This window comes from Tiliqua scincoides, chromosome 9, assembly GCF_035046505.1.
Source record: "Tiliqua scincoides isolate rTilSci1 chromosome 9, rTilSci1.hap2, whole genome shotgun sequence".
NCBI classification, from domain to species: Eukaryota; Metazoa; Chordata; class Lepidosauria; order Squamata; family Scincidae; genus Tiliqua; species Tiliqua scincoides.
This window is the reverse complement of record NC_089829.1, coordinates 44466028-44598602: the sequence shown is the minus strand read 5'-3', so window position 1 is coordinate 44598602 and position 132575 is coordinate 44466028. Positions and strand designations below refer to the sequence as shown.

At 44.2% G+C, this 132575-nt stretch overlaps 5 protein-coding genes and 1 pseudogene across 6 annotated transcripts in view; 3 read left to right on the top strand and 3 right to left on the bottom strand.

Moving 5' to 3' along the window:
- The first annotated feature begins 3030 nt into the window (after positions 1–3030).
- On the top strand, positions 3031–20339 carry TERB1 (telomere repeat binding bouquet formation protein 1). The gene is made up of 16 exons (XM_066637613.1): positions 3031–3070; positions 4055–4165; positions 4281–4409; positions 4872–5003; positions 6584–6644; positions 6731–6843; positions 6959–7081; positions 8595–8747; positions 9171–9302; positions 9794–9919; positions 10476–10639; positions 11859–12223; positions 13725–13789; positions 15984–16099; positions 17902–18108; positions 19953–20339. The coding sequence occupies exons 1-16, from the start codon at positions 3037–3039 to the stop codon at positions 19977–19979; spliced, it is 2058 nt and encodes a 685-aa protein (XP_066493710.1). The 5' UTR covers positions 3031–3036; the 3' UTR covers positions 19980–20339.
- A 4552-nt stretch (positions 20340–24891) lies between these two features.
- Positions 24892–51703, top strand: DYNC1LI2 (dynein cytoplasmic 1 light intermediate chain 2). 2 transcript variants are annotated; one of them, XM_066637326.1, is made up of 13 exons: positions 24892–24961; positions 30131–30204; positions 30731–30847; positions 31400–31630; positions 38304–38467; positions 39541–39634; positions 40453–40588; positions 41979–42090; positions 43273–43332; positions 44421–44462; positions 45459–45576; positions 46898–47014; positions 48412–51703. In XM_066637326.1, exons 3-13 carry the CDS (start codon positions 30760–30762, stop codon positions 48516–48518), a joined length of 1269 nt encoding a protein of 422 aa, XP_066493423.1. In that variant the 5' UTR covers positions 24892–24961; positions 30131–30204; positions 30731–30759; the 3' UTR covers positions 48519–51703. The 2 variants fall into 2 exon arrangements, with proteins under 2 accessions (XP_066493423.1, XP_066493422.1); XM_066637325.1 differs by lacking the exon at positions 24892–24961 and adding an exon at positions 25120–25260.
- A 3040-nt stretch (positions 51704–54743) lies between these two features.
- On the top strand, positions 54744–94226 carry CMTM4 (CKLF like MARVEL transmembrane domain containing 4). The gene is made up of 4 exons (XM_066637862.1): positions 54744–54929; positions 76066–76242; positions 86525–86623; positions 87843–94226. The coding sequence occupies exons 1-4, from the start codon at positions 54744–54746 to the stop codon at positions 88014–88016; spliced, it is 636 nt and encodes a 211-aa protein (XP_066493959.1). The 3' UTR covers positions 88017–94226.
- A 7974-nt stretch (positions 94227–102200) lies between these two features.
- CMTM3 (CKLF like MARVEL transmembrane domain containing 3) lies at positions 102201–118318 on the bottom strand. The gene is made up of 5 exons (XM_066637642.1): positions 118178–118318; positions 110152–110307; positions 106273–106368; positions 104642–104762; positions 102201–103491 (listed from the first exon to the last, which is right to left on the bottom strand). Exons 1-5 carry the CDS (start codon positions 118289–118291, stop codon positions 103457–103459), a joined length of 522 nt encoding a protein of 173 aa, XP_066493739.1. The 5' UTR covers positions 118292–118318; the 3' UTR covers positions 102201–103456.
- LOC136660997 (5S ribosomal RNA) lies at positions 106951–107070 on the bottom strand (annotated as a pseudogene).
- A 12128-nt stretch (positions 118319–130446) lies between the features above and the next one.
- The window catches only part of CKLF (chemokine like factor), an 8795-nt gene continuing 6666 nt past the window's right edge, over positions 130447–132575 (bottom strand). Inside the window, exons 3-4 of the mRNA XM_066637788.1 lie at positions 132548–132575; positions 130447–131015 (exon numbers count right to left, since the gene is read on the bottom strand). The exon at positions 132548–132575 is cut by the window's right edge and continues 68 nt beyond it. Of these exons, the coding sequence (XP_066493885.1) occupies positions 130932–131015; positions 132548–132575 (112 nt within the window). The 3' untranslated portion in view covers positions 130447–130931. The remainder of the gene's footprint in view (positions 131016–132547) is intronic.

The window sequence follows — 132575 nt, the reverse complement described above, 5'->3', positions numbered from 1 at the left end:
GTCTGTGACCGTAAATAAAGAATGAATGAATGATGCAGGCATAAGTGGATTAGCCCCACTTACAGCACAATCCTTTGCCATGTCTACTTAGAAGTAAGTTCCATTGTGTTCAGTGAGGCCTGCTCCTATGAAAGTGTGTATGGGATTGTAGCTTCAGGGTCCAATCCTGTCCAAGTTTCCAGCACAGATGCAGCTGTGCCAACGGGGCATGCACTACATCCTGCAATAGGGGGGGCAGTTGCTTTGTTCCCTTACCTTGGTGTTGCATTCTAGCTGCATTGGTGCTAGAAAGTTGTATAGGATTGGGCTTTCAGTCTGTAATTCCTCATATGCTCCGTTTTAAGAATAAAAGCTTTTGCCTTCCATAAATAGTGCATTAGAGGTGCAATTACAATCAGAAATACAGCAGAGGCAAAGTATAAATGCCCCCAGCTGCCTTCACTGTGCAGTTTTACTATACATTAAATGCTGTTTTAAGGGGAAGGGAACAGAAATGAAACTGTCAAATCACATTTAGAGTTACATTTAATTGCACTCTTATAAACTACACATTTTCTGGCTCTGCCACCATATCCAGCTCCCTCCTTCCATCTTTCACCATTCTAAAGCAAGGTTTTATTAACTAATACACACTAGGTCAGTGTTTTTCATACTGTAGGTCAGGACCCACTAGGTGGGTCGCAAGTCAATTTCAGGTGGGTCCCCATTCATTTCAATATTTTATTTTTGATTAGACTTGATGCTACCATGGTATGTGACTGCATTTGGGGAAACGTTACAGGCCTGTACTTTTAACAAGCTACTATATATATTAACAACGATAGTAAATGGGACTTACTCGTGTGTAGGATTGTTAAAAATGTTCCTGCTTTATGATGTCACTTTCAGTCATGATGTTGCAAGGTCAAAAGCAAAGTTCAAGCAAACTCAGTAAGCAAGAGTGGTGATCGTCTGCAAGCTTTATTTCGTTGCCAGCAATGGGCTTCTCAGGGACTCCTGTCCAAAACGAAGAGAGCAATGAGAGCCATGTGGGAACTCTCAGAGCCCTCAGAGAAAGTGATTTTCCATTGTGAGCCTCTCACATATATTTGATTCTGTCTCCTTTGTTTGAGGAGTCTTACACTTCTCATTGGCTGGTGTGTGACATCAGAAATGGGGGCTTTCTCAGGGTTGGCCAGATAACTTTACAAACATTTGATTGGTTGGTTTCAAGCTACAGACTCCAAAAAAGACGAATACATACATTGAGACATATAGAAAACCCTGTTTCCATCAGCCACTAGATGGCACTCTTTACTCATTTACTGGCTTTTGGTATGTCTTGTGCTTATTTCTGACCCTGACAGAGCCACCAGTGTTATCTTTCTAACATTCCTTTCTGTCTGGTCTCATCAATCACTGTGGGCTTTCTGCCAACCTCTGTTTAAACTAAGCCCTTTGGTCTTTCCTCTATTCCATGTGTGATTCTCTATATGTAACCTGTTACTGTGATGTATAAACATATATTTAATACAAGACAAACTAACTTCTTATTGTAAAAAGGATTTTAAGAACTCTTTCTTATTCATTTTAACTAAATCCAGCTCCTTCTGTCAGCTTAGAGGCTCTCATTATGTTTTGCTGATCAGGGGACTTTCTCTGGAATGTTATTGCTTATCTGTTCTTGTCTAGATGTCTCTGCAGGTGTCTGTATCTTAGAAAACTCTATTTTAATTAGCAACAGATAAATTGTCCTTGCCAAGGCCTTTTTATCTAATGTTGCTAGTTTTCTTCATTAAAATGTCTCTAACCTTTGTATAACCTTTAGTTACTGGCTTTTTGGTGCCAAGAGATATAATTTATTATTGCAAGTGCATCCTGGCTACTCCCTATTTGCTATCTAAATCTGTCTCTCTTTGAGTTGTAACTCTTTAGTTCCAATTAAAGTGTCAGGCAGGACCTTGAGTCTACAGAGGATACAGAGTTAAGAATGTTTTTGCTTAAAATAAGAATCTTATCTGTAAGGAGTACCACATTTCAGAGTCTCCTTGCTAATTAACTTTTGCCAGACATCTGCCTTTTCAAGGTTGCATTTGAATTACATTTTCAAACTTGTGGCTTTAAGCCCCTTTAATAGTTTTTCACCTTTCTGTGTATCTTATGCTTTGATCAAACTATTCTAACAGCTAAAAATTCATTTTAAACTACCATATATTGCTACTAACATTAATTTACACTTTTAAGCAATAACTATTAAAACACTGATGAATGCATGCAAACATTGGCACTTCTTTGATGCTTTGGTATGTTGCTTTGTTGTAATGCATATACAAGGCTATAAATTTGATTTAAAGAGAAGCCTAAATGAACATTGTTTAAAAATCTAAAAAGCCTTTTCTTGCCATGGTTTCTCATTGTTCTCTGTTTTGCCATACTAACAATTAAGCTTCAGATGTAAATTCCAGCTTCATACTCCCTTTTTCCATGAAGCGTTTAACTTATCTGATGCTTTTGGCAGTTTGCCAAGATTCCTTTAGACTAATTTGCAGCCTGCTTGCAATTTGCAATTTCATGCTTTCTCCAAGAGAGAGAGAGAGCAAAATGGATTTAAGCTTGTTTGTGAGCTTAAGCATATGAACATTTTCTCTATTTCCTAAACATATAAACCAATAATTTGTTTTAAACTAATTTAGCTATAAACACCCATAAACATAGCATTTACATTTGGTTCATTAAGCTTGTAAACATTTACATAAATGATTAGTTTTAGCATAAATGACTTGCTTTCATGGCCTTGCCCCAATGACATCACTTCTGGGGGGTCCTGACAGATTTTCATTCTAAAAAATGGGGCCTGGTGCTAAATGTGTGAGAACCACTGCATCAGGTGATATTGAGCATGTACTCCTGCAGAGGAATTACTATGAACATAAAGGTATTATTATATTAAAATGCTTTCCTTGTGTTTTTTTTTTTAAATTTGCTGCTTTGATGATGGAATCAATGTCTCTTTTTCATATGCCTACAGTTTATAGCTGGAAAAAGAATTTAATCACAATGCCAAATGGAAAAAATCAGAAGACACAATGTGGTAAGGTTGCTAGCATTCCTTTCTTTATAGCCTTCAGTTTGCTTTTAATTGTCTTTAGTAGCCTGCCAAGATAGTCTTCAGATAGGAGTAAGACTGCTTGTCTTCTTGAAGAGCTCTCTTTTAATTTCTTGGTACTTTGTATTAGGTGATCATAATTTCTGGGTTTACTTTTGTTGTTACTTTGAGCCCTCCTTGTTTCCATGTGCCTGGAATAGATTTAGAACATGGACTGGTGAATTATATTGACTATAATAATTTACCTGATTCCATAGCATTTGTTTTTCAAATGCTTGACTAAAAGCATATTAGATAATATAAATTATATCTTTACATGGCACTTTAATTTTATAGAATGTATTTCCAAGTTCTCGTAGCAATTTGTACATATAATCCTTTCAAAAATAATCCTTGCAAGATAAACAAGTATTTTCTCTGCATTACAGATGGGGATTGTAGCTGAGACATAATGATTTATCTACACAACTAATGAATACAGGGCTAAACTCAAACTGTAATCTGGGTTGTTCTAAATCTTAATTCACTACTGCAATTACTGCTTCTTGAATATGTCATTGTTCTGTATAGAACTATTCTGATCATCTCCTTCCTAGCCACTGACTCACACCTTCATTTATCTAGGTGTACCTACTCCCTTGAAAACACAATATTAACCAGATGTATAATTCCTTTTAGCAGAAGCTAACCTTGGGTAATTCACCTTTCTGTTTTATGAGAACTTGTGAAAAGTACTTTGGAGCATACGTGTAGGCAAGGGTGGGTGGAGTTGTGCAAATTCAGCTTTTATGAGAAAGAAAAATAAAAACCTGTAAATTAGGACAAGGGGGGAAATTTAGACAAAAGCAAGTGTCAAGTTATGACTTAGAGAAAAAGGCTTCAGTCCTGTAACCTGTGCAAGAAGAGGATGATTATGAATGAAAAGAAAACGTGGGTAAATTCTGATATCTGTTTGTCTTATGCTTGTAGAGATGAAAACTGATCTGAATTTGCTCCTTGAATGTCTTAAGTATCAGATGAATCATCCTGCTTCTCAAAAAGAGGCCTTGATTACTATTTACTCAGTTTGTCAAGAAAACAGTAAGACATCGTTGACTATTTTTGCCGTTTGAATTAAGTCATTCTGTACTTTTGCCACAACATACACATGCATTTTTTAAAGACTATGTTTTGTTTGTTTCTGTCTTTGCTACAGGGGATGCAAGTGATTATTTTCGAGAAATTGGTGGTTTGATGTTTGTACATAACCTTGCAAAATCAAGCACACAAAGTGCAGTAAGAGAAGCTTCCCTATTTACTTTAGGAGGGTTAGCTGAGAATAATGGTAATGCATAGTTTTATTAATCATATAGATGTAGCATCCTATTATTGCTATTTTCTGTGCTTGCAGCTTGACTTGGTTAGGTGGGCTGGGATGCCCAATCAGCTTGGTTGCATACCAATCCAACCAGGAAAGCTGGCTATTGCTGGGGTGGGGAGCCAGATACGAAGTCAAGCAGATGATCTGCCTGCCTACCTTGTGGCCTTTCTGCAAAGGTGCTGAATTCAAAATGTCAAATCAGTGGCTACTGCATCAGGACGTCTCAGGAATTTTTTAGACTGAGACATTACAGAAACTTCTGTGAGGTCAGAAGCTTTCTTAAACAGGGGGGGAAAAACAGGGGGGGAAAAATCTTGTTTTTCCCCACAGACGTTTAGGAAAATCTACAATATGAAGACTCTATTCAAATTAATATAACGAATTCTAAATTTGTTCAAAGGAATATTAATTTTGTTTTTGTTTCAGTATTCTGTCAGCAGATTTTATGTACTTCTGGCTTATTTGAAGACCTTCGTATGTTTTTAATAAATGAAGACTCCAGTGTAAATCTGAAAAGAGTATCTGTTTATGTTTTATTAATGCTAACTTCAAATAACAGTAAGTGTCCTTTCTCTTTGTAAAGAAATTGCAGTTATTCCCACATACAATTTATACAAACCAAACTGGTTGTTATCCAAAATTTACTTTTGTAAATTGTTAGGTCAGTTGGATTTAGTTGCTTATAAGTCCTATAGATCTCAGTGGGATTTTGTTTGTTTATTTAGTTATTGTTCACATTTTTATACCACCCTTCCTCCAAGGAGCTCAGGAGTGTACATGGTTCCTTCCCTCATTTTGCCCTCACAACAATTCTGTGAGGTAGTGACTGGCTCAAGGTCACCCAGGAATCTTCATGGCTGAGCAGGGATTTGAATCTGGATTTTTCAGGTCTAAGTCCAACACCAGAATCACTACACCATCTTGTCCATAGTCATCCTGGATTAAATGAAACAATTTAAGCAGGTTTCATGTCTACAGTTTATAAGGATATGCTTAGGTGCAGCAGCTCATAAACTACTGCCACATATCAGATGCTTAGTTTTTGTTTCCATGGATTACATAATTCCATTGGCTGCATCATTTAATTTTGAAGACAAAGAACTCCATGAACTTTATTCATTTGGAATGGAATATCAAAGTTTCTATCAGCTGGACAGTATATACAGTAGAATGAAATGATTTGCATTTCATGTTCTTATGAATAAGGCATAATTTGTATAGGCCAGGGGTCTCTAAACTTTTTGGCTGAAGGGCTGCATCAAATATCTGGCACAGTGTTGAGGGCCAGAAAAAAAAATTAAATATAAAATTTAAATAAATACATTAGAGATGGAACTTGGATGAATGAATAAATGGGCTCAAATGTCCAGGACTTCTCCAAGCATGAACACAGCCCAAGAAATAAAGCACACAGTTAAATGGACCCTCATTCCACCACCCCACAAGCACAGCTCTGGTTGTGTTGGTCAACAGGGCCAGATGCTCTCAGGGGATCAGAGGCTGGCCACGGGCTAGATAGAGGCTTGCTGTGGGCTGCATCTGGTCCCCGGGCTGGAGTTTGGAGACCTCTGGTATAGGCTTTCTAGTGCTAACCTGTCCACGGAACCATTTTGTACTACACATTTTTAGGTGTAAACCTAAAATATTTAGCTTGTGTGCCTTATTGTACACATACAGTAAAGGGCAAACACTGGTTTGCTGTTACATAATGGCTCAGTACAACAATGAACTGTGTTTTGTTACATGCAGTGACCTCATTCATAGCTTGCTATAAACTACAGTTTGCCATTTCATCTGAAAGAGACAAACTGTGCCTTGCGCAATCTACAGTTTGTGAAAAAGTGGGATATCAAAGCAAGACAATACCCTGTTTGTCACATTTGGATGAAAGGACAAACTGGTTTGTTATAAACTGAACAGACGCTTCTGATTTCGTCTACATGCACACAGAGGAGGGTAGAAGACAAGGGGCAAACCTGAAGCCTGCAATGGATCATGCACAAAATGATAATGTATTGTTTAAAACTGAAGGTCAGTGTGTGAAAGAGTCCTTGGATTTCACTAATTAGTTAACTGATATTTGATTTTTTTTCATTAAAAAAAATTCATTACATACCAACATGTGATCATTTTTATAGAGAGTGGGCAAACGTGTGTGAGAGAATCTGGTTGCCTTGATGTTATGCTACAAATATTCAGGTAGGTAAACAAGCAAAGCTGTTACAGTTAGATAATGCTTTTGTGCTTCTGTTGTCATTTTCACTAATTGTCCTTTTTACTAACAGAACAACTCTTTCAGTCTCTGAGGCGAGCATGCTTGATCAAAATATTAACAAGTATCATCTGTGGTCTTCAGTTTGCAGTGCTCTCTGTGCGTGTGTCAATAACCCCCACAATGGTAATGATTTTTAAAAAGTATTTCATTATTTGTTTGACAATAGCAAATGTGAGATAAAAAATAAAGTTTCAAAGGAGAGATTTAAATGGAAATTATCTTGGTTTGTTACCTACAGAAGACAATCAGAATGCTTGTAGTTCGGTTTTTCCACACGCAAAATATTGGCTACAAAGTTGTACAAAGCCTGAGATAGTTCGTCCAATTTGTTCATTCATTGGACTTACAGTTGCAAATAATTGTAAGTATCTGAACATGCTATCTTTCATGGAAGAAGGTTTTATTCAACAATAATCGAAAGCTTGGTGGGATTATGCTTGCTGTGTTCAGGGTGCTTTATCATCTCGTATAAACTTCTTTGTAGAAAGGCAGAATCTTTTCTACTGTGGCTATTTCATCTCCCATTTTTGGACTCTCAGTGGAACCAGGTGTAGCTATATGGAGAGAAAGAAATGGGTTTGTGGTGTGAGGAAGTTCACATCTTATCTCCTGTAGTTTTCATTCATTTTCTGGGAATTACTATAAAATATGGTAATATTTTATTTCCTACTATTATATACTGCCTTCTTGCCAAAGCAATGGGAGTCTCAGTTTAAAATAAAGCAGTAGTTCCCAACCTGTGGTTCGTGGACCACAGGTGGTCCGCAAGACCCTGAGAAATGGTCTGCAAGGCCTCAGGAAAAAAATCACCTTTGATCACTTCCAGCATCTTGTTGGGCAAGCGCTCCCTCATGAACCATCAGAGAGGGTGGAGAATGGACTGTCTGCAGTGGGAGGACCATTCTCCACCCTCTCTGGTAGCCTGTGGGGGAGTGCTTACTCGGATGCTTCTCCAGGGACCACCAGAGAGGGTAGAGACACCAAATGCTGTGGCTGTGGGAGATCCATTCTCCACCCTTTCTGCTGATCCATGGGGGAGTGTTCATTTGGGAGAGACTGCCAAAGAGACTGCCCACTGTGGCAGAGACTGCCCACAGCTGGTATTGTAGGAGTATGTGGTCCACAACTTCCAATTTTTGCCTCAGTGGTCCACAGGCTCCTAAAGGTTGGGGACCATTGAAATAAAGGCTTGCAATCTAGAAGCATTATACTGTAAGAATGGAGAGGGAAGATAAGCAAATTCAGTGCTTAGTATTTCATATGTTCAATGAACACATTTTTCAGATGCATTTTTTTAACATTCCTTTTCAATGTTAAATGAACACATGGGGGGGGGGAGCAGCAGAAAAGCTGCAGATCCTTCCCCTAACCTTCTTGTGTCAAGAGATTGACATATATGTTGTCATGAATACACATAGGTCAGAAGAGGAGCATACTGCCCTTCTGCTGCTTTTCCTCCATGTATTAATTTAACCCTAATTAAATGTCTGAAAAGGGCAAAAGAGAGTAAGCACTACTAGAGCTATCCCTGAAGGGAAAAAGGCAATTGGTCCCAGCCAGGCCAATGCAGCAAGTGATGTAACAGTCTCAAGTCGGTCATTTCACTGGTACTACTTTCCAGCATAGTCCAAAATCATTTTAAATTCTACTGCAAGTATCTCTTTAAATCTGGTGGTATTTGGATTATTTGAGGGAGGGTTGTATAGATGTCACTTGAGACTAGTAGACTCTCATTTTAACAGCTAAAAGAATGACAAATAATTTTTGTCAAGAATTTTTCATAATATTACTTTGACTGAGAATAAACCTGAAAGTCTTTGGCAGAAATCATGAGAAACAAGACTGGTAATGTTTTTTCCTTTATTTTCCCCAAGCAAGAATACAGCATTTTTTTGCTTCTATTGGTGGATTAGCTATATTGGATGAACTTCTTGTCAAACTGATACAAAATTCAGCTGGGAACTGTTCCAATACAAAGCTTGCAGTAGTGGTGATAAAGACCTTGGATGCCTGCATTGCTGATAACTGTGAGTAAGCAGAGCCAGATATATACTTGTGCTCATCTAGGAAGCATAGATATCACCTGGCACTAGTTAGGTACCTAACTCTATAGTCTATGTTAGTGTTTCTCAAGGTTTGTGCCATACCACTTCATGTAGTCCACCTATTCAAAGTACCTCCAGAAGTAACTGGTGATGATATTGGAGCTCTTTGGAGCTCTGCCTGCTAAGCTGAGCCTCCTACCCCAGTTTTTAGTCACATTCCTGGTCTTGCTGCTGAGCAGCAGTGTCCAGGGGTCCTGTGAGTACCACCAGACACCATCTCAAGTACAGGTGCATAGCAAAAAACACTCATGCATTCAGGAATCAATGGAGGCTAACCTCTGAACAAGGCTTATATTTCATGCTTAACAAACCTTTTTTGCTCTTTGCATGTTTTTGTACCAATAGCTGCCATTGGAATTAGCCTGTCAAGATACAATATTGTGGCAAATCTACTGGCACTGCTTTCTTACAACATCCTGGATTCAGGAGAAAAATTTAGTGTTATACTTACCCTTGGACATTGTACAGATGGTTGTGGTATGATTCTGGTTTACTGTATTAAATTCTGTCTTTTTAAAATTGTATGTTATGATACGTTTGTTATTTATTTAACATTAAATGCTGCACTGATACAGATTGCACTAGAAATCCGGTGCAGTTCTTCTACCTAATGATTATTCTGATCACTCAGCAATGAAGAGTTCAGGTTGCTAATGGCAATAAGGTGCAAATTGCATCTTTAACACTTCCAATGTGCAGTAAAATGTGTAACTTTTGCTTCAAAATTAGAAGGATTTACTGGTGGACTGAGAACCGCAATTTATGTTCCTATCAAGATTATCACACTACAGCATATCACTGATTCTGTAGAAAGTACTCAGATATTGATGGACGTTTTGGTGAGAATTAAGAATTACTGTATTCAATTCAAATTATTGACTTTCCTTCCAAAGATGTTGTGACGTATTGTTACCTACTTGTGCAATATGGGCCAATATATTTTACTAGAAATCATGTTGTCTTTTTAGAGGAAAATCAGTATGCCCTGGTTAAGAACAATGGCCTTCCACTTATGATTCAGGCACTAACTGAATCACAGGATGAAGAACTAAATAAGGCTGCTACCTTTGTGCTGCACAACTGCAAAGCAATCAGTAAGAATAAAATGGTTTATATATATATTTTTGAAAGCAGGCGGGCTTGTAAATAGCCTCTCACTTTGTCATGTGAATCACCTTCAGGTGACCATCTTGAGAAATCTTTGTAAACTGGAAGAGAGTTGGTTTTCAGTCTGTCTTTGTGCCATAAATGAGTAACCTGAACACATGTAAGCAGTCAAGTTAGAGAAGAAGAAAAACTTTGTGGACAAGTAAATTTTGTGCATGTTTGCAAGGCTGTTCTAGGCCTTCAGAGGTTTAATAGTATTCTGCCATTAAGTCAGTGAGTAATTTTATAGCTACATTTTCAGACATCTAAAATTCTAATGGAATAGAATAGTCCCCCCATCTCTTTGCTTCAAACCCCCCCCCCCAAGCTAGAGCCACCACTAACTGCGAAGAGAGAAGAGAGACTGGGAGAAAAATACTTAAATGAACCCCGTGCCATGCTTAAAAGCCAGCATATAAAAAAGATATCAGCAAATAATACAAAATGTATATTTCTCTGTTAGTATGAAGCAAAATTATTTTGATTCTATCTTTTTTCAAAAAGCTGAGAAATTGTCACTGAAACCAACTGAGCATTCATTAAATATGGACAGTGTGGGACAGATGGAGGTAGCCCTACAGAAAAGAGAGAGGATCTTCGAAGACTATCAGGATAAAGCAAAGCAAATATTATGTAGAATTGAACGGCTTGAAAATGAACATCAAGAGGTTATTTTATTTTTTGAAAATAATAAATGGTTTAGTAACGGGGGAATCTGTCAAAAACATTGGATTAAGGAGGAGTTATTTGCAAGAGAACTATACTTAGTGTGTGAGGTATAAAAAGAAGAAAACAAGTTATTGATATACTGTATTCATATCCTCAGCTGGGTGTCTGCCTACAATATTGTAGTATCTCTGTTTCCCTAGTATAGATGTGCTTGTGTATCTGTTTCCAATTTTGTGTGAGTGGTAGTACAGCGTGGGACAGTATGAGGGCATGGCACCTGAACCTGCAGTTCCTATCCTCATGGTATAGTACACATTAGCAAAAGAGTACAATGTGGAAGCAGGTCACCTTGAAAATTGTGCAGCCTCGGTTCTCATCCATTTCAGTACCAACCTGTGGAAATGAATTAATATTAGAGAAGTGGGAGCTAGTGAAGCATAGTGGCCAAGAGAGTGCACTGTGAATCAGGACTTCCCATTCAAATGTTAACTTTTTCATGTTCACCTTGAGGACTTTTTTAGATTCATTGTGTTTTTTTACCTAGCCTTTTACAATGCAATTGAATTGGAGCAGTATTTTCTACTTGAGGCACTGGCTGTATATTTTATACAAAATCATTTTATGTAACTTTGACAAAAATCTTTCTTCTTTAAAGGAGATCTGTAGCAACATTCAGACTTTGGAATCAAAAGGCAGTCATCAAAAGTCATATCCAGTTAATAAAGTTCTTTGTTGTTTTCAACATGAAGAACAAAAGCAGAAAAGGAATACACCTGAAATACACTGTAATGGGTCTTGTGAGAGGAGTAAAAATGAAGAACACAAAGTGCACCATGATGACAAAATCAGAAAACGATTGTGCTATGCGGCTTCAGAACAAAGTCACAGTAATCCTAGGCATTTAAATGTGAGTGGAATAGATTACTGGAACACAGAAAGCACTGTAAGTCACGGAGACACTGTAAGTCTCCAATACTCTCACAACTCAGCCTGACTGTGCTGCAGCTCCTGGAATTTCTCAAACCCTTGGAGAAGTGGGACAGGAGCATGTAATGGTATCAATGGCTATTATGACTAAATTTAGAATTGACAGTAAATTGTTTACATATCTTGCTCTCTTTAATGGCCACTATTATGATGATCCTGGTTTTCTCTCATCCTTCAACCAAATGTAGTATAATGCTTTGTGGCCTTTAATTGGTTTTTTTTTTAACACAGGAAAAAGTGAGAAGGCAAATACATATTGTAGATGATATTCCTCAAGAAGAGATTATACAGTTGACATCAAAACACCTTCAAATAAATGCAGGTGACCAACATTTTGATGAGGTTGTGACAGATACAAAAATGAACCGGCCACTTCTAAATTCTGCATATCAAGAGGTGATTCCCACTAATTGTGTGCATGGTTTGTCCAAGAATGAACTGTTAAAGGCTGCCATTGGAAACGCTTCAGTCAGTCAAAGTGGACACACTAAACTTCCTCATTCAGCTGATAAAATGAAAACGTTTGGCATTAACAAAGTCCATATTACAAATAAAAGCACTGGTTGTGAATCCAGTAGATCTGATGTTCAGCCAAGGTAATGTAACAAGAATTCTACTTACTGGCGAAATTGCTTTAAAAAAAAATAATAGTAAATAATGATATTTTAATATTGTTAACTAGAAATCAGTGGGTCTTTTCTGAATTGCTAGGGACACATTTCAGCTCTTCTTGCCAATACTACTTTGAGACAATTAGTTTGATGAAATTCAAGGAAGGAGGAGCAGAAATATTCAGAAAGACAATGACAGATAAGAGAGGCATATAAAAACCTATATTTCAGAGTGAATGTGAATGACGGGCAGCCCAATCCTGAGCTGCCCGCAGCGCCCAGGCCCGGCGGCTCCACGGAGGGCTCCCGTCGGATCCTGCACCTCCTGCACTACCGTGGGAGGCTCCTCGGGAGAAGGGGACGTTCATAGCAATGGGGCTACTCACTTTAGCTGTGACCAAAAGGTCGGCGCTAAAGTAAAGGCACTCGTGTAGGGTGTGCAGCCTTCCACGAGTGCCTTGGATCCTGCGGAGCTCAGTTCCGCAGATCCGCTTCTCCCCCTCCCCCCGACACCCCTCCCCGGAATGCCTCCTCCACACTGCCGGTCACGCCCCCGCTTCCCATTCCACAGCCCGGCGGTCCGAGAGACTGCGAAGCTGCGGAACCCGGGTGACCGCCACGCGCTAACTGGGCTAGCTCTGGAGGGAGCTTCACGGCACATTTGCAACTGTGGTCCGCCCTCTCAGAGCCCAATCCTGAGCTTGCACTACCGGTGTTCTGCCTGTGGTGAGTGCTGCAAACAGGCCATAAAGCACATTTGCAACCCTCGACACCATGCTGGTGCTAGCTCAGCGCTGGAGAATCACCGGTGCTCCACCCCCCCCCCCCGGTCACCCAAATTGCCGAGCAGCTGGGCGGTAGGTGGGGCGCAGGGGGAGGCTGGGAGGAGGAGTTCCAGGGTGGGAAGAGGCGGAGGCAGGGTGGGGAGGCAGGACTGGTGCTCTCAGTTCTATGGCAGTCGAAGGGTCGCCACAGAATCAAGTAGCCCCATTGCGGGGCTGCTTACCTTACCTGGGGGAAGGGGACAAAAGTCCCCTTCTCCTGAGGAGCTGCCAGCGCTGTCCGTTTAGTGCTCAGGATGCCACAGCGTTTTCGGTACACAGGATGCAGCATTTTTGGTGCTGCAGCAGCCCCATGCTCTGGGAGTTTCTCTAGACTCAGGGTGGCTTCCCATTTTAGTTAGCAGATAGAATTACTTGATTCTTTATTATTTATTATACTTTATTATACTTTATTATTTGTTTAGCAGATAGAAGTACATTGATATTTCAGGTTGCTAATGTGCAGCCTCACAGGCTAATAACTTTCGAAGCATCAGTATAAACACAAAACATCTCCCCCCCCCCCCAATATTCCAGCTATCACTTTACACAATATAATATAACCCAGTAGTGGTGTTTGTAAAGCATGATGAGCAAGATGCATATGTGTAGATATAAATAAATAAAGGTCTTGTTTTAATTTTAAGAATGTTCTTTTCTTTCAGTGAAGTTATGTTTAAGCAACAAGATTTTGTAGTTGGATGCATGACTCAACAGGTACAAAATACAGGTACCTAAAATTGTTCTAATTCCAGTATTTTACTAAGAAGACTCTTGCTGAAGATCAAGTTTATATTAAATGTAGAATAAGTAGGTGTATATCTATACTGTATCATATTCCATAATATATCCTGTAGGTATATTATATATTCTGTTCCAGTCTAAGTGTTTGCGTATGTTGAATATCATAGTATTACATCATATATTCAACTGTGGATTTATTTTTCTTAAATGTCATCTTCTAATATATCCTCAATTTAATGGACCTCAGATTAACAGACTTTGGAGATGATTGGCATTGTCTGCTTCTTTAAAACTAGTCATATAAACTTTGCACAAGTGCGCATATGCATTCAGATTTAAAGGGCTTTAGGCATTAACAGGAATTCCTTCTCCCCATTAGTCTGTTAAATTGAGGGTTCAGTATATTATGTCCTGTGTCTAGCAACATAAATTACCTTTGTAAAGAACACTTGAATACAAACATATACGGTGTTGCATATTAAACAAATAACATTTTCTCCTCTTAGAACCAATTCAATTATGTTCAAGCACATCAAATAGGGGGACAAGCTGCAGTTTTACTTCTTCTGTGAATCCTAAAATGTCAGACTTAAGGTGCTCAGGTGACTTTTTCTCTGTGTTTTTAAAGTGGCTAAATAAATTGGACACTTAACTAGTTCATGTATAAAGTTCTGCCACTCTAAATATTGTAAGTTATTATAGGTTATACTGTTAAGTTGAGATTTACTGGGGAGGATTTCATTCTAAGAGTTTTGCAGGATTTTCAGATGTTAAATATTGAAATACCATACATTTCAAATAAACAATACAGTGTATTCATATTTGTCATAATATGGTAAAAGCAAAAGTAGGAAATGTAGCCTGACTGCTCAGTCCTCCAGTGCTGCAACGCTGGTTTCAGGTGCGTGGCCCTGGCAACAGCCATTGCAAAAGTGCCATGAAGCACTTTGCGGCAGCCAGGAGGAGGCGGGCGTCTGTGTGGAGGCCAGTGCAGGTGGGTGCTTGGCCTCCACACTGGCTGAAGAAGCCCTGGGAACCAGTGGTGGTGAGTTTGCTGCCAAGTGGCGCAGAGGTGTTCAGGGGTGGGGGGAGGGCAGGGGAAGGCAGATAGGGGGCGAAATTGGGTGGGGGAGGGTGGCACCGGTCAGGGATGAGTAGATTGGACCTGGGAGGAGACAGGGCAGCAGCAGAGACTTACATTGGATCCTATTCCCCCTCCTGGGCCTGAAAGCCCTGCATGGGGCTACTCAGCTCCGTGCCAGCAATTTAGCTGGCACAGATCCAAGTAGACCCATAGTGGCTGCTGGCTGCTATACGTTCCTTTACCTCGAGGAGACCTCCAGCTGCCTCTTTGCCTGCACGGGATACAGTGGCAGCTGCTTTGGCACTGCTGTGTCATGGTGCAGGCAGTCATATATGAGATATTTTGAAGGACCAGTTTAATGCAATTTTCTAAATTTGTACATATTTTTTCTACAATATTCTGTATTTTTTTCAGGTTGTGTAACAATAGGACATTCCTTAAACAGCCGAAATTTTAGCAAGATTTTGCAGTCTTGTAAATACCTATGTGAACAACATAAAGTCATTTTAGAAATTGAAACAAAATATAAAAGGAAGCTAAAAAGACCTGTTGTTAGCAAGAATACTTCTACAGACTATAACGGTAATTGTAATAGTGTTTAACAAAACAATAGAGCATAGCCAAAGTTAAATTCTTTTATGTGAAATAGACTACAATGGGAGAGTGAAGCATATACTTCCACTGGAATCAGTGGAGCCTGACAATAACAAAGATTTCTTTCATCATTTTAACAGATATGATTTTGATGCCTTTGAAGGAAATGAAAAATAGCAGTTCTGATACAATGGTCAACATGAAAAAAACCAGTAAATTAGCAGAAAGATATAGATGTAATCCTATATGCACAAGTGAGTTATGCAAAAGATTTTGCACTGTTCCATAAACTCAGTTTCTAGTCAGTTAAAAAAGAACTTTCATAACTTGGGATATTAAGTGTTTATCGTGACTAATATTAAGGGCATGGTAACAGAGTTCTGAAAGATTAATATAAATGTTCAAGATCCAAATAGCTCCTTGAGGCATATCCAGGAGGAATTTGTTTTTTCTTAGCACATCAGCCTCCCCATGCTATATCACACTGTCTTGTTCCAAACAGTAGATCTTCAAACAATGCAAGATACATGCTTGAAGGAAAACCCAGTCAAACATAAAAATTGTTTTAAAGACCAGGATTTGAGTGAAAATCATGCCTATTCCTTGGATGAAGATGAGGTATGGTCTCCTCAATTATGACATTTTGCTCTTTAATATTTTGGTATAAATTCTAACATTGATGTCAATGCCCTTTATATAAAGTGCTGACACCATTCTTGGGACCATTGACACTCAGATTAATAATATTTATTATTGGTGGATAAGTAAAGCTATCCATATATGTTTACTTAAGTAGCCCTATACTCGCTTATGAAAAGATTACTCATAATGTTGGCTTTAGCTGGAAGACATTTAAGATTTATATTTTCTGTTGTTGAGGTGCTTTACATCCTGATGAGATTGTTTTGAATTTAGCATTCTTGGCTTGTGGAGGTGATTGAAGGATGAGCTTGTCAGACTTAAGCACATTAAGCTCTAAGGTAGTTGGCTTTAGTCTCTGGAAGATGATGCTACAATAAATGTGTTTATCTTTCAAGTACAACAAAAATGTTGTTTATTTTTGCTACAAGATAACAACAACAACTGGAAGTTTTTCAGTGGAAGAGATTTAATTCCATACTGAAATCCTGAAATAAAGTACACATTATATTAAACTCATCATCAGTAGATAGGCTCAAAATTAGATGCGACTCCTCCCTTAAAAAATAAACAAACCCAAAAGCTGCTGCAGCCAAGGCAGGAAAGGGGTATGAATTGGTACTACAGGGAGATTAGAACAACTGATTCTCTTCTGTGAGTTGGTGCATTTTCCTGCTGAAAATCTTATCCCCTAGTAGCTATTCATAGTATAGCTATTTTCTGCAAAAAGGGATCTAATTTCGGTTCAGATCAGTGGCAGTGTGGAAGGGATATTTAATATTTTGCTCCAAGCCATTTTCCTGACTTAAACCAGCTTACTGAAGCTATTACCCCTGCAACAAAAGAATACAGGCACCCAGCAATGGGCACTCAACTTGTGTTGACTCAATTTGAGTTGCACAAAAATGCAGTTTTTGATTAATCAAGTCAGCTTGTGGATGTCACTGATTCTGACTTGACTCGCAACTTAGGACTGGTGGCTCAAAAAAAGAGTTGGGAACTTGAAATGACTTGAAATCCCAACTCTCTTTAGCGTGTGTGTGTGTGTGTGTGTGTGTGTGTGTGTGTGTGTGTTCTTGCTTACTTTATTTTGCTGCTTCAGTGTCGCACCAAAGACCTTTTGGGTGATCTGGAAGCTGGCTTTCAGTCCGACAGCAGTAGCAGCAGATGTGGTGGGAGGAGGGTAGGTTGGTTCCAGGAGGTTGGGGCTAGGGGTTGAACTGGGGGAGTCACTGGGGTTTGTATAGAACCAGTCGTTTTTCTGTACTACTAAACTTGAATAACAGCACAGCTTTTGTTTACATAAATGATGGTTGAAGTGAAATGATGTAAATGTACATAAATTATGTTCTGAAGTGAAGAACTTCAAAACATAGCTGACAGGAGTGCAGAGGGGATAGGAAGATCAGGGGAGTGTTAAATGACAATTCTGACACACACACCTCCCATCACCACCTCCCTTTTTCTGTGAATTTTTGCAAGTTACTGGCTTGCGACTCAACTTGTATCTTGAAATGAAGAGTCTAAAGACTTGAAGTTTTGCTCGCTTTGAGTCACAATGGCCATGTGCTGACTCACAAGTCAAGTCAAGGGGTCACTGAGTCGTGAATGAACTCTTGACTTGGGCTCAGTGACTGAAGCACATCCCTGCAGGGCACCTATGTCATGCTAGCATTTATTTGGCTTGCCTCTGAACCTTATACAGTATATACAAAACTTGCCCTTTACCACCAAGATGGCTCATCCCCCAGACATATGTACTTCTCTGATTAACATTGTAGGATGCTGAAGTTCATTTGTCAAATACACCTGCAATTGTTTTTAAAAAACAACGAAGAACCAGGAAAGATTTTACATCAGAAGAAATAAACTATCTTTTGGAGGGTGTAAAGAAAATGGGACATCACTGGAATTCAATATTATGGTCCTACCCATTTCAGAAGGGACGGACAAATGTCGATCTGGCAAAGAAATATTGCAAGTTACAGGTACAATTCTTTCAGATTTATTTTGTGCTGGTCTTCTGCATAATGTTTTATATTTGAAGTTAAAAGGGAGGAGATAAGAGAAATTATACTTCAACACTGTATGTATAGACTAAAAAGAAGTTTAAATAAAAAAGATCTCTGATTTGGATTTCCCCACTGAAGATCTTTTACACGTGATGTAGTGCATGCTATTCCCCAGCATGGCTGCCATCCAAGGCCAGCATCACTGGTAGCTCCCAAGGGTCTAGGACCCTTGGAAGTGTTCCTCTGCTGATCTCTGAGACTACCCCTGCACCCAGAGCCTTTGTGTGGTGGTGGTGGTGGTGGTGGAATGCCTCTCTTGAGGCTTATCCAGGTAGGAGAGGACCTATGGTTGGCAGTTTGCTGAGGGCTCTCTGAAGCCAGCATTTTTGCCCAGCATTGGTTTGATAACATCTGTGTTCTCCCAGGTGTAGAGAAAGAGAGAGGGAGAGAGCAAGCACATGTGCACAGCATAGTAAAATGAAAGCTAAAAGATCCGGAGAACTTTGGGTTGTAATAGAAGGATAAGGAACCGATTTCTCAAGGTGTACTTGGATCTAGGGCAACCAGTGTAGTATAATGCATTAGTACAGCAGTCAGCACGCAGGTAATTTACCTTGGGGTCTGTGAAACAATAACACATCCATCTCCTAGGAGATCAACCACCTGATTATAGAAATTGATTCTTATTACTGCTTTGTGGGTGAATTTCTCTTCATGCTTTTGGCACATTTTCCTCATTTTTCCTTTTGTAAGTGGTGGATTCCATTCATCTCCTATTGCTACAGAATAAAAGCCCAATGCTATCCTTGCCTGAATATGAAGGATGACATAAACAATACACACACACACATTATTGGGCTGTTTTTTAAAAATGTAGCACATATGTGGCAAAGTGGTTTTTGCATTTCCCATCACTGTAATTTGAAATTCACTACCAGGTGGATCTTAAAAAGGTTGCTGTTGACACTTGTTAATCTTTGATTGCCTTACTAAAGGCTGTACTGTACCTGACTTTGGATTGTCAGAAAAGATTTTTCTTCTTTTGGACAATCACAACCATCTACAATGTCGTATTAGATGTATACCTGCTTTTTTAAAGGCTCTTTTTCACTAGTTATAGCATGCTAACAACAGTCACAAATTATGCATTCTACACTAAAAGGCATTCTTAGTACACTTGAACTTAGAAAGTTGACTTGCATATGCATACAGCCGGTGGCGTAGCTAAGGGACCCAGGAAGGATGCACAGGATCCTGGGTACCACGCCTTATGGGGCATCAAGGTACCTCCCCCGCTCCCATGGGCACTTAGAGGAGTTGTGCTTTTTCACAGAAAAAAATAAAAGTGGTCAGCTGCTTAGAGCAGCTCGCGACCACTCCGGAGTGCCTGTGTGTGAGTGTGCACGCATGTCAGAAGGTACTGCTGCTACCACAGTACCTTCTCCTGCACCTCCCGGGGGCACTTGGAGTGCTTGTGAACTGCTCTGAGCGGCCGACCACTTTTATCGCAGGGAAAAAAAACGAAAAAGCAGTTGCATAACAGCTCTGAGTGCCTGCAACCCAGAATTAGCAGTGATATCATCACATCACTGCAGTTACTTCCAGGTCAGGCAGTTCCAGGGTGATGATATTGAGTGTTCTGGCCCTGGGTGCCAGGGGGCAAGCTATGCCAGTGTATCCAGCAGTAATTCATCCATGTAATGCATAAGATCCAGCTGAATAAACCACTTGAGAGAATGTCATAGAGAGTATCAGAACCTGGTATGTTTGTGTTCTGGTGAACTGAAGCTTTTCTTGACATTGCCTTTTCTTTTTTACAGAGGAATGAAAAGAACAAAAATATATGACATCTTTCATACTACTTTTTATAAACCATTGTTTTTGACAGAATATATTATGAATTTATGTTATAAATATATGATGTTCATACTTTTTCTGCACAGAACGCTTTATTTTATTTATTCTTTCAGGAATTTGGTACATTATAGGCTCTCTCAGTCTTCAGCAACATTTAATTTTGAATGTAATGTGAAAATGCCATTGCATGCATTCATTGATAACATATAAAAGTAATAGTTTGCTACAATACAGTTAATAAGAGCATTTGCTTTATACTTGCTTTGGGTATAATTTTTTGAAAGCATAAAAATAATACACAAGCTAATAAGCAAATTTTTATTACAAAAGCTAGTCGTTACATGCCATGCCTCCAATATGTTTAATGGTATTATGTATAATATGTATTAAGTGTGTGCAGTATACAATATGTAATGTATAGTATTATACAAGTATGTATAAAGTATATTTCCAGCTCTTTATGAGGACATCTGTTTAATCTGTTTAATCAGGCTAGTAGACAGTGCTGGGGGAGAGGTAGCGGCTGTGGTGCATGTCGGCACCAACGACGTGGGCAAGTGTAGCTGGGAGGTCCTGGAGGCCAAATTTAGGCTTTTAGGCAGGAAGCTGAAAGCCAGGACCTCAAAGGTAGCGTTCTCTGAAGTGCTACCTGTTCCACGCACAGGGCCAGCTAGGCAGACGGAGATCAGGGGTCTCAATGCGTGGATGAGACAGTGGTGTAGGGAGGAGGGGTTTAGATTCGTTAGGCACTGGGGAACGTTTTGGGACAAGCGGGGCCTGTACAAGAGGGACGGCCTCCATTTGAACCAGAATGGAACCAGACTGCTGGCGCATAACATTAAAAAGGTGGCAGAGCAGCTTTTAAACTGATCCCTGGGCGAAGGCTGACAGGAGCCGAGGGGCATCTGGTTCGGGACTCCTCATCCCTATGGGATGAGGATGGGGAGGTTAGAGAACAACAAGACAAAGGCAGAGTAGGAGAAGAAATTGGGAAAGATAGGGTGATGGGATGTGATAGACGGTTTGGCACAATGAGAGGATGCGGGGACAAAGGAGCGAATAAGCAGCCCATCCTAGGGCATTCCGTGTACAAATGCTTTTATGTGAATGCCCGAAGTCTACGAGCAAAGGTGGGAGAACTGGAATGTCTGGTGACAAGGGAAAACATTGACATAGTGGGCATAACGGAAACCTGGTGGAATGCGGAGAATCAGTGGGATACCGCAATCCCGGGCTATAAACTCTACAGGAGGGACAGGCAGGGGGGTGTTGGAGGTGGGGTGGCCGTTTATGTTAAGGAAGGGATAGAATCCAGCAAAGTAGAGATTGAAGGTGGGTCCGACTCCACCGTAGAATCTCTGTGGGTTAAATTACCAGGCTTGTGCAGCGATGTAATACTGGGGGCGTGCTATCGTCCTCCAGACCAGATATCTGATGGGGACCTTGAAATGAGGAAACAGATCAGGGAGGTGACAAGGAGGGACAGGGTTGTAATCATGGGGGACTTCAATTATCCTCATATAGACTGGGTCAATTTGTGTTCTGGTCACGATAAGGAAACCGGATTTCTTGACGTACTAAATGACTGTGGCTTAGATCAGCTAGTCACGGAGCCCACCAGAGGACAGGTGACTCTGGATTTAATATTGTGCGGTACACAGGACCTGGTTAGAGATGTAAACGTTACTGAGCCATTGGGGAACAGTGATCATGCTGCGATCCGTTTTGACGTGCACGTTGGGGGAAGAATACCAGGCAAATCTCTAACAAAAACCTTTGACTTCCGACGGGCGGACTTCCCTCAAATGAGGAGGCTGGTTAGAAGGAGGTTGAAAGGGAGGGTAAAAAGAGTCCAATCTCACCAGAGTGCATGGAGGCTGCTTAAAACAACAGTAATAGAGGCCCAGCAGAGGTGTATACCGCAAAGAAAGAAGGGTTCCACTAAATCCAGGAGGGTGCCCGCATGGCTAACCAGCCAAGTTAGAGAGGCTGTGAAGGGCAAGGAAGCTTCCTTCCATAAATGGAAGTCTTGCCCTAATGAGGAGAATAAAAAGGAACATAAACTGTGGCAAAAGAAATGTAAGAAGGTGATACTGGAGGCCAAGCGAGACTATGAGGAACACATGGCCAGCAACATTAAGGGGAATAATAAAAGCTTCTTCAAATATGTTAGAAGCAGGAAACCCGCCAGAGAAGCGGTTGGCCCTCTGGATGGTGAGGGAGGGAAAGGGGAGATAAAAGGAGACTTAGAGATGGCAGAGAAATTAAATGAGTTCTTTGCATCCGTCTTCACGGCAGAAGACCTCGGGCAGATACCGCTGCCCAAACGGCCCCTCCTGACCGAGGAGTTAAGTCAGATAGAGGTTAAAAGAGAAGATGTTTCAGACCTCATTGATAAATTAAAGATCAATAAGTCACCGGGCCCTGATGGCATCCACCCAAGAGTTATTAAGGAATTGAAGAATGAAGTTGCAGACCTCTTGACTAAGGTATGCAACTTGTCCCTCAAAACGGCCATGGTGCCAGAAGATTGGAGGATAGCAAATGTCACGCCTATTTTTAAAAAGGGAAAGAGGGGGGACCCGGGAAACTATAGGCCGGTCAGCCTAACATCCATACCGGGTAAGATGGTGGAATGCCTCATCAAAGATAGGATCTCAAAACACATAGACGAACAGGCCTTGCTGAGGGAGAGTCAGCATGGCTTCTGTAAGGATAAGTCTTGCCTCACCAACCTTATAGAATTCTTTGAAAAGGTCAACAGGCATGTGGATCCGGGAGAACCCGTGGACATTATATATCTGGACTTTCAGAAGGCGTTTGACACGGTCCCTCACCAAAGGCTACTGAAAAAACTCCACAGTCAGGGAATTAGAGGACAGGTCCTCTCGTGGATTGAGAACTGGTTGGAGGCCAGGAAGCAGAGAGTGGGTGTCAATGGGCAATTTTCACAATGGAGAGAGGTGAAAAGCGGTGTGCCCCAAGGATCTGTCCTGGGACCGGTGCTTTTCAACCTCTTCATAAATGACCTGGAGACAGGGTTGAGCAGTGAAGTGGCTAAGTTTGCAGACGACACCAAACTTTTCCGAGTGGTGAAGACCAGAAGTGATTGTGAGGAGCTCCAGAAGGATCTCTCCAGACTGGCAGAATGGGCAGCAAAATGGCAGATGCGCTTCAATGTCAGTAAGTGTAAAGTCATGCACATTGGGGCAAAAAATCAAAACTTTAGATATAGGCTGATGGGTTCTGAGCTGTCTGTGACAGATCAGGAGAGAGATCTTGGGGTGGTGGTGGACAGGTCGATGAAAGTGTCGACCCAATGTGCGGCGGCAGTGAAGAAGGCCAATTCTATGCTTGGGATCATTAGGAAGGGTATTGAGAACAAAACGGCAAGTATTATAATGCCGTTGTACAAATCTATGGTAAGGCCACACCTAGAGTATTGTGTCCAGTTCAGGTCGCCGCATCTCGAAAAAGACATAGTGGAAATGGAAAAGGTGCAAAAGAGCGACTAAGATGATTACGGGGCTGGGGCACCTTCCTTATGAGGAAAGGCTACGGCGTTTGGGCCTCTTCAGCCTAGAAGAGAGACGCTTGAGGGGGGACATGATTGAGACATACAAAATTATGCAGGGAATGGACAGAGTGGATAGGGAGATGCTCTTTACACTCTCACATAATACCAGAACCAGGGGACATCCACTAAAATTGAGTGTTGGGCGGGTTAGGACAGACAGAAGAAAATATTTCTTTACTCAGCGTGTGGTCGGTCTGTGGAACTCCTTGCCACAGGATGTGGTGCTGGCGTCTAGCCTAGATGCCTTTAAAAAGGGATTGGACAAGTTTCTGGAGGAAAAATCCATTATGGGATACAAGCCATGATGTGTATGCGCAACCTCCTGATTTTAGAAATGGGTTATGTCAGAATGCCAGATGCAGGGGAGGGCACCAGGATGAGGTCTCTTGTTATCTGGTGTGCTCCCTGGGGCATTTGGTGGGCCGCTGTGAGATCCAGGAAGCTGGACTAGATGGGCCTGTGGCCTGATCCAGTGGGGCTGTTCTTATGTTCTTAATCAATAAAATTACATGATAATCTCTATTTCATCTTTTTAATATCCTCTCCTACTGCAGAGCAGAGCCAAATTTTGGGAGTGTGTCAGTTCTTCCAAGGGCCCAATCCTATCAAACTTTCTGCAGTGCAGCCTCAAGGTTAAGTAGGCCTCTGTGACTGCCCTCCCCCACAATGCAGCATGTGCTCCATCAGCATTGACTCAGCTGCATCAGCACTGGAAAGTTAGATAGGATAGGGCCCCAAGTGATTTAAATGACTTATTTCTCAAAGGCTGCTTCATATATGATAGTGAATCAAACTCTAGTGCTGCCCTGCATACAATTTGTCATTGGTATTGAGCGTAACACATAGGCCAGTGTTTCTCAAGGTTTGTCCTCCGCTATGCCACTCCACATGGTTCACTTATTCCAAGTACCACCAGAAGTAACTGGTGATGACATCATCGCTGGTTTTCTGGGTTGGGAGGTCAGATGTACTCAGAAGTAAATCCCATTGTAGCCAATGGGGCTTCCTCCCAGGAAAGCGTGCACAGGATTGCAGCCTTCGAGCCCAGTCCTGTGCCTGCCTACTCAGAAGTAAATCCTACAGTAGGCAAGGCTGCACAAGGCTGCTTTCCTTGGAGGAGGCCCCACTGACTACAGTGGGACTTCTGAGTAGGCAGGCACAGGTCTGGGCTCAAAGGCTGCAGGCCTCCTCCAAGGAAAGCGCGCCCGGTCCCCTCCTGGGCGTGGCGGCAGCGCCTGCAGCGCTCCCTCTGGCCGCCAGGGGCGCTGTTCGGCCCAGGCAGAGGGCGGCGGCTCCTCCGACTGCCGCACTCCCCGCCCAGAGGAGGCGCGCCGCCGCAGGTGTCCAGAGCGGCGCCTGACCGGTCCGAGCGTTGCTCTCCCGCAGCACCGCCCGGTGCGGCCTGGCAGGGGGGGAGCGGGGCTGCCCCGCGGGGCGGAGCACGTGACCGGGGGCCGGACCGCGGGGACGACTGCGGGAAGGGGCCAGGCGGCGCTCGGGCGGCCGGGCGGGGTCCTGGCGCGCCGGGAGGGGGCGGGGCTGCCGGCGGGCCTGGCGGGTGAGGTCACTCTTTGTGGTGGCTCCGCTGCTGCCGTTGGCAAGATGGCGCCGGTGCTGGCCGAGAAGAAGCTGCTGGGGCCGGACGGGCCCGCCGCCGACTTCCCCAGCGAGGAGGAGGAGGGCCAGAGCCTCTGGTGAGGGCGGCGGGGCTGGGCGGGCTGGCCACAGGCTGGGGGGGAGGCTCTGGCCACAGCCCCTCCGCCCCCCCACTGGGGCTCCTGGGCAGGGAGCTTGGGCTGGGCCTCCCCTGGCCTGGGCAGGGCTTCTCTGCCTTTGCCACAGCCCCCCCTCTGCTCCCCGCACTGGGGCTCCTGGGCTGGGCTGGGCCAGGCCAGTCCTCCCCTGGTCTGGGCAGGGCTTCCCTGCAGGGCTTGGCGCTCCTCAGGCTGGAAGGCACCTGGGGGGGGGCCATGACGGAATGTTCCTTCACCTAGCACGTCACTGTGCTGTGGAACTCCTTGCCACAGGATGTGGGGATGATGTCCGGCCTGGGTGCCCCAGAGGGCGAAATGGGGCTTTTCAAGTGGGGGGAGACCCATCAATAAACACCCCACTGCTCCATGCACCACTTATGCAGGGGGTGGGTAGAGGGACGCTCTTTTCCTTCTCCCAGAACACCAAAACTAGGCCTTCACTAGGCTTGAGTGTTGGGAGAGTTAGGGCAGACAAAATGAAATAGCTCTTCCCCCCCCCAGCATGTAATTAGTTTGTGGAACTCCTTGCCACAGGATGTGGGGATGGTTTATGCAGGGGATGGATACAGTGGATAGAGAGACACTTCTTCCTCTTACAGAACACTATAACTAGACATTCACTAGACTGGAATGTTGAGAGAGTTAGGACAGACGAAAGGAAATCTCTCCCTCCTGGCATTTAACTACTCTGTGGAACTCCTTGGCACAGGATGTGGGGATGGATTATGGAGGGGATGGATACAGTGGATAGAGAGATGCTGTTTTCTCTCTCGCACAACACCAGAACTAGTGGGCAGCCACTAAAATTGAGGTTTTGGAGAGTTAGGATAATATCTTTCCACCCAGTGTGTAATTAGTCTTTGGAACTCCTTGCCACAGAATGTGGTTATGGCATCTGGCCTGGATGCCTTGGGATGGATAAAGTGGGTAGGGAGATGCTCTTTTCCCTCTTACACAACACCAGAACCAGGGAGCTAGGTCAGATGAAAGAAACTATTTCTTTACGCAGCGTGTAGTGAGTTTGTGGAACTTCTTGCCACAGGATGTGGTGATGGCATCTGGCCTGGATGCCTTTAAAAGAGGATCGGACAGATTTATGGAGGAAAAGTCCATCACAGGTGACAAGCCATGATGAGTATGTGCAACCTCCTGGTTTTAGAAATAGGCTACCTCAGAATGCGAGATGCAAGGAAGGGCACCAGGATGCAGATCTCTTGTTGTGTGCTCCCTGAGGCATCTTGTGGGCCACTGTAGGAAGCTGGACTAGATGGGCCTTTGGCCTGTTCCAGCAGGACTCTTCTTATAGAAGACATCTTTACCTGTTCTGTCACATGAGGCATAACCTGTGTTTCCTAAAGTTCAGAATCAGTATGTGAACCTCCTAGTTTTAGAAGTAGACTTCCTCAGAATGCCTGATGCAAGGGAAGGCACCATGATGCAGGTCTCTTGTGCTCCCTGAGGCATGCAGTGGACCACTGTGACATACAGGAAGCTGGACCAGGTTGGCCTTTGGCCTGATCCAGCCAGTCTCTTCAGAGTGCAGCGTTCAGTCACAGGGTGTCAGGGATGGACTCATCATCCCACTCTCTGTGCACCCCTCCCAGCACACATGCTGTTTGCAGATAAATAGTTGCAGGTACCTTGTATGAGGAAATGCAGCCTGCTGTATGCATGAAAGAGCACCTCTTCCTCCTCTCCTTGTTCCCTTCTCCTTTTTTATCCTAGTGAAGCACTATGCAGCTAGAGCCTTTTCTCTTTCTCCTTTTGTGCCCCAAGATTAGGAAGTAGGGAATCCTCCTTGCATCTGCAGGGCCTCTCCTTTTCAAAAGGTGGTGCTGTCAGCCTTATCTTTGGGCTGTCCCACAGCCATGGTTGTTGCAAACTAATGAGAAAAATGACAGGACTCCAAAACACCATATAGGTGACTAGAGAAGAGACCAGTATAACCAGCCTGAGAGCAATAGAAACATCTAATGCTGTTCTGGGTACCTTATGTTTCTGGCATTAATTGTGCCTAAGTTGGATAAGTGGAATTTCATAATGGACTGTGTGCATATGTTCATTGTAAGTATTTTTTTTCCCTGGCCTGCCAAACTCCTTCCTGGCATAACTGAATGATAGGCAGCGCTGGCATTTCCAACCAGGTTTCTTTCTGAGCAGAACCTTCTGCCTCAAGGGATGTTTCTAGCTTGACCCAGAGATATTTGAAATCTATCATTGGTCTCTCTCTGGACTCAAAAGGAATTGCATCTTCAGAAAATTACTGTTGTACTGTGGAGGTGCCTTTTGCACCCCCTTGTAAGGGATGTTGCTGAAACAAGTGTATTTGCAGAAGCAGATGAAACTCCTTTTTTGCATGTTCTCTAGTACAGTGGCCCTTGCATTGTGGGACAGAACTTAAAGATCAAATTGCAGTGACTGCATCACTGGAATATCTGTTCTGCCTGGGTTGGTGCTCAGCACTACCGTTCTGCTCTGTTAGGCCTCACTGTGTACATAATGTTTGGGGAAGTAGGTTTATTACTGCTATAGTTTGTAAATAATGAAGTAGCATAATGGTAGTTTATAAAGATTTATACTCTGCCTTTTGATAGAACGTTGGTTCTCAAACTTTTTAGAATCAGGACCCACCTTAAAAAAGCTTTACTTTACCAGCCATTCAGACCTCTTGGCTAAATTGGTGATTAGACGGCAGTGCTCCCTCCAAGTAGCAGATTATTTAATCCATGATGCACATAACCTAATCTACCCTGTCAGTTTTGTGAGCCACCAAAAATTGGGTCATGACCCACTGATGGGCTAAAGATCTACAGTTTGGGAACCACTGATCTAGAAGACTGCTTACCCTAAATTATACAATTAAACTGTGTTGCTGGAACAGTTAAGAGAGATGCTTGGGGAGGGCATGGTGTTAAAACCTCTCTCTGGTATTCCTGCTGGCACTGGCTGCTAAGTGGCTTGTGGTAAACCCAGGGGAAGTAGCCCCTCAGCATAGTTCTTTTATGATGTGTTGAAGTCTTTTTCAAGAATTGGAGATGCTGTGAACCCCTGCAAATGGGGAGTATCTAAAACCAATGTCCCCTGATTATCTCTGAGGGTAACTTCCTGTTGTGGATTGTGACTTTGCAACTCCATCAATTTACTCCTGAGAGATGGTGTAAGTGGTCAGTAAAATACAAACAGTGGGATTCACTGCCTTATTGCCAATCGTATTGATTTGACATATGGAACCTTGAGTCATTGTTGTGAGTCATGGGTGCTTCATGTTTAGACTGATGATGACTGTTCTTCAGCAGGTGACTATTTTAATAGCAGCCCTTCTAGCCATAGTTGGTCAGATGTGGCAGTGTGGCCTAAGCATGGCTCTTCCAGCTCCATTTCTGTGACCCACAGGACCCAGAGTCTGAGCAAAGGCATCCAGTTCTAAGTAGAAGTGAGGGGAAAGCAAAGGCTCATACACACCTGGCTAATGAGGTTTAAATGGCTAGGGACTTAAGCATCTGTTTCCCGTGAGTGTCTGTCTGTGTTTGTTTTCAAGTGAAGAAAGCAGACACATCCTTCGAGACTGAAAATAAGTGAAAAATCCTCTTCTGGAATGGATTTGGATATTTATTTTTAATTTTTTTAAAAATGCAACAAGACCAGAGATTTCCCTCCAAAGTGGTAGGCTGCAATGCTAGGAATTATCATCTTATCTCTTTCAGTTTCCAGTAATTTGCTTTGAACAAAGCTGCTCCCCTAGCTGGACAAAACATCTAATGGGTTTAAAAAAACCAGTACAAGTTGAATAAAGTTATGCTGAACAATCAGTCTAATACTTGATCACCTGCACAGAAACATCAGCTTTCCTCACAGTGACAGGATTTCATGAGTGGTCAGGTTTCTGAAAACTTCTTTGCGATTGAATGTCATGGCAGAGCTGCATAAGCAAAAGCTGCCTTTTAAAATGTACACAGTGGAAGCATCTGAGTTCAGTTTTCATAGATGCAGTGGCAATGCTCTAACTGTGCTAATGCTTCTAAACATTCATACACATAGATTGATATAAAGTTTCCTGTATTGTAATCTTCTGAAGAAGTGTGCATTTTAATTGATATAACTATTAAAACATTTTTGTTTACTGCCAGATAATACCTTTCTTATGTATAGAAGTATAATGCAAAACATCTGATTGTACAGCCCTTATGCTTCTTCTGCAACATAATTATATCTGCTTAGAGAAGGGTTGAGGGTTGGATTGTGAAATAAATATACAATATTTCTGTTTGGCTCTCTGTATGCATGCAGGGACACTGAGCAAGATCACTTACTTGGCAAATGTCTAGGACTTTACAGGAAGGGCTGATAGTTAATGGGAAAGCTGTGTGTCTACATGAGATCAAAAGTAAACAGTTTTTTTGATTGATTAGTAAGTCATATAATCAAAAATTAAGAACTTTATACATTCTGGAGCTCAATTACAGGGAGTAAAATGGACCACTCAGATGGGGTCAGGAGTGATTCCACTGAGATACGGAACGGTGTGTCCAAGCACATGTGATGACTTGCCAATTCCTAGATCCAGTAGGAATAGAAATAATATTCAGTTAGAAACAATGGGTTGAGTCCTACTTACAAAAGAGATGCTTTTTGTAATCAAACTCTAAATCAGTGATTTAGAGTTTAAGAAACCTGATTTAAAAACCAAAACATACTTAACCAAGGGTGCTCACAAGTCTCTCCTATACAGAAAGATACCTTTTAAGTTGTTTAGTTTTGCCTGATTTGCATTGTTCTTCAATCAAAATTCATAAGATAATGTTTCGTGCAGGTTCTCAATATTGAGTGAAGTTTCCACCCGGTCCAGGTCTAAATTACCTTCTGGCAAAAATATTCTTGTCTTTGGTAAGTACCAGTGAATAATAGTGGAAGAGTGTTGGTCTTTGTGTGTGTGTGTGTGTGTGTGTGTGTGTGTAATACAAGCTTTAATAGATAGGCGGAGAAGAGTAATTCGGTGGAATACCTATTTGGAAGCACTTCATATATTCGTTAGGCTCAAGTTGGTCTCTTTTTAAGGCTGATTGACCCCAAAACTTAATGTGCTGACATAAGGTTTATGGTGGTTGTTATGGGTTCCATCAGATATATGCAAAATATAAAAAATGCAAATGTGACCTTTTGTGGAGTAAAATGGAAGTTATTCACTGTGTAGCTTAGTATTATTTGTTATGATGTTGAAAACTTTGTGCTTATTTATACGAGAGAGAAATAAATGGTGTTGAGAAAGATGCATATAATGGGACTGCTGCTGCCTCAAATCAATGTAGATTCTCTTAAATTATTGACTCAAAGGTATTGCCTGTAAAAAAAAAAAAAATAAAGAGGCGTGGTGCTTGATGGTTTCTTTTCTGCCCTGCAAATTTATTGGCAGGTGATGATGGTTCAGGCAAAACAACGCTAATGACTAAAATTCAAGGAGCAGAGCATGGCAAGAAAGGAAGAGGCTTGGAATACCTGTACCTAAATATCCACGATGAAGACAGAGATGGTAATGTGTTTGCAAAGCTGCTTTCCTTTTTCTTAAATGTGGAGACAGGTCAATTCCCAGAGAAACAGTTGGCTTTGGCTAGTGTCGCCTTACAGGCTAATTCTATGTGTGTTTCCTTGGAAGCACTGATTTCTTGGGCCGATGACAGCTTCCCTGGCATGGGGAGAGGGAGAACTTGTGTAGCATGGTAGTGAAGACACTGAGCTGCGTATTGGGACTTTTACGGTTTCAATGCAAGCTTATTAGGAAATCTTAGATAATCCACTCCCTCTCAGCCTTAGTTCTGGTTTGGGAGTGATAGTACTTAACTTACAGGGTTGTTGTAAGGGTTGTATCAAGGTAATAACAAGTGCAGTATTTTGCATTCTCACTGCTATACAGTGTTAAATATTGGTGAGAGAGAGAGCAGTGTTGATCACTGCTACCCTCAATTTTGTAATAAGTTGCCCTCCTGTTATCTTTGTTCGCTGAACACCAGCTTAATTTTGGAAAGATGGTTACATAGCTGTGAGAAAGGATCTCTTGACCTGAAGGCTGTTTCCTCTCTTTCAGATCAAACCCGCTGCAACGTCTGGATTCTTGATGGGGACTTGTATCACAAAGGGCTCTTAAAATTTGCTATTTCAGCAGAATCCTTGCCAGAGACGGTTGCAGTCTTTGTGGCAGATATGTCTAGGCCGTGGACTATTATGGAATCTTTACAAAAATGGGCAAGTGTCTTGCGTGAACACATTGATAAACTGAAAATCCCCCCTGAAGAAATGAGAGACATGGAACAAGAATGTGAGTAGCAGTGGGAGATGGAAATTTGCTTTTCTTTCTGTAACTTACCAAGAGTGTATATTTAGGACGTTTTGTTTTAAATCTTGTGTTAAACTTCTCTGTTTCCAAACAGAGTGGTTCTAGCAAAGTCCTCCCTAAGATAAAAATTTGTTGTTTTGCATGGCGTCAGGGAGAGATTAAGATACAAGCCCCCTCTGGGGAGCAGGTCAAAAACAAGTCTTTGTATAAGAACATAAGAACAGCCCCACCGAATCAGGCCTTAGGCCCATCTAGTTCAGCTTCCTGTATCTCACAGCGGCCCACCAAATGCCCCAGGGAGCACACCTAATAATAAGAGACCTGCTTGCTGGTTCCCTCCCTTGCATCTGACATAGCCCATTTCTAAAATCAGGAGGTTACACATACACATCATGGCTTGTAAGCCGTAATGGATTTTTCCTCCAGAAACTTGTCCAATCCCCTTTTAAAGGCCAGATGCCGTCACCACATCCTGTGGCAAGGAGTTCCACAGACCAACCACACGCTGAGTAAAGAAATATTTTCTTTTGTCTGTCCTAACCCTCCCAACACTCAGTTTTAGTGGATATCCCCTGGTTCTGGTGTTATGTGAGAGTGTAAAGAGCATCTCTCTATCCCCTTTATCCTTCCCCTGCATAATTTTGTATGTGTCAGTCATGTTCCCCCTCAGGCGTCTCTTTTCTAGGCTGAAGAGGCCCAAACGCTGTAGCCTTTCCTCATATGGAAGGTGCCCCAGCCCAGCAATCATCTTAGTTGCACTCATTTGCACCTTTTCCATTTCCACTATATCCTTTTTGAGATGTGGCGACCAGAACTGGACACAACACTCCAGGTGTGGCCTTACCATTGATTTGTACAACGGCATTATAATATTAGCTGTTTTGTTCTCAATACCTTTTCTAATGATCCCAAGCATAGAATTGACCTTCTTTACTGCCACCGCACATTGGGTCGACACTTTCATTGAGCTGTCCACCACCACCCTAAGATCTCTCTCCTGATCAGTCACAGACAGCTCAGAACCCATTAGCCTATATGTGAAGTTTTGATTTTTTGCCCCAATGTGCATGACTTTACATTTGCTTACATTGAAACGCATCTGCCATTTTGCTGCCCATTCTGTCAGTTTGGAGAGATCCTTCTGGAGCTCTTCATAATCACTTATGGTTTTCACCACTTGGAAAAGTTTGCTGTCTGCAGACTTTGCCACCTCACTGCTCACCCCTGTCTCCAGGTCATTTATGAAAAGGTTGAAGATCACCGATCCCAGGACAGATAATCAAGAATATAATCAACGATATAACACCTAATCTGCCATAGGACCATTTAACTAAACAGCTTTGTTTCCATATATATTCTCTGAATGAAGAGTGAGACTATGCAGCTGTTCTCTGTGTGATTTGATGGCTCTGTTGTAGACTTGAGCAGGCCTCTAGTGCAGTGTTTCTCAAACTGTGGGTTGGGACCCACTAGGTGGGTCGCGAGCCCATTTCAGATGGGTCCCCATTCATTTCAATATTTTATTTTTAATATATTAGACTGCTATGTGCATTTAGGGAAATGCTACAGATTGTACTTTTAACAGGTTACTGTGTATATACTTTTAACAATGATAGACACTCCTGGCTAATTGTGGGTAGGATTCCAGCCTAGGATTGTTAAAAATTTTCCTGCTTGATGATGTCACTTCTGGTCATGACATCACTTCCGGTGGGTCCTGACAGATTGTCATTCTAAAAAGTGGGTCCCAACACTAAACGCTTGAGAACCACTGCAGAACTGTTATGTGTATGTTGTGGCTGGGGATGCGTATTCTATATTTAGTGAACCAGTGTAGTGTGAAATCCCGTATTTAGTGCAGAATTTGGCATCTTGAGAACCCTAACTCCTTATTAAAAATCAGGTTTCCCACTTATAGTTGGATTTGAGGGGGGAGATGGACACTTTGAGGTACTATAGAAGCAAGTTAACACCTGTGAGGTTTCCTTTGGGAACAAGACACACTGAAGTCTTTCTTAAGAAACTGGGTCAGTTGCTGCATGACTTGCAAAAATCTTCAAGATACGTATTTTTGCACAGAGGTTCTTGAATCTTTGGCAAGAAAGCTTGGTGTCTGGGGATATTTTTTATCATTGCTTTGTTTTTCAGCCAGTGTTTGCTCCCCAAAGTAGTAGAAGAGCAGTAGTGTACAGCAATTAAAATTTGTTGCAAAACTCGAGGGAGAATATTTAACAGCAAAAATGTGATTCAGAGCAATAAAACAGTATTAAAATACTGACAGCTGCAAATGTACTGCCCAGTTCTCTCAGTATTTCCGAGGGGTTCTGTCACCTATGCTGAGATGGAATTGGCTCTGTTGTACTTTGAGCATTTCTGTTCAAATATGCTCTAGTTTACAATGCTTCACCTTTTTCTTTATGCTGGTAATTGGTGGCTTTGGTAACTGGGCACTGTTGACCCATAGTACAGAAAAGTGCCCTTTTTATTTTCCGAAGTCTCGGTTGAACAATGAAGTCTAAAATCAATATATATGATTGTACCTTAGCCCTTTACCAAAAAGAAATGTGATCGGTATTCCTAGTGTCTGACTAGTGGTGGGGAGGAGAGATTTTAACAGTGTAAGATATACCATGCTCCAGTTTAATGTATGCATGTTTAAAAGTTTTGACAGTGTCCATACAGAATACATTTTAGAGCACGTGGCAACTTGTTTTCTCATTCTCCAGAACCTATTGCATTGTTGCAAACTTCCTTGAATTGAATGGCCCTTGCAATGACCACCTTATTCAGTTATACATTTGGTGCTAAAGGAGGCATTATGTTTTCAGTGACTCTGCAGATGGCTTGAATGAAGGTGACAGCAGCATTTTCAAGCACATTTGGTGCTAATAGCAGCATATTCAAGTAACTGATCTCTCCTTTGTGAACCAGCATGCCTGCATTCAGGAGAATGCCTGCATAGGTGGGCATAACTGTGGTTGGCTTTCATAAAGGGAAGGAAATAAAATCAAGACCAGGTGACTTTTAGACTTTCAGATATGAGTAATGATGGAGGAGTAATTAAATTTTGCAGAGATCCAAGAAGTTGCAACAGCAGTTAGGATGAAATACAGAATGCGGCTCCTTTCCTGCTCTATGGCAGTTCTTATTTTGCTGAGTTCCAGAAATGGTTATACGGCAATATGGTCACTGTGGGAAATCTTGCAACATTAGCAGTAGTTGTAGCTCAGGGCATTATGAGCTTGGGATAGAAGAGTCAGAAGCTGTTAACCATTTGGTATTCTTTGGCATGTGAGCTTCCAGAAAGAAGTGCATGCTTAGGGCGTGTCGCCCAAAGAAGTTAACAATATATTGTAAATCCTGATTCAATGGACTAAACAGGGCTGACATAAATCTATCTGTCTAGAACAGGGGTGTCCAAAGTTTTTGGCAGGAGGGCCACATCATCTCTCTGACATTGTATCGGGGGGCCAGGGAAAAAAAGAATTAATTTTACATTTAAAATTTGAATAAATTTACATACGTTTACATAAATGTATATATTAAAGATGAACTTATGAATGAATGTCTTGCAATAGCTCAAGGCCTATAAAAGGCCTTGCACAAAGCAAGGCTGGCCTTTCCTTTGCTGCCACTACTGCATCACAGATGTGAAACAGCAAGCAGTGGAGGGAGCCCTCACCCCGCAGCTCATGCAAGAAGTCAAACAGTCACCCTCACGCTGAGAGCAGTTGCGTCAGGCCAGTGTGGGCTCCAGCAAATCTCTAGAGGGCCAGAGGCTCATTGAAGACTGGGGATTCCCTGAGGGCTGCATTGAGAGGCCTCGAGGGCTACAGGTGGCCCCAGGGCCAGGGTTTGGGCACCCCTGGTCTAGAATTAATGCATGACATATTAAGTAGATGAATAGGATGGGGGCAGTGGTGGTAGTATTTAATTATGTGTTCCTGTGTTAACTGATATGATATCCTGCATTTTCACTGCTCAGTGGTGTGCGATGAACACAATTACTTGCTGGAACTTGAAGAACAACTGTTCACTGTTGCTAAGACTGTTCTGAAAATGTAGTGCCTCCATAGTACTGAGGTTTAAAGGACCAATTTTTAAGAGTTTCTGTTCCAATTCTTTTGACATGCACTTTTTAAAGTGTAATCTGCCCCAGATTGCCCACAACTTTGCACATGCCCTTCAACGTCAGCCTTGTGCTCAGCTTGTTATAAAACTCTATGCAATTCATTTGACAACTATTCGAAGTGATACCGTGTGACTCAACCCAACCAAGAGACTGTATTGAATTCAGTGGCTTAAAGGGTTCCTTTCTTCCACAAAGAAGCATGTTTGTGTTGGGGGTGACGTCATTCCATTTTTGCCTCATGAGCTAAGCCACGAGCCGCTGGCTGTTGTGGGGAAAATAAATGCCCACTTCTGGAATTCAGCAAAGTGACTTGCTGTTTCTGAGTAGCTGTGACGTTTCCCTGCAATGCCTGCAGCATTTGTAACTCTATTGAAATGGAGCTGCCAAATAAACGCTTGGCAGCATGTGGAAGAGCAGAGCCTTACTCAGTCGGTGTGCTTGAACCTGCTATAAAACAGCTTCTTGGCTGTGATAGTATGAGGAAAAGTCACTGTAAGGGAAGACTTTGGATTTTTCATGCTGTAATCATCTGTAAGAGATGCTCCAACTTCTCTGTAAATGTGAACAGGAGTTGGACAGTTCAGGAGTATGACAATTTAGGTATCTGAAGCCATTTCTGTCTAGTGTTGCATATACGCAACAGGGATCAAATGTGTACACCTGTGTACTGGGCAGAAAAGGGTTAATGAAGAGTGGTTCTCAGTAGGTTTCCATGACTGCTGATGCAGTTAAAAGAGCAAGGAGTTATAGGGGTGCAGGCACTATCTCAAGATAGACTATTGCTATGCAGGGCTCCTTGGACTTCTTCCTTCAGGAGGGTTGACTTTTGGCTGTTGCATTGATAGCTAGAAGCAGGAGATAGTGATAGAGAGAGCAAGGAAGGAACAGAAGACAGTTGGCAGTTACAACGCAGAGTAGGTTTGTAGATAAATATTGTGAGGGCAGGAAGCCCAGAAGTCTCATGAGTACTGGTAAGTCTTATTTGGTTCAGAAGTGGGCAGTGTGTTTTAAAATAGTGCAGGTAAAACAGGTTTTCTGGGTGTGGATTTCTGACATGTGCAGAATCTTATTCATTTAGGCTGTAAAGTCTGCTAAAGCTGTATTTGCTTACTGTGGACAGCTGCTTGTATCAGCTGAGAACTAATGACCATGTGTTGTACAGCCTTCAGGAGTAGGCTGGGCTAATCTGTGTAAATACAATGACTAAAGGCTGCCAGTACTGTGTCCAAATTGCAGGTCTCCTAAGTTTGCAGAAGTACTGTGTGCTGTATCTAATACAATGGGCGTGCCCTGTGTTTTATACTACCAGTTCCTTGGACATGGCAAGACCTTTAGTTTTGCTACTTTGAATGTAAAAATCATTTACTGTCCCATCACATGGGGGGGGGGGAGAGAAGAGGGCACTCCTATGAGCAGTGATTTTCAGCCTTTTTCATCTCACAGCACACTGATAAGGTACTAAAATTGTCAAGGCGCACCATCAGTTTCTTGACAATTGACAAGGCACAGCATGCTGTTGGTGGGGGTTCAAATTCCCCAAAGGCCCTACTAGTAAATGAGCCTCCCCCCAAACTCCCGCGGCACACCTGAAGACATTCACGGCACACCAGTGTACCACAGCACAGTGGTTGAAAATGGCTGCCTATCAGGAATGCTGCGAATGTACAGAAAATCTCCAGTCATATGGGATGTTTATGTGAAGCATAAAGAGTTCGGTCCAAGGGCAGCCTTGCCTTTGACTCTTCAGAAACCTTTGGATTCTGCCTGGCATTTCTTCCTACATTCCTGCCTTACTATGAACCCAGGGAAGGTATGGTTTTCTTGAGTTAAGTTTCTGCCATATTCCAGTGTACACTCTGTTGCTGTTGTGCAGTTCTGTATCACTCTTCCCCCTCCTGCTGTCTGTACTGCCATGCTTTCAGTTTTGAACAGCAGTGGAGGGGTAAACATTGCTCCAGGAAGTGTGGCCATTCCTCATCCTGTTAGTTTTAGTTCTCTGTTGGGCTTGGTTTCCCTGTGCATCATGGAGAGGAAGAGGAAGGAGAGCAGCTGTAACACAGAGAATCCTAGCATATGCCCATCTTAGTCCTGATGGTTTCTAATTGCTTCATGTGACGTTTTCATGTTTAATAGGAGATCATGTTTAGCGTTCTGTCTAATTGACTTCTGTAACTGTAGGAATCCTGTAGCTTGAAAGTAGCTTGCAAGTCACAGACCAAGATGTACAAAACTGGTCCTTGAATACTGGTTGAAAACTTTTGTGTGAAGCATTGATTTTTTGGTGAGGTGTAGTTGTTGTTGGAGGACAAGAAAGCCCTTAAGATATAGTAAGATAATTGTTCCGCTAAAACATAATAGAGTTATCCTTCAATACATTGATTGAAGATTGCTTCAAGTGTGCTTACAGCATTTTATTTTTAAGTAATTCTGTATTTCTTATTCTGTACCATTCTGATTTATTATATAATTATCCTGGGATTTCCATGTGGCTTAAAGCATTTTATTTAATATTAATTTCCATAGTTGTGAAGGCTTTTCAAGAGTACATGGAACCTGAAGAAGGCTATCAGGGATCGCCACAAAGAAGAGGTCCAGCAGGCCAAGATGATGAAAATGTTACTTTACCACTTGGAGACAATGTGCTAACTCACAACCTTGGAATCCCCGTGATGGTAGTTTGTACTAAGGTGAGCTTCAGTCCTTATGGGCAAATCTGGCCAGACGTTTGCGGTGTGTTTGGTATAATCATGAAGGTATTCTCTAGGTTTGGCAGAGGGGGAGCTGTTTCATTGCCATAAGAGAATAACTTTTTCAAATGGTAAAACTTCATATTTTGTTGGTAAAAGTTGGGTTTTACTCTGCTTCCTAAAGGGGAGATGTGCAATTTAAAAATGTGTTTCTTTACCTGATCAGCACTGGCATGTTGTACCCTTGTGTATTTCTTGCACTCCTAATATATACATTGCAATAGTTTGCCATCTGTGGGGTTTCCATTTAGGACCCCCTACATATAGTGCAAATACCAGGAACCCATTTTAAAAATGCTTAGAAAGAAAAAAGCCCCAAATAGCTTCTCCTACTGTTGCACAGCGAAACCACTGCATTTTGAGGTCTCCAGGCTGTCTGAGCTCCCTGCAGCCTCTTCCAGGTGGCACAGAGGCTCTTCTCTTCGCCCAGGCTTACCCCAGAATACATCGTAAGATATTTTTAAAGTTGGTCCCTAGTATCGGCGGGAACCGTGGATAACCGAAACCACAGACGCCAAATCTGTGAATACCGGGGGTTGCCTGCATATTCTGAAAGCATGTAAAACACATTCCCATTTCTTTTCCTTCCAGTTGTCCTATTTTTTTTTGTCATCCTAACTTTTCAAATAATCCTAAAACATTTCTAACTTGAATTCAGAGTAAAGCAATCTCTGTTTCCAATGTAGAAATGTGGCGAAGCAGAAACAAGTGATGTTATGTTCTCAGGCATGGAATACTAGTTAAATATTCTTCCAAGTTTGCTTCAAAGCAAATGGGCTTTGGAATACGTGATATCTGTGAAGTTCAAATAGCCAATTGCTTTTGTGACATTTTAAGAAGAATGTGTTGCTGTCCATCTCTGGTTATTTGCAGTCGTTGATGGCTTGTGAAGTGTGTTTTCCTAATGGCTTGAACAAAGCTTACTTTGAAGGCTGATTTCTGTAAACGCATGCACGTTCTGCACACATCTTGCACTTCAAGCTTTCAGTGCCCTTGATGTGTTTTTATTCCAGTGTGACGCTGTGAGCATCCTAGAGAAGGAACATGACTACAGAGAAGAACATTTTGACTTCATTCAGTCGCATATTCGTAGATTCTGCTTACAGTGTATCCTTTCTTCACTTGAGTTTGTGTAATGGAATAACAGGGTATTCTGTGATATTATAACTGTATAATATTTTTCTTTAACTTAGTGTGTGGTTGGTTTCAGTCTGTAAATTGGTCTTTGACAGTTATTTGCTCTCTGTTTCTGTCTTGTGCAAACCTTTTCAGGTCAACGTACGTCTACTCCCATTTCCCATCACTGGAGCACAAGACAAACCCTCATAGGTCAAGATTAAAGGCCCATCCAGTCCAGCATTCCATTTCCCACAGTGGCCCCCACTTGCTTTTAGGATGCCCACGAGCAGGAGAGAGAGATTCTCTCTTGCCATCACTTTCCTGCAGCTGGTATTATCAGCTTAATGCATATTGGATGAGGAAAGAAGGGCTGATATATCCTTGTGCTTCATAATCCATTAATTTTTAATGTACTTTTGCAGCTTAGCCTGCAATCCTGTGAACTCTTTCCTAGGAATTAGTCCTATTGAATTCCATAGGACCTTTGAGTAGATAAGTGTAGGATGGGTTTTGATAATTTAGCAAATATTGTGAATAGCTTAGGAACTGGTGTTTCTTGCCTTCTTTTTGATTTTTACTATACGATTTTCAATTTTTTTCTCATGTGGTGCTTGTCTTCCTGTTTGTCTTTTTCCTCTTTTCTTTTCCTTTCCATTGACTTTGACAAAACTAACCTATTTAAATTGAAAGAATGACCCAGTGACATCCCATCACAATGGTTGTTTAAAGTGATTTACTTCTTCAAACTTAATAGATTAATTTCAGCTGAAATTAATATTGTAGCTTTCCTTAAAATAAGTGAATAGATGGTGCCGCCTTGGTTTATACATCAGTTAAGGAGGAAAAGAACCTTGACTTGTTGTATAAGTACATTGTACATAAAACATACGGCTTTCACTTTGCCACACCTGCCTTAGTGGTAGAAAAGGATGCAGTTTTCATGTAAGTTGAGGTGCTAACAAAGATGTACTACTGAAATGTTTTCTTGTTTTATACCTCTTGCGAACCTCAGGCTTGCAAAACCTCTTTGATTGTAGTCACTTGTGTCCAAGCAAAAATAAAATGGCAGCATTTTTGTCCCAGTCCTTAATTGTATGACCCAGTAACAAATTTCAATGATTTTAATGAGCCTCATTTTCAGATATGAACACCCAGGATTGTAGCTTTAGGACATGATCTTCTTAGCTGCTTTGCTGAACTACCTGGTTGTAAAGAGCAGAGGTCTTATTGCTGCTAGGAAGAGACAAGTGTCTCCATTCACCACTGTCCCCATTACTTGGGGGATGCTGCAGCAGTGTTTCTGAACCCCTTTCTGTTATATTGGGCATTCAAGTTGACTTAACTACATCTCATTAAAATGTTGGTACAGTAGTTCGTCCTAATCAGTGGATTTGAGCATCTGTGGATGTTGAGCCCCGGCTCAGAGGCCCTCAAGGCCTCCCGAACATGACCAGAAGTCACAGACGTGGACCAGAAGTGGCTTCCAGTTGCATCCGGGAGGCCTTCTGAAGATGCTGGGAGGCTGCACAACCTCTAGAGGGCCCGGCTCAGCCCCCAAGTAAATCTGTGTGGTGCCACGACCCTGCCCCCCCTACAGATGTTGGTATCTGCGGGGGGGGGGGGGTCATGGAACAGATCCCCTCCTGATACTGAGGGTCCACTGTATAATAAAACATAAACTGGCGATATAATTAGAAAACACACCTGTCTTCATAAGATCACCATAAAGCTGCAGTTAGAGATTCAGCAGCAAACAGACAAACCCAACATGTTAATTTGCCTGAGAAACAGGACAGACTTTGCCTGGCACCTGAAGGGTGCTAACACAGGCCTGCAAAATTGAGGGTCAGAAAAGTTTTCCCAAACTTTGTGGTGGTTTGATATGAATTTGGGGTGCTGATTCCAAAAATGGTATCTGTTTTGCCCTATCACGTCTAGTTTTGGAAATATAGTCTCATTAGTGAATGGTTCAAGCAGCTGCCTCATGAGGAAGCTGCTTGAACCATTCACTAAAGAGGCTATGCTGTGTCTCCAAAACTAGACTTGATAAGGCAAAACGGATGCCATTTTTGCAATCAGCACCCCAAATATACCCAGGAATTGGTGTAACGTTTAAGGAAGCAAAATGTGTGTTGGCCTGTGTAATGAGAGTGCTAGGCAAGTCTGCCTTGGGATGAAATTCTGTAGTTGGAACTATACTAAGAGTTAGAACGACTGCTGAGAAGTTCTCCTCTCTGGTAGCAACACACCTAACTTGGTTATTTTAGCTTACCAGTAAAGTTCAGATGAGAGCTGAAACTTAGATTTTGCTGTTTCTTATTTCTTTCTCTAGACCTGCTGGTTGGGACAACGAAAAGAAAATTGCAATTCTACATGAAAACTTCACAACAGTGAAACCAGAAGATGCATATGAAGACTTCATTGTAAAACCACCTGTAAGAAAGGTACAGCAGACAAGCACACGTTACTTGTATTTTGTATGCAGGGCTGCTCTTAACTGTATTACACTGGCTTGCAATAACTGTATTGCAAGGCTGCTAAACTGATCTGTGGAGTTGGATTTACTAAAGTGCTTTTGGGGTGTGCCTTGATCTAGGCTTGTTGATGCCAGAATGAGTGTTTCATTCTGCCAGTGCCGAAGAGTGTTTCCTAAGTAAATATATATTTTATATACATAGAGAGAACAAGAGTGAGAAGATGAAGCTCATGATCCCTGATAATTAGAAATGTCTTGTAGAATTGCAATACAGGAAGGGATCAGGAAAGTTCTTGTCACCTAACAAGACAGATAACCCAGAAACTATTTAAGGTATAGTATGTCGCAGAGGGGGTAGGTACAGTGTTCTCAGCACGGCAGTTGGCCTCAGATGCAAAAGATCCAAGCCACAGGCAAATCAACAGTGCTGTGTCTTTGCCTATAGCGGTTCCCCCTCCCCCAAGCTCTTGGAAATCAGCACAGTGCTAATAAAGCATTCCAGAAGATCTCATCTGTCTTGGGTGATGTGTCTCAGCCTTTCTGGGTGGGAGGCAGAGATTCTAAAATCCATCCTCTTTTTTACAGGCAAGCCCACAGAATATATGCAATCTTTTGCTGTGCACATAAGGATCTAAAGGTTGGAGCATGACTCCAAACAGTGATAGTTAAAATAGGGCACCCCAGATCCTCTTCTAAAAGCAACCAATTGGGGATGGAGGCAGAAAGAGCTGATGGGGCTGAAAGCTCCCACATGCAGTCTGTCTTTCTGCAACTTTTGTGGTCAGTGTAGCTGTTTTGGTGATTACAGTGCTGAAACTGGACTGTCAAGGGGTGAATTTCTCTGGCTGTGCCTGCTGTGGGATCCTCTCACTTCCCTGCTCTCATTTCTTCCCTCCAAGTGCTCCCAGTAATTTGCAAACAAATTCTCTAGGTTGTTTGCTGAGTAAAGTGTGCCAGACTGCAAAGGGCATTACAGATTTAATTTTAAGTACTAGATAGTAATTCTCCCAAACTTTTAGGACACTGAAGGAGGATTAATGAAGAGAGAGGCATTCCATATAGCTTCCCCCCCCCGTATCTCCCTGAACCTGATAATTCAGAAATAGTTTCAATTTGAATAAAATACGTCCTCCCTCTTGTTCCTTAACAGTTAGTTCATGATAAAGAGCTTGCAGCAGAAGATGAACAGGTGTTTCTTATGAAGCAACAGGTAAGAAAATGAAGCAACTGTGTTTTGCACCTTTTTGTATGCACTTTCATGTTACTTCCAAGTCTTGGGTGCTAGATTGCAATTAATGTATGGCTGGTAGGACACAAAAACTGGACCTTGATAACTGTCCTCTGTCTGTGCATGACCATAAGGAAGTTGTTTATGATACTACTATAGTAGTTATATATGTCTACTCTACATGTAAATCAGTTTTATATTAGATTAAGCATCATGACTATTTCTCAGACAACCCAATTCTTTGATGAAACTGCAAGAGATATTCAGCAGTGGCAGCCCTGACTTTGAGTTATAGTGTAGACAGTATTCTAAGCCATGGTTAAGGAAACATAACTATGGTTTGTCTTGAGAATCTGAATAGACTGACCATAGTTATGAATGTTGCTTTGCCTTCATAGACCCTTGCATTGACACAACTGGAGTGCTAAGCGGAGAACTCCCTCTGAACCATGGTTTGCCTGTACGGTTGGAAGCTTAAACCACTGTTGGGGTTCTAAATTATGATTAGGACAAACCGTGATTTGGTGTGATGTCTGAATTGCACCATAGTGCTAATTGTCAGACTCTGTCTCAAAACTAACAGGTATGATCTCTGCTGATCAGAGAACAGGTCTCAAATCCATCATTGGCAGATGTCATTGAGTGCTGTGATTCCTAGGCTTAAAATATGAATATGCCCTATATTTGAGCAAGTATTTCAAGTTTAATGGTTAGTTCTCTGTTTTGGATTAAAGTCCAAGCTAGAGAAGAGCTCAGCTTCTCAAACAAGACAGATGTGTCTTCCCCATCACCTCCCATGCCTTGTGTCACTGTATCAACAAGCAGGTGTCACGTGCTAGCATATGTCACAGTACTCCTCATTCTTAGCTAATTTGAGAAGTGGGAATCACCCATTGCTGGTCAAGGTGACCCCCTTTCTCTTATTGCCCTCTAGTGGTATTGTTTAATAACTTTTTAAATCGAATGGCAAATCAAAAGGTTAGCAACATCGGAAACAGAACAACTTTACTATGCATAATTCAGTTTTTGAAACTTTTCAAGTGCATTCACAGACTGTTTTTCTCTTTCAGTCTATCCTTTCCAAGCAGCCAGCCACTCCCACAAGAGCTTCTGTGAGTATGTTTTTGCAAGGAAGGCATTACTATCAGAAAATATAAGTCACAGTTCTAGGATCTGAAATGACTGAAACTAATGAGCCCTTTCCTTATGTTTGGAATGTGGCATGCCTCTTGCGGATGTCCTTTCTGAAGCATCGTAAGAAATTGGACATGCTTGCCCAGTATGTCAAGCAGTGATTTGACCAGTGAATTGTATTTACAAATCCCCATGTGTGATGCTCTCAGAAATCAGTGCTTGAAGTGAACTCTTCAGATTGCTGTACTAACTGATGCCATATCCTAATGGGTAGTTTCTACAAATAAACTTCAGAGCTATCAAAGTGGTAGCTAGATGTAGCATAGAGGTAGCAAAGCGGTACCATTCCCATTACAGGTAGCACAAGGGACTGAATACATTGCAGAGGGCTGAGTAAAGGGGGATGGCCCCCAGGGGGGTGTTAAAGGGAACTGAAGGCAGTAAAGAAGTCGGAAGGGAACAGGTTCTTGAAAACACAGGAAAGCCACTCAGATAATTTGTGGAAACCCTAAAATTGAGGACCAAATAAACAGATTTTTCCAACTGTCATCTCCTGTAATGTTCCTCTAGTAGCTATGAGTCTAGATTGTCTACTTCCTATTCCAAAGTGAAAGGAAGCAAATGCCCCTCTTTGCATAGTATTTGCAAATGAAGTGAGTCATGAGTGGAATGGCGCAGTGGGGGGGGGATTTGAGAACTGCAGACAAGTGAAGCTGTAAATATGAAACCTGTGGATATGAGGGGATGCCTGTATTTTCACCAAACTCCATGTGAAGTTTTTTATGCATGTAGATTTGCATAAGTGGGGGTTTTGCCTTATTTGGTCAAGAAGAAGAAAGTGACAGATTTCCATGCTTGTATTTAATCTTGGGAATGGAATGGATAACTCAGAACGAGTCAAATTTGTTGTGCAGTCAACAATTGGATCCCCTTGTTCTTGACTGCAAATTGCATTTTTGCATTTTGTTGCACAGGAATCTCCTGCACGAGGGCCTTCCGGATCACCAAGACCCCAGGGCAGGCCGGGTCCTGCCACAGTCCCCAGTGCCTCCCCAATAGCATCTGTTAAGAAACCTGATCCAACTATTAAAAGTAAGTGTTGCAATATTTTGTAAACATATGACTTAAATGTGCCTGAGAGTTACCCATGATACAGGCAATATCTGTTTCCATAAGAGACATTGGCTATGGCTCATTTAATTATAGCATAAGAATGGAAAAAACTCGGAACTGTCTTCACATGTGACTGGTTTGGATATGGGAGGTTTAGGACTTAATAATCATGGATAAATTCACACCAAATTTGAATCCCGCAAGGAGGAAAATAAAAGCAAAAAAAGGCTAGTTATTCTATTAATAGGAAAAAATGAATGAATACCTCATATTTTGCATACAGATCTGTTGCAATGAACAGTGATGGGGCAGTATATTGATCAGATAGTCTGTTCTTGACCTTGTTTGATTTTTTTCCCCTTCTCATTTAATTTTGTTGTTTTGGCTTCTGTCCCAAGAAAATTGATCCTGACTAAGCACTATTGAAATCGATGAGACAAGTTAATTGTGAGCAACTCAAGTCCCATTGATTCTGATGGTGCTTAGTCAGGATTCACTTTTTGGATTTCAGGCTGGGTATATTTTGCAAAATCAGTATGTTGAATGTGGTAGAGAGCTTCTAATACAGGTCCAACCTTTTTATACCCCTGCTAACTGGTTAAGAGGCACTTTTTCAAGTGGGTGCTCCTCTTTTATTTAGCAGGGGGAGAGCAACTGGCCCACCTCACCCCAGCAGTGTCTTTTATAGTGGCTATCTGCTGGTGTTGCATCTTTTTAGATTGTGAGCCCTTTTGGGACAGGGAGCCATTAGATATTTGATTTTCTCTGTAAACCGCTTTGTGAACTTTTTGTTGAAAAGCGGTATATAAATACTGTTGTTGTTGTTGTTGTTGTTGTTATACACTGATTGTTTTATCCATGGGTTAGACTCAGAACAGATGGCCTCTGCAGATAAGGACCCTGCCAATGCCTGGAGAAGGGGGGGGGGGAATAAAAAAGTCCCTTTTCAATCGCCATTCTAAAAACTGTTTTTCTAAGGAGTCAGAACTGCTGTTTTGCAGCTTGCCCCGAGAAAAGGCACCCCCTCCCCTCTCCCTGGGTCACTGAATAGTGGGAGTGATTAATCACCAGCCATGAGCCAGGGCAAAGGGAGGGAGTCACTTTTCTCAGAGAGAGCTGCAAAATAGCAGTTGTAATTGACTACCTGGCTTGTGTTTTGTTTTGACTGCTTTTATTCAGGACGGCTTTTGGTATCTGTGGGGAGTTCCAGAATCAAACCTCAGTGGAACCAAGGTCTCACCTGTTTGTCACAATTGTACTGTGGCATTAAGCACGATTGTCTCATTTCTTTCCCTCTTAGATAATGCTGCAAGTGAAGGTGTGCTGGCCAGCTTTTTCAACAGCCTCTTGAGTAAAAAGACGGGCTCTCCTGGGAGTCCTGGTTCAGGAGGAGTACAGAGTACAACCAAAAAGTCAGGTACTGAAAAGGAGTGAATGTAAAATGTTGTCTTGTTACTTTGCTTGGTCAGTGGGTGGTTGGCTAATGCCAGACTGTGAAATGCTTGAGCTTTTCTGTCACTGAGCCAGCCCATCTGCATAGTGTCACCTCATTGTCTGCATTGCTTCGCTCTGTGTTCCATGCCTTAGTGTGATGCTAGGAATTTTTGAAAGTGTGACCACTGGTCATGTTGTTATACAGGATTTCTGTACCGCCTTTCTCACTGACTCTCACAACAAGTGAGAGTCTTACAGACCCAAGGCAATTTGCATAGGTAGGCTATCGCCAGACTCCATTTTTTAAACAAATGGAGTTTTTGCAATTAACTTTCTGTGAGGAACTCCTCATTTCCAGATGTCTTTCCTCATGATGTGGTCATCGTTCTTTTTGCTGAAACATGCCTTCTGAGCTTCCAACAAGAGCAGCCACAAATCAGCCAGCTGTTCATTCTTGGCAGCTGACCTCCACATACTTCCGCCTCACGGCCCAGAGATCAGCAGTGATGGCTACTCCACATGGCTCCATTCTCTCAGAATGGTTTATCTGCGGTGTTGGTCTCTCTTCCAAAGAATGGCCAGGGTTACTCCCACTTGAAGGAGTAGGCAATTTTTCGGGCAAGACAACACTTAACCCTAAGACCAGACTTCCTGCCCACTCAGTTCACTCAGAAGCTTTTGCAGCCTTAGTTCTGTTCAGCCATTCAAAAGCTGTGAATGTTTGACCCATCTGAGGAAACCAATTGCCAATTTGACGCCTTCCTTCCAGAATTGTCGTCTTTAGCAGCTATTCTTACCTGGCTGCATCTGAGAGGGAGGAAGGAAGCAAGACAAGCCTGTAATCCCAATGCCCTAATAGGAATCCTTCCAACAGGGCTCCAGCAGTCCTGGGACAGAAGTCTTGCAGTGCTGTTTAGGACTTGGAGAGAGGTGGGGAAGTGAGGGTGGAATATTTTTCTTTACCAGTCTCCTGAAACCTTCCTCATGTTTTGCTATGTTATGCTACAGAGCCCGGAACTCTGGGTTCCAGAGTCCAAAACAAGTGTCTTTTGCTCTCTATTGAGGAGGGGGCATTTCTGAATAGTTGAAAAAGGAATTGTCCTTTTTCCTTTAATGTGCACTTTCTGTTGCGCACACAGTCTCCTTTCTAATCTCTCCACAAGATGCTGTAAACTGTTAGAAGTCTGAGCTGGCCAATCCTTCCTTCCTTCTTATTTTACTTACTTACTTACTTCCTCCCCTTTCTCCCCCACCCCACCCCACGACACCCTCTTACAGGATATGCTCTATCTTTCTGAGGTTGTGTGTTTTCATCAAGTTTGATATGTGAAGCGACAGCATCATGTACTAAAAGTGCAACCCATCTCTGTGTCTTTTTAGGGCAAAAACCCGTTTTGACGAATGTTCAAGAAGAACTGGATAGAATGACTCGCAAGCCAGACTCAATGGTGACAGCCAACTCTTCTCCGACAGAGAACGAAGCTTGATAATGCTTAAAACATGCATATGTAAATGACCAAATAACTATGTACATTGATAAGACCAGGAGCTCTCTGCTGTCGCAGATGCTATAAGTTTTCTCGGGGCAGGGGGAAAAGGAAACTTAACCTTCATTGGCTTGTCCCGGTATCAAGTGCACATTCAGGAAATTTTGCATATAAAAATTCCTCTGTTTTAAGATAACCATTTTAGAGTTTAAATAGGGCAATTATCTTGTTTTGGGTGGTGAGAGAGGTGCAGCTGCAGTTCTTAGGAGGAACACAGAGAAGTGAAATGCGGAATTCCTGTTGGAAAAACCACTAGCGGCTGCTGGCACTAAGAAGAAATGAAATCCCTTTTCCAAGTTTACTGGAGTTGGCCACTCAAAGCATACCTGTACTTGGGAGAGAATCTGGTATAGCGGAGTGTTGGTTAGATGAAAAGTGTGTAAAAATGCTGCATTAAATGGGGGAGATGCGAGATCCAACTCTGTAGAAGTGAAAAGCACGTTGGACAGACTGGAGACAAAGCAGTGTTAATAAACCCTGTGTTGAACATAAATCAGATAATCATTGTTTAAAAAACAAAAGCCTTTACAAAATTAGAGTGCTCAAAGCTTAAAATACTGAGCATCATGGGAATTTTTCTTGTTAATTGCTTTTTTTTTAGTTTTAACAAGGAGTTGAATACTATGTGGTGGGTGCCCTTTTTGTCCTAGCTGACACAGGGAGAAACTTGCGTAGACCAAGTGCCTGGCACAGTGAGATTTGTGTCTTTTAGAAGGTGCTTGAACCTCTTGTGCACTGTAGTACAAACAGACTCTGTTTGACTTAATTTTTAAAACTTGGTAATTCTTTGACAGTCGTGTGTTAATTTTGAATCCTGTTTTCTGATAGCTTCTGCCTGTGTCTTTTTTCCTGAAATACAAACCACCTAGACTCATCAGAGCAATGGATGACATATCACTTTCCCATATGAAACGTTTTAGAGAATATTAATCCATTCTTTTTCTTCTTTTGAGTAGTTCAGATTTAACTGCAGAGCTAAAAAACTGAATCCTGCCTTAAGGTTTTAAAAAGTTGTGATGGTTTTCTGGTAGACTTCCTAGAACTGAGTTTCAAATGACCATCAGCTGCAAAGTTGTGTAGAGGTTTACATTGATAAATGTAGAACGTAATGACTTCAGTACATGTATTTTTCTCTCCCCGCTCCCTTTGGTATAGTTTTTTTTTTCAGTGTGGAAAAAAACTTACGGTTGTCCTTCATTGCTACATGAGCTAGTACTCATGGCCACTTGGAACTACGGTTCTATGAAAGACTCCCACAGTTATTGAAATGGCACTTTTTGAGTTCTGTATGGTATATTTGACAGAGAAACACTACCTTATCTTATGGAACCAAACTTTCAGCACACAGAAGGGAAAAAAACACACCATATGAATTATGAAGAGTTTACTTTTTTTGATATGGATTTGAGTGTTAAGCTAAATCTTGTTTCCTAATAGAACACCCCTAATATTTATATATATTGTGAAATATACAGAATGAATTGACCACTAACACAGTACTGGATGTAACTGCAAACCCCACATTGCGTAAACAGGCTGTCTCTCTGTGTTTTTTAAGTCTGTCCAACACTATCTAGAAAGCTAAGAGTATTTACTTGCGTTAACACAAAAGCATGTTTACATGTGCCAGTTATGTCTTCCCTCCATCTTTATTTTTACATTTTTATAAGTTTGAGAACCTCAGTTACATCTACAGTTGCCTCAATGTTAAAACTGCGAAGTTGTGGCTGGAAGACCTAGTGTGTGGGGTTTTTATCCCTGCCTGTTGGAATTTGGCATATGGTTTGCCAAATACATGATTTAATAAAACCCCATTGCCTTGTAGCCACCCAGCAGATGCAACTTCCACCCTGCCCTTTTAGGCGTGGGGCTTTGGTGCACTGTGGGGCAGCTGCAGATTTTGTGCCATGTATAAACATGGAGCAAGTTGGCACTTGGAGACGGTTAACTTCACGCTAGCTGAGGGGAAGTTGCCTCTCTGTGACCACCGTCACCTTGCCACGTTTTGCTGAATGCAGATGGCATGGAGTCAGCCTTGTGTTGAGCTGGCCAGTCCAGAGCTGATCTTGGCTGGGTGGAGGAGCCCTTTTGGTTTTCAGAGAACGAAATCTTGGAAGCGAAATATGTATGTTGGATGAGCAAGTGTTTCACGATGGTATGCGGTTCCAGTGCAGACCTCATTACACAACTGCCTATTTTATTAATGTTTTTGTCATTCATGCAGCTACTTGCTTTGTGTACCAATATTGTGTACAAGGTTTTTTTGTTTGTATGTGTTTTTTTCATTTTTATAAAATGAATGTTAGCTCTGCTGCAAATGAGCAAAACCCAACAATATACCACTTGGATCCAAGCAGAAGTTTGAATCTTCCCTTTCCTCTCTCCCAGCCCCAGCCATTTCCTCTTTGCAAGTGAATGCTCCTAGTTTCTCAGAGGAAGAAAAGCTGTAAGTGTCATGTTTGTCGGTTGCCAAAGTCTAGGAACTTTGGAAAGCTGCACAGTTGTTTTTTTTCTTTCCTTTTTTTTCCCTGGTGTTCTCGAGCATTGGAACCAAAGGCCAAATTTGCAAAACAGCCTTTTACATTTTTTTTAAAAAATACAGTTTATTTTCAGGATACACTTGTATGGTAGACTGTTAAAATTATTACATGGCTATATTTATATACAGTATAGTGATTGCATCTGCTGTTCATGTTTAAACTCGAGTAATAATCTATTCCACTTGAAGAGAAGGCAGATATAAAGGATTGGCCCTCCATCAAAATGCTACGGTTTTGCTGCTTGATTTTCTTTATTTGTGTTTTTTTAAGTTTGCACTTTTCTCGGCATTTAAAAACTTGTTTAAACGGAACAGAACTTGTATTTTATTTAATTTAACTACATTGAAAGTGACTGAACTTAACCATATCCATGCTGTAAATGAAAGTTCACTCTCCTATATTACTAAGTTTATTGATGTTTTTAACTTCCAACGAGGACCGCAGATGTATCCAACACCAAGCCCTTAGTCCAGTTGTATGGCTTTAACCAGGTGCAGTCCATGTGGAATCTTGCTTTCTAGTACTGGCAAAAATGAGGACATGTCTAATTAATGGCTTCAATAAACACAAACCAAGACTGCTTAACCAGTGTGGAGTCACTTCTTCCCATGCGAGGCACTTCTAGAACAGTGGATGTGAAGCAAAAGGGATGTTTTGAGCTTCTCGCATAAGAACTTGGGTAAAGTTTTTGTGTTGATGCAAGAGGAACTTCCTTTCTGAATCAGACAAAAGCTGGACTACCTTAACATTCTGATATCAACAGCCATCAATTTACAGCCTTCATTGGAATCACAAGGTATAAGAGTCCTCTTGGATCAGATCAGCCCAGCCTGGCCCAGCATCCACTTTTTCAAATGGTCAGCCCCTTGAGCATGGAGGGCACAAGCTCTTCCTTGTTGTATGTCATCAGTGTTTACTGTTCAGAGGTATACTGCCCTGAATATGGAAGCTTTCTTTAACTATCATCACAGTCTGCTGTGAATCTCTTGCCACCAGTGCAGTCACTAAGATAACCTCCAGTTGTGTATTACTAAGTCCTTTTTCTAAGGGGAAAAAAAGATTTGCTAATGTTTGGCACAGCTTCTTGTGGCAAGGAGTTTCATGGGTCAATTCTACCATACAAAAAGAAGGAAGGATATTTTTTTCAAGGTACATCTTAATTTGTACCATGAACAAATGAGAGATATAAAACAATAGGTAGTCTTAAGAATATGTCTCAAAGCAGCAGATGAATGCAAGGTCATGTTGGAACTGCATTGGGGAGAGTTCTATGATTAAGAATTTTATAGTAAGGTTTTAAATGTTTAGGCTACAGATATAACAATGCAATTTCCTTGACACCTAAGAAATTGAAATGGAGCCTAAAAAAGAGACAGTTCTTTAGATTGTGCAGCCTTTTATCCCCCCTCAACTGACAGCACCCATCTCAATTGTGCTTCGCTTTTGGAGCGGTTCATGCTTTCATCTTCCATAACCAGCCTCACGAGCTTCTTTGGCTTTTCCCACCTTGCTTTGATATTTATAACCTTGTTAACTATGGATTTTCATATCCAGATTTTAAAATAGAGAATGCATATTTTGGATCTGTTCTATGGATGAAAATGACCTATGCTGTGGTGGTTGTGGTGTGTGTGTGTTTTTGTTTTAATGTGCATATATTTTAAATGGAGAGCATCTCCTGTGCTCATTTGTTTCCAATTGCGGGAACTAGAGATATTGCTTGCCAAGATATCTCACTTTCAAGGGAAAAAAACAACTCAGGAATGCTTGCTTTATGCCCTGTAAAAATTTTGCAGTGAAAAACAGGAAATATTCCCACAAACTCATAATGGTGAATTTGGAGGGGGGGTGACTTAAAACATTCTATGATGAAATTGAAATATTAGTGATTTTGATGTCTGCACCCTGAAATGTGATGGTACTGGGTTTCCCTTCTGCCTAAGGAAGGACACTTCTTCTGGAGGAAGGGACACTATAGACATCATCCAACATAAAGATTATTATTCTCCCCACCTTGCAGCTAGGGAACAGGCTGAGGGGGAGTACTGTAGCTTGAAGCAGGGAAGTCCTGATCTGCCTCTCAGCCACAATTCTAAACCAACTGGGGCAGATAAGACCAAAGGCTCAATAGAAAAGTTGCCAAGTGAAAAAGTACATTATGCTTCTTCTGAAACGTTGTGAAATTAGGATTAATATCAAATTTCCAGAAATGAATCTATTCTTAAACCACGGGAAGGATGTGATTATGTGGGAATGGTAAAGCAACAGAACAAAAAGAACTTTATCCTTGCTTGTGGCTGCTCTTTTGTAATTTTGACCCCATTTGGCCAAAGGGACTAGGAATGTCTTTTTTAAAAAAAATGAGCTAGGGCTGTGTGTGTTCATTAAGTCACTTGCGTGCACCACAGACATGTTTTTTGGAAGGAGGATGAATGGCTAACTAGGATCATAAATGAACTACCACTGTAAGATGGTGCAAGACATGGTGTTAGCTTTTGCTCCCTGTTTTGTTTTGATTACTGTCCATCTCACTCTTAATGTATCAACTTCCATGTGTTCGACTGCATTCCTGCGTTTAATGTCTTGTGCCAGAATGAGAAAACGTCAGTGCGATGCCATTTGGCTGTTGACTTGCTGACAAGCTAAGAAATGCAAGTTTTTCCTCTGTTTAAGCACCAGATGACTTAAATGCCAAGCGTTCTTGGAGAGGCAGGCCGCAGATGGTGGGAGCGTCTCAGCCCTGCAGCCCAGCATTCCCCCCAGGGGTGCAGGAGCATTCAACAGGTGAAGCTTTTCCAGGGAGGATGCTCGACCTGCGAGCTTGGCCCCCTTCCTTCCCCAGACATGTTTACTGCCTGTAACACAAGACCCCACTGGAAGGCATGTTTCGCACAGACCTGCCCTTCCCCTTTCCTTTTACTGGTTTACTACCTGTGGGGCTTGGTGGTGGTGGCAACAGACCTGCCCGGTGCCCCCCTGCAGGTGGGGGCGTCTCAATTCCTGGCATGCTCTCCAGGCAAAGGGAAGGGGAAGCTGAGCACAGGCTCCCCCCCCCTTTCTTTTGCTGGCTTATTCCCCGTAGGAGGGTTTGTGGGGGGGGCTGCAGGGCGCCACAGACCTGCTGCTGCCCTCTTTCAGCTGCTCTCCATGCAGTGGTGGAGGTGGAGGAAACATCTCCAGGTGGGGGGGGGAGGAGAAGCTTAGCACACACTCTCCCGCCCCCTTTTCTTGGGCTGGCAGGGCTTTTTGTGGTGGCAGGGAGTCCCGCAGGCCCCAGCCCCCTCCCTCCGGGCTGGTGTCCCCCGGCAGCCTCCGCAGGTGCGGCTTTGGCGGGGAGGCTGCTGGCCAGGGGTGGCTGCGGGGCCGGCCGGCCGGCCTTCCTCCTGCTGGCGCCGCGGGGCGGGCGGTGCCTGCCTGTCTCCCCTCCCTTTCCGCCGCCGAGCCCGTGCGGGAGGAGGAGGAGGAGGAGGAGGGCCGCCAGCAGCAGCAGCAGCCGCAGCCGCAGCCAGCCGGGAGCGCAGCTGGGCGCCGTCCCCGTCCTCTGGCTGGGGCGGCCGCCCGCGCGGAGATGCCTCCCGCTCCCTGAAGCGCAGCAGCAGCAGCAGCAGCAGGCGGCGGCGCCGCGATGCGGGGCGCGGAGGAGCTGGAGGGCTTCGACGGGGAGGCGTCCAGCACCTCCATGATCTCCGGCGCCAGCAGCCCCTACCAGCCCACCACCGAGCCCGTCGGCCAGCGCCGCGGGCTGCGCGGCCTCCGCTGCCGCCCCGACTACCTGCGCGGAGCCGCCGGGCGCCTCAAGATCGCCCAGGTGGTGGGTACCGCCCCGCCCCGCCCCCCCCCCCGAGCCCGAGCCCGAGCCCAGCGCAGTCAGGGACGGCAGCCTTGCAGCCCCATCCCGTGCCTGTCTCCTGATGGTCGAGGGCAAGGGCGGAGCGCTGCCATCCCTGCAGCCGCTTTCCCGCGAGGAAGCCCCGTTGACTAGGCTAGGACTGAGTCGGCATGCGTTGACTCCAAGGAGACCTACCTCTGAGTAGACAGGCACAGGGTTGGGCTCCCGGGCTGCAATCCTATCCACACTTACCTGGGGGTAAGCCCCAGTGACTCCAAGGAGACTTACCTCTGAGTAGACAGGCGTAGGGTTGGGCTCCCGGGCTGCAATCCTATCCACACTTACCTGGGGGTAAGCGCCATTGACTCCAAGGAGACTTACCTCTGAGTAGACAGGCACAGGGTTGGGCTCCCGGGCTGCAATCCTATCCACACTTACCTGGGGGTAAGCGCCATTGACTCCAAGGAGACTTACCTCTGAGTAGACAGGCGTAGGGTTGGGCTCCCGGGCTGCAATCCTATCCACACTTACCTGGGGGTAAGCGCCATTGACTCCAAGGAGACTTACCTCTGAGTAGACAGGCACAGGGTTGGGCTCCCGGGCTGCAATCCTATCCACACTTACCTGGGGGTAAGCGCCATTGACTCCAAGGAGACTTACCTCTGAGTAGACAGGCGTAGGGTTGGGCTCCCGGGCTGCAATCCTATCCACACTTACCTGGGGGTAAGCGCCATTGACTCCAAGGAGACTTACCTCTGAGTAGACAGGCGTAGGGTTGGGCTCCCGGGCTGCAATCCTATCCACACTTACCTGGGGGTAAGCCCCAGTGACTCCAAGGAGACTTACCTCTGAGTAGACAGGCACAGGGTTGGGCTCCCGGGCTGCAATCCTATCCACACTTACCTGGGGGTAAGCGCCATTGACTCCAAGGAGACTTACCTCTGAGTAGACAGGCGTAGGGTTGGGCTCCCGGGCTGCAATCCTATCCACACTTACCTGGGGGTAAGCGCCATTGACTCCAAGGAGACTTACCTCTGAGTAGACAGGCACAGGGTTGGGCTCCCGGGCTGCAATCCTATCCACACTTACCTGGGGGTAAGCCCCAGTGACTCCAAGGAGACTTACTTCTTAGTAGACAGGCAAAGGGTTGGGCTCCCAGGCTGCAATTCTATCCACACTTACCTGGGGGTAAGTGCCATTGACTCTAAGGAGGTTTACTTTCAAGTAGATGCGCATAGGATTTGGGCCATAAGATAAAACAATAATTTCATCAATATCTTGATTAATATAGCAGTAATAATAATGGGGCGGTGGGCGCAATACAGATGAAGGCATTGAGAAGCATGGCAGGGCCTCAAAAGCTAATCAATAGACGATAGCCAGAGCTTGCTTGAAGTTCTTGTGTTCTGCCTCTCCATCCATTCCCCCCCCCATTTGCTTTTTCTTTCTTGTTATTATGGTTGATCTGAGTTAGATAAACAAGATCTTGATGAAGATATCAACAATCATAATGAGGGTGGGGTGGAATGAATGCATTGAGGAACATTTTAGGGGGCCTTAAAAACCAAAAAATAGACTTGCGACTGATAACAGTTGCTGCTTGCTTGGAGGTTTCAGATCATGCCTCTCAGTCCATTCCCCCCTTTATTTATTATGATTAAGATGAACAATAATAAAGACGAAAGCATTGAAAAGCCTGGTATGGAACCCCATAGCCAATAAACAGAATTGATTGATAGCCATTGCTGGCTTGGAGGTTTCAGATCATGCCTCTCCACGGATTCCCCCCTTATTTATATTTAACTCCTCATTTTTAGTGTTGCTTGTTGTTGCAAATCACCCTTCTGTTTAGTTGCTTTGAGGTTTCATGTCACGCCTCTCAATTGATGCCACCTTATTTTTTCTCCTCATTAAAAAAAATTTATTAGAGGTATTTGAAAACAGTGTTATTTTTACTCAAAGTAAACCCATTGTGTTCAGTAAGACTTAGGCTGCAATCTTATGCACATTTTCCTGGGAGTAAGCCCCATGGAACATGATGGGACTTAATTCTGAGTAGACATGCATAGGATCGTGCTGTTGGGCTATAATTCTGTGTCACTCACCAGAAACAGACACCTCTATTTATTACAAATCATTTAATGTATTTGTTTTTGGGTTCCATATTGTACTTCTTGAAGTGCTCATCTTTATTGCGCCCCCATCCCTTACCATTTGTCTGGGCACTGCCTTGAGTGCTCTGTTTGTTTGGAGGGAAAGGCGGAATATGAATCACTTAGATATTTATCTGGTCTGAGGTTTCATATTATGCTTTTCCATGTCTTCAGCTTTATGTGTTTTCTTTGCCTTTGAAAGCCTTTAGCTTTTTTCTAACAGAGCAATCCTACATATGCCTACTCAAGAGTAAGCCCCACTGTGTCCAATGCGGCTTGCTTCCTGGTAAGGGTGTGTATAGGATTGCAGCTTGATTCTTCCCCCTTTTTCCTGAAGGCATCCGCTCCCCCCCCCATTTAGAGAATGGACTTGAAGGCTCCAGATGTTGCTCTCTTGTCTCCAGCCAGATTCCAGAGGGGGGGTCGCCCTTGTGAGGCTGCAGCTGTAGCAGCAGCAGCCACCAATGCAAATAAGAGCCTTGTGGCACCGAAGATGTGTGGGTATTTCCCCCCCCCCCCCCGTGGTCTGTGAGGTGGACGAGAAGCCCACTTGATGTGCCCTATGTCTGAGGTGACTATGATTTGACCCCTTCTGTTTTGTCACTCCTCCCCCCCCCCCCCACTGTTTACAATTCTGGTTTTTCTCCTTCTATCCCCTTGTCTGTGCATTTCTGCCACCATCCAAAGGTCCAGAAAGGTTCTGCCACAATAAATCTGTTTGGTCTTTCAGGTGCTACAAATCTTTTTTGTTGGTGATTCTCAGGCTGGGGTTTGGAGGAGTGATTCTCCCCTGGAGAGGAAAAAGTGGGATAGGATAGGATGCAAATGCTGTTTTATATATTGCCTGCTATATCTTCTTTTTTTTCTTTTTCTTTTGGTAGGGACTTAAATATATGGTGGACTTAGCAGTCCTGGCATCTGTTGGTCCTCCCCAGATGTCTCATTTTACAATCCAAGGAAGTGAAGTTGATCTTCTTTATTTCTAGATGCAGGGAACATATTTTCCTCTCAGTCCTGCTGTGGCACCCTTGTTTCTGCTCAGAGCTTATCCTTTTGGGTGAGCTTTAATGTTAAGGAGGGAAACAGGAACATTTAGGCAATGTGATGATACCTGCATGATTACTGAAATGTTGTCCAACCTTGCAGTTCACATTTTGTGACTGGGCAAAAGGTGACAGGTAGGAAGCCAGTTCCCTCTGATGGCACTTTTCACTCTTCCCAAGAAGTCTTGTATTGTTTATTTCCTATCTTGATTCAGTCTGCGTTTATGTATTCCTACACCTTCTAAGTCTATTTACTATCCAACAAAGTAGATTCAGACTCTTGCTTACTAAAACTCATGATCCAGTAGATCAAGTAGTCTCTTAAAGTCTCTCCTTTCTTTGATAAATATTTTTGGGGTTCCTTTAATAAGTGGAGCTGGACGTGCCAGGGAAGTTCTGGTTAGGGCTTCAGCTGTTAAGAGCAGACTTTTAACCTGGCAACCGAACAGTTTTCAGCAACTAGTAGAAGGTTTCTCTATTTGCCACTTGGCTTATTAAAAACAAAACAACACCAGCCAAGACAAGCTTGGTTATAAAATCTTGGATGTTGGAGAAGCTGATAAAACACTGAGAATGGTGGGGCCTAATGGCTGTGTTTTGACTTCTCTATAATATAAATACTAAAAATTAAAATTTAAAAAAGCATGGCAAAGGAATTCAATCTATCAGAACCTTCAAATTACTGTACTTAGAAGATGGACAGATGCCTAGGGCTGAGGGCTCTTGATGCTGGCTCCGATAAAGACAATCAGTGGCCTGGTTTTTTACGTGTCTAATATTTTTGTGAACTGTCTTGAATACCTTGGTCAAGGCAGAAAGCTGATATTTAAATGCAGTGAATCATAATACCATAAGAGGCATTGCTATTGCATTCTTCAGGTAATTTTAATGTACGTGGCCAAGCCAGAGAGAGAGAGACAGAGAAAGAAATCTGGTATGCTGCTTTCCTTAGATCTGTGGGGCAAATGAAAACTGTTTTGTTTTTAATCACAAGGTGACTTATTGTGTAGATTCTTTCATGGAGAGCCACGTGATCTCTTCCAAACAGGTAGGTCAGCTGAGTGATCGAGGCTCAAAAAAAACCTTACCCATTGTACCTGACCTGCAACTGGACAATTGTTGATCTATTCACAGGATCACGAGCCTTGTGAGATTGACTGCAGTGTGACTTCAAAGTGTCACCTTGTGCTGGAGAAACAGCTGCGACTCTCCCTGTTGTCTTCCAGCATCAAAGATGGATAGGATAAATAGGAACGGGAGAAAGCACCGTCTGTGACAAGCTGTTAAATTTTGTGAGACGTGCCTAATGTTCACATGTGCATGTTGAGTAGGCTTTACTATCCTTTCTCCTTATGAACATTAGTTTTTATCTGCATGTTAGACCATGATGAAGTTTTTCTCATCAATCACATATAGGAAGAGATTTTCCTGACGTTATGCTGGTGTGTTGGTGCCATCATAGTTTTAGACTCAGTGACATCTGACCATATTCTGCCCTTCATACATTTCTTGTAACTGGTTAACGAAAATTGGCATGAGAGAAGTGTTGGCTTGGATTTGTCTTTTAGGTCTTGTTTTGCTTACCTGTGTTCATTCAGGCTGTTCTGCTGACATTCTTGTTAGCTCTTTTTTTCCCACCCTTCTTTCGGTGGCACTTCAAGATCAGAGGCGCTGGTCACAGGGACAGAGCATTGTGCATGCTTTGTACATTTAGTGAGATCATTGATTTTGGGGCTGTTAAGATCTGAGACCACTTTCCGTTTAGGTTTAGCTGCAACCAGCTTAACATAAAAAGTATTCTGGGTGATCATCAGGATTTATCTGGCATATAGGAAGGTCTCTTGCAGCACATTCCTTTACATGTTTTCTCAGTCCCAATGTGTTCAGTGGGGCTTACTCCCCGGTAAGTGCACACAGGATTGTAGGCTTAGGTGGATATTCATATGGAACCAAACAATATTGTTGGTTGTGTCCATGTTGTTTGTTTGTGGCTATGTTCCTAGAATGGTGAAGACTTCCAATCTGTGAGTTGCGATGTGCCAGGGTGACATGAGTCATTCCCTGGGAGAGCCGCAGGCTACAGGCTGACTGGCAGCTTAGACCACAGTGGGAGTTGCAAACTGAGGTAGGAGTCTCAGCCCAGTGCATGGTTTCCGCGCACTTGGATAAGCCCACCCACTAGCCCTGAGCCTCTTACCAGAGTCTGCAGCTCCTGTTGGGGTCTCCAAACCCAGAAGTAACTGGTGATGTTGTCATTGCCGGTTACTTCTGGGAGCCGTACACTACAAACACAGTAAGCAGGGGTGTCACAGAAAGATTGGGAAGTGCTGGATGAAGGGTGGTACGCTGGAATGACAGTGTACCACTGCAGTTAACTGTGAATTGGTTCTTAGTGTGATATCTTTGTCCCTGCTCATGTCTGGACACAGGATTGGGAACTCCCAGATTTCACTGTTCCTTGTTTACCCGCCTTACTAGTTTTTGAAAATGCTGCAAACCCTGAATTCAACTTAGTTTCAGTCAGTTCAAAGTCATTTCAGGCCCTGTGCTTGCGAGGTATGAGCACCACTGAACAGAAAACAGACCCAGAAAGCCTGTTTTTAGAAGTTGTTTGGGAGAAGAATGTCAGCACGTTTGCAGTCTGGTTTGTTGCATCTTAATGATGGAAACATTAATCGGATGAAAATCACAAGGGGCAAAGGGAAACTGGACCGGTTGCTGTGTGCCTTCTTTGATGTCGGACGGGGAAACCGAGGAGGCTTCAGCAGCGGCTGCTGCGGGATTTTGTCAATTTAGATAGTTGTCTTTTAGAAACATGTTGATGACTGAAAATAGAAAAGGTTTTGGTAAGAATCCCGGTGGTTAGTTGGCACCATGTGGGATGCCTTATGGCTCTCTGTGAATGTGCACTCTTGTTCTCACCCCACCCCCCCAATTATGGAGCTATGCAGATTGTGAGAATGAGGCAAATCTAGGCATGTTTGTCAGCATTTCAGAATCTGAAAGCTTTTAGAGCAGAGTTCCAGACACTGCCTGTGATCATCAAATGTGTTGAAATAGATTAGCTGTTGAAGGCTGCTGTTCGATGCACATTAATCTGGGAGTAAGCGGGCATTGAACACAGTGGGACATACTTCTGAGTAAATATTCTTAAGATTGTCCCTTAAATTACAGGCTGGATTGATTTAAATCAGCAAAAAAAGGGGAGGCTGTTTAAGTCTGCATTCTATACGGCCCCCATATCCCGTACCTGTGGATTCACTTATCCATGAATTGGGTTTGTGGGTCCCCCTGCACGCCCCCTCTGGGGCTTCTCTGGGCCTCCCTAACACCTTATGAGGCATTAAAAATGTCCTAATTTTACAAAAAAAATCAGAAGTGACTTTTGTTTTGCCTCTAAAGCTCCGTCTGACGTCTGCTGGTCTCAAAAGACCTTCTGGAGGCAAGGGTAAAAGAGCTAGGCTTGTGCCCTAAGTCAGGCTTGTGCTAGATTTGTGCATAGGTTTGTGGCTAAGTCAGGTTAAATCCCAATGATAATTAACAGCCAAATAGAGTATTTATACCGTAAGCAGCAATTTCCAATTAGTGTGCCGCAGGACATTGGTGGGCTGCGAATGGTTTGCAAGTGTGCCGCAGGAGTTGGGGGGGCTCAATTATTAGCGGGGATGTAAGCCACCCACCAGCAGCATGGCGTGCCTTGTGAAAAAACCGATGGCGTTTCTCAGCAATTTTAGCAGCTTGTGTTCCGTGGGTTGAAAAAGGTTAAAAATTGCCGCTATATAGGAATGGATAACTTTATTTTTTAGGAATTTTAGGACATGTAACAGAACACTGCTTATTGTGCACCTTTGCTGGTTATTTATGCCCTGGAAAAACTCTTAAATTTCTTTGTTAAAGGGTATGTGTCCATGTTCCAATCAAAGGCTAATATTTGGGTTGCCTGGGCATTTTTGTGCTTATCAATATCTTTCTTCATACTACATGGTGTGTTTTGTAGGTGGTGTCAGTGAGTGCCTGTTTTGAATTGTTAGCTACAGGTTATTGGCAGAAACAACCACTACTACTGTATTGAACATGTTGAAGTAATTTGCCACAAAGTTTTCTATTTCTCTGTCCTTCGGTGAGCCTGCGCACCCCCCACTCCGCGCATAGACCATGCAGCAAACCGTTTGACTGAGTGTGGCAAGGCATGTTCACGTTGTCATTGAAGTTCTGCACCATTGTTAAAACCACAAATAGGCGGAGTCCTCCCATGTGATTTGGTCTGGCAGTTCACATTCCTCAAGTGTAGGCTGTGATGTTTCTTAAACGGAACTCTTCATACTGGGAACTAGGACCAGGGACACACTGTGCTCCTGTTAACAACTGTCAGACGTTTCTTATCTGTTCAACAAATACAGTGTACCTTGTTACCTTCAGTTCCCCGTTGAAGAAAAGGCTGCATATGTTAAAGTCTTTAAAAGAACAAAAGAAATGTGTTCTGTGTGGTTGATCAATATCACAATGAGCCAGGGATTAAGATGGCATTCTGATGATGTGGGCATTATGTGGTTTATTCTGTTGACTGAGGTTGTTGTACTAAAATCAGTTATGCAAGTGCTTTTAACTGCCCTGTCCTTGAGATCCAGCATGAAATTGTCAAATGCCCTCTTTGGGTGCTCAGTGATTATTTAAGCCAGGGGTGTCAAACATAAGGCCCATGAGCTGCATGCACCTTCCAGAAGCAATTATCCAGTCCCCACTATAATTGGGCTCTCCCAGATGATAATTGGGCTCTCTCATATCCTGAAATTATGAACAAGATTGGCGCATTTTCTCTTCTGACATTTGCAGCTAATGCGTTTCTATGTGAGAACAAAGTGCTTATTTCTGGCCAGCATCTGCTTCATGATGTCACTTCCTGCTTAATGATGTCATCTCCAGCTCTCAGCAGGCACCATGAATGCTGTTCAGCCACTATATGAAACGGGTTTGACCCCCCCCCCCCCGATTCAAACAGTCTTTTTACCCAAGTCTTTGGCAGCCTTTTATATTTGCTCAGGCAGTGTTTATTATTGATTACTATTGGTTGTTGAACCATTCTCTGTATTATTCTGTTTTAATTTGGCTGTAAACAGCCTTGAGGATCTGAATATGGCTGAAAGGTTGGAGTATAAATGTGTTTGAATAAATAAGAAGGTAAAGTGGATTTTTTAGCTTGTTGAACTCAGTGCTGTCTGTACAGTGGACTGTTTTGTGTTACATTGAACTCCACCACCTGTGCATATCTTCAGCTAAAACAAATACTTCAGCTTATCCAGATACTGTGGCTTTCTGTGGCGAGAGGGGAGGAGTTTCTTATTGAAGGCTACCACTGGTATCTACCTTTTTCTTTTTGAGTCCACTTGGACAGAGTTGGACAGGATGCTCTGCAAGACCATGTGAGCTCTGTCAGCATGTCTGAAACAGTCTTGTCACAGGTTTGGTCCCCAGTGGGAACTGGAATGGAAGAGGCAGAGAAGCGAGACAGTGACTGGAAGGAACAGCAAGACCCTGATGTGTCATCTAAGGTGTGGGGAGATGTCACCAGAATGCTCTGTGGAGGTGACTTCTGGTTTGCTTCTGCAAGGCATTCCAGGCCCCATGGAGGCCAATGGAGTGGGTCATGAACCCAGCATGACATAAGAACATAAGAACAGCCCCACTGGATCTGGCCATAGGCCCATCTAGTCCAGCTTCCTGTATCTCACAGCGGCCCACCAAATGCCCCAGGGAGCACACCAGATAACAAGAGACCTCATCCTGGTGCCCTCCCTTGCATCTGGCATTCTGACATAGCCCATTTCTAAAATCAGGAGGTTGCGCATACACATCATGGCTTGTACCCCATAATGGATTTTTCCTCCAGAAACTTGTCCAATCCCCTGGAACAGACCTCTGGAGGCTGCCAGTAATGCTTTGTGGCATGACAAAAAACATCATGTTGTGACCCACCATAGAGGATGAGATGGGTCACGGTGCTAGAAAGTTTGGGAACCACTGCTCTAGGATAATTTCCTGCCACAGGCATGGGGCTTGACTAGATGACCTTGTGTGTCCCTTCCAACTCTGACTAGAAGTGTTTGTTTTTGGTGAATAAGATGGGATTATAGCCTTACTGAATACAGGAGCAACGGGCTGAGTAAAACAAATAACTCTGTTTTCAAACACCTCTGACTCTGTGATTCGATGTGTTTAGAATGCGATGCTGCTTCTCCTTTCCCAGCAGCCTCTGGATTTCTCTCCTCTCTCCCAAGCACTTCACTGCTGCTGTTTTCCTGCAACTTCCTCCAGTGGTGGTTTCTCTATGATGGATTCTCTACCTGTGGCTTCTGTTACAGCTAGATAAAAGCTAGATGTTTAAACTTTTCTGCCTGGTGTCTTATGTCAGTAGGATTCAGCACTGTCTCTTCCAGGTTTCTAAGCAGTTTTCTGTTATATTTAGCTATTTCCCCCATCATGCTAGTGCAGCATTCTTGTCTCCTCTGCTGTCACTCAGTCTTCTTGCAGCACTTAGTCAAATGGAGCTGCCTTCTACGGAGTCGTATCATTGACAGTGTTGACTGTCCAGGACTTCAGACGGACGGCTTTCCCTGCCGTACTCAGAGATGCCCGGGATTGAACCTGAAACCTTCTGTGCACAGAGCCTGTACTTTGCCACTTAGCTGCAGCCCACCCATCATTCTCTTCTGTAGCCCAGGCGCTCCCAAAGTGCATGTCGTGACACCTTCAGGCAGGGCTTTTCAAACTGGGGCGTTGCAACACTCCAGTCTGTGACTCCTGGCCACTTTCCCCTTAAGGGGCGGGGGTGGGGGGAAGGCAGCAGCACAACCCCCAGGATTGCGTCCCTCAGGGCATTTACTTACCAGTCCCTGCAGCAGTCTCCCGGGGTTGCGGGGAGCCCTGTACGAGGGTCTGCAGGGTCCCCAGGTCTTGAGAAGTGAGAGCACAGGGATCGCACTCCACTTCCGCTTTTGCGTGCCCTCCAGGCCCTCAAGTCTTGAATGATACTATATTGCCAATTGCTGAACTGAAGCATGTGGGGTTATTTTTTGAAGTTGAAACTTACGCATCTGTGAATTGGTAACTATGTAATTAAGGGTGTGAGTTGTCAGTGGCTGCCACTTTACTCTGCAGAGACCTTTGGGCATGTTTATTACCTACCCAGGTTACAGGTTGAGACTAATTATTCGCTGGGTTCCCTTCCAGGCACTCCGAGTGGATGGAGCGGAGTGGAGTTTTATCCAAGTGGATACACTTGTATATAGTGGATACACTATTGTGCACTATAAAAACTATACACTGTAGTGCACTATAAAAAACTTTGCACTATAGCAAAGCAATTTCTTTGCTCCAGTGATTGAAAAACAGCCTTGCTGACCTTTTGACTCTAAGATAAGAGTCATTAAGAAGACAATCCATCAGCACTTCACATAGCCCCTCCCTTCACCAATGCACAATGATCACCTTTCTTTCAGGTGCTGGGGGGAAGGGAGGGGTCTGAAGGATTGATGGATTGTCAGCCAGCTGCCCTCTCTCTCTCATTAACGAGGCTGTTGTTAAAGGACTGTTCAGATTTTAAAACTGATTTTAAAGGGATGCATTTTTCCCCTTCTCCAGGGATCAGCATATTCCTTCTCATTTGCAGGGGGCCATTTTTTTTTTGAGTCAAATCCGTGTATAAAAAAATCCACGTATAAATAGGCTGGTCCTGTACTTGCTTTGAGATCTGAATGGCCTCCTAGGAGTTGGAAAGACTTCATAATGCCTGATTTCAGTGCTGCCTCTGCACCAGGGGAATGGTGATGGTGGGACTTCTGTAAATGCTCAACCAAAAAAAAAAAAGAAAAGAAAAGAAAAAAGAAGGTGCACTTTGCTAGTGAAACTTTAAAAGGTCCTGACCAGACTTCACAATAGGGTTCTATCTGGGTGAAGCGTTTGAGTTAGAGGTTTTAGCACAACATCCTGTCTCTGTGTATGTGTTTTTTTGGTATGGACTCCTTAATTTGGTTGCAGTGTAGCAGGATCAGACATGCTTGCTTTCCATAGTCTGCTGGTGGAGATAGTGATAAACTGGATCTCAGCCCTGAAGTGTGTGTTCCATACTGGAGTACAGACCTTTTTAAAAAAAGAAGAAAAAAAAGAAGGATATTTCAGATTGGTTACCTCTGGCTAAGAAAATACACCACATCTTTTGCCATGTTTTCTGTGGCTGGGTCATGTTTCACAGCTAGAACAAGAGAGAGAGAGAGCACTGCGAGAACCTTCAATTTCAGCTTTGGCTCACTGGTATAGGGTTCCAGCAGCTGATGTTACATAAGAACATAAGAAGAGCCCCGCTGGATCAGGCCAAAGGCCCATCTAGTCCAGCTTCCTGAATCTCACAGTGGCCCACCAAATGCCCCAGGGAGCACACAAGACAACAGGCACAACCTGCGTCCTGATGCCCTCCCCTGCATCTGGCAATCAGAGGCAGGAATCTTCTGCAGTACAGTATTCTTTCTGTTTTCTCTTGCACTGTAGACTGCAATCCTATGCACACTTTCTCAGGAGTAAGTCCAGTTGAGCACAGTGGGATTTGCTTCTGTACAGACATGCACAAGATTGTGCTGTCAGTCCTCCAGAGTTGGTCGCCTTCCCTCGCATAACTGTAGAGGTCATTTGTAGGCTGAAAGAAAAGCCATCTTGCCTGCTCACCCACTGGGTGCAGGCAGGGAGTGATTTTTGCAAGTCTGCATTCAGTTTGCAGTTGAAGGCACTTTTAAAGAATTCTGGGCACCTAATTAATGAGAGATTTTTTTTTAAATCCCTGATTTGCAAGTTATCACTGAGGCAACGGGGGCTGATCCCAAGCCTCCTCTTTGCAATTCACATCTAAGCAGGGGAACTTCCCTTTTAATAGAAAATACTCTGTTATATGTACTTGCTACAGCCCAAAGTGCGTTTTCAGTGCAGGTGCAGGTGCCTTTGGCCCATTCCTAAGACAGAGCAGCACTGGTGAGCGGTGTGCTGCCCCAACAACGACTGTTACAAACGTGCCATCAGGCATGTTGCTGCTGACTTTAAGGTCAATGCGCCAGCAGAGAGGCCCAACACAGTCGGCCTTGGGCCTCAGCGCTAGGAAGACATGACACTGGAGCGGCTGGCAGTAAGTTCTCCCTCTGGCTGTTGAAGAGGCTTTTCATGGTAGGGGGGGGGAATTGGGTGGAGGATGGGTGGATTAAAAGGGAGATCAGGTCTGGTAGGGTGTGGGGATGGCAGCGGAGTCTGCTGCCAAATCCAATGCACCCTCCTGAGCTGCTCCACCCAATATGGGCCTCTTTGGTCCTGGGAGAAATAGTTGTCTTTTTTTAATTTTTCGATGGTCAAATTAGGGTGTGTCAAATTTTCTTGGTGTGTCTTCGGTATCCCTCTTCTAAAGTAGCATTAGGGCTGGCACTGGACATAGCTTCAGACTTCTCTGTCATTAAGCATTTTGGCACCTCTGATGGTGGCATTAGGGTTTTGGCCTGTACGTATTAGGCTGTCTCTTTCCACTACGTCTAGACTATTTCGCCTTCTAAGGCATGGCGTCTGAGGGGGCCATCAGATTGCAAACCCTGGATTCTTGGGATTCTGGATACTGTTCTTGGAGCTGTTAACATTCTTCCTCCAATATGTTCTTTCTGCGCTCCTGATTATTTCCTCATTAAAATTCTTCTCCCACTCAGGCACTGGTAGTTGGACACTTGATATTTACTTGAGAGAAATCTTAAACTAGGTTCTAACGTTTAGAATGATAGCTTGCGGTCTGCAATGGGACTTGAGGGTGGGCTTTTTCCTCTGCCTTTATAATGACCTGAAAATTGCTCACCATCCCTGATTACTTGGCAAATGTATCTAAAAGTTTTACAGTTGGGAATCAGTTTTGTTTGATTTGGATTTCAGTGGATTTTTAAGCAAAAAGAAAAGTTAATTCTTATTAATGTATTTTAGATAAGCTGGTTTCCACTGTACACAAAACCAATTAATGGTGAAGACCTTCTCTGCTAAGTACCATCTGCTATGGTAGTGCTTCCCAGACTAACATGGCTTGTGACACCCTTAAGAACATAAGAACAGCCCCACTGGATCAGGCCATAGGCCCATCTAGTCCAGCTTCCTGTATCTCACAGCAGCCCACCAAATGCCCCAGGGAGCACACCTGATAACAAGAGACCTCATCCTGGTGCCCTCCCTTGCATCTGGCATTCTGACATAACCCATTTCTAAAATCAGGAGGTTGCGCATACGCATCATGGCTTGTAACCCGTAATGAATTTTTCCTCCAGAAACTTGTCCAATGCCCTTTTAAAGGCGTCCAGGCCAGTCGCGATCACCACATCCTGTGGCAAAGAGTTCCACAAACCAACCACACGCTGAGTAAAGAAATATTTTCTTTTGTCTGTTCTAACCCTCCCAACGCTCAATTTGAGTGGATGTCCCCTGGTTCTGGTATTATGTGAGAGTTTAAAAAGCATCTCCCTATCCACTCTGTCCATCCCCTGCATAATTTTGTATGTCTCAATCATGTCCCCCCTCAGGCGTCTCTTTTCTAGGCTGAAGAGGCCCAAACGCCGTAGCCTTTCCTCATAAGGAAGGTGCCCCAAACCCTTCATGCTGCAGACTCGGTGCTTGGCACTCAGAAGGGTGCGGCGATGGAGTGAAACACATCATGTAATTATGTCATCACCACTTACTTCTTGATAGGCAATCTAAAGGCCCAGTCCTATCCAGCTGTCCAGTGCTGCTGCAGCTGTGCTAATGGGGCATGTGCCGTACCCTGCAGTAGAGAGAGACAGTCATGGAGGGCTCCTCAATGTAAGGGAATGTTTGTTCCCTGATCTCAGTGCTGCATTGGCTCTGGAAAGTTGGATAGAATTAGGCCTAATGCAGCTTTTCTCAGACTGTTGTTGGGACCCACAAGGTGGGTCGCATAGCACCTTGCTCAGCCACCACTGAAAATACAGAGCTGAAAATACAGGGTACAGAGCTGCTGGGCAGGGCAGGCTCCCAGTGGGAGAGAGGCCTGGTGCTTTGCCCTGAAGAGGTGGGAAGATGGGATGCTGGTAAAGGGGGAGGTGGTTGGAGAAAGATCCAAGTCTGCCTTCTCCTTTGACATCTGAGCTGCAATATTTGAATTCCAAGCTACGCAAAATAACAGCTGAATGACGTGCGCTGAATGATGGGACCTTTGGCTGGTTGCGGCGTAGGTTGGAAGCTTATATTGATGATGTCGCTTTCGAACTTACTTTTCGGTTTGGTGACCAGAAGTGACCCTACAAACAGCGGTAAGAGGGTCAGGGTGAGTGAGTGGGAGGGCCTTTCTCAGTGGTTGAAAACCATGTCCAGCAGCTCTGCTCGCTGTGCTGAACCTTGTGCCATTCTTTGCAAGGTTGTGGCATGGTCTTGCTGCCAGTCGGTGAGTGTCCCACGATTTGCACTTTGGGAACAACCTCGGCTCTATGGGATAGCGTCACAAGAAAACTTACCGCATAAAATTGCCTACAGGAAATAAAAAGGAAGTCATGGTTTAGTGACTTTTCTGCCTTGAAAACGGGCGGGTTCTGAGGCTTTAGACAGCCAATGAATTGGACCTTAGCTGCTAGAGCAGGCAGTCTATCACAGCCGCAACAAAGGACCTCAGCATTATACATTTTAACCAAAGAACTGTTGGTGTGGGAGGACCAAGTGGAAACATTGTTTTTGGTGCAGTCTCTGGCACAACAATTGTACGCAATTGCCACAAGTGATCACAACTGTATGCTGTGCCTATTTTGCTGAATGGTTGAGCAGAATGATGCACCCAACTTATAATCAACACACAACCCAACCTGAGCTGCCCGGTGCTGAAATGTCTGTCGCCGCCGCCACCTCGGCCTCCTTGGGAGAAGGGGACTTTTGTTCCCTTCCCCTGGATAAACCGAGTAGTCCCACAATGGAGCTACTCGATTCTACGTCGACCCAAATGTTCCATGCCTTCAACTACCTCTCGCCTCCACCTACCTTTCTACTACTCAGTGATCCATTCAACCGCTTAGTGGTGGAGCTCTGGGCTAGATCTCCCTGCCAGCGGAGCACAGGCGCTAGGGCCCGCAAATGTGCCTTATGGCATGTTTGCAACAGTGCATGCTGGTGGTGAGCCGGCACACAAAGCTTAGGATTGGGCCCATACTCATTTGTATAAGTCCAGGCTTTGTTGAAGTATTGTTTGTAAGCCACCTTGAGGGCCTTTAAGCAGGGTGGAAAGGTGGGTTATAAATCTCTTAAATAAATAATAAATAAATTAAAGCAGTTCATGTTACACTTTATATGGAGTCACGTGCAATCACAGATATAGCTGATGCTAGGAACAAATTTTAGAATCAAGAGATAAATCTTTTTTTTTTAAGAATAGTAAGAAAATGTAATTGGGTCATGCATACAGTAGCAGTGCTGACATGTGCTTTTTATAAAATTCAAAACATATGAAACTTATTTCTCTGAACATTTATGGCCCGGATTCCGGAATGTGCTGTGCGCCAGAGTAAGAAATGCATATAAGCAAACGTTGAAACAAATAGCACGTGCAATCACTTCTTTTTTAAGCACTTGTTTTTTAAATACTGTGTAGAAAGAAGAGAGATTCTTCTGGACGTATGTGGCTAAGTAATCTTTCATCAGCTTTCTTGCATAAATGCAGAGCTTTGAGAATGGTTGCTCAGTTTTGTGTATCTGAAAGAAAAAACCAAAGGGTGTCCAGCTTCCTCATTACAGGACTGCATCAGAATTCATCATGTTCCAGAAGGGAATATTTATGTGTATCAGGGAGATGTAACTGCCATAATATGCATATTTTTCTCACGGATACGGCAGTTGCCCAGCAACAGTTGTCAGTCATTTTGCATCAGTTCTATAGCATTAAAAAAAGCAACCATTGTTAAAAACATGATAAACTTGGGTAGATAAGAAATTTTAAAGCCACAAGAGTGGAAAACTGGGATGGCCACGATCCAGAGAACCCAAATGTGATGTATTTAAGTAAACTGTAGGCTTGTTTTTCTTGTATGGCAGCCATGCATGGCGAACCACTTTTGAACAAGGAGTTTCAAGAGCTGTTTGAGAAATGGCATGGAGACCAGCCTTTGGAAGTATCGACATGATGTGTCACTGATGCTTGCAGTCCCTTGGGAGAGCCCAAGTAGGTCTCTGAATGTGCTTGGGCTTCATTTTACTTGCCTCACTTCAAATCCTTAACATTTTTTCTGGTACAATTTCAAGCACTGCAGTAACATCACAACTGTGGGTGGGGTTTATGCTGAAAGTAGGTGGACTTGTGCAAAAAAAGAGGCATTGTTGGATATGCCTGAAGCCCTTTCTAAATCTTCTGCTCAAGAGTGTTTTTGTTGTAATGGGAGTGTGTACAGCAAGCAGTGGCATAGCCAGAGGGGGTGCAAAGCACTAAGTTTTGCAGCGACCCTCACCATGGGGTGCAAGCGTCTTCTCTCCCTCCCCTTTGGAGCCAGGTGTTCACCTCTGTTTTGTTCCCCATATCTGGAATGGCTCCAAAGGGAAGGGGCTGCTTGCAGCCTGTGGTGAGGGTGAAGTTTTGCTCCCTGCAAAACTTCCTGCTTTGCACCCCTTTTAGTTACACCAGTGTCAGCAAGTTTTCATTTAAAGTTGTTGATAGGTTCTTGGAAACTGCAACTTTAAGCAAAACAACTTCTAATGAAACCAATTTAATTGTAGGCTAATTGATGGAGGTATAAAAGAGTTAAGTCCCTAAAGCATATTTCTGGTCACCAAAACATCCCCAAACGTCTGAATAAAGACCCAAAGCACTTCTAATATGAAGCATTGAAATAAATGTGAACTTTCCGGGCTGGAGAAATCCCACACAGACTTGGGGAGAATGGTGCAAACTTCACACAGAAAGTGACCATGGCCAGGAATTAATTTTTCCCCCCTCTCAACAACTTTAAAATGAATTGGCTTTAAGTGAGGACTTGCTGTAAATTGCATGTTCAGACACTTTGTCCACAATTTGGATGAAGATGTATTACAAGGCCTCATGGCCTTTAACCCCTATGAGTGAATTCTTGTATAAGTGATAGACAACTCCAGTGCAAAAGTGAACTTTGGGACATATGAAGATCCCCCGCACGAATGCCTGTTGGGTGCAGGTGGAAAGTTAATCATCCTTTTGCTTTGCCGAAAAGATAGTTTCCTCTTGGAGGAGCAGTGCTGTGCTGAAGCCATATTATTGAAAATATTTGTGTTTGGGCCAGTTGTTTCAGATGTGGTGAATGCATCCGCTTTACATGGAATGAGGCCTGTTGAGATTCAGACTTTGACTTGGCCGAGTAGGATAAAAACAAGAAGTCTGTCTGAATGTGGGAGAGGTTTTTAATGCTCTTAGATCTAATTTGCGGAGGTGCAGAAGTAAGTTTTTCCATCTCTTTACTGTACATGAGTATTGTTTATGCTGTGCTACTAGTTCAGGCTGTTGGGAAATAAATCCTGATAGTGTGGCATCCTTACTAAAATATTGTGGGTATTTGTAAGCAAGAAAAATGTGGACTATTCAGTGGTTTGTTTTTTTTCCCTCCTGAAATAATGTGTCATATTGAACCACACAGTAAGTCATTCTGTGGCCCTCTTCAGACAAACAGGAACACTAAGAAAAGGTCATAACTCAACCATTTTTAGTGCTTATGTTACTCAGCTTGTCAAATAATAAAAGCACAGCAAATTTTATTTTTTCTAGGGAAACTATAGTCATTGCAGTCTTCTTTCTATGGAACTGTCTGTTGAGGTTTAATACATGTTGCAAAATAATTCTGTTCATATTCCTTCAGTACTGACAGTGGTAATGAAAGATGATGTGCTAAAGTCTTTGTGGTGTAGCTACTGTTCGTGCATGTTTACTCACTGAATTTAACAGGACTCTGTCCCAAGGATATGTACTTTGAATTGCAGGTTTTGTTAACCACAGCTACGAGGGGTTTTAATGTTGTGTTTTTTATTTTTTAAGATAGATCAGTGGTTCCCAAACTGTGAGTCGGGACCCACTGGTGGGTCATGACCTGATTTTTGATGAGTCCCATAGCAGCCAAGCAGAGCCTCCATTGAAAGCACAGGTGATGGAAGTATCAGAAAACTAATTGCCTCTAGTCCTGCAAACAGCTAAATACAGGGAGATAAATGTTGGAGCATCTTTTTCTGGTTTTTATTACATGTAAAAAAATAAAAATTATTTCTTTCTAGATTTTTTAATGTTTCATAAGCCTAGGTGGGTCCCGATAGAGTGTCTTTTTTAAAAGCGGGACCTGGTGCTTAAAAGTTTGGGAACCACTGAGATAGATGTCTCATTACATTGAAAACTGCAAACATATGTGATGTTTGATGCTGCACCTTTGTCCAGTAGGACTAGATATACTGAGAGGAGTATTCTGGTTTCAGCTGCTAGCCCCAAACCGACGGCAAAAGAGCTAGCAAACAGTTCTTAACTGAAAGAATTTGGAGAATTGCATGGGAGAGTTTTTCAATCAACTGCACATCATGCTGAACTGGTTGTGCCATGCTAGTGCAAAGTGTTTGGGCCTGTTTGCGTTTCTGGCATGATAAAAATATTTCAGATCAGTGTGAGCTGGGTGTAGCTCAGGTTTTGGTTTAAACCATCTTTGCCCAATGTTGTATATAATAACAGGTATCAAATATGTACACCTGTATGCATTAGTTGGCAACCTTCAGTCTCGAAAGACTATGGTATTGTGCTCTGAATGTAGGTTGGTCAGAAATGGGTTAGTGTCATTTATAGTATATCTAAAAATAATGCATTTGCCTGGTTGTGTAAATAATTATACTTTATATACTCAGTGACCCTCCCTGTCCTTTAAGAGTTGCAGGTGAGGATCTGAACTGGGTGCTGCTTCAGCTGGAATTGAGATTAGTGGCAAAGACAAAGTTGTAGTGCTTTTCAGCCATCTTGGGCTTAGTATATTGCTGGTGTTGGGAAGACTCCTGTGATCTGTAGTTTTAATATGACTCTGTGAATTGGAGATGGTTCAGGTTTGTAGAGGCCTGATGAGGCTTAGACGTTCTTGTCAGAGCAGATGGGAAGATTAACTTAACGGTGGTGGTGATGCTAATTTGGAGTTTGACTGAAACCTGAATTAATTGGTGTCTGTCAAATGTTGACTACGGATCTTGGTGTAAGCCCGGAATACAGTACAAGTAAATAATTGCCAGTGTTGCTCCTTATTGGCTCTGTCTTTTGGATTTAGTCTATTTTTTAAAAAATTGGTTTAAAACTAAAATAATAAGAAAGTAGTGTGTCAAATGCAAGCTTTGTCTTTTGTGTGGGCTGCCTCTTCTTTCATCTTCAGTAATGAGGAAAATATTTCTGACTGTATAGAATTATTTTACATTGCATTTCTGATATGTATCTATCTAGTGATGTATAATTCTCTTTGATCCTTGGATCAACCAGGTAGGGTAGGCCATTACAATCCAAGTGCTTTGCAGATGGGAAGACTGAGAGCAGGGGACCTCGCTGTGGTGTCATGAGCTTAGCGTTCTTGCAGGTGGCCATCTCCGTATTTCGTGGTATTTCACAGCGGAGTCAAGGCCACTGTCCCCAAATCAATCTCTGACATTTTTCAGTTTCTTTCAATTCTTATGTTTTTGTGCAGTGATATTGAGTTGAGCAAGGTGGTTTACTAGGTAATGTCCTGTGGGTAACCATTTTGAATTTCAAATTTCCTTTTAAAAGACACAAAATGAAAATGTATATTTTGTAGACCAGGGGTGTCAAACCCGTTTCATATAGTAGGCCAAATAGCATTCAAGGCACCTGCTGACGACTGGAAGTGCATCATTAAGCAGGAAGGTATGTCATGCAACAGATGATGCTTAGAAATGAGCACTTTTTTCTCAAGGAGCAACTCATCAGTTGCAAATGGCCAAAGAGGAAATGTGCAAATCTTGATCACATCACTTTGCAGCTCAGCAGCTGAGAGACCAATTATAACGGGGCTGGATAAAGAGTTTCCAGAGGCTTGGACAACCCTGGTCTAGACTGTAGCAGTAGAAAGATGACCTCGTAACAGTATTATAGGGCTCCTTCTGCAAAGGATTCAGAAAAGTCATTTGGTTCAATCTGCCACCAGCAAATTACCAACAGGAGATGGTAAAAGGGAGCCCATCACTGCAGTGGTTTGTCAGCTGTATTTCTTGACTTTTTGTTTCTGGGCTCAGATTTCTGCTACTAAATGGTCTGGGGCCAGGTTGTCTTAAGAACCTGCAGGCTTCAATCCAGAATAATAGATTCTGCTCCATGTCCCCCTCCCCAACCCTGTGTCTGAAATTTGGTGGGTGGATACAGTCCACGGCCTTCTTGCTTGTGGCATATGAAATGCTCTGCCTAGTGTAGCCTGTTTAGCTTCTTTATTGTGTAGCATTCATTATATAGTGAAAACCTGACTTTTTAGGAGCAGATTTGGAGAGCCAGTAAACCGGCTGGTAGGCTTTACTGCTATACCTTGTCTGCTGCTCTGGCTTTTGTTGGCTGTAGCTTTGTATTTATACATCTTTAAAAGGGCTGGTATTTGTCTTAATTTAATTTTTCCAATAACTACCTTGGCGGTACTGTATTTGGAAAGAAAGGTGGTACTGGTACTACTTGATCAATTTAGCATATATTTCAAGGTTTGGTTTGGTACATAAGATTCACAAACATATTGTGTTGATTTCTTCCTTTTAAAGTCATGTATCTTAGTATGAGTTGAGGTTGCCCTGCACATTTTTGAGTGTCAGATTTCCAATGAGCATTTCAGGATTATTTGTGGCTGTCTTCAGAATGCTGCGGAGCTATTTATATTTGCCTGCTTTTTCTCCCCCCCCCAGGTTTTGGCACTGATTTCCTTCATCTGCATAGAGACCATTATGGAATGCTCCCCTTGTGAAGGCCTTTATTTCTTTGAGTTCGTCAGCTGTAGTGCATCCGTAGTTACTGGAGTCCTGTTGCTTATGTTCAGTCTAAATCTCCATGCGAGAATACCACAGATCAACTGGAACATTACAGTAAGTTCTCATCCAAACCTTCACTTTATAAAAATAGCTGAATAAACATTTGAAGTTTTAGACTTTAAGCGCTGCCTGCCGGGTACTGAAACCTTAGTAAATGCTCTTTGCACCAAGCGGAGTACATGAGCAGCTTTCTTTTCAGCGTCAACCCCACAGGTATATGAAATATTGGATGTTAAATGTATATATAGTTGAAATTGTGCATAAAAGCAACTTTTTTTCTTGTGCATGGCAGGTTTTCCTACAGTGCAGATCTTTATTGTTCACAATGGAGGAAAGTGTAGTCTGAACATCAACTAATGGTTTAAGAACTAAGTACGAATACTGTAAGGCAGCCTTGCAAATCAGTAGGATGTCACTACTTTAAAAATAGGGTAATGCTTTGGAATTAGTCTCCTTTCCTGAGTGCTGAAGTGAATGCTTTTAGGTATTTATATTCTGGCTAGCTGGCTGCCATCTTTTTTTTTCGTAGAGCTGCTCCTGTGCCTTTAACACCCAGCCTGATGTGCTGAAATTTAGCAGAGGCGGCTTTTCCTCTTGTGGGGGTTAGGGAGGAAAACTTCCCCTCCATATATAAGGCATATGAACAGGGCAAGCAAAGAAGGTAGCAACCCTACATGAGTTCCATAAACTTCACTGAGTTTTCTCTTGTGGTTGTTGCAAGTGATCTAGTTTCTTTTGTTTGGAAAATCCCTTTATGATGCATCCAAAATGCCATCTCAAGCCCTTCTTCCTCATTATGGGGTTTTGTTGGCTTTTTGTAGTTCCTATACCTCTCAGTTAGGTTCCCTTTGGCCCTACCCAATACAGGCGTGCCCTGTATCCACAGGAGTTCCATTCCAGAACCCTTGGCTGTTAAGTGAAACTGCGGATATGGGTGAAAGCCTCCTCCCACCCTCCAGAGCCTGCTCCCTTCACCTGGGGGGGGGGTCCTTTGAACCCGGAAGAAGCTGCAGATGTCTGTCCGCAACCTCTACTGGGCTCAAACAGAGCTCTAGAGGTAATAAAAGTCACTTCTGGTTTCACAGATAAACCAGAATGACATTTTTTATGTCTTAAAAGACATTGGGAGGCCCAGGGAAGCTCTGGAGGGCTTCACTGATGTCTGCAGCCTCTGCTGGGCTTAGAGGACTCTCTGGAGGTGCAGGGGGGTGCTAACCCAATCTTGGATACGGAGCCCCCATGTACAATCACTAGCTTATCACTGTGTCTTCACTTATTTTCCCCCATCCTTTTTGAATCAATCTTTAAGATTAGGAGTTTAAGAACAATAGTTCAAACTGGTACACCGCTGAGTATGTATCCCACTTTCCGGAGCACATCAGTTTGGGGATCTTGCACACATGTGGCACTGACAAACTTTTGAAGGGTGAAAATAGCAATACAGATGTTCCCAAACTGGGACATCATGACACCCCTGATAGGGAAGCTCTGTTGCTGCCCCCTTAAGGGGCTGGGCAACAGTGACAGTGGCAACGTGATCGCCATGGTTATGCACTGCTGGGGATGAAAACCTTTTTAAAAAAAACTTACCTGGGGGTCACTATGGCTCTCTGGAGGGTCCAGGAAGTGCCAGACCCCCTCTGCAGGCTTCTCCATGCCTCCGAATTGCTGTAGAAAATAAAAAAAACCACTTCCAGTTTTCATTGTGAAACCAGAAGTGGCTTTTTTTTGCTTGTTACTGCAGTTTGGAGGTGCAAGGAAATCTGCAGAGGTGTCAGCAGGCTCCCCAGACCCTCCAGACAGCCATAGCAACTCCCAAGTTGTGGCGATCACATCACTGTCCCTCCCCTGCAAACACTTTCCAGGTCTCAAACTCTTCCTGAGAGTTTGGGGAACCTCTGTAGTAATATATCATGATGTTCTCTCTCCATCCCTGGCCAGAGTAAAGTCATCCATTAGCCCAGTCATTTAGTAACCATAATCCCTCATTGCTGCTAGCTTTGGTAATAGGGAACTGTCTGGTTCTGTTTTGTGTTTTTTTCAGTTCTGCCAGTCTCCTCTCGGTCTTCCTGTATATGATGCATATTCATAAGTTTCTGACAGTAGCAGCATGGAGAGAGCGAGAGAAGCCAAGCAGTCTATTTTTGGAAACAGTGCTCCTGCTTTAAACTTAGCCGGGGAATTGTATGCCATCAAAAATATTCTGCAGAAATTCAGAATGTGGAAGGTAAAGTCACAGTCAAGGACTCGATTGTGGCATGTCGGAAAGAAAGCTGCAAATTGTGTGTCGAGGGGAAAAGTTATATTTCTTTGTCAGGTTGACAGCTTTGATCAGGGGAAATGATCGTGGAAATTTCCATTCTCCTCTGCGGTGCTTAACAAATACATGCCGCTCTGCAAGGATGCGCGCAAGTAGCGTCAAGGAATGTGACGGATGTCTGCGTGCAAGATCCAGACGAGCTTGTAAGATGCAGAGGGCTTGCTCAAGTCTATTGCACATAATCCAGCTATTTAATGTAATTGTATCTGGGTGTAGTTATTCCCCACTGTCAACTTGAGTGAATTCCATTTTGAATTGTGAACAAGGTGAAGGTTGGCTGTAGTTCCCAAATCATCTTTAGGCTAAACCTTTGTTGAAATGTTGCTGCAGTCTGTCTTAGAAAAGGTCAGCCTGCAATAGCCCGGGAAACTGCGTTGTAACGATGGGTTTTGAGGGGTGATTGGAAGGAAAGGACATTGCCCGTTGCTTTGGTGACACAATCGCTACAATTGCACTGCTGCTGGGGAGGAAAGGGTTGCATTAACTTACCTGAGGTTACCATGGCTCTCTGCAGGGTCTGGGGAACCTATGCCCCCCCCCACTGCAGACCTCCTTGTGCCACCAAACTGCTGTAAAGTGCAAGAAAGCCACATCTGGTTTCGCAGCGAAACACTTAGAGCAGCCGTTTTCAACCACTGTGCCGTGGCACACTGGTGTGCCACAGATGGTCTGCAGGTATGCCTCAGGAGTTTGGAGGAGGATCATTTGTTAGTAGGGGCACTGGGGGATGTGAGCCCCTGCTGTCCATGCGGTGTGCCTTGGCAAGTTTGGCGCCGCGTCAGTGTGCCATGAGATTAAAAATGTTGACAATCACTGGTTTAGAGGCATGAGGAGGCCTGCAGAGGAGGTAGTGGGCTCCCCAGACACTCCAGAGAGCCCTAGTGACCCCAAGTAAGTTAAAAAAATAAAAAACCCTTCCTTCCCTGGCAGCAGTATGATCATGGCAATCAAGTCACTGCCCCCTCCCCTTCCCTGCAAACACTTAACTCCATGAGAGTTGGGAACCGCTGCTCTAAGGGATCTGTGCTCAATGTGCACTGGGTCATTATGTCATCACTGAACTTCTGGGTTGCTGAGCTCTGTAGTGGTTATCTACACAGGCGCTGGGCTTAGCCTTGGTAACATGGCAACCAGCAGGCAAACTTGCTGGTTCCCCCCCACTCAGGCACACCAGAGTGGGCCGGTTGCTGAGTCTTCGCCCAGAGCCTGTAAACAAAGGATGTTATGAAGAAGCGCATATCTTAGGAATGTGTATTGCGGTCAAGCCAGAGCCAGCAGGTTTCTTAGCAGTGCAGATTTCAGCAACCTTCAGTAATTTTCCCTGGTGTCATCATGTGCTTTGAGAATGAATAAAAGTCTGAGGAAGCTAGCCGGGAGGACGGACGTCTCTCTCGATCTCATACCGTCTTACTTCCGGCTTAGCTCTCCCTGCATCAACCCTCTGAATGTCTGCTGTGTCTCTCATTGCTCTTATTTCTTGCTGCTCTAGTTCTAACTTTCAAACCCTGGGTGCTTCCCAAGTGGCACTGCTTTGCAACAGAGCTCTGCATTGCATACACTTTACAGGGAGCCCTGGGATATCACCTGTATCTACCTTTTTTAGTATCCGTGTCTAAGAGAATGCTGAATTTGCTCCAGTGATGCACTTTAGAAAGTCCAGAGGTGTGTAACGTGTCTTGAATGAGAGGGTTGTGTGGTCAGAAGCCCTCACAGATACGGTTATCGTCAGCATCTACCCATACAATGCATTTTCTTATCTCCTCATCCTAGCAGTTTCATTAGCCCCTTCTTTTCTGCTCCTCTTCACGGAACTTCTTGCGGCTTTTGTATATCGGAATAAAAAGGGTAGTTCCAAGAAGCAGGCTTGTTATGCTGAGCCATTATATTCTGGCTTTGGCTAAATCGTCTTGGCTTCAGTCTAACATAAACACGAGACCCATAATTGCCAAGACATTGCGCGTCTATTCTGAGTTTTAAAAATGATTTTCTGTGAACTGCAAGATCAGTGCAGTTTTGTCCCTGTTCCATATTGCAATGGAAAGTTTTGGCATGTGACCTTCATGTTGCCCGAAAATCAAATTTCAGCAGCTCTACAGCATTGATCATAAATGTGCTAACGCGCACCATACTCTACAAATGCTCTAGTTAGGTAACAGCAAAGTGATGTGCGGGCATGTTTCATTCTCGCATCATCAAAGAGTTTTCTTTCTGTTGCTAGATGTCAGAATTACAGGGAGCCATGAAAGAGGAAGTGGTTTGTTTTTAGACCTCGCGCTTCCTTGCTGGCTTCTGTGTGGAACAGAAACTGGAAAAATGATTGTGTCCTTCACCCATGTCAAGAAAGTGGAACTCATTTATCTTCTGTGTTTTGTCTGGAACTGTCAGTAGCTTGGGTATTTTGTAAGCTTCTGACTTCAAATGGCAGTTGCCGCGCTTGGGTCTAAAACTTGAATCGCTTCGTAGAAGTTGCATGTGGAAAAGATGAGTAGCAATGTGAGCATGTTCAATCACTGAAGGCAGAAGGGAAAGGGATGCAAAAGGAGGTCCTCCAAGAGATGTTGTCCAGGGGGGATGAGGTCACATGACCAGATGTAACTGCTGTCACGAGACCTAAGATGGGCTACAAGTGGTCTAAGCATTTTTCCAATGTTTGTCCCCGCCATACCATTTTGCATGGTCCACCTATTCAAAGTACCACTGGAAGTGACTGGCAATGATGTCATCACTGATTTGAGGTGGGATCTCAGTATCCACTGATTTCCTCATCCATTGATTTGACTCACCACTAATACCGGGGTCCACTTTAAATGCCTTGTAACACGGAAAAAAAGCACCAGCATCCAATGTCCTACCTTCGCACTGTTGAACGACACTATACTACATTCAGCCACTAGTTAGGGTGAATAATGGAATCAAAAGAAATAATTTCATTCCTTTAGATTCCATTATTCGCCCCATTCCGGGGCGACAGTGGAGGAACAAGAAACCCCAAAGTGGATTTTTAAAGCTATTTTTCCTCTGACTCGGTACCTCTGATTTTTTTCCCCGGATTCCGGAACAGAACCCTAGTGGATAACGAGGCATGACCTGTACTTCCAGATGGGGAGGCCGGATGCAATGCATCAGTGTATGGTACATGTCGTATACTTGTCTTACTCTCCCGGGGTTTTGGGTGCTCAGAGTTGTTGGGTCTGAACCCTAAAGCCCTCAAAGATCCCTGTTCGGTAGTACTGCCTCCACCCTGTAAGAGCCAGTGTCTCAGTCCAGGGATACTGAGACCCTCTAGGCTTAACTATATCCCTTGTAGGCACTGAGCACTTTCTTTACTTAAAGAGGTCTCAGTCCTCAAGTTACTAGTCCACAATGAGGATTTGGTAGCTTGCTGAACGGCTAGGCAGGATTCTGAACCTTTGTCCCCAACAGACAACGAACCAACATGGTAAAAAGATTTTTACTTTATTAAGTACATAGGGTTACAAAAAGTTACAAAGGCAGCAAATGCTAGAGGCATAAAAACTTCTAGGAAACATATCAGCATAAAACAACAAAGCTAACTGGCTAACTTTATTATTTTCTAACCCTCACCTGGGTCAGCTTCTTTTGTAGATCATCAGGCCAGTTACCTATGGCCACATGGTCCTGGCGGGGCAGGATGTGCACCCACCACCTCTCTCACCAGGAGACAAAGACCAAAAGACCCTGTCAAAAGACCAAACTTTCCTCTCTCAGCTCTTCCCTCCCCCCTGGAGATCTGCAGCTGCATTCCATCCCTGATGGGCATCTTTCTGGCTGCCTAGGTGCTACCTTATCACCTTCCGTTGAGTTGTAAATTCCTAGCAGCTAGGAACTGCAAGCCACTTCTGTGATACTGTTTTAGCTTGGTTCAGGCTTTACATGTTACTAGGCCTAAACTGTACATATTCATGACAGTGCAGGGCAGATGGGACGGCATACTGGAGCTCTGCCCACTGAGCCAAGCCTCCTACCACTGCTTGTCATGTTATGTTGCTGATCTCACTATCAGGCAGTGAGGGTCTGGGGGTCCTGTGTGTACCACCAGATGCCACCTCAAGTACCATCAGTGGCACAAGCACACCTGGTTGCGATACACTGGTCTAGCATACTCCTTATTCAGTGGCTAATTTCTAACATAAGAGGTGCAGAGGTTCAGTTGTGATCCTGGCTCCTGTGCCACCCGGGACCAGGACTGTTAAATGCCCCCCTCCCCGAGGATTAAAAAATCACTTCTAGTTTTGCTGAAAACTAGAAGGGATGTTTTTAGGCTTTCAGAAGGCCTTCTAAGGTCCTGGAAAGGGACCTTGACAACAAAACAAACAAAAAAGAACAGGTGGCAGGGAGTTGCAGCAAAGACCCAGTGGGGGGGGCACCCTGGGGCATTCTGCCCCCCCCCTCCGCTTTGCCAGTGCAGAGGTTCATGCCAGCTTGGAAGTCTTACGCTCTCTGGATTGTACGCTCTCTGGATCCTCCTGATTACACACAGGAGGAAGGGAACCTGTACACACAACCCTACTCTGAGGACAGATTACTCCCCCCGAAGTATTTTCAGGTGTACTCTTTCTGCTTTCTTGTGTTGTAGGCAGATACATGCCAGTAAGGACAACTTCTGGAACAGAGATTTGAGCAAGTTCCTGGAAGACAGTCAAATTTTTGCCGAAGCTTCTGCTTTGCTATTTCCATCTATAATTGGTGAAAGGGCAATCTCCGTTTTTCCCCCCCTATAGTTGCTCATCCCCTTCTCAACATAAAAATGGCAGAAGCAGTCAGGCCGATTCACGATTGACTGCCAAAAATTTCAGGCATGCACTCGAGTTCCATGCACTTGATCCTTGAGAAAAGGATCATGCACTGGAAGTCTCACAGAGAAGCACAAGTTGCGCAGAGCTTGCTTGTGTGTAATATGCCCCGGGAACAGACAAGCATGGCCACCTAGAGCAGTGATTTTCAGCTCTTTTCATCTCACGACACACTGACAAGATGCTAACATTTTCAGGGCACACCATCAGTTTTTAACAATTGACAAGTGCTGCCAGTGGGAGGCTCCCATCCCCAATGGCCCTACTAATAAATTACCTGCCCCCCAAAATCCAGTGGCACACTACTGTTGACCTAGAGAGCACTAACATGGCTACGCGTAGCATTGCCCTGTTTCTTGAAAGGTGTAGGAAGGAATGTATTGGTTTGTGACAGTATTGGACATGAGAGCATAATGAAGTCACTACGGACACTGGGAACCTTATTTGTTTCAGCTGTGAAAACTAGGAGGTAGGAGGAAATTCTAGAATGGCACAGGAGAGAAAAGGGGACCTCTTGGAACACTTTCCACAGAGGCTAGTTCCATCAACAGGAGTGGGGGAAACACCAGACTTTTTTGAGGATATGGGAGAGGAAAAGGTTGCATAGGGAACTCTGTTTGCAAAGGGTTGATGTGAAGGAGAGTGAAACTTCATGGTGGTCAGGAGAGCCCAAGATAAGAGATGGTGGCCTGAATGGCAAATAGAGGAAGGGACTCTGTTTTTGGGACCACAGCATCCCCCACTCCCCTGCCCCGGAAGGCCCTGGGCTTGTGCTTCTATGGCCAAGACTGTCCTAGTATGACAGGGCTTCTTCTTCTTCTTCTTCTCCTCCTCCTCCTCCTCCTCCTCCTCCGACACCTGTGAGCTGTTAGTAGTGTTGACCCTTGGAAATTCAGGTCTGGTTTTTAAGACCAGTATGTTGGAAGGCAAAGGGCTGCCTGAATATGGTTTCATTCCCCAAGGTGGGGGAGGGGGGAAAGATTAGCTCTAGAACTGAATTTTAAAAGGTGCCACATGCTTCTGGATGGCTTTTCAGAGTTGCCTGTGGAGTTGGTTTTCCTTTCCTGTCTTTTTGTGTGGAATTTTCCTGCAGCTTTGGGCATGAGTGGTTGGTCTTTTTAGAAGAATTCTCAGCCCAGAATTTTGGTAGTAGTACGTGGGTATAATTCCTTTTTGCTGTGCCCTGTGGTGGAAGGAAGAAGCTAGATGAATGGACTGTGAAGCTTCACCACGACTTGAAGAAACTAGTACTTCTCATGTTGAGATCTAAGGCTTAAGTCTCTGGCCAAGGGTTGCCTTCTGGTCTAATAGGTAAACAGTGTTTCTTTCTATCATGATTTATACATCATTTACCTTTTGATCAGATGAAATTCTTCCATCCGTGTGATATGGTTTGCTTTGTCTGAGAGTACCTTAGCAAAACCTTTCCAGAAGTCTATTTCAGAATGGCTCATCTTCTTCTTATAGTTGATCTTATTTCACTATATTTTTAATCATCTTTGTGTGCTTAAACCTAAGCAGCATTTTTTGTTTTATGTTGCATAATTTGCCCTCTAAGTGTCCTTTTCAGGTACAGTATTCAGTTATTGATGCTGGAGATCTTTGTCCCACCATTCAACTTTCAAGACTGCTTCCGGCAATTAAAGGATACAAAAATCAGTGATGCAAACATGAAATAATATAATCTTCCTTCTTCTCCTTCTCTTCCTCATAGGGCCATTAACCCATTTCCCAACATATGAAAAAAATGTTTGTAAATAATTTCTTTCTAGATCTCCTTTTTTAAAAGTTTGGTAAACCTAAGTGTCATTTTTAAAAGTGGGTCCCAGTGCTAAAAGTTTGGGAAGCACTGGCATAGGCTTTATGTAGAAGTATCTATTCCTGTGACCTTATAGTGATACTGTACAGAGTTCTGCTACTCCTCTTGAGGCTTTGAACTGAGAAAATTGTGATTATTATCAGTTGGTAGTTTTTTGAAAAATTATTATCCCCTCTGATTAATGCCTGACGCCTATATTATCAAAATCTCTTTTGGTGATACTCATACGAGAAAATCCCACCCTTTGACTATGCTTTTTGATAATATTTTGGATTCAAATTGAACATTGTTCCTGCTGAGATTCCTACCAAGGTTTAAACATAAACCTGCTTAGTTAGACTTTTAGATTCTGGTAAATTGTAACTGGAAGTTAATCAGAAGCTCCTGGATTTTTACATTCCAAAGAAACTAAACCATTCTAGATGCAAATGTATCTCTCTCTGGGGAAAAGATGGAACAGATTAAAAGCTATCTTAATTCAGTGCAAATCAGGGGATTTATTGGAGCCATAAACTGAAGACTTATTGGTTCATTATCGCTGGTCTGTGGATGAAATGCACAGATATTTTTTAAAACTGTACCCATTTCTTTGTCGATTCTGTGTGTATTTTTCATAATTTGCTTAATTTTTTTTGTTTGCAATGCCACTGAATTGTAGTTAGGCCCCCTGCAGTATGTTAATGGGATGGCTTGGAATGCTGTGAGCTGGGAAACACGTGAGTTTCATTGCTAAGCAACAGTAAGCCCAAGAAGCAGAACCATCAGGAGTTTCTGAAAGTTTTGCTATGTTTCCGCAAAACGCATTTCAAGATGTCCCTACAGCGTGTGGGGAGTGTTCATGTGTTAATACATGTAAACACAGAACCCACATTACTCTTGCAAATCAAGCTGATGCGTTATAGACCGTACACCAACATTACTGTATTATATAACATAGTAGAGGCATGTGGCAGGCATGTGAGCCGCTTTCTGGCTTACAGAAAGTCAGCAGTCAGAAAAATCTATCTATATATATTACAGTGAGGGCATATAACATTTTTGTGGCTGGAAGAAGGAACAGTGGTTTTGGTTGGGAAGACACGTTGCACAAAAGTTCATCACTTGGAACGGAAAACTATGTGTGTATTTATATTTAATTATAGAAGAGCTTTGCTTTTGTGGGTGGGTGTTTTTATTAGCAAAGACTATTCTTCCCCCTCCCAGTAGTACTCCAGGCTCAAAACAATGGCGCAGCAGTGTACTGTCAGCGCGTAGAGCATGCTTTCTGCCTAGTTGTTGTTGCGTCCTCTGCCTAAAACAATGCGCGCTAGGAAGATGGTTCTGGTGCATCTGGCTGGCTGACGTTGTCACTGTGCAGTAACTTGCTTCATTTTGTTTTAATAGGATTTGACCAATACTGGACTCTGCGCTTTCTTCTTTTTCATGGCATCTGTAGTGCTCGCTGCTCTCAACCATAAAAAAGGTGCAGAAATTGCAGCAGTGGTAAGAGACCATTTTTTATTTCTTTTCATTCTTCTTTTGCTGGACAGATAAAAGGTCTAACACTTCCTGCTTAAATGGCAAAGCAGCCTTTTGTTTTTATTCAGTCTTCCACCCCAAAACAAATGCTTTCCTGCTCTTAGAAAGAAAACATGCAGATTGTAAGTAATGAGAGAACTTTAATGGAATGTGCTTGCAGTATATATTAGTGACAAGAAAGAGAAAGTGGGTCAGCAGGCTCGAACTAATAGGAAACCAGGGCTGGACCAAGACCTCTGGCACCTGAGGTGGTGTGCCAGATGCTGCCCCCCTCAACCTGGTGATGTGCCAGCCTCTGCTCCTACCACTTCCTGGATTGGAAAAGGGAGAGGGGGACGGAGCAGAAGAGGCAGGCCCACCTCTTCCCTCTACTTTGCACTTCCTTTTCCACTCCACCCCCTTCTTGCTTTTCCAATCTAGGGAGTGGAGGGTGGGAATAGGAGGAGCAGTAGAAGCGAGTGTGCAGATGGAGGCGAGAGCTCCCTGCTGTCAAAGGCAGCTGCCCTGAGGGAGACCTTTCTACCTGTCTAGTTGCTAGTGGTTTCCTCTAACTATCATGATCAGTTGACCTATTGCAAATCCAATGAATAAACTGCTTCCTTGTTATCATTAGTAGGGCATGTTTCAGGTGTGTAGAGAATATACAGTTGGCCTTTGGTATCCGCGGGGGGTCTGTTCCCAAACCACTGCGAATACTGAAATCTGCAGATAATTAAATCTGTGAGTGTGGGCCATCAGAGGACAACCAGATGTGACCTGAATTGGAGGGCCTCACTTAACCTCCTGGACATGGCCAGAAGCTGAGTCAAATCCACAGGAACCAAACCCGGGATGAAGGCCCACTGTGTATAATTGTATTGGGAATGTTCAAATGTCTAGAGCCATGCCTGTGGATCTCCTCATATGAAAGATGGAAGCAGGATAGAGAATTCCAGAGCAGTGAGCCATGCAGTGCCTGCTGATCAGCAGAAAGAAGGGACATTATTTCTCTCTTGTGTTCATAGGACTTTCAAGAGTCTGGGAGCGTGACTGCACCCTGTGCAGCAAACATTGCAGTTGTTTCTACGATGTTTGACAATCAAATTAAAGCCAGCAGTATTTCAAGATAAGAACTACCAAATGTTTACTCTGTTAGAGGTGAGCCACTCTCACTTTGATGACATTTATTTTTTTTTACTTTTAGATATTCGGTTTCCTGGCAACTGCAGTCTATGCTGTGAATTCATTTTTAGACATTAAAAATTGGAGAATGAACAGCCGGCAACAAAACTCACGGCAGACCAGTGATTATATACGTGCTCGGACAGAATCGAGGGAAGTAGACCATCGCCCAGAGATTCAGCGTTTGGACGGGTGAAAACTATAGGCAAAGTGGGACCCCCTCAAAGAAAAAAAAAATACATAGAAGCCTGCAGACCTTTTTTTTTAAAAAAAAATGTTCAGTTTTATAGGAAATGAAGGAGGAGAATGTGGTGGCCAAGGGAACCTGCATGTACAGAGAGGGAGGAGGCTTGAAAAGCAACAAACATGAAGGCTACAGTGACTGACCTTTTTCAAATGAAGATAATTGTTCATCGGCATGAAGGAGGATACATTAAAATGAAGGACTGTCGTGGTGCACAATACGTCCCGAAGAGAGCAGACCTGGAGACGAACTTGTTTGGTCACCGTTTCCACCGCTGCACAGTAAAGTGAGAATTAAGACTGTTCTTTTGAAACGGAGAGTTTCCGAAAGGAGACATAACGCTTATGGGAGAGAGAACCCAAAGGAGCAATAGCAATAACACAAACCAGGTACTGGGTTTACACAACCACCATGTTCCTGCCAAGATTTGCCAGTTAGCTAGAGTTCTCATGTTCCTACCGTTTTGTACAACAAGCAGTCATGCTGGACTGCGAGTTGGAGCAGTGGGTGATGTTAACAAAGCCTTTGCTTACACAGAAAGCACAAAGCTCTCTCCATTTGTGACCACAACAAGATCTGATCTGGGACTGAAACCTCTTCGTTCATTGCACAATCTCTCTCTTTTCTACGTTCAAAGAGACTGTAGATGTCTATTTTGTTTGTATCACTCAACTTTTGATGGCAGATTCAAAGCTGGCCCTGAGCCCCTCTGTCCATCAAAATTGGTACCCTGGTAAATGTTTTCTTTCTCTTTTTTATTTGTTACATTTCAATTATAGGAAAACTTCATTGTGGTCTGGTTTAAGAAACATTTGTGGTGGGGTGGTGTATTGCATTGTTTCTGAAATGGTATACTTAGGATTTTGTTTATTTGGCTGCAAAATTAAGTCACCCAAATTAGGTTGCTCTGCTTTCTTTTGTCCTGATTTGTAAAGTATTTTGATTAATTTAATTGGAGGTACCTAAATAATTTTGTTGAACATCAAAACACATCTACAAAATGCTTGACTAATTGTCTACAGATGAAGGCCAGATTTTTGCCATTGACATGGGCAGAGTAGTATTTATGTGGTCTGTTTAGTTTATGTACTGTTCGACATAATTCCTATTTTTTTCCTCCACCTTCCTGGCAACATTTCACAGGGAAAATAATGCACTCTGTGGGTATGGAATTTAGAACCAGCAATTAGAATATCTTTAGCTGTCTGTTTCACATCTCTCACATCCCATGTTTTGGTTAACCACAAGATCAATATGTAAAAGTCGGTAAGAGTCGGTGCCGCTTCTCAAAATGTGAGGAATGTTTCCTTGAACAGTGGGGTACACAGTTGCTAGAGGCAGTGTCCTCTCTCCCACAACTCCATTCTTGCTTGTCTTGATAAGGCCAGGAGGTAGATTTCATACCATTCCTTTGTGAATTAGACCAATGTCGCCACATGTTGGAGGTGAGATGTCTCCATTCATCTGTTTGTTGGCCATGCTGTGGGTTGTTGGGGTGAGTCCATACTTGCTTCCTAGTATCCTCCTCCTAGATCCTAAACTCACACGAGCCTCTGAGAGCCAAATCCATCTCATCTCCTTTGACTTCCCTGCTGAAAGAGGTCTGGAGACCTCTCAAGGCTGTTCCATGCACCTGCAGTCATAGCTGGAGAAGAATTCACCTCTTAAGCATTCCAACTTTAATTTTTTAGAAAAAGTGAGATTCAAGTCCTTGTCATGAGTGTTTGTAGCTGTGGGCATAGATGTGAAAATGTGTGGACAATCCTTGTATGTGCTTCTAGTGCAGCGTTTTTTAGCCGGTGTGCCGCAGCACATTGGTGTGCCGTAAATGGTCTGCAGGTGTGCTGTGGGTGTTTGGGGGGAGGGTCATTTATTAGTAGGGCCATTGGAGGATGTGAGCCCCACTGGTAGTGTGGTGTACCTTGACAGTGGTCAAAAAACTGAAGGTGCGCCTTAACAATTGTAGGACCTTGTCAGTGTGCCACAAGATGAAAAAGGTTGAAAATCACTGTTCTAGTGGTTGGAGGGAATTCTTGCCCCTCAGCATAGTGCCTGTGGCCAGCAGAAGCAGTGTAAAGTATGCCAAACAAGGAAATGTACCTCATTTGCATAACTGGTTGAAGAATTTGCCCTTTATTGGCAAATGTTCTGTGTTTTGTTAAAAGTGTGGATAACATACAGCCTTGGTTACGCCTAGAAAGGCTGAGACAGTTCAATAGGACCTAAATTGTGGTTCAGCCCAATAGCTCTGCTCAGTACTCTGTATGAACACTGCATTTCATTGTTTGCCATAAATTGTGCCTTCTGTGGATATTGAATGACCAAGAGCTGCTGCTACTTTTAAAGGACTGCAGATTTGGCTATAAGGGAACCCTCTGATAGATCGAAACCAGCCAAATAGATACCTTAGTTCCCATCCAGCAAAAGGCAGTGTTCTATTTAGGCAAGTTCTTCATCTTTCATTGAAGATCAGAGGGGTTCTTTCACTGCAAAATGAATTAAAAGTGCACTCTGAATTATCAAACGTGGGTGTGTGTGTGTAGGACAGACTTTTATCAATGTCCCCCAGAGCCTTTGACAGCTTATTTAAAGTTTTTGCACTGATTTCACCTTTCTTGGATGAGAACTTTGTTCAGAATGTAAGTAATTTAAGAACAGTGCTTGTTGCCACGGCTGACTTCCTCAAATAACAGGAGTGTGCTTAGTTTGCTGATTTATTTTTTTAAGGTCCTGAAGCCGCCTGAGAAGAGTTTCTGTCATTTCACAATAACCTAGTGACCTTAATTTAATCTTTTTTTCCTCCCCTAAGAGATCTTGTGAGCTGTCACAAGTTAACTTGGAAGCGAATGCATTTAATCTTCTATCAGACAGAACGCTTGCAAAATTGTCTGTGTTATTTTTGACTCGACTTGCATAGCAAGTTTTTTAGTTAATGTGAGAGTGTGACACTTCCAGTACAGCACACCAAGTGCTCATGTGTAATCAGTGTTCTCATTTTGTGTAGCTCTTATGGCCAGTAACTGTTGTCTTTTACTTTAAAAACAACAACAACCATTGTCAATATAGTTAGCTAAGCAAGTATGCTTACTGAGCTTTTAGATAATGTGTTTGGGCTTTACAAAAAAAGCTTTTTGAAGGGGGACGTTAGATTTGTGAACACAGGTAAATTTATAATTTCCATTTTGCAATGTTTGGGACCAAAGATTAAGTTGTTTGTTTTGTTTTTTAGCCTGGAGACATATTTACAATTTGAAAGGGATATGTTCGGCAAGAGGATAGATATTGCTATAAAAAGAGATTGTGTAGCTTATAGTACATTTTTTTTTGGGGGGGGGGGGAATATTCCAAGGAAATACGGGCCTCTCTAAACCACAGAACTTTCAGCTTTGAACGTGAACTTCTCTAGCAATTTAATGATAGCTATACGACTGTATGATGTCGGAATCATTTTGATTACATTTAATTGGCCGTTTGATTGTGGTAGGAGTATGAGACACAGATCCAAAGATCCATGCAGGAAGTTCTGCACACTCACGGTGTCTTTAGTTGCCTGAATAGCATTTTCCAAAGCTGTGTAGCAAACGGCCTTTGAAATGGAGTAGAGTTTTAGAGGCTGTTCGTAACGTGGCATGCTGTGCTGATAAAGGAAAAAAAATCCAACCCACATGGAATGAGCAAACCTGAAGAAGCTCTATAGTTTCTGATTTCAAGCACATTTGTGAAAATACAAATATAGCCATACCTTCACTTTCATCCACTTGACTTTCATCGCCTTGCTCTTTCAGCTGCTTTCAGATATAACCATGTTTCACATTTCATCCACTTGCTTTCCTCTTTCATCCAATTTCCTCTAACCTTCCGCAGCATTCATTGACATTCTTATGTTTATTTGTCTTTTGTTTCTGTTTATTTAGGTTTCGCTTGCATTTGTGTGGGTTATATAGTTATTTCCGTTTTTCGCTGGTCAAAATACATTTGCAAGCTAAATCAGGCTCTGCTTTGACATTCCATTTAGTCCATTTTTGACTAACCAGATGTAAGTGCCAGGTATTACTATATATGAGATATATGAAGGACACACAAATGAGAAACTGACATTTCATAATTAAATCTTCCTCTTATTTAGGAAACCTTGTTTCAACTTCTTGTCTGATTCTAAATGACTTGTTTAGGCATCAGCTGACTTACAGCCCAATCCTAAGCCTCTCGGCGCCCATGGCTCCAGTGGCGCCTGATTGGCTACTGCCGGGAGTCTCTTTGGGGTAAGAGACCGTTTTCTCCCTTACCCCAGGTAACATAGCCATGGCACTAATGGGTCTCCTTGGATCTATGCCTACTTTTGAGCAGACACAGGCACAAGGAGATATGTGTCAGGCTGCCCAGGCAGGGAGGGAGGTTAGGATTCAGCGGCAGAGGCTGCCACCATCTCCACCCCCTCCAAGGCCTGATGCTCCCTTTCCTCCACCCTGTTCTGCCCACTCCTCACCGTCCTGAAGATATTCACCACCGGCTGGTGCTGCAGGAGCGCTGTCCCTTCCCTCTGTGCAGCGCTGAGACTCGGCACCAACTGCTTTTTGTCAGTATATTTGTATATTTTAATAGATGCATGTGGCCTTGGGATCCTCTTCAGAGGCTGAAAGGTGGATAAAAATCTCCTGGATGATTGAATAAATAATAGTGTGATATTGTGTGACTTCTGATGGTATATCAATAGTCATCTGCTGAGATCCTTCCATTTGTCCTGGAAGGACAGTTGTGAATGCCTTTGAGAGCAGCTGATGAGACCTGAGTAATATCCTTTATAGCTCATCAGTCCCTGCCCCCTATTTTAAGTGCTTACCATTCTAAAAGGTGCTTTTATGCCTTGCACTTGAGCCTTTTGTAAGAGACACAAAATCCAGAGGGGGTGTTGTGCTTGCACCACAGCTTGTGCAGTCTATTGCAGTTGAAGAACTCCTGTAGAACTCCCATGAAATCACCATGCGCCGATCAGCAATAGGGCGGTTTTTTGACCCCCTTCCACTCCTGGTTCTTTTGGCTCCAACCCATTCTATCTGCATTTTATACATAATTTGTACGGTAGTCTTGATTCCTATATTTATATTGCAGGACTCTGCATTCTCACTGTTTGAGTTTATGCCTTCCTTATGGTTTTCATGGAAAAAGTTAGTCAACATTTTTAAAGGCTACGTTGTCAAGTTCTGTTTCATAGTTAATTATGAAGACTTGCGTCCCTGGGGCAATATCCAGACGTTTGCAGTTGTGGCTTCAGCCACTAGGGCTGGTCCCTACAGCTGTACTAATAACTTCTGGGTGAAAAACAAGAACTTTTGAGGGAGATCTACACACATACACTCTTTCTCTCTGACAGCTGCAGATGATTTTGTAGACTGCAACACACTCCTTTAGTGTTTTGGCTCAAATAGTGTTTGATGCACAGAAATACATGGCTTGAAGACAATGCCCCCTATAACTCATTTTTTATCAGATCACTTTTTAATCTGCATCCCACAAAACTCTTACTCCAGGGTAGTCTTCAGTGAAAGCTTGCATGTACTCCGAAGCAAGAAGCTTAGATCGTAGCCTTTTGATTGCACTGCCCAACAAATTTTTTTTCCTGGTGCTTCAGAAGTTAAACCTATTCTTGGATATATTTTGGGTACAGATTCTAAAAATGGCATCGGTTTGGGCATAACAGTTCTAGTTATACACTCATAACGTAACAATACACAATTATATTTCTGCACATCGGCATCTAAGGTGGCTATGCCTTATCTCCAAAACTAGATCTGATACTGATATCTCCAAAACTGAAGCCATTTTTAGAATCAGGGCCCCAAATATATCCAAGAATACGTCTAACTTTTAAGGTACCAAAATGTGTGTTGGGCGGTGTTATCTTTTGGTCTTGACCACATAAGAGTGGAATCTCTAGTTCCTTGAAGTAGACCCTTCAGTAAAAGTACAGACAGTTAGGGGTAAGAGTGGCTGCCTTGGCCTCTACTGCAAAGCCTGGTAGTTGTGTGTCCCTTGGCCAGACCCAGAAGCATTGCCCATTGATGCAACATGAACAGCTGTGTGTCACCTCCTTTATTGTTCAGGGGTAGGCAAACTTTCAACTTGAGGGATCCTGGACCTTTAACAATTGTGTAGGAGAGAATTTCAGCAGGTGCCGCTTGTCATCTCTGAGATGACAAGCAGCATGTGCTGAAATTCTCTCTTGTATACAATTGTTCAAGGTCCAGGATCCCTCAAGTTGAAAGTTTGCCCACCTCTGGTATTGTTATGTATAGAGAAAGGGAAAGCACAATGAAGGAAATCCTTACTTCAGCTTCCCTTGGAATTTAAAACTCTACCATGTTTCTTTTTGTCCTGTTTGTTGTTCGTCTGATCCCCTGCACGAGACAGGAGTTGTGAGCTCTGCCAACAAGTCATCTTTCATTTGACTTCCTATCTGGGGAGGCTCATCTTGTTTGCATCTGTCTAGGGAGGTTTTCTGTTGCCGTGATTCTCAGAACTTTCTTGCCTGAGCATTTCAGTAAAATTAGGTGGAATCTTGCGTTTCCAAGGCTGGAAGAGTCCTTGTTTGGTAAAGGTCTGACTTCCATTTGTCCAGTGTTTGTATCTGGGACTTGACCGTGAATTGGTGCTCCACCATTGCATGTCGTAGACTCCTGGTGCACCTTTTGGTAAAAGGTTGCATGTATGTGAGCGTGTGTGTGGGTGTGGGGCAGAGAAATGTGTATTTTGATCTGTCATTTGTTTTAGTGACTCCTAGATAACTGCCATACACTAGCTCAACCTGGAAGAAACAATGCACTTAAGTTGTCTTATCTGGACAAGTTTTTTCCTCTTCTGCTTGATTGTGGATGGAACCTATTTGTATATATTGAAATGTATGTAACTGATATAATACCAATGGTGAACTATGTATTTATTACTCATTGTATTGTCCCAGTTTGGATTTGAGACGTTGACACTTGTCCTGCCTTTCCATGCCTGTTAATTAACAAACCTGGTTTTCACCTAGGGTGCCTTTGTGTGTGTGAATGGTATATGTATTTCTCAGTCCACTGGAGATCCTCCACACAAACACTTATTTTTATAACCATGGATTGCCAGCATGATTATTTTGTTTCTGTTAAACACCTGCCTTAATAGAATCTTTGGGCTTCTCTTGGGCCTGTGCACTAAGACTTCTGCTTTCCAACTAGAATTAGAAAGGTAGGCTTGCATTGTGCCGCTGTGACCAAAATTCAGGGTTCTTGTTACAGTAGGAACAAGCGCCTTTGGCCAGCAGTCCCCAAACTCCAGTGACGCTCCCCCCACACTACGAATGCAGTGCGCAGCTCCTAGAAGTGACTGATGATTGCCAGTCACTTCTGGGCTTGGAGACCCATGACAGAGCTCCAAACAGCAGTAGGGGGGCCAGGGCGGAAGAGAGGTCTTTTCCTAGCATGCAGTTTTTGCACACTAGAGCTCTGTACTGTGCTGTGAGCCTTCAACTGCTTTTTGGAGCAGTCTCCCTCTCAGGGCTATCGTGATGCCCAGTTTGGGGATTGCTGCCGTTTGGTGAAAGAAGAGCATGCATTTGCATGTTAGTAAAGCTGAGCTCTGTGGGACCATACTGAAATAGGCAGCTAAGGAGCAAGATCCGGTTCCAGGGCTTTCCTTGCATACCTACCCTGCAGGGAGTGGCACTGATGCATGGATAGGTAATCCATCCTTCTGCTAAAACAATCCCCAAAACATGGCAGGACTGCATTGAAGGGGAGAGCCTCTTACAAACCAGTAAAGTTGAGGGTGAGTTTCCAGGTCCAGCTGAACATGGTGGCCATGTGGGTCCCAGTTATTCTCTCCCCGACTGATGCTGTTCTTGGAGACCAGTTTCATCCAACTGAACTCTTGAGACTAAAAATGTTGTCTGAATCTATTGTGGACTGGCTGTCTTGTATTTGTGATATTTCTCTTTCAGGATGTTATTTGTGTCCCTTGGAGATCTGTTTGTATGTATATCCAAAATCAGAATCTGGATAGTTTTTAGTATTAAGTCTTCAGTATATGGCATTATTTCTATCAAAGCCAGAAAGTCAATTTTTCTTTTGTGCTTAGGTAAATGTCTAGTTGCCACACAAACCAGCACGAAAATATATACAAGTATATATGTATATAAAGGTGGGTGCCACTTAACAACCTTCCTCTTAACAACACTGCATATACAGCAGTGGTCAAAGCACAGCAAAGAGGCCCTTAATGAGGACTCCCCATAACCTGCAGCAGTGACTTGTTTACACAACAGAGAGGCTCTTAATGCAAAGAAGAAGCAATCTCTCTCCAGCAGCCAGTACAACCAGCCAGTGTCTGGCAGGGAGTGTCTGTTTACATGACAAAGGCAATAGATTGAACTGAATGCTCACTAATGACCTAATCACATAACGGGAATCAAAGAACGTTGTTAAGTGGTGCACACCTGTATAAATTTTTGATCAAGCCAGAGTTCATTTTGAATTGATCAGCTGTTGCACTGCATAGAATAGATCCAGTTTTCTTTCGCACACAGCTGCCCTTAATCACGCTCTCTAGATTTATTGTGTGCTCTGAAATGGGAGGAATGTCTGAGAGCTTAGTACAGAAAAGGACTGACATATCCAAAGCCTGGCTTTGCTATCCTAAACACACTTGGGGGCAAGTCCCATGCTCTTAAATGTAAGTACATCCACATACCTGTGGTTACAGTCATGTGCCTGGAGCGACAAGTTCAACCGCACGCGGAGGGGGAAAAATCATGGGAATGCTTGGGATGTGTTTAGACAGGAAGAAGTTGCTCCAGTTTGCAAAGCCTGTAGTAACTGCACTTAAGCCATTTCTGCCCAGTGTTGCCTGCACACAACAGGATCCAAATGTGTACCCCATGGGCTGGGCAGAAATTGGTTAAGTGACTTCCACCTTGGGCCTTCAATACAAGGACATGTTCAGGCATATCTTTGCTCAAAAGGAGCTGTTCTGTTGACAGGGGAAAAAAATCTCTTGCCTAAAACAGTTTTTAATTGCTCAGTAGCTTTAGCAGTGAGTCACCCTGCTTTACTAACGGAATTGACTATCAAGGTAGCGTTAAGTACTATACAGAGATTTTCACTGTATAGCTCACCAGATTCACATATTACAGGAAAAGCATGGGATAGTACAGTGGTTCTCAAACTGTGGGTCACAACCCGATTCCTGGTGGGCCGTGGGCCTGCTGAGGCCAGGATGCTGCAGGGTAAAATGGCAGCCAACATGGAAGCGACTTCTGGGTCACCTGTCATTTTACCTTGAAGTGTTTTGGCCTTGGCAGGCTGTGGATGTACTGTAGATGACTCCGTGGGCTGCTGAGGGATTTGGGAACCGCTGTGATAGAACCATTGCTTGCCCAGCACAGTTGGTACCTCTTAGAATAGGATGAAATCCAGCCATGAAGAAATGGCTCCTGTGTTGCTCCAGGAACCCAAGTAGGCTCTGGACACCTGTCAGTTCTTGTGCAGGTATTGTGGCCCTGGTGTTTCAGCACTCTGTGATCTCCCTGCGGTTGGGGAGCACTTCCTGATGCCTTCTTCTGCCTTTTCAGTTCAGCACTGAACTAATTTGGGCCCTTAAGAAGCTCCTCCCTTTCCCTGGCTGGTGCCTGCTTGATGGTATCTGAAGTCATGACTGTCCCACTGAAAAGCAATCATTCTTGAGTTAGTCACAACTCACACAAGTCCCATTAATTTCAATGGGATGCAGTCATGACTAATTTTAATTTGGATGCAACACTCTGGCTCGATGTATGAAAGAATTCTATTTGTGCTGTGAACAACTTCTTAAAACTAGTTCATCCATTCCCTCAATGTTTAAAGAGACAAAATAGTATTTATATGCCGTGCACTTCCTTTTTTATCTTCAATGTTACTACACATAGATAGGTTCCTGGATGAAGGATTGTAATTATTTTTACTTAAATTGTGATACTGAAGGCAATAATTAAATCGCTGCTTGATCTTTTTTTTTAAAAATCATTTTAAAATGGTGTACTTTTAAGTTTTGCTTTGTATATTGGCACAATTTTGGTAACTTACACTTTAACACGTGGCTATCTATTTTGCCTTTTGAGCTATGCTAACTTTTCCTCTGTTCTTTTGATATACCAAGATATTGAATTCTACAAAACTCTCATGGTACGTGTCTTGTTTTTCATAGTGTTTAAAACAAACAAAATCTGTATTTTTGTATGTAGGGAAAATCATAGGTTTTCTGAACACTAATCTTGAATATAGTATGGAATAATTGTAAAGGATTTGTTTAATAAATGGATAGGATTAAAAATGTGTTGGCACTTTTTGTCTGTGCTCTGAGTATGACAGATGACCACCTTTTGCATCTATGCCTAGACCACATATCCAGTATTTTTGAAGGTTTAGAATATTTACCCTTCATGACAATGACAAACTGAATAGAAAGCAGAAACCAGAATAGCGACTTCTGTTGGTTTGTTTTTACATCATGTGCTACGTGAAAAAAATCATAGTAAGTAAGACTAGCATGGTTCAGTTGCAGTGGGGAAATAGAGGCTGGGAGCTGGAAAGGAGAGCAGTCAAAATTATGGAGACCATTTGTCTCCCACCTCTCCTTCCTGTGACTGTAACCATGCAGAGTGGTGTTTTTTTTAACACATAAAAAACACTGCATTTTTCTCTGTAAGATACTTTCCAAAAATTAAAATAGATTACTTTGCCAGTTAGAAATAATACTGTGGGTGCATCTGTTGACCCCATATCACCTACCTAGTACATTTTTAAAGTGATTATAATTTATTAAAATGCACCCTTGGAATAAAAACATAATACCATAATTTGCTATTTTAATCAAGAAATTTTAGAAAAAATATCACCCCCCCTCCCCCACAAAAAAACATACAACCACAGCCCTAACCATGCATGTTCTGGGGAGTCTATAACTGTAAAAATGTTAAGAATTCCTGCTTTAAAGATTCCCCAGTGTACCAACCTATCTCTGGACACAACCTGCACTTATTTTGTGAGAGAGCTGCTCAAGAGATTTAACACACATCCAAAGAGAGGCTGTACATCTGTTTTGTTGTCAATAAGAGTTTATTCCAGCATGGTTTATAAATGCCAACCAGGGGCCAGCTTTTGACATGCAACACCTGAAAATTCAGTTTTAAGACATACAAACTTTTTTTTTTAAAGTTACACTATCACATTCAAATGGCTGTACAAGTTAGAGGCAGTAATTTAAAAATGTTTATTGAAGAGTTTCAAAGACCGGGTGCCCCTCAAATGTGTCAGGACTTTGGAGTTACCCTGTTCAAGTACCAGCCTTCAGGGAGCGAGTTCTCTCTCTAGCAAGATCAACAGCGCTCAAACTCACGACTGCTGTGTGCTGAGAATGCGGTACCTGTCCGGACTCCATCCGAGCATTCTGCCTGGGCACCACATCAAGTCCTCCTCATTTGGAGGATAGGGACACACTGGGCAGTCATGTCTGCTGCCTAGAGACCCAGAAGGCTGCATGACATGACATCTGAGCAGACGCGATTGCCCAGAGCATCCCTTTCCTCCAAATGAGGAGGACTTTCTGCAACGCCTGGGTGGACAGATCCAGCCAAACCCCAGATCCGGCCCCCAGGCCAGGGTTCAAGCCGCCCTGAGCTAGATTATCAAGCCAAGCTATATCTGAAAAGCACCTCTGCACACTGCTAGGAGCCTGCTCCTAGAAGGCACTGAAATTAGGGATTTATTTTACCTTGTCATCTACAAAAATGTGATATTTCATACATTGACTTAGCATATGCAGTTAAATACTGTAGCAGTAATAATATCATAGTTCTTCCACAGATTTAACCTTACATAGTTGAGAAAAAGAAAAAATGTGCAAAAGAATAAAACATCTCCCCCACCTGGATTTATAAGAGAGGCTGCAATCCTAGCCACACTCACCTGGGAGTAAGCTCCATTGACTATAATGGGGCTGACTTCAGAGTAGACCATGCATAGGATTGCACTCAGTTTAGGAACAGGGCTCATTCAAAATATTAAAAAAAAAAATTAATGTCCTTGTGGATTCCCTCGCTTGAATGGAAGTGGTTGATTTTGCCCTAAAGAAGTTGGTGTTCTGCAGATTGAATAACTATTTCTCAGCACTCTTTCAGTGCGTTTTGTATAAACTACTCCCGTTGCATTGAATTGATTTCTCCTCCTCTTTTCATCCCCTCCATTGCACTATCTGTACAATAAGAACCACATGGGATTTAAATGTGGCACTTACTCTGTACTCCCTTGCTACACGGCAAAAGGCAAATTCACTGGAAAGCAGATCTTTGGGGCTGTCCTGTCTCACATGATCGTAAATCATATGGGTAACAGTTAAGCACATGCAATTCTTCTGTTAATGCTGGGCATGTCTAGCTGATGTCAAAACTTTTTTTCTAGCTGGCTCAAGGACTGTTTCAAGGGTGAAACCATCATACAGTCAGTTCGCACTTCTGTGTGTGCCCTGTTCCTGTGATTTGCTTATCCGCAGGAACAAGAGTGTTACACTGCGCCATCTGCAGCCACCCTGATGCTGTTTGCTGTGCCTGCAGGGGGCCTTCCTGAACCTATCTGTTGCAGGCATTCCTGACCGGTTAGTTAACCCTCCCCCCAACACCACTGATCCCATAGGATCAATATTTGGTATCCACTAGGTTTTCCAGGAACCTAACTCCTAACCACCAGGACCCACTTTTTAAAATGAGAATCTGTTAGGAGCCACCAGAAGCGATGTCATGACTGGCAGTGACATCATCAAGCAAGAAAATTTTTAACAACCTAAGCTGCAAACTTCCCACACTTACCCAGGAGTAAGTCCCACTGACTATCAATGTTTGTTAAAAGCATGTAAGTACTGGCCTGTTAAAAGTACAGCTCTGTAATTTCCTCAAATGCAGTCACCATGGGAGCATCAAGTCTGATATATTAAAAATAGTGAAATGAATGGGGATGCACCTAGTGGGTCCTGACCCACAGTTTGAGAAACACTATGTGGATAATGAGAATTGACAGTACATGCTGCTTGAGCTGGCTGAGGTCCCAATCCTATCCAGTGTTCCAGTGGGGTGTGAGCTGTATCCTGTGGTGGAGGGGCAGTCACTGGGGCCTTTTCGAGATATGGGAACATGTGTTCCCTTTCCAAGGGGCTGCATTGTGGCTACACCAGAGCTGGCAAGTTGGATAGGATCGGCCCCTGACACTGCTGCTATCTGTGCCTGCCCTTATCACTAAAGATTTGACGCATACAAGAATGAAGGGAGAGTAGATTAGATTAGAATCATCTTTGTTCAATTTCCTTAACTCAGTGCTTGGAAGTAACATCACTATCAGCAGCTGTTGTTGCTACAGAATTTGACAGATCAGCATGAGAAGTCAGACTATTGTCTTTTTCCAGCCCCGTTACAGAGGTTAACCACAGCTGCAGGGCTTTAACACTGAGCTAAGGCTACATCCATGAAACAAGATCATTCTAGGCTACAGTAAACTGTGGCTTCAGCACAAGATTATGGACATTTAAGCCTAACAAACATTTAGAAAATACATTAACCTGCCAATAGAGCAAAAACCTTGATGCCAGTTTTTTTTAATAAGGATAAACAGCTTTAAGGGGGGTGTCACAAAATGGAGAAGCAACAGAAGTGCTTAACCCAGGGGTGTCAAACATAAGGCCTGCGGGCCACATGTGGCCCCCAGAACCTTTTTATCCAGCCCTCAGGCTCTCAGCTGCTCAGTAGTGCTGAGGTGTTACTGCTGAAAAGCAGCCTGCATGAAAATTGGGCACCGCATATCTTGAAATATGATCAAGATTTGGTATTTTCTCTTCAGTCATTTGCACTTAATAAGTTTTTTTTGTGAGAATGAAGTGCTGATTTTGCTGATTTCTGGCCATCAGCTGCTTAATGATGTCACTTTCTGCTAAATGAAATCACTTCCGCCCTTCAGCAGGTGCCCTGAATGCCAACTTCTGCCCTCTGTATAAAATGAGTTTGACACCCCTGGCTTAACCCTTTTTCTACTAGCTACTTTCTTACTCTAAATGTTACTCCCCCAACTGCTTTCCCCTTCTCTTCCCCCCCTTCCCCTGCAGAACTCCTAGCACAAGCTTGCATTTAAACACATCTGGAACTTTGTGAAGTGGGAAAGTTCTTTTGGGGAGGGCACTTAGAACAAGAGTTCAGCCTCCCCCCCCCCAATTCCTTCTCCCTAGTCTTCCTTCTCTAAATCAGTTTACCTTTTTATAAAGCAAATGAAACATATGGCAGTAAGGCACTTGTCAATATAAGGCACTTATATGTATATTTTACTTCTAATGAAACAGTTCTCAAATTGTGGGCCAGCATCGGATTTTTGGTGGGTTGCAAAGCTGACAAGCTGATAGATTACAAGGAAAATGTATTGAGCCCTATGGAAACCAAAACAGAGCAGCACGTGTGTGTATACTCATGAGTAGGCAAATACATCTGGATGCACTTTGAAGGGCAGGCCAAGAGGAATGCATTGCCACCAGAAATGTATTAAGTGTTATGGAAAGCAAAACTGAGTCTCACATGCATATTTACACTCGTGAGTAGGTGATTGTGCCTTGGCTCTTGTTGAAGGCCAGGTGAAGGGGAATGCAAAGCCCCCAGAATGGTAGCAATCCAATGAAGGTGGAGGTCACATGCACACTCCAGAAGGCAGCACCTCCCCGCCATAGTAAAAAGGATAAAAACAGAAGCTTGAGTTGCTGGTAAAGCAGAACTTTTTTGTCTTGTAAAGCTAGGTGGGTTCTGACTTTCTAAAAGTGGATCCTGGTGCTAAAAAATCTGGAAACCTCTGATCTAATGTGTAATTGACTATTAATTGTGCTGGATTATGGCCTTTTTCTGATGAGTGCAAAAGTGCCTCCAAAGGTGATCCAACTTTAGTTTTTACCTAAACCTCCACTAAGAAAATGTATGTTTCAAAAGTCTGTTCAACTGACAAAATGCAGAGTTTGGTGCCCACGAGAAGACTCCACAAATGCATGGTACTGTGAAGTATACACACAACCCTGATTATATATACACACATAACCCAGGTAAACTTTTATGGTCAGTCTTGGTGTAACGTGGAAAGCATTTTGGTCAATGCTGTACCTTGTAGTGCCGAGTCCAGCAAGGTAGAGGCTCAAACAGCAGCAGGGTGGGCTTTTCTAAGGGACTGCAATATCCCCATGATTGGCTTTGGTGATGTTCCATATAACAATCTGCAGGTCCTTTAAAAAGGTCAAAGGTTAAGAAGAGAGGGCGTGTCCTTCATCTGCTCTCTGTTTATGGCTCTGCAGTCCAGTCAAGGTTCTGGGCTTCAGTCAGAGTCCGAGTCAGAATTGGAATAGTTTTCTAAAGAGAAGATGGGAACAAAAGACACTGGAGCCAGGCTTATTTTACATTTAAGGGGCCTGACAATAGCATAACATGGCCCCTCTCATGAGTTATTCACAGGTTACAATCCCAGAAAGGCAAGGACATCCAGGTCAAAAAAGACATGCACTCAGATGAAGACCCCCCCAATGGCTCATTCCAGTGAACTGCACACAGAGGGCAAATGCTCTTCCTCTAAGCCGGTCAAACTGTCTACTGCCACCTGCATGAATCAAGCCCTCCACAGGATCTAAATGGAAACATAGCACAGGCTGCTTGAACTCTCACAGGGTGTATGGAACAATGTTGCCCAGATACTCAAAGATAGCCCAGGATTGTCCTGTGGCTGAGGCCATGGAGCGTCAGAAGTCATCTCCTTACCTGGCACAGCACAGTGTCAAATGCCTTCCTTTTTCACGTGGTGGCACACCAGCAATCATGCTGATGCCCTGCCACCATTCTCTACTGCTTGCTGTTGAAAAGAGAGGGAGGGGAATGTAGCGGAAGATGAAGTGTGGAGGACAGAAGACTGACGGGTTAGACAGAGAGGTTACCACCCTCTTCTCCTCCACACTTCCCCTCCCATTCCATTCCCCTCCTACAAACTCAGCAAGTGGAGGAGGTGAGTGATGGCAGGTACTTGTCCATTTTATGGATGGGCTGCTTCTGTAGATACAGTGGTGTAGCTATAGGAGAGGCAGCCTGGTGAGTACTGCAGGTGCCGCAATGTGCCATGTAAGCGCCCCATGTAATGTGCCACTGCTGCCTGAAATGACTCCAAGAGCAAGTGGGGGGGGCATTTACATGATGCGGCCCCTGCAGTACTTCCCAGGCTGCCCCTCTTGTAGCTATGCCACTGTGCAAATGCCACTGCGTCTCAAAATCTTTCCTCAGGTGCTTTTGTTTAAAGCAGAATTGAGGGCGTTTTGTGCAGAAAACTCACGCCACTTACTCTGAAAGCGAGCAGTGGGTTTCTTTAGCACAGTTTCTGAACTGGGGATGGGACAGAGGGGAGGAGCCCTCAATCCAGTCCTGCTCCAACTACTGCAGATGCCACCCATCAGGAATTCGCTGGGGCTTGACTGACGCGTCTGTGACTGCTGGCAATACATGGCCTGCCCGTACCTACCTTCCGATTTGCGTGGCTCAGGGGCATCGGAGGAATCGCCTTGCTTGAGGAAGATCATCAGCTCGTTAAACGTAAGGTAGAAGCTAATGGCATAGGTGACAGTGGCAATAAAGCCAAATACCTAAAGAGAAAGAGAGGGACAAGGAGGCAGCTTTTGAAAGCGCAAATGAAAAGAAAAACGGCAGACCAGCTCCTTGACCACTTTTGCCCTCTTCTGCTGTGTCAGGGGTTCCCATAGTGTGTGCCTCAATGCCTTATGGTACACTCTCAGGCGTGCCTTCAGTTGGCCTCTCCTACCTGTTCCCCTAGTAGACTATCCACCACCATCTTGGATCTTGCAAACCCCAAGGTAGCTGTGCCCAAATCTCATAATTTGGGTGCCACTATCTTGGATTTCATGAAATCTCATGAGATTTGGATGCTGCCATCTTGGATCCCAGCTGAGGAGGCTGCAGGGGCATCGTGACCCAGGTAAGTTTGGGAAACACTGTGCCAGGTCACCCCTGGAGCTGGCCCAAGGCCACTGGGCATCTGATGTGGTATACCAAATGTCGCTCTCTCTTTTCTGGCGATATGCCAGCCACTTCCCCAATTGCTGAATTGGAAAAGATGGGGATAAAACTGGAAAGTGTGGAGGAGAGAAAAGTGGTGGGCTGTTGCATCTCAGAAGATGTCATGGATGGGCCAGCCCTGAGCATCTTCTTATTTCAAGGACCCAAAGCTTTCAAATAGTCATGTTGGTAACCTTCAGTCTTGAAAGACGATGGTATCGCGCTCTGAAAGGTGGTTCTGGAACAGCGTCTAGTATGGCTGAAAAGGCCAATCCGGGAGTGACAATCCCTTCCACACTGGGAGCAAGTGCAGTCTGTCCCTGGTCTGTCTCCCTGGCTATGGGCCTTCCTTCTTTGCCTCTTTGCCTCAGACTGCTGGCCAACTGTCTCTTCAAACTGGAAGAGGCCATGCTGCACAGCCTGCCTCCAAGCGGGCCGCTCAGGCCAGGGTTTCCCACTTGTTGAGGTCCACTCCTAAGGCCTTCAGATCCCTCTTGCAGATGTCCTTGTACTGCAGCTGTGGTCTACCTGTAGGGCGCTTTCCTTGCACAAGTTCTCCATAGAGGAGATCCTTTCAAATAGTAAAAGAAATAAAAAATGGTTCTCTGGCCCAAAGGGGTTCACAGTCCAAAAAGACAGACCCCATCCAGCAAAAACCACTGTGAGGGGTGTTGTTCAGGAATGGATAGAGACAGTTGCTCTCCTCCTGCTAAATATACATAAGACCACCACCACTTTAAAAGGTGCCTTTAACCCCTGCTTCTATACCTGCTTTAGCAGCCATATCTCAGTCCACTTCAAAAAGATCTTCACCTTGGTTCCAACCTTAAAACCCTATGCAGAGGTGATGTCTGCTGTGCACTAGAGAGTGAATGGGAGTGCGCCAACTAGCTAACCCCACTCCCTCTGGCGATATGCTCTCTAGCCACACATGCAGTCATTGTCAAAAGGTGAATGTTGAATGCACAGTAGGGCCAGAATATCAGCAACCAGTTCAATCTGGTACCAGTCCAAGGAGGATTTCTCCCAGTAGGATTCCCAAAAACTCAGAAAGGCAACCAGCCTGATGCAGCCACTTACACCTGCCGTCTTAGATGCCTTGTCGGGATACTTTGAGACTGCAGCAATCGAGATGGCAAAAAATATAATAGCGGCAACAAGGCAGCACAAGAAATCCTGCAAGAGAAGGAAGAGTTTTGATATCTAGTTGAGAAGCAGGTGGCTATAAATTTATGATCTCTTTTCCACATTTTTATACTGCTCTTCCTCCAAGGAGCAAAGGGTGATCAGCGTGTCGTTCCTTCCCTCCCTTTTCTCCTCACACTGTGTGATGTGGGTTAGGCTGAGAGATACTAACTGGCCCAAGGTCACCCAGGTAGCTTCATGGCTGAACGGGGATGTGAATCTGGCTATTCTGGGTCTGACTCCAGAATAAAGATCACCCACAGAATGCATCCCTTCAGTAGATCTTGCACCTCGAGATCTGAGAGCCAACTGATGGACTAAGAATCTATACTCTCTCACCTCTGGTAGCCCTAAACAAGGTACTGTAAAGGATTAACACCTTCAAGGTTGGCAACCTTCAGTCTCGAAAGACTATGGTATAAGCCTACAGCACCCAGTATTCCCAGGCGGTCTCCCATCCAAGTACTAACCAGGCCTGACCCTGCTTAGCTTCCGAGATCAGACAAGATCAGGAGATAGTGTTCAGTATAGGGAGATGGTTGGCAACCTTCAGTCTCGAAAGACTATGGTATAAGCCTACAGCACCCGGTATTCCCAGGCGGTCTCCCATCCAAGTACTAACCAGGCCTGACCCTGCTTAGCTTCCGAGATCAGACGAGATCAGGAATGTGTAGGGTAACAGTTGCTGCAAGAACTTCAAGAAGCTGGTCTGAAGCATGGCTGCAGCTGCCTGAGAGACTTTTGGAAAGCGCAGGAGTCAGCAGCCAGGATGACAATTGTACTGTGATGGGAAACGTCTGCAGAAATGGAGGTTTCTGTGCGATGTCTCATAGAATAATGTTCGTAAAAACCCAATTTTAAAAAATGGGTTTATGTTCAGCCTGCCTATGTCACTGCCTTCAAGTCTATTGAGAAAGGCAGTATATAAATAAAGCAATAAATAAATATAGAAGCTCTGGGCCACACAGCTGCAGCCACAGCATAGATTCCTCTCTGACTTGGGCCTTATTGCATTAGCCCAGGCAGGAGTGGTGTTAGTGGATTCCTATGCTGTTGATAACCAAACCCAAGTGTGCTGACCCCTAACAACATGGGATGGGTTATGTGACAAAACACACTTCCAGCTCCTGGATCACTCGCTGAAAAGCAAAATCTCCTCTTGAAATTATATTTAGTGGGGTCTTCATCAGCAAATGCACCTTTCTCGGAGCCCAGATCCAGTCCTAATTCCGCGTAGCAAATCGAGGCCCCGTGGCTACATGCACCTGGGCCTGCACCAAAAGATACACTGAGCCAGTTCTGCCGCAGCCCCAAAGAACACTGCAATGGGATTGCACATCTGGGTCCACACTGGCCACACCCACCAGCCTGCAAGCACATGGCTCGTTGTGTGAGCAGTGATGTACAGGGAAATTTACAAAATCCAGCAGGGTAGCCTATTAGCGAATTCCCTTTCATTTTCCCTTCTTGGAGGGGTCCTCTCTTAAGCATCTTTCCAAGCTGCAAGAGGATGGAGAGTTAACTTTCTATGTATTTATTATTTGGGGAGGGGGGGGGGAGTCAGGGAGGAATCCTTGGGATTCTACCAAAGGTGGCCAGCCCTGCTCTGACATATGGATACAACTATTTTGCTAGCTGCAGCCTCAGATAATAAGAGGTCTCAAGCCACAGCTTGGACTGTTGGGGAGGAGCCCTAACTGGAGAAGGTCCCTTTTTATTTTTCTTACAAAATGGGAGATTTGGTTAGAAGAACAGCAGCATCTAGTGGCCAATTTAAGGAATACCCAGTTCTTATACGCAGGCAGCATGCTGGAGCTTGGAGAAGAAGAATTATCTATTTTTTTCCCTCCAAGGAGTTGGGCATGGTATGATGAAGGCCCTGTGGCACTCAGGACTACCTTATGATTACCCGGGAGCAATGCAATTAGGGATGCTTGTGCACTGCTGGAAGATCACCTAATCTTCTGGATCATGCTCAATGGTCCAAAGATTTCTTGCTGCTGCTCATCCTTAGAACTGTCTCCCAGAATCTCCTCCTTCCAATTCCGACTCAGGCATGTCTAAGTTCCGATTCCTTGCTATAACTAAACCTCAATATGTGTAGCTGAAACTGCATCTGCTTCTGATCCTTGCCTCCACCATCTCTTATCTCCCTTGTGTCATTATCTGGATTCCCCCCTATCTAAAATAGCCTGTACATTGAAAATACCATATAAATAATAATGTTACAGCTAACAAATATTTTTAAAAAAACACTTTGTTACAGTGGTCCCTGATCCCTATGACAGCAATGCTGCAATCCTAGACACATTTTCATGGGAGTAAGCCCCATTTGGAGGGGTCTCCTCTAGTGTTCAGGCTGCCTACTTGCCACATCCCTCTTTCTAGCGTTCTGCAAAGGAAGAGAGATGAGTGCGTGGAGCTACAGATAAGTATAGGTTTCCCTTCTATCTGCGGTTTCAGTATCCATGGGAGCAGCGAATGCATCCCCTGCAAATACAGGGTGACATCTGTGTTTTTCCACTCTAAACCACTTTATGAACCTTGTTGAAAAGCAGTATATAAATATTCTTAATAAAATATCCTGATATATATCCCTGGCCTATATCCAAGGAGTGATCGATTGAATTGGAAAAATTTGAGGTCATGCAGATATGGAACAAATTTGTAAGCCAACTAGGAAGGTCCAGCAGCTTTTGCAATCTGTTAAGACACCCCTGGGATACACCAGGTATTTACAGAATCCCATGTGACTGTGGCAAAGTACATACTGGCATCAACAAAAGGTCCATTAACACCAGGCTAAAGGAACATTGAAGATACTGTTGGTTGGGACAGGTGGATAAATAAGCTGTAGTTGAACATGCCCTCAGTACAGGGCACCAGATTTATTTTGCCCAGGCACAAGTACTGGTTAAAGAAGAGCTTTATCAGACATGGATCTAAAGAGATGCTAAAGAGGTCCATAAGCATCATAGTAGCATGAGTCCGAAGGAGAAGACCCTGAGCCTCAGTCATGCTTGGACCTCCATTCTTAAAGGATTCTAAGGTTTAATGGAGAGCATAGAGGAACAACAGCCTTTAAGAAGAATGGAATTGGACAGAAGTTAGATGGAACAGATGGTTGATTAGGTGATTGGGGGTATGAGAATAACAATCAGTGAGCTGATTAGCTAAGACCATCTGGATAAGAAAGTCTCTGGGTATATACACCCTCCTTTTTCTCTCTGCATTCAGATGGGAGTGGGCTTTTGTAGAAGCTAGACTTTAACCTACATTTCTCAGGCTTAGGGTCTTAGTAATTTTTGGTTGGCTGGGATAATTTGTTTTAGTCTTCACCATCTGTATTTTATATCTTTCCTTCTCATGCTGTCATTATTTCAAGTGTCATCTCAGTCCTTTGATAATGACTTTCACAGTTGAGGGCAGATCGTTAGGGAGAGCTGAACTAGTTGAATGTGATCTTAAAGCCCATGGAAAGGATTTTTTGACTCCATAATATTATTCCCATTTTGCAGATGAGAGGCTGAGAGGACGTGGCTTCTCCAAAGCCACTGAGTTCATATCACAGATATGATCTGAACCCGGGGAAGTCCTGATTTGTTGCTCAGTCTTTTAGCCACACAGAGTACACAATCTTAGTTGCCAGCACTTCTGATAATGGGCCTCATGTGGTCCATAGATATTCGAAAGAGCCTCTCTCAACAGACAGGAAAACCTCCCCAATAACATTTTTATCGGCTCTGTTTGGACTGATTCCCTCCATCCACTTACCGCTAAAAGCCAGTAGATTGCTTTGAACTTCTCATTCAGCTTTAAGGAGTATGCACAGAAGAATCCCAAGGCCAGCAGCAATGTTAACAGTGGCACCATCAAGAACGAGGCAGCCTCTGAAGCAATGTAGCAGATGAAGATGATAAAGGACAGCACCTGCAGAAAGCATTGGGGGGGGAGGGGTCCGTCAGTCAGCCTCCTGCAACAGTTCTGGGGACGGATAAGGTTTCTTTTAGGAATAAAAGTGAGCAATTTCAGGATTTTGTCTAAAACAAGGGAAGTAATCTTATCACGAACACAGAATGACAATGTCAAAATGCCCTGGTCACTTGATGGTGATTGGGTGGTAGAACTGAAATCTTGAGTGTGACATAAACATGCAGGTATTTCATGGTTTATACTTTAGGATGCCTTCTGGAACATTTGCACCACAACAGTCTTGCCCCAAACCAGCAGCTGCTGGGACCTCGGAATCTGACTCCTTGTTCAGTTGACACTTGCAAAATTGGCTCCCTTAAGCCATTCCTGCCCAACATTGCAGATACATTGCAATAGGGATCAAATGTGTACACCTGTGGGCTGGGTAGTTAATGAATTAATGAGTTAATTCACAGAAAGCTGTATTATATCAAATTACCTTCTTGGTCCATCTGGATCAATATCCTCAACACCAACTAGGAGTGGCCCCCCCCTGCCCCACACAGAAATTGCAGGTTTTGAACCTGGGACCTCCTGTATAAGCTGCAGCCACTGAGCTACAACCGCCTTTCTACCTTTTGTTTTCTTCAGTCTCCTTTCTTATGTTATCAGTCTCCTTCCACCCCTCTCCAACCATATTGCTGCTCCCTCTTGTTTTTTGGAGGGGCCTCTCTCGTGCTCCCATTGATCTGCTACAGTAAACCAACAAGGTATATTGAAAAATGTACCAGGCATTTTGAATTGCCACTAAACATTTGGGCTCACGCGTCAACAATATTGGCTGACCCCCTATGATCTCTTCCATTTGGGAAGCCCAACTTCAGCACTGGCCTGTCCGTACCGAATTTACAAATTCCAATGAAAATAATTTAGAGTGGGGTGTTATGGCCATGTAAGAACCAGTGGTTGGGGAAGTGCTTTTTTTTTTTTTTCCTTTTAAATAAAGGCAAATAGGGTCCAGCAATGTCCAAAAGTAAACTTGGCATCCATCAGTCAAGTGTTTACTGGTATTGTACAGGTGCTCAGAGCACAGTCTAGAAGGGGGCAGACACCCACATTACACTTCTTGTGAAGCGGAAACCTCCAGCAGTTTCTTCCTGATGGCAAACCAGGCTAAAATGACAGCTGGACACTACTCAATCTGATTTTTTTCCTCTTGATAGGCCTGAATGAAGAAGCTCTGAAGGAAAGCCCAACTTCCTTGTTGGAGAGCAGTTCCTCTTGCTATTTACAGACCCTGGCCAGCAACTGAGAAAATTTGCTCTTAGGAAACAGCAGTTGGAGAGCTGTCAGGCTCTCCAAATCTGTTATAAGACATACAAATTGGTCCTTCTTATCCATGGGTTCCATCCACTGTGGGTCCCTTCCTGAAGGCTGACCTCTACCTCCCCAACTGGAAGAGTCTTACATGACCTCCCCAGGCCTCAGAAGGCTTCTGAAGACTCTTGGAAGTCCTCAGAAACGTGCTTCTGGTTGTCAGAAAAACCAGAAATGCATTTCTAATGCCTTCCGGAGAACTTCTGAAGCTTGAAGAGGCCAAACGTGGCCTCCCCAGGCCTCATACCACCTCCCAGGTGTGGATGCCAGCCCCTACCCACAGATTTCATTATCCGTGGGTTTTGGTATCTGTGGGTGTTCTGGGAACAGAACCCCAAAGATGTCAAGGTCGGACAATACTTTTTAGAAGCTGGGGGAGATTTTGTCTTCTGGGAAAGCGTGAGGTGGGATGCTGCCACTGAGTGTAAGGTGACAGCATCCCTTTAAAATCAAAGTTATGCCATTGTTGTTAATAATGCTTCTTGAAGGTGTACCAGCAATTAAGCGCTATGGTTGTTTGGTGCCTTGGTGTTACACAGGGAAAACTGCATGACAGATGGTGAGGGAGGAGTCCTGCCAGAGCCAGGATTCGGTGCAGCACATGACCAGAGCTGTAAACAAAAAAGTGAACTATAACTAAGTAAATAGGAGGCAACATTTCGTTTGCATTCAGGAGGCCCCAGGCTCAGGTCCTACCAGCATCTCCAGTTAGCACTGGAAAATACCCCTGTCAAGCTGCTACCAATCTGTGCAGACAATATTGAGCTGGATAGTCCCTAACTCTTAAGGCAGTGGTTCCCAAACTTTTTCAACAGGTGGCTCTCTTGACCTACTGGGCCATTGGCCACGGCTTCCCATTAGGGGCACAATCCTACACATTGTATATGGTAGCAGGTCTTTCACAAGGATTCCATGGCTCTCCTGATTGGTTTCTGCAGCTCCCCAGGAAGCCGTTTGGGAACCACTGCCTGCTAGGGGAGAAACAGACTGATCCATCACTTTCCACAGTGAGAAGTACTGTACTTGTGGCCTCCTCATTTTTACTGCTATTAAACAGAGCTCTCAACCAAGTTTTTAGTTGCTCAATCACCTGACAAAGTCACCAGACTGCTCTTGAGTTTAACTTGGGCCACTTCATTAAACACAAGTGTCCAATTTTTAATGCATGAAACCTACTGAACATATCATCCCTCCCTCGCCAGTCTGGAGTAGACAAAAAAGATTGGCCAATTTGGATGGCAGGAAAAAAATCCTACCTGGCCCTCATGATGAGCAACCAGCTAATCTCAGACTGTACTTAAACATCATGGCTTGTCACCTGTGATGGAGTTTTCTTCCAGAAATCTGCCCAATCCTCTTTTAAGCCATTTCTGCCCAACATTGCATATACGCAACAGGGATCCAATGTGTACATCTGTGGGCTGGGCAGAAATGGGTTAAAGGCATCTAGGCCAGATGCCATCACCACATCCTGTGGCAAGGAGTTCCACAGAGTAATTACACACTGGGTCAAGAAATATTTTCTTTTGACTGTTCAAACTCTCCCAACACTCAATTTTAGTGGATGTCTCCTGTTTCTGGTGTTGAGTGAGAGGGAAAAGAGCATCCCTCTATCCAGTCTCTCCATCCCCTCTATCCGTAAATGAGAAGCTACTGTTTATTGCTAGAAGGCAACGGTTAAATTTAATGCATTCTCTTTCATTTCCTATTATCTCGCATCAGAACCAAAGCATACATGCATGTAGCTGATTCACAGGCCAACTGCAGGTTGAAATGGCTCCCCCAGCCCTGTCAATCAGCCAACAGTAGCATGCAGTGACATCCCCTACAGCCACATTCCTGTCTGTCAACCAACCCAAGCTCCATTCCTCTGCCAGGGTATGCCACTTATTGATTTTGCAGCACATCCGACTCAAACTTGGAATTCTCCCTTCCTAAAGAAAAGAGTTGGAGGGAGTGGGCAACCAAGCCAAGGAAAGCAGTCTTCTGAGAAATCAATTATCCAACTTGCTGTCAGCTGGAAGCATCTGCTACGAAGATCATACCAGAGAAGGAGGAGACTGAAAAGAGAGAAAGACAGACAGAAAAGGAGAAACACAGTTGTTTTCTGCCGCCGGGGCATCCCTCTCTTTTGTCGTAACTTTGCAGGGCAAATTTGGACTGGGATATTAAGACTTGGCATGACCATTCAAAATCTTTCACGTGCATCACCTTGTAATAAAATTCTTACGACAGCCTCATAAGGTCATAAGGAGAAACCCATCATCACACTGCAGACCAAGGTGCTAAGGGAGTGGCCTAGGGAAGTGCTACTGCCACACTGTTGTAGCTAAACTGGCCTAGGCCTGGTTGTGTTTCACCATGGAAGAAAGGTGAATGAATGAATGAAATAATAAGATGTGCAGTAAAGAAACAAAAAGGATCCAAGTTTTCCTGCATTGTGTCCATTTTGGCCTAGAAATACAAGCTGAATCAGCCAGCAAAGTCTCTACTCGAGGGCCATTTTATTTTACTCATTTTTCACATTTTTATACTATCCTTCCTACCAGGAGTTCAGGGTGGTGTACAAGGTTCCTTCTCTTGTCCTCACAATAACCCTGTGAGGTAGCCAGAAAGTTAGCTAAGAGATAGTGACTGGCCCAAGGTCACCCAGGAAGCCTCTTGGCTGATCAGGGATTTGAACCTGGATCTTCTAGGTAAGTCCAGCTCCCAAACCACTACACCATCCTGGTTCTATTTTGCATATTTCTCCTCTTTCAATTGTACCCTTTTTCCAAGAGGCTCCAAACTTTCTAGGCTAGGTCCAATAGCCGAGCAGCTACACCAACAGTCTCTCTGTTGCAAACCGGTGAGATTATCAATAAAGATTATCAATAATTATTACTATCAATAAATGCATGTTACTTGTGAGAATCCTCCACGCAGACAGAGCAGCAGAGGGGGCTGCTCATGGGAGATAAAGAAGGTGACTTTCACAGCTGAGAGCTCCAGATTATTTACAAGGAACAGCAAGGGAGGTTTAGACAACGGAGAAACGTCAGAGTTGCTCATTACCTTCAGCAATACATTAGGAGGACGCACTAAAAGGGAGAGTAGAAAGGAGGCGGCTATATTTAGATCAAAAGCAGTGCCAAAAAGAGAAGAGCTTTGGAAAGCATAATCTATCACCAGGGTCCACACAGACTCTCATTCCTATCTGGCAACTGCTATTCTCCACTTTTTCCACTTCTGAAATGGGTCTTGCTGGCCCATTGTTCTCTAAAATGTAGGTTCTCTAAAACTTGTTCTCTAAAATGTAGGTTTGGTCCTACTGTTCCTCCTGGCTGGGCTCAAACTTTCCCCAGTGTTTCTGTGCAGTGAGCTACCAGTAATCTTGCTGACTGATTCAGTCAGGGCTTTCCCCCTCCTGGGGGGGGGGGGGCTTGTCCCCATTCCTCCCCTGACATCAGAAATGCTTTCCTGCAGATGGGTATCAGTCCCCTATGGGGACCCTAACTCTTACCCTAGGGGGGCGTGTGGGTTTGTTGCACATGGCTCCCAAGGGAGCCATCATCCTTCCCTTCGTGCTGTGCAATCAGAGAGGCAAATAGCATTGTGTTCAAAGTAACCTGCCCTTGCCTGGGGACAGTTCTCTGCTTGCAGCTCTTGCTGCCTATGCTATCATAGCTCATCAGCAGAACATGCTGTGGCCTCCCTGTGTCCGGCAGGTTACATTTTGTGCGTGGAATGTACATACATGGAGGGGATGTCTCCCAGTCAGGCACTGATAGATCAGCATATGAAGGCTGCAGGGAATTGTGGAGGGCAGCCCTGTGCAGGGCCATCCCAACCCATCTCCTGAGATGGTACATGAGGCTCTACCATTGAGGGGTCAGGAGTTAACCCAGCTGGGTGGGCTCTTGGTCAGCATCCAGCTGGCCAAGCCCAGAGATCAGCATGTGACAATATACAGGCAGGGCCAACTTTAAGCCAATTGGACCAATTGCTTCCAATTGGGTCCTATGCCTAAGGCTCCCCTGAACTAGGGAAATCTACACCTAACACCCCATTGCAGGCTTTATAAAGAACAGCAAAGATTCTGATTTTCTTCTGAATTCTTAAAAAGTCAGTAGTGTGTGTTTATATTTTGACATTTTCTTACAGCCCAATCCTAACCTGCTCGAAGATTCCACAAACGGGGGCTGTGAACGTGGGGACCTGCAAAAAAGTGTTTCCAATTGGGTCTTGCAGCTCCACCTGTTTACTTGTCAGGGTGCTCCTCCGCAGAGATCTATACCAGGGGTGCCCAAAGTTTTTGGCAGGAGGGCCGCATCATCTCTCTGACACTGTGTCAGGGGGCCAGGGAAGAAAAGAATTAATTTACATTTAAAATTTGAATAAATTTACATAAGTTTACATAAATGAATATATTAAAGATGGACTTATATGAATGAATGAAGGACTTGCGATAGCTCAAGGCCTATAAAAGGCCTTGCACAAAGCAAGGCTGGCCTTTCCTTTGCTGCCGCTACTGCATCACAGACATGAAACTGCAAGCAGTGGAGGGAGCCCTCATCCCACAACTAACACGAGAGGCCAAACAGTCGCCCTCACGCTGAGATCAGTTGCGTCTGGCCAAAGCAGGCTCCAACAAATGCCTGGAGCGCCAGAGGCTCATTAGAGACTAGGGGTTCCCTGAGGGCCGCATTGAGAGGCCTCGAGGGCCGCAAGTGGCCCCAGGGCCAGGGTTTGGGCACCCCTGGTCTATACAGTTGAAAAGACTACTGTGGGAAAAGCCAGGTCACTCCCAGCTTTCAGTTCTACAGGCACCTAGCCATATCAGATCAAAGGTTCATCTAGGCAGGGCTGCCTGGTCCATGAGGCTAACTGAGGCAGTTGCTTCTGGTAGCAAGCTGAGAGAGGGGTCCTCCCACTCCCTCATTTGGAAAAGGAAGAGGAGGGTGGAACAGCAGTGGAAATGTGCGGCGCAGGGGTGGGCTGTGACCCATCCTCTTTTTTCCTTCTCCAAACCAGGGAGTGGGAGGTGCAGAGGCTGATGCATCACCAAATAAGGGAAGGGGCAGCATTTCTGGCACACTCCCTCAGGGGGTCTTGGGCTGGCCCTACACCAAGGTCAGCATCACAAGAAGGGACTTCTCCCACAGCGACCCACAAGGGACATCTCCTGCAAGAAGGCAGCTGAACAGCCTGATGACTGGCAGGCATTCAGGGGCACACTGAAGCAACGGTTCCATTTAGCCATCCTGAATTCTTCCCCATCTCTTTGTCGTCCGGAGGGAGAGGCTGCTGCCTCTTTCCAGAGAGGTCCCTCCACTGCTGGCTATCTATGCGCTGGAGTGCCGGACTAGACACATGTGGAACAGCTGCGCATTCCGGGTCACGCGTGCGAGAGGACTGGGCCTGTGCAAAGCCTTAGGAATGTTTCCCTTGTGGGAAGAAGGAGCACTTGCAAACCCAGCCCGGTTGCACACTTCACAAGCTGGGCAAATTGTGCACATCAGAGGTATCTTTGCAACAGCCTGCCGGAGGGCCCAATCCTAGCCAACTGTCCAGTGCTGATGCAGCCATGCCCAGAGTGTGTGCTGCCTCCTGGGGGGGGGGGGGGAGAGAAGGTTGGTCCCAGAGGCCTCCTCCAAGTAAGGGAATGTTTGTTCCCTTGCCACAGGGTTCAGTGTTGGAAAGTTGGATGGGATTGGGCCCTGAGCCTCTCTGCCGCCCACAGGTACCCGGAAGGGAAGTCCTCTCCTGGCCCATCTCTAGCCCAACCAAGTGGGCGTGGCAGGCGGTTCCTGGCTTGTTCTCTTGACCAGAAAGTTTCTCCATTCCCTTGTGGAGGAAAAGGGTGAGGGCTGCATGCTGGATATGGGGGAGTCTGTCCTGCCCAGCGGCATAGCTCGAGGGGGTGCAAAGGGCTAAGGTTTGCAGGGAGCCTCATGCCAGGGGCCACTCCCCCATTCCAGGTGGGGGGAGGAAAACAGAGGCTGTGCTCCCGGGGCCCGATCCTGAGTCTCACCACAGCATGCAAGGGGCCCCTTCCTTCCCCTCCGGGCGGCGGGGGGGGGAGCAAAACGGAGGCGTCCGCCTGGCTCCAGAGGGGAGGGGGCAGGGCCCCTTGCACCCTGCGATGAGGCTCCCTGCACGACTGAGCGCTCTGCACCCCCTCTAGCTACGCCACTGGTCCTGCCTCTGCTAAACCTGCCATGCACGGCTGCTCCGAAAGAAACCCCACTGGGTTGCATTCCTCCCCCCTCCCCCCCCCGCAAACAGGCTGCAGCCAAGGAGGCTCGCGTTTGCATCCCAGGGTCGAGGTCAGCCCCAACAGGCTTGGTCTCCTGGGGGGGGGGAGAAGCCTTTGCAAGGGGCTGCACAGATCCCCCCCCCGCCTTCTTGCAAAGCGCCAGCTCAGAAGGATGAGCTCATCCTTCCCCGAGCCCCGCTCGGACCCCCCCCCTTGCAAAGTTTGCAAAGAAAGCAGGGCAGGGAGCCCCCCCCGCGCCGTCCCCTTCCCTACCGCCTGGGCCACCAGGATCAGGCCCTTGCGGGAGCGCAGGAACTCCCTGGCGGGCAGGAGGAGGCGCGCCCCCGGCTGGGGCGCCTCGGGATCCTCGGCTGAGGATCGCTCCATGCTCGGCTGGGCTGCTGCTCCGCTGGCTTTCGGTCTCGCTCAGCGGAGGGAAGCGGAAGCCTTTCCTCCCCGCCCCCCCCCGCTGCAGGCTGCACCCCGCCCCGCATCTGCTGGGGGCGGACCCCGCGGGGTGGCGCCCCCGGCCAGGGCCCAGGAGAGGGGTGCAGGGGGGGCCCCAGAAATCTCCTGGGGTCTCCCATTTTCAAATCTCACCTGGACTCACTGCGCCCGGGATGCTGCCCCCTGGATGCTGGGGGTGCCCAGGATCCTGGACACCAGGGCTGTGCAAGCCATGCCTGCTGGCCCAAGGAATGCATACCTGACACCAGTGGCGTAGCTGGGGGGGGCGCAAAGCACCAAGTTTTGCAGGGAGGCTCAGTGCGGCATGCAGGCGGCCCCCCCTCCGAAGGCATGCCAGGCTTTCGCCTCCGTTTTGCTCCCCCACCCGGAATGGCTCCGAAGGGGACAGGCCACTTGCAGGCCGCGCTGAGCCTCCCTGCAAAACTTGGTGCTTTGCCCCCTCCAGCTACACCACCACATGACACCCCTCGACACAGTGTCACATCTGGGAGGAAACTGGCCTGCTACAGTAGTTCTTCGTCTTGTGGATCCGCTTAACCTTGAAAGAGCATATTATAGGAGGGGTGTCCAACATAAGGCCAGCAGGCCGAATGCAACCCCCAGAAGCAATTTATCTGGCCCCCCTTGTAACTGGGCTCTCCCAGAACGATAATTGGCCTCTCTCATATCTTGAAAGTATGAACAAGATTTGCACATTTTTCCTTTTCTCATTGGCAGCTAATGAATTTCAATGCAAGAACAAAGTGCTTATTTCTGACCATCATCTGCTTAATGACATCACGTCCTGCTTAATGATGTCACTTCTGGCCTCAGCAGGCACCATGAATGCTAATTTTGGTAGGAAAAGAGTTTGACAGCCCTGTGATACGAGCTCAGAGCTACAGCTGCTGCTGAAGCAAGTTTTGGTACTCACAGCACACTGTCCAGTCTAGTGAAAGCCTAAATACCATGATGCTCATTTCCTGCAATGCATTTCTATATGTAAGGACACAGTCCTTAACAGATCTACTCAGAAGTAAGTCCTATTATGTTCAATGGGACTTACTCCCAGGAAACAAACAAATGCATCAGTAAAGCAGCTACCACGTTTTCCAGACTCACAGAGAGTCTGGTCCAACAAGAAGCTGACGGAACATACCAAGATCCAGGTCTACAGAGCTTGCATCCTGAGTACACTTCTGTACTGCAGCGAGTCATGGACTCTTCGCTTACAACAGGAGAGGAAACTGAACTCTCTAAGGAGACTTAGAGATGGCAGAGAAATTAAATGAGTTCTTTGCATCTGTCTTCACGGCAGAAGACCTCGGGCAGATACCGCTGCCTGAATGGCCCCTCCTGACCGAGGAGTTAAGTCAGATAGAGGTTAAAAGAGAAGCTGTTTCAGACCTCATTGATAAATTAAAGATCAATAAGTCACTGGGCCCTGATGGCATCCACCCAAGAGTTATTAAGGAATTGAAGAATGAAGTTGCAGACCTCTTGACTAAGGTATGCAACTTGTCCCTCAAAACGGCCACGGTGCCAGAAGATTGGAGGATAGCAAATGTCACGCCTATTTTTAAAAAGGGAAAGAGGGGGGACCCGGGAAACTATAGGACAGTCAGCCTAACATCCATACCGGGTAAGATGGTGGAATGCCTCATCAAAGATAGGATCTCAAAACACATAGACGAACAGGCCTTGCTGAGGGAGAGTCAGCATGGCTTCTGTAAGGGTAAGTCTTGCCTCACGAACCTTATAGAATTCTTTGAAAAGGTCAACAGGCATGTGGATGCGGGAGAACCCGTGGACATTATATATCTGGACTTTCAGAAGGCGTTTGACACGGTCCCTCACCAAAGACTACTGAAAAAACTCCACAGTCAGGGAATTAGAGGACAGGTCCTCTCGTGGATTGAGAACTGGTTGGAGGCCAGGAAGCAGAGAGTGGGTGTCAATGGGCAATTTTCACAATGGAGAGAGGTGAAAAGCGGTGTGCCCCAAGGATCTGTCCTGGGACCGGTGCTTTTCAACCTCTTCATAAATGACCTGGAGACAGGGTTGAGCAGTGAAGTGGCTAAGTTTGCAGACGACACCAAACTTTTCCGAGTGGTGAAGACCAGAAGTGATTGTGAGGAGCTCCAGAAGGATCTCTCCAGACTGGCAGAATAGGCAGCAAAATGGCAGGTGCACTTCAATGTCAGTAAGTGTAAAGTCATGCACATTGGGGCAAAAAATCAAAACTTTAGATATAGGCTGATGGGTTCTAAGCTGTCTGTGACAGATCAGGAGAGAGATCTTGGGGTGGTGGTGGACAGGTCGATGAAAGTGTCGACCCAATGTGTGGCGGCAGTGAAGAAGGCCAATTCTATGCTTGGGATCATTGTGAAGGGTATTGAGAACAAAACGGCTAGTATTATAATGCCGTTGTACAAATCTATGGTAAGACCACACCTGGAGTATTGTGTCCAGTTCAGGTCGCCGCATCTCAAAAAAGACATAGTGGAAATGGAAAAGGTGCAAAAGAAAGCGACTAAGATGATTACGGGGCTGGGGCACCTTCCTTATGAGGAAAGGCTACGGCGTTTGGGCCTCTTCAGCCTAGAAAAGAGACGCCTGAGGGGGGACATGATTGAGACATACAAAATTATGCAGGGGATGGACAGAGTGGATAGGGAGATGCTCTTTACACTCTCACATAATACCAGAACCAGGGGACATCCACTAAAATTGAGTGTTGGGCGGGTTAGGACAGACAAAAGAAAATATTTCTTTACTCAGCGTGTGGTCGGCCTGTGGAACTCCTTGCCACAGGATGTGGTGCTGGCGTCTAGCCTAGACGCCTTTAAAAGGGGATTGGACAAGTTTCTGGAGGAAAAATCCATTATGGGGTACAAGCCATGATGTGTATGCGCAACCTCCTGATTTTAGAAATGGGTTATGTCAGAATGCCAGATGCAAGGGAGGGCACCAGGATGAGGTCTTTTGTTATCTGGTGTGCTCCCTGGGGCATTTGGTGGGCCGCTGTGAGAGGACTAGATGGGCCTATGGCCTGATCCAGTGGGGCTGTTCTTATGTTCTTATGAACGCTTTCCACATGCATTCCTCCGAAGTATCCTCGGCATCACCTGGCAGGACAAAGTTCCAAACAACAGAGTCCTGGAAGGAGCTGGAATCCCTAGCATGTGTGCACTGCTGAAACAGAGACGCCTGCGTTGGCTCGGTCATGTCGTGAGAATGGATGATGGCCGGATCCGAAAGGATCTCCTCTATGGAGAACCCGTGCAGGGAAAGCGCCCTACAGGTAGACCACAGCTGCGATACATCTGCAAGAGGGATCTGAAGGCCTTAGGAGTGGACCTCAACAGGTGGGAAACCCTGGCCTCTGAGCGGCCTGCTTGGAGGCAGGCTGTGCAGCATGGCCTCTTCCAGTTTGAAGAGACACTTGGCCAACAGACTGAGGCAAAGAGGCAAAGAAGGAAGGCCCATAGCCAGGGAGACACACCAGGGACAGACTGCACTTGCTCCCAGTGTGGAAGGGATTGTCACTCCCGAATCGGCCTTTTCAGTCACACTAGACGCTGTTCCAGAACCACCATTCAGAGTGCAATACCTGAGTCTTTTGAGACTGAAGGTTGCCAACTATAACTCCCAGGAAAGTGAGGGTGCAGCCGAAAAGATTTTACAGAGACTTAGGAAAGTGTTTTGTTTTCCATTACTGTATCTAGCTGCTGACACCATGCAAGCAGGTAGGTAGATCTGGAAAGCAGAAAGCAGTGTGTACCTGGGCTCCAAGACTATTCTGGATGTCACCACCTTCCCCACTCTGTTTTGCCCCTCCCCGTCATTGCCTTCACCCACTTTTTTGCCCCCTCCCCTTTTAGGAAGGAAGGAGAAACTTTGTACACCCTGAGAAAATTCTTCTCAGAGGCCCTGCCCCTAGTGCCAAGTCTGCTGCAAACTAGGAAGACTGGTTGAACAGCTCCCCATCTTCCTCTTTCCCCCCATACATGCAGCTGTGACACACCAGCCCATCTGCTTCTCAGGCCAGAAATATCCCATGGGCACTTTGCATCCTAATGTTACAGCACCTTTGCATACAGGCTCCTTGGCATTTCTCAAGGTGTGGGCACCTCTTCTCATGCAGGCCCAGTTCTAACTAGGTCTTGATCAGTGCAAGCTGGGGCATGCTTACTCAGAAGTAAGTCTCATTGAATTCCATGCAACTTACTCCCAGAAATGGGCTGTGACGTGGAGTCAAGTAGTGAAAACTCACATTTTTCACAACTTGTATGGACTGGAGTTATGCATGTCAAAAACTGGGCACTGACCCTCAGGGGTTTTACCCTAAAAATGAAAAGGCTCAAATAGACTTGTGCCAAGACCCACTTTTGTGTGTCTGTTTGCAACTCGGTTTTGTGTGTTTGCTTCCCCCCCACCCCCGCTTTTGTAACTTGACTTGTTTCTCAAAAAGACTCAGCCTTGAGTCAAAATGACTCAAAAAAATGGCTCTGGACAAGTTGCGACAGCCACCGTTATGACCTGTTTGCAACTTGATTCAAGGGGGGTGGAGACATGGGACTCATCAAGGATGTGGCTCTGGAACATCCCTGCTTACTCCCAGGATAGTGTTATAGGGCTGCCCAAGGCTGCAGCCTTAGGATGTTCTAAATCCAATCAGACCCCTCTGACCATTGGCATCCATTGCTTTGCTCCTCTCTACTCCAAGGCGGGAGGGGTAGGATTGGCCAGGTGCTGTGCCCTCCTTCACTCTTCCTCCCTCTCCCTAGCTTGAAACTGAAAAGAAAGAAGGAAATGAAGCCCAAGAGGAACAAGTGCTGGTGGCAGGGTTGGGGCAAAGTCCTGACGCACCACCCTGGCACTCAGATATGTGTACATGCACATATCATGCTCCACCTCCCAGACCACTTGGGTGTGCCTTTCTCAGTGCTGCCATGGATGAGGCAGTAGTCTGTTCACCACTCAAGTGCAGCAGGTCTGGTAAGGTGCTGGGTGATCTGGAGACTCACCTGCAACAAGAAGACACACAGGAGCCCACCTCCCTGCATCAGGTGACATTGGCTACTTCAAGCAGGATGATGACAGTGGTGATCAGCACCACCTGCAGCTGTTAACAGACTCTGTCTTTGCAGGTTCTATTTAGCGAACATGGCTAACATCTGCTCCCTTTTGTACACATTCAAATGTGTTCACAGATCCCTAAAATGGCTTTTCAGGGGACATATATGCACAGGTGCACTCATGCCCATGTTCTGTGAAGCACAGACATGAGTCCCACACCAGTGGAGAATGTGGTGCAAGAACCATGTCACTACAGGTACATCTACCACATTATCGTTCCATCCCCTTTTTAGTGATGGGTGGATTGAGGGCCCAGTCCTTTTCAGCACTGGTGCAGCTGCAATGCAGCCTCAATATTATTTGCTAGGATAGACATGTTGGGAAACGTCCTCTCCTGTGGTAGTCTGAACTGGTGAATTTCACTTGCAGATGACAACTGCAACTTACAAAGCAGTGATGACATCACAGGTTGTAATGAAGCAATTTTCAAGTCAGCTATGAAAATGTACGACACTGGCTTATTTGTTTAGTTGTGCCTAGCAGTAGAAAAACAGCAGGTTCTCTGGATGGTTTCAAGTCGTCTTCACTTCAAGCCATCCAAGAAACACACCAGGCCATGTTACATATTCAGCACTCTGTGTAGTTTGGCATTAATTGAAGCAAATACAAAAGTATCTTGGATAACACAGCTTCCTTTTAGCACTCATCTGTTACACTACTCTGTCTCAGCATGATTGACAGTCATTCTACCCAATGGGAGCAGTGCATTCTGGAGCAATCCTTGCTTATTTCTTGCCTATTAAATTGTTGAGTATCCTAGATTGCCATTCCACAGTGCTCAACTTTCTAGGAACACATCTCTTGCACTCTTGGAGGTACTGGTGCATCCTCCACCACAAGGACACCACAAAGTCTCTGCTGAACACTTATCTCTAGAAAAGGAAACTCCTTGGTACTATCTGTTCATTAGGGAACCACAGTGTGAGTCAGTTTTACTGCAGGTCAGGCTTTTATTTAAAACAGCAATATTTAAAGCAACCCTGTTCAGAAAGCAATACAATTTTAAAAAGAAACATTAGTTAGAATTAACTTTATAATTTATAGCACTGTTTGTTTTTAAAAGATTTGCTCACACTGGCTCAATAAGCAAACAAGTTTAGAAATGCACACAGGTAAATACTAACAATTCTAGATAATCTAGAATTCCTTATATATATCTGAGCATCCTAAAGCATGTCCACTAAAATGAGCATCCTAAAGGATGCCCACATCCTAAAATCCTCCTTCTGAAATTAATGAAACTTAAATGTGCTCCACTGGCTGGATCTAGGCCCAAGTTTAAAATATAAATAAGGAAATTGTCACATGACACAACCAGCTGATTGCTCTGCAGGCTTTCCAAGAGGTTTCCACTTTGACTGGTTGTTCATTCTGCCTTCCTGGAATATGTGTTCACTCGGTGTCCTACTTTGAAGCATTAAACGAAACCTTCTTCAAGATTAAAGCAGCATCTATTACACAGAGAACACAGAGCACCAAGCAAAATACCTGCAAATGAAAAGAGGAGTTCAAAATTTGCAGACATGCCATCCTTATTCCATTAACTGGACCCACTTCTCAGCAACTTCTGGCCTACCTGGTTCTGGTTTGTCAAGACTTTTACTGTATTCAAATTTGTGATCAATGATATATTAAATGGTTTCTGTTTCACATTCCACAAGATTGATTTCCTCCTTTTACTCCACAGTCCTATCCACTTGTCCAACTTTATGGCCACAGCCCACTAGTAATGTCCCTGGAAGCAACTGGTGGTAGTGAGATGACATCGTCTTATCACCATCAAACTACTTCCATGTGCTACACTTTGCGCATGCATGTCAGGTATCAGCAGCAATGGCTCCTTGGCACCATGAGCCAGGAGTGCTGCAGTGCTGCATGGGAGGGGGGGAGAAAATGCTCTGGCAACAGCACTACCTCAATAAGCTACTCTGAGGGCCAAATTACATGTGTCATGGGCACTAGCATGTTGGGTTTTTCTCATGTAAATAGTGCACAGGGGAAGGGAGGCAAAATTTGGATTGGGATAAGGTAGAGGACAGGAAATCTAACTCCTACAGCTGTCTTGATCCAGAGTGTACCTCCCTGCATATCTCATTACTGCAAAAAAAGTTTTCCTGTGCAAACAACACACATACACATGCGTGTGTCTGAGGGGGTAAAAATGCAAAGCAGGACCACCAAAGGGACTAGGGCAGTGGTTCTCAAAGTCCTACTCAGAGTATTAGAACCCTATAAGTCTTTGTACAGGCAGGGAAGGGGCAGCAGCGCCATCACCACAATCAGTCTGCTGCCGGGAAGGAAAGGGTTTTTTAAATGTACCTGAGGGTTGGTATGGCTCTCTGGAGAGGTTGGGGAGCCTGAAACCCCCTATGCAGCCCACCCTGTGCCACCAAAGTTCTATAGAAAGGGGGGAACCCCACTTCCGGTTTTTATCTTGCAACTGGAAGTGGTTTCACGAACCACTTTCACCAATCCCACCAGTGACACAAAAGATAGCAGTTCAGTTTTAGGCAGCTTGCTTCATTCTACAACCTCCTTCCTCTGACCTCCTCCTTCCTCTTTTGAAAGCCCAGGCAGCTGCACAGCCACATCTTACATAGGAACAGCCCCACTGGATCAGGCCAGAGGCCCATCTAGTCCAGCTTCCTGTATCTCACAGTGGCCCACCAAATGCCCCAGGGAGCACACCAGATAACAAGAGACCTGCAAGGCCTCCTGGGAATTGTAGTTTAAGAACATAAGAACAGCCCCACTGGATCAGGCCATAGGCCCATCTAGTCCAGCTTCCTGTATCTCACAGCGGCCCACCAAATGCCCCAGGGAGCACACCAGATAACAAGAGACCTCATCCTGGTGTCCTCCCTTGCATCTGGCATTCTGACATAGCCCATTTCTAAAATCAGGGGGTTGCGCATACACATCATGGCTTGTACCCCGTAATGGATTTTTCCTCCAGAAACTTGTCCAATTCCCTTTTAAAGGCGTCTAGGCTAGACGACAGCACCACATCCTGTGGCAAGGAGTTCCACAGACCGACCACACGCTGAGTAAAGAAATATTTTCTTTTGTCTGTCCTAACCCGCCCAACACTCAATTTTAGTGGATGTCCCCTGGTTCTGGTATTATGTGAGAGTGTAAAGAGCATCTCCCTATCCACTCTGTCCATTCCCTGCATAATTTTGTATGTCTCAATCATGTCCCCCTCAGGTGTCTCTTTTCTAGGCCGAAGCGGCCCAAACGCCGTAGCCTTTCCTCATAAGGAAGGTGCCCCAGCCCCGTAATCATCTTAGTCGCTCTCTTTTGCACCTTTTCCATTTCCACTATGTCTTTTTTGAGATGCGGCGACCTGAACTGGACACAATACTCCAGGTGTGGCCTTACCATAGATCTGTACAACGGCATTATAATACTAGCCGTTTTGTTCTCAATACCCTTCCTAATGATCCCAAGCATAGAATTGGCCTTCTTCACTGCCGCCGCACATTGGGTTGACACTTTCATTGACCTGTCCACCACCACCCCAAGATCTCTCTCCTGATCTGTCACAGACAGCTCAGAACCCATCAGCCTATATCTAAAGCCTCAGCCTATATCTAACCTCAGAGGCACTCCCCCCCATCCTGAAGCTTTTCTCCCCCCTGATGTGTAGGGAATTTCCTAGTGGTGAGGAAATGGACCACTTTGCATTTGTCCCATCATTAAACCCTTCTCCCCATATCCCCAACAAGCAAATATGCTTTCTGAAACCAGAGGAAACACTCTGCACAGGCTCAGAGGCACCTTTGACACTTCATCCTTAAAATCTTCCCCTCTGAAATAATCATAATGTGTGATGTATTATCTCAGGCAAATGAACTGAAATGCACTCTGCACTGGCTCAGAGGCACCTTCACCTCCCCCCATCTTTAATATGTAATAAGTTTTATCTCAAGTGCAGGAACAGAAATGCCCTCTGCACAAAGTCAGAAGCCCTCTTGCCTTTACTCTTCCTTCTGGATGGAGGCCTCTGGGGTTGAAGCCAAGGCACAAATCACAAGGGGGAAGTCTCAGCAGCTCAGTCTGACTTACAGCACTATCCTATGCACACTTTCTTGGGAGTAGGTCCCATTGAGTACAGTGGGATTTACTTCTCAGTGTACCTGCCTAGGATTGGGTCCTTGCAGCACAATCCTATGCATATCTACTCAGAAGTAAGTCCCACTGTGTTCCTGGCTTACTCCCAGGAAAGTGTGCCTAGGATTTGCAGCCTTGCACAGAATGAGCCCTGAACTCCTCTGACAGCCCAACCACAAAGAGAGGCTTACTTAGAAGTATGTCCCATTGTTTTACATGGGATTTACACCACCTAGGCAGGTGCACACCTAGGCAGGTCCCCCACTGCATTTAGGGGGGCTGGAGGGCTGTGTAATGGAAGATCAGAAGATCATCAGGTAGTTGATGTGGTGTTGACAGGATTCCATGTTTTGACAGCTAATGACAGCTCTGGGAAGGGCAGGGCTGGCTCCACAGCTGTAATAAATCAGGGCCTATGGAGGCTCTGATGGACACCTGAGCTTCATTTGACCTTGATGGGACTTTGAATGGACATGGGCTGAAGGGATGGCTCACCTGAGCCTAATTTGGACTTAACAAGGTAGCTCACAGCTGAGCTGCATTTTGGATTATGGGACATCCAAGGATAAAAGGCAGCTTCAGAAGGAGCAGGCTTACCTAACCAAGAGCTATGCTACATCAGGACCCCCATACATGATATGGATGGACCAGCACCAGGAGACTGCCAGGACCTTGCTGGAGGACACAGAAGAGAGGACTACCAGGACACTGCTGAAGAAAAGGGACTCTGCTTCAGAAGACTGGACTGTGCTTTGGAGACTGGAGTGGGCTTGGACTGGAGGCTTTGGACCTTTACCCATTAAGTTGAGTTTTGGGGAGGGAAAGCCTCTGGACAAGAGGACTTGCAGGGAGTGTCTGTGGTGGTAGCAATAAATATTGTTAATTGCTATAGATAAGGAGCTCTGTGTTGATTCCTTTACACACCACAGCTGTTTTTTCTAGAGATAAGAGGGGGTGTCAATTAGCCAAAGAGTGGGCATTAGAAGGGAGTTGGAATATTTAGATGGCACAAGTTGGTGTAGTTGACAGGATAGGGAGAATTTGGGCAAGATGGGCTGCTGTTAGCAGGGCTTTTTCTAGCCCAAACCCTATGCGTGTTTACTCCAGAGCAAAATTCCATTTGTTTCAGCAGGGCTTACACCCAGCTAAGTGTGGCCAGGATTGCCCTCTTAGAGCCCAGGCAGGTCTACTCAGAAGTAAGTCTTATGATAGTCAGTGGGGCTTGCTCCCAGGAAAGTGTGGCTAGGATTGCAGCCTCACAGCCCAGTGCTAGATACTTCTACTCAGAAGTGCCATTATAGTCAATGGACCAAGAAAGTGTGGCCAGAGTCTGAGTCCCCGCCCACACTTCCGCTCCAGGCCCCGCCCCTCTTCGCTCCCCCATCCGCCGCCCGCGTTCTCCTGGTTGGAAGACACACTTCCGGTTTTGGTCAGTCTCCCATTTCCCTCCCCCCAACACGGTCCGTCCCCCAGTTTCGTCCCCCAGGCGCTGGTGCTCCGACGCAGACGTTCCGCCTCCAAGTTGGGTGGAGGAGAGAATGGAGGGGGAAAGAAGCAGGAGGTGGGCAGGTGTCCTCCTGTTCCCTGTGAGCAGGCAGCACTTGGAATCAGGATGGGAGGGGCAGGGTCAGCCAGGCTGTCCCCTCCTCCACTCACCTGCCTCCCCTGGCTTGGAACTGAAGAGAAGGACCCAGAGAGCAGGACAAGTGCTGGGGGCAGCTTTGGGAGCAAAGACCTTTGCTGAGACCTCCCGGCCCAGCACATGCCATGCACACTTGTTCCTCCCAGACCACTGCACTGCAGTGGTGAAGCTGGAGGGGGCCCCAGCACATGCCATGCGCGCATGCACACTTGTTCCCCCAGACCACTGCACTGCAGTGGCGTAGCTGGAGGGGGGGCGGAGCAGCCAGTCCAGCGGGGAGGCTCAGCAGGGCAGGCAAGCGGCCCCTCCCTTTGGAGCCATTCCCAGCGGGGGGGGGGAGCAAAATGGAGCCGTATGGCTATTCATGAATGCTATTTGGCCCTCTGTATGAAATGAATTTGACACCCCTGCTTTATATCATAGGAAAGGTAATTTAATGCAGAGTGCAGTGAAGCAAACTGCATTGGAATATCTATATTCTAAAACATTATGGCCAATTAACCAGCAAATGAAAACACAAGTGTCTTATGGAACAAAAAGTAGATTTTCTTAACTCAAAATGGACCTATGATTGTTCTGAGAGCCAATGACGAGTTGTTATTGATATGTTGCAATGACATGTTACTATGATACAGCATGGAACCAATAAGGTGTTAATGAGTCAGCTCTCATTTCCATGTATCATAATACAGTTACCCTGCTAACTGGGTAAAGATGCAATTCTTCAAGTGGTGCTCTTCTTATATTTAGCAGGGGGAAAAAAACCGTCCCTCTTCACCCCTGCACAGTTTCTCAAACCAGTCAGGGGCACACTTTATTTATTTACTTAACTAAATTTGATTTTGTCTTGGGGTGGCAAAATCAAGCAAAAGCAGACAGTGCAATCCTATGCACAGATGTAAAAGCATAGCATAGCAGCCTCAACATTATTTGCCAAGATAGACAAGTTGGGAAATGTCCTGTGGTTGCTGGAGCTGGAAAATTTCACTTACAGATAACTGTAACTTGTAAATTGTTGGGTAGTATAGATTCAAGTTTCACACAGAGCTCAACTTTCTAGGAACACATCTCTTGCACTGTTGGAGGTACTAGTGTATCCTCCATCACAAGGGCACCACAAAGTCTACTGAACACTTATCTCTAGAAAAGGAAACTCCTTGGTACTATCTGTCCATTAGGGAACCACAGTGTGAGTCAGTTTTACTGCAGGTCAGGCTTTTATTTAAAACAGCAATATTTAACGCAACCCTGTTCAGAAAGCTATACCTGTCAGTACAGTAATTTTTAAAAGAAACATTGGTTAGAATTGACTTTATAAAATATGTGACTGTTTTTAAAAGATGTGCTCATACTGGGTCATAAGTAAACCTTTGAAAAGCACACAAGAAAATATTAACAATTCTAGATAAATTTTATATATAAGGTATGAGCACAATCCAGCCAAAGATAAGCATTTTCAGAGCCTTGATTTTGATGGGAGAAATGTGTGTAAAAATTCCTCCCATTGAAATTAATGACACTTAAATGTGCTCCACTGGCTGGATCAGGCTGCAAGTTTAAAAATATATATAAGGAAATTGTCACATGACACAACCAGCTAATTGCTCTGCAGGCTTTCCAAGAGGTTTCCACTTTGGCTGGTTGTTCATTCTGCCTTCCTGGAATATGTGTTCACTCGGTGTCCTACTTTGAAGCATTAAACGAAACCTTCTTCAAGATTAAAGCAGCATCTATTACACAGAGAACACAGAGCACCAAGCAAAATACCTGCAAATGAAAAGAGGAGTTCAAAATTTGCAGACATGCCATCCTTATTCCATTAACTGGACCCACTTCTCAGCAACTTCTGGCCCACCTGGTTCTGGTTGGTCAAGACTTTTACTGTATTCAAATTTGTGATCAATGATATATTAAATGGTTTCTATTTCACATTCCACAAGATTGATTTCCTTCTTTTATTCCACAGTCCTATCCACTTGTCCAACTTTATGGACACAGCCTACTAGTAATGTCCCTAGAAGCAACTGGTGGCAGTGAGATGACATTGTCTTATCACCATCAAACTACTTCCATGTGCTATACTTTGTGCATGCATGTCAGGTATCAGCAGCCCTGGGCCTGCTGCTTCCAGCAGCAATGGCTGCTTGGCACTGTGAGTGGGGTGCCGCAGTGCTGCACAGTGGGGAAGGTGACACCCAGTGTGTGTGGGGGAGGGGGAGAAAATGCTCTGGCAACAGCACTACCTCAATAAGCTATTCTGAGGGCCAAATTACATGTGTCACGGGGGCTAGCATGTTGGGTTTTTCTCATGTAAATAGTGCACAGGGGAGGGGAGGCAAAATTTGGATTGTGATAAGGCAGGGGGCAGGAAATCTTTAAATCCTACTGCTGTCTTGATCCAGATTGCACCTCCTTGCACATCTCTTTGCTCCAAAGAAAGTTTCCTGTGTGAATAGCACACACACGCACACCACCTATACCTTCTCATGCTTCCAGTCCAGATTGTACTCCCTGCATACTATTTACATCAGAAAAAACAAAGCATACTCAGGGGTACAATGAGTCAAATGTTACACACAGTTTGGTTCTATGGTCTCAGTTCTACCACAGTCTCAAACACAGGATCTTGCTTTATTCTTTAGGTACAACTGTGGACAGCGGCAAATTTTATGTGCTCAACAGTATAAGGCAGCGAATGGTGTTTTTTTTTGCCTGTTTTAAACTTTCATTTGCAAAGTTTTTCAGCATTTTTTACATACAGTGCACCTGTAACCCAGTGATGCCCCCTGTAATCCATGTGTGAACAGTTACTTTTCAGTCCTGCAGGGAAAATTCAAGTAGTCAAGGACAATGAAGGCAAAACAGGCTCTCCTGGCTCCCTCGTCCCCCAAGAGATCCCTCAAGGGGATGCTGCTGAACCCTTCAAGAGTTATTTTTCTCATGCAGCAAGATGTTTGTATTAAGAAAATGAGCAGGGGGAAAAGAAGGAATTAACAGTTATTATGGGAGTATTTTTAATGTGACACTTAAGAAAAGAAAAGAGGAAGTACTGTAGCTTATATGGCCTTCTCTCTAGTCTAAGCCTATTTTTAATAACAGATCTACAAAGATGTACAAAGGATAATAGCAGATGTACAGAGGGTTCAGTTACTTTACTAAGAAAGCAGTTGTGTTTAAGAAAAATATTTCTAGAGCCATCACTTCAGAGAAGCAAGCCTTCCGGGACCTGAATCTGCCTCAACAGACGCAGTGTATAGCTCACACGATGCTTTCAGACAATGACAGGACTGCTTACTTACTCCTCCGACTAATGTTCCCAGGATGGTC

What these genes read in the sequence shown, in the direction of transcription:
- TERB1 (XM_066637613.1), top strand. Translation starts at nt 3,037, where the DNA reads ATGCCAAATGGAAAAAATCAGAAGACACAATGTG. An exon ending in GTTATGCTACAAATATTCAG is followed by an intron (nt 6,645 to 6,730) that starts GTAGGTAAACAA and finishes TTTTACTAACAG; the next exon opens with AACAACTCTTTCAGTCTCTG. An exon ending in AGAAATATTGCAAGTTACAG is followed by an intron (nt 18,109 to 19,952) that starts GTACAATTCTTT and finishes TCTTTTTTACAG; the next exon opens with AGGAATGAAAAGAACAAAAA.
- DYNC1LI2 (XM_066637325.1), top strand. Translation starts at nt 25,169, where the DNA reads ATGGCGCCGGTGCTGGCCGAGAAGAAGCTGCTGGGGCCGGACGGGCCC. An exon ending in GAGGAGGGCCAGAGCCTCTG is followed by an intron (nt 25,261 to 30,130) that starts GTGAGGGCGGCG and finishes TGTTTCGTGCAG; the next exon opens with GTTCTCAATATTGAGTGAAG. An exon ending in TCGTAGATTCTGCTTACAGT is followed by an intron (nt 39,635 to 40,452) that starts GTATCCTTTCTT and finishes ATAAGTGAATAG; the next exon opens with ATGGTGCCGCCTTGGTTTAT.
- CMTM4 (XM_066637862.1), top strand. Translation starts at nt 54,744, where the DNA reads ATGCGGGGCGCGGAGGAGCTGGAGGGCTTCGACGGGGAGGCGTCCAGC. An exon ending in GCCTCAAGATCGCCCAGGTG is followed by an intron (nt 54,930 to 76,065) that starts GTGGGTACCGCC and finishes TCCCCCCCCCAG; the next exon opens with GTTTTGGCACTGATTTCCTT. An exon ending in GTGCAGAAATTGCAGCAGTG is followed by an intron (nt 86,624 to 87,842) that starts GTAAGAGACCAT and finishes TTTTACTTTTAG; the next exon opens with ATATTCGGTTTCCTGGCAAC.
- CMTM3 (XM_066637642.1), bottom strand. Translation starts at nt 118,291, where the DNA reads ATGGAGCGATCCTCAGCCGAGGATCCCGAGGCGCCCCAGCCGGGGGCG. An exon ending in AGGCATCTAAGACGGCAGGT is followed by an intron (nt 104,763 to 106,272) that starts GTAAGTGGCTGC and finishes CTTTCTCTTTAG; the next exon opens with GTATTTGGCTTTATTGCCAC. An exon ending in TGAGCCACGCAAATCGGAAG is followed by an intron (nt 103,492 to 104,641) that starts GTAGGTACGGGC and finishes TCTTCTCTTTAG; the next exon opens with AAAACTATTCCAATTCTGAC.